Source organism: Empidonax traillii, unplaced genomic scaffold, assembly GCF_003031625.1.
Source record: "Empidonax traillii isolate 1590-97213 ecotype Southwest subspecies unplaced genomic scaffold, ASM303162v1 scaffold152:size925058, whole genome shotgun sequence".
Classification (NCBI taxonomy): domain Eukaryota; kingdom Metazoa; phylum Chordata; class Aves; order Passeriformes; family Tyrannidae; genus Empidonax; species Empidonax traillii.
The window spans coordinates 326,832-456,109 of NW_020955345.1; the positions used below are offsets into that span (position 1 = coordinate 326,832).

General features: G+C 44.4%; 4 protein-coding genes across 7 annotated transcripts in view; 3 read left to right on the forward strand and 1 right to left on the reverse strand.

The window, feature by feature from the left end:
• The window catches only part of TDRD7 (tudor domain containing 7), a 42,995-nt gene extending 2,411 nt beyond the window's left edge, over window positions 1-40,584 (forward strand). For 2 of the 4 annotated variants that reach the window (XM_027884658.1, XM_027884659.1), the window contains exons 2-17: window positions 2,536-2,760; window positions 9,739-9,880; window positions 10,982-11,195; window positions 16,274-16,359; window positions 17,534-17,751; window positions 25,691-26,265; window positions 29,954-30,140; window positions 31,584-31,695; window positions 32,535-32,737; window positions 32,874-33,008; window positions 34,715-34,798; window positions 34,959-35,093; window positions 35,433-35,543; window positions 36,959-37,449; window positions 37,779-37,939; window positions 40,112-40,584. In XM_027884658.1, coding sequence (XP_027740459.1) covers window positions 2,554-2,760; window positions 9,739-9,880; window positions 10,982-11,195; window positions 16,274-16,359; window positions 17,534-17,751; window positions 25,691-26,265; window positions 29,954-30,140; window positions 31,584-31,695; window positions 32,535-32,737; window positions 32,874-33,008; window positions 34,715-34,798; window positions 34,959-35,093; window positions 35,433-35,543; window positions 36,959-37,449; window positions 37,779-37,939; window positions 40,112-40,332 — 3,282 coding nt within the window. In that variant the 5' untranslated portion in view covers window positions 2,536-2,553 and the 3' untranslated portion in view covers window positions 40,333-40,584. Of the gene's footprint in view, window positions 1-2,125; window positions 2,761-9,738; window positions 9,881-10,981; window positions 11,196-16,273; window positions 16,360-17,533; window positions 17,752-25,690; window positions 26,266-29,953; window positions 30,141-31,583; window positions 31,696-32,534; window positions 32,738-32,873; window positions 33,009-34,714; window positions 34,799-34,958; window positions 35,094-35,432; window positions 35,544-36,958; window positions 37,450-37,778; window positions 37,940-40,111 lie in introns of those variants that run through there. The other 2 variants (XM_027884661.1, XM_027884662.1) reach the window with 2 other exon arrangements.
• Window positions 40,585-45,980: 5,396 nt separating this feature from the next.
• Window positions 45,981-70,553, forward strand: TMOD1 (tropomodulin 1). The gene is made up of 10 exons (XM_027884682.1): window positions 45,981-46,039; window positions 54,915-55,078; window positions 56,936-57,092; window positions 60,444-60,563; window positions 63,044-63,133; window positions 63,569-63,699; window positions 65,279-65,386; window positions 66,655-66,798; window positions 67,324-67,468; window positions 69,481-70,553. Exons 2-10 carry the CDS (start codon window positions 54,959-54,961, stop codon window positions 69,543-69,545), a joined length of 1,080 nt encoding a protein of 359 aa, XP_027740483.1. The 5' UTR covers window positions 45,981-46,039; window positions 54,915-54,958; the 3' UTR covers window positions 69,546-70,553.
• A 3,288-nt stretch (window positions 70,554-73,841) lies between these two features.
• Window positions 73,842-84,223, reverse strand: TSTD2 (thiosulfate sulfurtransferase like domain containing 2). Its single transcript, XM_027884681.1, has 9 exons — window positions 84,127-84,223; window positions 83,735-84,024; window positions 82,713-82,821; window positions 80,952-81,077; window positions 79,716-79,821; window positions 77,930-78,048; window positions 77,144-77,302; window positions 76,068-76,206; window positions 73,842-74,708 (listed from the first exon to the last, which is right to left on the reverse strand). The coding sequence occupies exons 1-9, from the start codon at window positions 84,184-84,186 to the stop codon at window positions 74,449-74,451; spliced, it is 1,368 nt and encodes a 455-aa protein (XP_027740482.1). The 5' UTR covers window positions 84,187-84,223; the 3' UTR covers window positions 73,842-74,448.
• A 146-nt stretch (window positions 84,224-84,369) lies between these two features.
• On the forward strand, window positions 84,370-115,941 carry NCBP1 (nuclear cap binding protein subunit 1). The gene is made up of 23 exons (XM_027884672.1): window positions 84,370-84,480; window positions 84,627-84,712; window positions 85,420-85,520; window positions 86,673-86,829; window positions 87,864-87,971; window positions 88,429-88,550; window positions 89,056-89,125; window positions 90,653-90,868; window positions 91,772-91,869; window positions 93,152-93,215; window positions 96,744-96,854; window positions 98,088-98,152; window positions 98,906-98,968; window positions 100,580-100,654; window positions 101,706-101,809; window positions 102,657-102,779; window positions 104,003-104,105; window positions 105,463-105,556; window positions 108,053-108,156; window positions 108,677-108,791; window positions 113,966-114,109; window positions 114,492-114,605; window positions 115,492-115,941. The coding sequence occupies exons 1-23, from the start codon at window positions 84,447-84,449 to the stop codon at window positions 115,603-115,605; spliced, it is 2,385 nt and encodes a 794-aa protein (XP_027740473.1). The 5' UTR covers window positions 84,370-84,446; the 3' UTR covers window positions 115,606-115,941.
• Window positions 115,942-129,278: the final 13,337 nt, after the last annotated feature.

Below are 129,278 nucleotides of genomic sequence, written 5' to 3' on the forward strand. Positions count from 1 at the left end.
TGGTGGTGCTGCAGGTCCGTAGGCAGCCCTGGGGTTCTGAGGAGTGGGAGACTCTGCTGTTGTGCCCTGAGCTGGAGCATCTTGAGGGGAACGGGGTGGCTGTGCAGGTGTTGCAGACATTATTTGGTGGGGGGTGAAGATGAGGTGTTTGAAGCACACGAGTGTGGTCAGTGTTGGGACTTGAGCCTGCGTGCAGCAGCTGCTTGGAGAGCTGGGTTGTTCCTGGGTTGTGCGAGAGCTGTATCCAGGTCCGGTCCCCTGGCGTGTGGGGCAGTTCCTGTGGCAGGAGTTGCCCAGTGGTGAGCAAGGACCTGCAAGCAGGACACCTGCCCAGGAGCTCTTGTGCCTGGAGCTGCCTGGCATTCCATAGCTGGGTGCTCCTGGAACGCCCCAAGTGTGTGCAGGCCTGTGAGCTGAGGGGGCTGGGAGGGCTTTAGGTAGCACTGACTCCCCCCTTTGCAAACACCCCCTGTGCTGCCCAGGCTTCCCAGTCTGGAGCCCTGGCTGGCAGGTTTCTGCCACCATTTTGTGCAGGGGAGCTGCCATTTTGTTCAGTGTTGCAATTCCTGCTTCCTTGTGCCAGGAAGTATTCAGATATCCAAGTAGTTTTATACACCGCATACAATGTGTCCATAGTTAGAAATCTGTGTATGAAGGAGTGTATCAGTATATATCTCTAGGTAGATATGTTGATGATATGTGTTTCTAGAGGTATATAAATTAAACAGACTGTTAAAATTAGAGGCATAAGGTTGATAAAGCAGTCTTTCTAAAGAGCTAATGGAATGAAGCCTTCAATGTGACTAAAATGTAATGACACAAAAGTAAAAGGCAGGTTCATGCCTTCTGCCTTGTGTGGCTGCAGAGAAAGCGTTGATGTGTTGTGGGGGCACCCAAGAAGTGTCCCAGAGAACTGGGACGCGTCTGAGGGCTGTGGGCCTCTGTGAGGTGGCCACCAGGCAGGCCTGGGCAAGCGTCCTGTCCTGTCTGCAGAAGAGATGTGTCCCGTGAGCCAGGCTCAGTGGGCTCCACATGGGGGCAGAGCCCAATGGGATGGTGGTGCAGAGCATATCAGTGGGGCAGGCTGTGGGCATCCCATGGCCCTACCAGATGTGGGCAACACAGGCTGCAAAAACAGAAGGCCAGAACCAAATCCCAGTGCCAGAGGAACATGTGCCTGGGGACCTCTGTTGGGTTTTCTCTCTGAAGAGCATCAGTGGAGTCAAGGCATTGTGCGCCTGTGGGTAAGAAATTGCATGGCCCGGGTGCATGCGGTTTCCGTGGTGGAGCTGACACATTGGCATTGGTGTGGGGATACAGGCTCAGGTGAGGGATGAGCAGCCATAGTGTCACCATGGGTTACAAGTGGAGGGAGTGCTGGGTGCCAAGGTGAGGTGTGGTGGGCCCTTGTCCCACTTCCAATGGAAGTTCTGGCCCTGCAGGTAGTAACGTGTCATCGAATCACAGTATATCCTAAATTGGAAGGGACCCACACAGTCATCAAAGTCCCACCTCCTGGGGATGTCCTGCAGCTCCCTGTTCCTGCACAGGACAGCCCAAAGAGTCACATAATGTGCCTGAGGGCATTGTCCAATCAGTTCTTAAACTCTGGCAGGTTTGGTGCTGTGACCACTTCCCCAGGGAGCCTGTTCAGTGCCCAGCCACCTGCTACATGAAAAACCTTTTCTTGACAGCCAACTCAGACCTCCTCTGACACAGCTTCAGGCCATTCCCTTGGGTCATGTCACTTATCACCAGAGAGGAGAAAAGCCTGCTCCTCTGCTTCTCCTTGTGAGGAAATTATAGACTGTGATGAGGTCTCCCCTCAGTCTCCTCCAGGCTGAACAGACCAAGTGACCTCAGCTGCTCTTTGTGTAGCTTCCCCCTTCATGATCTTCCTGACCCTCCTTTAGACACTCTATTAGCTGAATATCTTTCTTACATTATGGTGCCCAAATTGCACACAATATTTAAGGCGAGGCTGCTCCAGTGCAGAGCAGAGTGGGACAATCCCCTTTGACTGGCTGGCGATGTCTGATGCCCCCCAGGACACGATTGGCCCTCCTGGCTGCCAGGCCACTACTGACTCACATTCAACCTGCCATCAATCAGAACTCCCAGGGCCCCTTCCGCAGCACTGCTCTCCAGCATCTTGTTCCCTATCCACACAATCCAGGGCTGCCATGTCCCTCGTGCGATATCCAAGCACTTGTCTTTGGTGGGCCAGTTACTAAGCAGGCCCTGCCCCTCTTCTGGCCATGCTGTCTGTCATGGTGGTCTGGCAGAGTCAGCCCATGCATGAGGGTTACTGTGCTCTGTCAGTGGCGTTTTTTGACAATGTCATGTCCCTTGTGTTCCATACCACATGATGCTTGTCTGGCACGACCAGGGTCCTGCAAGTCTACCCAGAAGTATCACAGTCTCCACTGAGCTGCTGAATCCTTGCTTGTTTGGGAGGGAGGGAGATTTAATAGTAAAAGCTGCTAGTTATAGCCTCTGTATGTAAAAATGCTTTTTTTCTTTTTCTTCCTTTGGGGGTGGTTATAGGTGAAGATGCAGGAACCAGAACTTGTTGTGAAAGCACTCCGAGCTGTTCTTCATGCCTTTAAAAATGGCATACGTTTGTCAGAGCTTCAGAGTGAATACAAATCTCTGACCAACGAGCTGATTCCCTTCAGGCACCTAGGATATGACACACTGGAAGGCTACTTGGAGAGTATCCCAGGAGTGGTCAGAATGGAAGAGAACAAAATGGGAGAGGTAAGAATCAGTTACAGTTCAGAAATGGCTTTTGTGTTTGCAAAGTGTTTGTTGTTCATGACTTCCTCTCTTTTTATCCTGTGGATTTCTGAGAAAAATACCATAGTATGCATATGGTGCTGGGAGAAGTGGAAGCTGTGACACAGATACCAAGTGCCCCTTATTTTTCTGCCTGTGCATTCCAACTGTGAAGTTGTGTATGCAAAAGGTGTGAAGTTGCAGGGTGTCTTCCTGGCGATGTGAGTTATGGCTGGAAAGATGGTTTGTGTGACTTTAGAGCTCTGATCCCTCTCTCAGCGTTTCTGACTCTGGAAGAGGATGGCTTGTCCTGGGACCTTAAAGAAGGTTAACTTGTGTGTGCATGTAGCTTGATCATCTTTTCTGGGTGGGGTTTAGCATCATCTCTTTTCTACAGTGAAACTGTTTTGAATGCTGTTGCTTATAAGCCTGATAGTGCTTGCTTTGGGCCTAGGACTCGTTTGTCATGAGTTACAGAGCAGCAGGACTGTGCAGACATGTTGAGGTGAGGAAGAATGCATGTAAGTGAGATGCCTTGGTGCAAGAGTTGCAATTCGTCAGCTTAGGAAGTGTGCAAGGGGCAAGGAGTCATCACACGGGTCAAGGAGAGAGTGGAGCAGAGCTTAGCAGAGAATTAGTGTGGTGGGAGAGTTGTCCCTTATTCCTTGGCCTTGCTACACTAGCCTGTGTCTCTTGGTGGCTGCCACCTTGGAAACAGTTTGCTAGGACCACAAACATCGTTGTCCAATAGTGTGGGGTTCCTGGTTTTGAGTCAGGATGCATGCTCTTGATAGTTGCTGTAGCTGCGTAACATGTAAATGATCTGTTTGAGTGGAGAGCTTGAAGCCTCTCCCTCACTTGAGCCATGTCTGGATTCCTGAAGTCTGTGTAGACTGGTGGAGAGCAGAAAGCTAGCAGATGTTTGGCGCTATGTGTGGCTGCCAGAGCAGGTCTGGAGCGACAGGACTTAAGGCTGAGCTTCCTTGTTTGCTCAGCTGGGTCGGGATGGCGTCTGGGAACTCGGAGCTAGGTCTCCCTCATTACTGTGAAGAGCATGATAAGAGTCTTCCTGGGTATTGTACTGATACCTGGAAATGTAGCTGTTTTTAAGCAACAGGTTCCCCAGCTGCATTTTTACGACTGTCAGAATTTGCCCATTTACAGGAGATAACCAAGTTTGGGATTCTTTTTCACTTGCTCCAAGTCTGCATTGGCTGCAGCTACATCAGTAGCATGATTGCAGGTACCTCAGGTCTGGGAACGTTTGTGATCCTGCAGTTTAATGCTTCCTCGTGGTAGTTCTGGCAAATAGCCATCTGTTTCTAACTAGGGCCTTGTAGGGTATAATCTGATATCCTCCCATTCCCTTGAGAGCCTTGTTTATCCTCTAATACGATGTGTGCCGAGGGCATTGTGGACTCTTGGGTAGCACTAGAGGCAGAGACTTCCTTGAGGCAGCTGTAACAAGAGTGAAAGGTGACTTTAGGAGGTGAAAATGGAGGAAGTGGCTACACAAGGATCTTGAAGTGGTTGAGGAGGACTCGATTTGGTTCAGGAATGCCAGCTGTGCTCTGCATGACTGAAGCAGCTGAGAGGAACCGTCCTGTGAATATACCTGGGAGGCAGGAGAGGCACGAAGACCCAGCCCATGCTGCTGTTTGATGACCCTCCTGTTGCTGCTGTCCATAGTGTCCCCATGGCAGACATTAAGCAGAGGGCTGCAAGTGTGACTGTGCACCAGTGTTGGCTGATAACTACTTGGGACTGCTCCTGCATGCTTTCCTGATACAGGACCTGGGCCATACATCACTATAAGCCTTTGCTCTTTGTTCACATCTCTCCAGAGTACCTGAGCTCCATTCTAGGCTAAGACCATATTTCAGAGTCCACACAAGCCTGCTGTGAGAGCAGGCAGTCAGCCAGCGTCTCTTCATGACTCTGGGAGTGCTCTGATCTCCAAAATGTCTGTCAAGACCCTTGCCTCTTCCTTTAATCTCTTTGTGAACAATGGTGCAGGAAAGCAAAGGCATGCACATCCAGGGGTCTACTAGCAGTTGATGATCCTGACTGCAGGCTAGGGCTTTCCTTACTGCTTGGACAACTGCCCAAGACATAGCACAAAAAAATGCATTCAACAAGGAATATAGTATAAAGTAGGCAGTAAATAATACAAATTGATCTCAGATTGTCATGCGATGCATGCTGCTTGAAGTATTTGTGTGAGGTGAATACTGGCTAGGTGAACAGACCGGTTCTGTTGGGATGGCAATGATACAAATTGTCCATTATTCCTCTTGCTATTGAACACTAATTTAGCTGGCTTGAATGAAGGGAAGATAAAAGCTGACAGGTTTTTTTTCATGCAGTAGATATGGTTTCCAATTTCCACACAAGATAAGAATTAAATTCAGCCTACAGAAAACTCTGCAAGAGGACTCACATTGTAATACTGTGCACCTGCAACAGGTGATTTTATCATTTCAAGGAACCCTGCTTTGCTTCACTTCATATTCATTTACAGGAAGAATGTAGTTGTACCTTTCTCTAAGAAAACTTTGACTTCTGCTTGAATAACCAAGCCCCTCCAGAAGGGGGAAATGGAAGACTGCTTTTCTGTGCTCATCCACCCCATCCCTTTCTACATCTGAATTCATCCTAACTCAGACCAGCATAAACTTTAAATCACTATGATGTGGAAAAAAGGGAAGAAAATGCTGAAAATTACTTATAACATTGGTGACAGGAAAAACCTGAAATGTACCTGAAATTAGATGTGAAAATGTGCATTTATGAAACTATGATAAAATGTGTATGGACAACAAAACCTTTTTATGTTGAGACTTTGAGAACAGAGCAAAGTTCAAGGTGGTCCATCCCACGTTCTTCCACTCCTGTGAGCTAGAAGGATGAGGAAGGATCTCATGGAAATGAGCAGATCTGGGAACCTCTCTGAAGTGCCAGTACATTGCTATCCACAGCTTGGGACACAAACAGGAGAAACTGGAGGTCTGCCTGCTGTTCAGGGCTGTGATCTCATGGGGGGTCATGGAGAGGTGTTACAACAACTCACACAACCGGCATGCTGCTGTGGATTGACACAGGCTGCTGAGGAATGATGGCCTGCAGTGGCAAGTAGGAGGGGTTTCTGTGAGCCCCTCCAAGTAAGGGAGCAGTGGGGATGCTGGGAGCTCTCCCTTGGGACAGATAATGAGACAGGAAGAGCTTATGAGTACGGTACAGTACAGTGTGTGGGCAACATGGTGGCTGTCTGTTACACGTGCCCTATTTGGGAAGAAGTGGTAGATAAAGCAGATGATGCCTTTTTCTGACACCTGGAGAAAGCCTTACGTTTACAGGTCCTGATCCTCACAGAGGACTTGAGCCACTGCCATACCTGCTGTAGGGACAAGACATCCAGGCATGAGCAATCCAGGATGTTTCTGGGGTGTGCTGATGTCAACATTGTGACACAAGTGATGAATCAGTGAGGAGAGATGCTCTGCTGGATACAGTTCTTCAAAATAAGGAACAGCTGTTTGCGGATGTAAAGGCTGGGAACAGTCCTGTCTGCAGTGGCAAGATGGTGGTGTTTGTGAGCCTGAAAGGAGGGAAACAAAGCAAAAAGCAGGATCAAAAATGCAGGACTTTGAGAGAGCAGACTTCTGCCTGTTTAGGAATCTACTTGGAAGACTCCTGTTGAATGCAATCCTGGAGAGAAGAGTGATCCAGGAGAGGTAGTGGACTTTAAAGGATTGCCTCCTCCAATTTCAAGAATAATCCATTCCAACAACTGGGGAAAAAAGCAAAGGAGCCAGGAGCACTGACAAAACTGAACCATAAAAAGGAAGCATGCATGAGTGGGAGCAGGGAGAAGCACCCTGGGAGGAATGTACAGATGCTGCCAAACAAACATGCATGGGCCTAAGAAAGACTGCATTTATTTCTGACCATTTCAAGAACTTGAAGACCAAGACAGAGAGCTGACAGTTCTGAGAGCATGCTTCTGAAATAAAAGTCCTTAAAATAACTGGTTAAGTGTATAGTTAACAGGAGAAAACACAGGGACAATAGAAAATCTAGAGGAAAGAAGGTACAGCAAATGAAGAACTTAAGCTCTTTGCTGTCTTTCACTTCACTAAAGCTTTATCAAGTCCATGCTCAAGCTGTCGAGCACAGGTTGTTGCACAGACATCTCTGAAAGGGTGAAGAGTGAAGGATTTCAGGTTCACCTTTCACAAAGATGGGTTATGACTCAGTCAGGTACAGTCAGCTGTACAGTCTCTTCCTTAAGCAAGGGTGCAGGAGGCACACATGGTGAAGAGGGAGCTCCTGACTTAAGTCTACCATTAAAGGCATGCACGCAAGTGGCAGAAGCAGAATTGAGTGAAGTTGAAGGGATATAGAGGCACTGTGTAAATATTGAGGGATGGGCTGAGAACAGTTGGAAAGAGCAGGATGTCTTAGTCTTCTTGGGAGAGGATTAGAATAGGGAATATTTGAACAAATGGAACATGGACAAGTCTGTGGGTTTGTTGTAGTGCACTCTTGGGTTACAGTTATCTTGAAAGGATAGTTTGTGGGAGGTTCCTGAGGACTGAAAGGAAGCACCACCCTTTACCAGGAAGTGTAGGAAGAAGGAACTGCAGGCTGATCAGCCTGACCTTGAAGTCTGGGAAAGTTATTGAGCTGCTAATCCTGGAAAGTTTTCAGGCATTGAAAGAAAAGAGGGCAAGTCAGTATGGACCTGTGAAGTGAAAATCATATGTGACCGAATTAATACCCTTCCAAAATGAGATTACTTGCTGAATAGATGAGAGGATGTGATTTATCTGGATTTTAGTAAGGCTTTTAATAGTCTCTTCCATAATAGTGGCACAAAACCCATTGGGAGACCAATTACCAGTGGAACAGGAGGAACCCTATGGAGTTCTGTAGAGGGAAATGCCAAGTCCTGCACCTGGGGAGAACAGCCCCATGTTCCTGTATAGTTTTGCAGCTGACCAGCTGAAAAGTAGCTTGTCAGAGGAATTCCTGGGAGTTCTGATGGACACAAAGTTCACAGTGAGCAGCAAAGGAGACCAACAGCATGCTGGGATTCAATAGGAAGAGTGTTACCAGCACTCTGATAGAGGTGATTATTCCAGTTCCAAGCTTCCCAAAACAAGACAGACATGGACACAGTGATGGAAGTTCAGTGAATGGCCTGGAACATCTTTGATGCAGGACTCAGAGAGCTGTGACTGTGCTGGAGAAGAGAAAGCTCGGGGGAATCTTATCCATGTGTATTAATGTCTGTTGGAGGGAGTAAAAAACATGGAGTCAGACTCAATCTCCCGTTCTCATTGGTATTCAGTGAACAGACAAGAGACAACGGAAATGGAGTAGAAGTTGAGTAATTCCATTTAAACATTGAACCACCCACTTTTTTGATGGTGAGGCTGGCTAAACAGTGGAAGAGGTTGTCCAGAGTGGTTGAGAATTCTCCATCTTTGGAGATATTCCACCACCTGACTGGGTAACTAGGTCTAGTTGATGCTGCTTTGAGCAGAGATGCTATATGACATGGACTACAGAGATGTAATCCTCAGTTTTTCAGTGATTCCTGGCCTTTAATCACTACAGTGGTGTGGATGCTGTTTGTATGGGTGTTGACTGCACAGCAGGTGTGCTGTCTGATTCCTAAGCAGGAGCTCTTGGATAGGACAGCTGTCCCTCAGAAGGAGAGGCCTTCCCTGCAGTGTTGAGCCAGCCCAGCACACAGGCTGGGTGTGCAGTGGAGGAAGAAGAGGAGGAGAAGGATGAGCCGGAGTGTGGTGCTGGAGGCTGAGTGTGTTGCCTGGTTCTAATGTTGTCATCCCTTGCCCATATTTCTCTAGGTTGTTTGGGTCTCCCTTGGAGATTGAGAGGGCACTCGAAGAAGCTGTTGCTGCTCAGCAATCTTTTGCTTTTTTATTTCTTGGCCCTCAGTTTTTCTGCTTTGGTTGCCCCGCCTTGCTTGTGAGAAATCATCTTTTCTGGAGTTGCTGTTTGCTAAACTTCAGAGGTGCTGGCCAAGTCCCTGAGTTTCTCCTGCCCTTCTCCTGTGCTCAGTTTTCAACCCCAGTGTTTGTTGAGGGCCATAGTTAGGAAGATAGCAATGCTGGCCCCATGAGGGACCCTTTCTCAGCTTCTATCACCACCACAGACTGTGGCTGAGAACACAGACTTCAGTTTCTAACTTTCAGGGTGACTGCTTGTGTCCTTTTGGAGCCCTGGAGGAGTTCTCATACTGCCTTTGCAGCTGCTGAGTTGCCCAGAAGTTTGGGCTCGCATCTTGTCTGTGAGGCTGAGTGCACGTGAGGCATGTGGTTTAGGGGCTTTCCAAAGCCAGTTTCTGTATCCATTCGAGGGATAGCCTGTGGCAGGGGGATGCTGAGGCAAAAGGCCTTTAAATTGGGAAGGAGGTAGCCATGGGCTCGTCCAAGGCTGGGCTGTTTCTGGGGGCCAGTCCAGTGCCTGTGAGGCAATCTGTGCAGCCAGGATAGTTATGCAGTTTCTTGGGTAAGCAGGGCAAAGGCAGCCCAGCTCCACAGGGTCAGAGCGGTGCCAGAGCCTCCAGTGAGCCTTGGCAGGAGGAGCGTGAGCAGGCTGGAAACCCGTGGCTTCCCAGTGTTGTCAGGCAAGATTGTGGGCCTGTGGCATGGGAGTGAGAAACCAGGGTGTTTCCTGGAGGAACTCAGCCTAATGTGGGAAGGTGAGGGAGAGGCTCTGGCTATCTGCTTTGCTGCTCTCTAAAGTTCACTGGAAAAAAAGAGGGAGGTCTTCAAGACCAGTGTCTACCGAAGCCTTTTCCGAACGGCCTGCAGGCCTGCATGACCCAGCAGATACAGGCTTGGAAATGGATGCAAGTCATTCTGAGGGCTGTGGGTGAGCTTGGGCCTCACTGTCTGCTTTTCCCTGTCCCCTTTGTGCTCCAACAAGGTTGTTTGCCATGCTGTGAGTTGCAGTGAAACTGTGCGAGTTGCTCAGCTGGTGGCCCGACAGAGGAGTTCCAAGAAGAAAACGGTCCGGCAAGTGAACTGTCAGATGAGGCTGAAGAACACATCTCCAGTCAGTTTATCAGGTAAGCCATGGGCCTACCCTTATGAAGGAACTGCAGCTGCTGCAGCAAAAGTCTAGGCCAGGAAGGTGCATCACTAATGGCCATGAGCTGCGTGGTCCTGATGGAGAGTTCCTGGAAGAATGGAGTGCTGTTTACAAGGGTGCTTATGCTTGAAAGCCACGATCAGAGAGGAGGACGTTCTCAAGCATGAAATGTGAATGATCTTGAAAAAAAAAATTCTTAGAGGACTCTTGGCTTCATTTTCATGTGTCCCTGCTTCTGTGAGAGGTGTGGTTGAGATGTCGGCAAGAAATGTGGCAATGAACCTACTTACTTTTTGAGATCAGTTTCAGCCCACTGTGGAGTGGCAGGAGTGAGCTTAGCCCTCATAGCGAGAAGGAGCCCCTGCAGCATCATCTGAGGCTGTTTCAGCAGGTCCTGTACCAGTACCCTAGTGCCACAAAAGTTCTGATGCCCATTGCCCGCTCTTTTTACCTCTTACCTTTTGTGTAAGCTGCTGTAGCAGAGTTTTCCCAAAGGTTGTGGGTCACGTTTCCCTCACTGCTGTGCTGCTGTGTGACTGCCAGTGGGGTTGGGCCCAGGATCAGACCCAGGCAAGACCCATCTGCTTGCAAGTTGGCAGCTTGGAGCAACATTGGGTCTTAGTTTGTATTCTCCTCTTGTCTGTAATGAAGGGTTTGCTGCTTCTTGCTCTCCTGCAACCATGCCAACAGTTTCCTCTGGTTGGGAAACTGAACTGGTGACTCATACCCCAGTTAAACAACAGTGATTATAAAGGCACATTGGTTTACTGTCTTGCACAGCAATGCCCCTCAGAAGTGTTTGAACCGTTCAGAACTGATGTGGCACTAACAGCAAATAAACAGCAAAGTGACCAAGAGCTTGTTTATCCCAGTGTTGCCTGAATGCCAGTGTGGTGTGTTTCCCTGGGGTGTTATACTTGGTCACCTGTGCTTTGTGGTGGGAGTTCAGGTGCCTGCGAGCCAGAGTAGAAAGGAAGAAACCCTTTGGACAGCAGTGCAGGAGGTGCCCAGGAAGGTGGAAATAGGCTGGTTGGGTGGAGGAGGGCACTGCTCATGGCTCCATCTGCAAACTCTTTAGGAAAGCCCAAAGGAACTTTGCGACAGCCCCGGTCTCTGAGTGTGCCAGAAGAAGGCAGCAAGAAGCCTGTGTCTCGCCTTCCTCGGGGCAGAGAAGTGGCGTGTGGAGCTGTGAAACCTGTTGTGGAGAGTGCCCGGTCTGCCTTGCCTTCAGCTGCTGGGAGTGGATCACCTAAAGAAATCCCCATGCAAAGGCATGTCACTGTGGTAAACAGGTCAGTGTGTGTACGTGTGAGTGTGTGTGTGTGTGTGAGTGAGGGGAAATGAAGTGGGGTGGACGCTTGGATGTTGCCATGCCAGCAGTGCATTTTGGGATCCAGTGGAAATCCAGGCTCCCACACTTGCAGATGGGGAAGTTTGAACATGGTTTGGTATTCCAGGAAGGAGGTGGATGACCCTTTGCCTTTTAGGATGCTGCCATAGCTCCCCAGTGCTCTTGGCCTGCTCCATCTTCTGAGGAGAAACGTGGCCAGAGGTGTCACACAAGGGGGTGCGGGGCTGTCTCAGTCTCCCAGGCTGGGGAGGGAGCTGTTGTGGCCGGTGGGACAGAAGGCAGGAGGAGGTTTGTGTGCAGGGGAGAGGCAGTGGTACATGCTCAGGGTGATGGTTGTGTACAGGTGGCTGCTGTTTGCCTCTTGGCTGAGTTCTGTGTTGCAGCACCAGTGTTTGTGGCCCTTCTCAGAGTGCTCAGAGCCCGGAGGCGCCTGACCGTGTTTGGGTGAAGTGAGCCGAGGGCTGGAGCTGCAGTTTTGCTGGGTTAGCAGTCCATGCTGTTTTTGAGGCTGGTTTGAGCCTCCCTAATCCAGGTGGCTTAGGCAGCTGCTGCCCCATCATTTCTCTTTCTGTGTTGTTTTGGGCTGCTCTGGGCCATCAGCTGATGGTGGGGAGAAAGTGTTTGCCGTTCCGTCATTGTGGCTGTGCTAAGTCCACTGGAGCTGTGATTGTGGTGGTAATCCTCTGCAGGTCAGCGGGCTGGGTTAGCAGCCAGACTTGCATTGAATGGAAAAGGCAGTGGCGTGCTGCTTCCACGGTGGCATAGCAGTGAAGTGGCACGGAGCAGCACGACAGCTTAATCCTGCCATGGTGCCTGCTCTTTCTGGAAGACCCACAGAAAGCGGGCACGTCCTGTCCCAGTCACCTACATGAGTCCTGTGTGTGTCAGATGTCTGTTGTGCAGAGAAGAGAAGGGCCAAGCCATCCTACTGTGACCCAGAAATGTGGGAGCAAGTGTGCACAGGCCTTCCCTTTTCTGTGTGTACATATGAGTTGCAATTTTTTAAGTGGCACTTCCCTAAAAGGCAGAGGTCCTTCGTCCCAGATGGGCAGAGGCAAAAAACAGCGCTTACAATTCTCTTTAAGTTAGTTACTGGAAGGCCGGGTACTTGAAGATTCATGATACATGGTGTACAATTAGGTAGATGTCAGCCCTATCCTGGCTGTTCTAATGGAGTGTGCTACAACTCGTGTTGTTATCTTTGTTTGTCTCTGTGCTCCCATGTCCTGCTTTCACAGAAGTGTTCTGCTTTTGTTTCTGATATCTGTTCCTGCCCAACTGTGAAGGAGAAGCCACAAAGTGAAGTAAGTCTGCTTTGGCCCAAGTAGTTTTGGAGGAGAAGAAATCTTATGCTGTTGCAAAGGGTCCAAATACTGTCCTGTTGGCTTGTTAGCTTCACACAGTGAAGGGAGAGTTCAGGAAGAAGAGGATCATACTCTGTTTGAATGCAAGGTTGTGTAGTGGCCTTTTGACTGGATTAATTTGTTTCAGCTTGGCTAGTTTGAAGCAGGACTGGCGAGATCCACGGCCCGTGTTCTTGCTGCTGTGGACATTTTGTGACTCCTGAGCTACTGCAGTTGCCTGTGCTTTGGGAATTGCAGGACAGAGTGCTTCTTTGTGCCAGCAAGTCCTGACCTCAAAGCAGTGTGCAAATGGATGGAATTGTGAGCAGCATCCCCAGAAATCCTGGCTTCCCCGCAGGCTCAGGTAGCTGGCACAGATTTGAGGACGTTGTTCCAGCAATGGTGCCAGCACTTACATGTGAGAGTGGCTGAGCATTCACAGCACAGGTTGACTGAAGCAAGTCCTGAAGGTGACAGACTGTGTCTGCCCCATTTCCCAGTTTGGAGTGAGCCATTGACCATCTGTGGTTTCTGGTTTCCTGTTACCCACCCTGCCCCTCCATTTACTCAAGTCATAATAAAGCAAATCTACACTCTCATGGTTGGACTTAAAGGTCTTTGTTTTCTCCTTCTCTGTTGAATACTGATCTTGCTGTGGCAGATCTGTGTAACTTGCCTTGACAGGATGTCCTGCCAGTGACAGACTTTGCCTCTTATCATGTAGTGAGGGCCCACAGTGAGACTGAAAATAGCAGTGCCCTTTGTGACTGCCAAAATCTGCGTCCCACCTCTGTAGCACTCTGTGATATTTTTCTCAGAGATTTTCTTGACTGCAGCATCTGCCACTATGTAGCACTGGGTGGTAGGGGAATGGGATGTTTGTCCTCCCCATTCTGTCACACTCACATGGCAGCAGGGAGTTGCTGAAGGTAGCTGCAGCTGCAGCTGTGGGAGGTTGTTTCCTGCTACCCTTCCAGACCTTCTTGCAGATGCTGCTGCAGGGTCTGAGAGGCTGTCTTTATAGCACCAAGGACTCTGTTGCTGTGGACCTGCAAATCCCCAGAAGGTGGGAGACACCTTGCTGTTAAGGTTAACTGCAGAGATCCTTGAAGGTGCAAAGCAGCAGCCTGGATGAGAACAGGTTGAGATGCCTGTTGACCTCCTCACTGGATGCGGCAGGAACCATTTGCTGCTGCTGAGATAGCACTGTCCAAGGACCAAAGAGGAGATTGGGATGGCACAGGCCTTTCCAAGGTTAGGCAATTGGCAGGGAAGGGCTGTGAGACACTGATGTCTGGGAGTGAGATGTAGCTGGCTGCTCAGCTACAGCTACATGTGGATGACTTGGCAGGGCTGCATGGCTGGTCAGGCATTTGGGAAGGGCCAGGCTGCTGGGAGGCCCTCTTGCTGGGAGCAGGCTTCTGGCAGCTGAGGAACACGAGGCCTTGCAGGCAGCTGAGTTGTCCACACATGCATGCTGGAGAGAAGTGTGCTGATCCTGCCACTGTCTGGCTGAGTTCCATCTCATCGTTGGAGAGATAAGACCATTGTGATTTGTGTGAGCGAGAAGCGCATCACAGGACTGGGCTCAAAGCTGATGTTAGCACCACTTCAGTCCATGGGAAGCAGAAAGCACAGGAAGACGCCACGTGAAGTTTCTTAGTACTGAGAGGATCCCAAATCCAATTAGCTTTCAAGAAGATACATAAGGGAATCATCGATCTGTTCCAGGTTCCTTTCCGAGGTGTTCCAGATGGCATGGCTTGAGAGGGGAACATCTGCCTTTTTCCTTACTGAAACGTTGCTGCAGTTCCTGCTGGTCATTCAGGTCACCTCACGTGGCTGAAGATGATACAAGTATGTGTGGCACTGAGGACTTGAACACAGCTATGGATTCCTGTTGGGAAACGGGTAGCAGGACAGTCTCCATTAGCTCCGTGTAGCTAGTTCATGGGATTGTTTTGCTTTCTGACTAGCAATGGCAGTAGTCTTTTCTGAGTCTGCTTCCATTAAAAGGACTTTTTTTAAGCTTGGGTGTCCAGCTAGGAGTTGTCCTTACTGGTACATATACATACAGAGAAGTGAGATCCTGGATTTCCTGTAGGGTCTGCATGGCCAGTCACAGCACACCTTGTAAGAAGAGACTGCTGCTGCTTTGTGTGGGCATCTGAGCTGTGCCCGGAAAGCCCAGGGTTTTCCTGCGATGCAGATGGAATGTTGGGAGAGTCTTTTCAGATACCCAGCAAGAGCAAGGTGTGAGTGTGTGTTTCGATTTCGTGTGGGTGGCTTTGCTTTCGTGCTTTTTTAGTTTCACAAATGTGCTGCTGTCTAGCACTTCTGTGCATGACTCCTGTTTTGTTAATTGCTGTGCTGGGCAGTGGCTGTCCTCACTGCTAATGCTGTGAGACGTGATTCAGAACAGAAGTATTATTTTTGGTACAGATGACACCACATAATTGGTGGGGGAGCAGTGGTTTCATCTCACAGGGGCAGCAAAAAAGCAAGGGAGACAAATTCATGTTAAATTTTTTAAGATGGTGGTGAAAACTTAAGTGAATGTGGGAGGCCTCTTTCTGATTCATGGATCTGCTCTGTTAAGAGTCAATTTCGTGGCATATAGAGCTCCTTGGTCTCAACTCCCCATTGCTACTAGTCTCAACATCATACTTATACCGCTATCCTGCCTTCTGAGAGCCCAGGTGAACCTGGTGTTTCTATGGCTGGTGAAGTTTTTGTTTTGTTTCATGGTTGTTCCTGAATTCCACAGAGTTCAGGCCAGGCTCCTTACTGGCCCCTGGGCCAAGGTCATCTGCAAAGCCTGCCAAGTGCGTGGGCAGAGTCTACTCTGGTCTGGAGAGGCCTGGTTCACATCAACCCACTGTTTTTTGGTGGAGAGCTGTTTTGTTGCCACACTGACTTCTCCACCACAGCTATTTCTTGGGTATGTGACTTTAGGAAGTGTTTGGTCCAGCCTTTGAACCATCTTCTCTTGTGCTTGCAGTGTATGTAATTATTTCACAGATGATTGTTTCCAGGTCTTAGTGAGCTGCACATAGCTGTGACCTCTTCAGTGTCAGGAGCTCATTTTGGTGTCTGTGGTCTCAGTAAAAGCTGCTGCTCTCTGAGGGACCTCAGAAGAACACCTGCAAGCGTGGCATTTGTGTGCTTTCAGTGGGAGAGATCTTCAGAGAGAAATGTGTTAAATGAGGTAGCAACAGCATCCAGAAGACTGTATATGTCTCTGTGTTTCTGTGACTTATGAAGCCAATTACTCTCAGGAAGCACAAGGCTACCAAGCAGATTAACATAATCATGTTCAAGAACCAGACTGAGAAACCCTCCGGATAAATGACCAAATAGTGAGACTGAATGTATCAAGTGAAAGACTTGACTGTTACTAGATCTAAGTGCTTTCCTTTTTCTAATGTCTCTTTACTGTATGTTTTACTTCTCACAATAATAAGGAAAATAAGAAAAAAACTAGAAACCACCTCTTGATCTGTCCTGTTACTGCTCATCAGGTTGTCTTCCAAGCAAGGACATTGTGAGTAATGATCTTGTGCAGAAGGCTTGCTAGAAGTGTATGGAATCTGTTTTATGTATAGGTCTTATAAGCAAATGGAATGCTATTTAGAGACAGGAGAATGATTTTAAGCAATTTTCTTTGCAATTTTAGGTCTGAGAAGAGACTGACAGTCCCACCACGGTTTCAGAAAGAGTTGCAAGTTCACCTGTCCAGAAGCTCTTCCACAGAATCAAATGGTATGCCCATTAAGAAAATTTTTGTTGACTAATCATATTAGAAGGGATGTCATCTTAAGAAAAATCCATCTTAGTACTTGTTTTCAATGAAATAGGTTTGAGTGAGAAACCAAGTCCTGGGAGTGAACCTTCTCACTCTCATTTCATTGTGCTGAGGAAATGTGTGTGTTTGCTTGTGTGCCTCTCAGTCTTCTGTGAAAAACGTTGGGTAGTAAGTGGCAAAGCCAATCACAAAGCTAGTGTGAGTAGCTTGGAAACGGGAGGATTAAACTTCACTGCCAGGTTAAGGATATGGTAGAATAGTGAAATCCTGGCTTTCAGAAGCAAGCCGCGCACTAATGTATCTGTCCAGAAAAATACCCTCCTGCCGGCCTGGTTCACAGCAGTTCTGCAGCTGATGGACTTGCCCAGGGTTGTTTTCCTTGAGACCTGTGATGCTGATTTGTGAAGCTTCAGGACTGGTAGCAAATGAGTCTTTCAAAAACTCTTTCAAAAGGAAGAGAGGAGCAGAGATGAGGAAGCAGGCAAGCTAGTGATGTGAGCCTCCCCCTGGAATAATGACTCTCTTACTCCTACACACGATGTATGAAACTCCAGAGCACGTGGACAGTTGTTGTCTCTTTCACTGCTTCATTGGAGGGCTTCCTTGGATGCAGTAGCACAGAAAGGCTGTGTGCTGGATGAAGACTTTTTGTCAGGACATATCTTGGAACGAAAGGCAAATGGTTGGTCTGATTTGTATGCCTGCCTGACTGAATGTAGAAGAACATTCTTGGTTGTTTTGCTGTATCTTTGTAGTGTGTGTATTCATAAAAAAATTATCTGGTGCCCTGCTTGAGATACTGCCTTAGTGCAGCTTCTCAGCTACAGTGGGGCTGAGGGTTCTACATCCCCTTCCAGAATTCCTTCAGAAGTAAAATTTAGCAACATCTTATGGAAATAACTACGGTGATTGGAAATGCAGCTTTAGGTCAGCTACTAAATGTCTGAGGTTTCCATAGCTGTTTCTAATAGAAAGCCACTGAACCAACCATGATGGACAGGAGAGCCACATTTTAGAGCTGGTGTTATGGTGGCAGCTCAGGTGTTTAATTTTTAATTAAGGAGGTTATTGCCTGTATTTCTCTCTGTTGGTAAGTCTGTGTCTACTTCAAGGCTGTATTTTTTTTAACAGATAACTTAAATACATCCACTGCAGAGACACACACTGTTGCCTCTGGCTCTTCTGCTGCTGATGTCAATGAGCTTCAGAATCGCATTAAGGAGCTTCTGAGCAAGTACAGCAGTGGAGTCAAGGTGTCAAAGATGCCTCAAATCTATCGGGAAATGTACTGGGAGGATCTTAGCACAGAAGTGCTCCAGCAGCTTGAGAACTGGCCTCATGTATGCACAGTAAGTACTGAATGTCATTTTTGTGGAAGATGCCAATACCCTACAGATTTCTCAGTGTGCATTTTCCAGATGCTATTTTATATATGCCCACGTTTTCTTTCCTTATCTGTAGCTGTGACAAAAAACAAACCAAAACCAAACAAACCAAACCAAACCAACCAAACAAACAAAGCAAAACAAAACAAAACAAAACAAAAAACACCTCCCACCCCCCAAATTGTAACAATGCCTTTGAAAACCAGAGAATCACAGTTGAGTGGGCTAGCATTGTTATGGAGAAGGAAGGTCAGCCTCTGTGGTGTCATGGAGCAAGTGCCTGGGGTTGCTGAATTGCCACCTTTAACTGACTCCAGTAGTGACAGCCCAAACAGCTGATGGCACGTGCTGTTCATTCCATGTTTTTTGTTGTTTTTTTCCCTTTTGGCTTTCTATACTCTTCCTTGTTGGTGAGTTTATCTCCTCTTAAACCTATAAACTACCAGCAGATCCTGTGTGAACAGTCTGAGGTCTATCTGTATTTTTCTATAGACTTTTCCACAGGTCCTTCTCACATCCTAAGCCAAGGTTGTGGAATTTTGCTGTGTAAGTTAGGCTCATGATACAATAATAGGTGAAATTCAAGTGTAATAATGCTGGGGGAGAGATTACAGCTCAGCCCCTTCCTGCTGTGCTCCTGATGTCTGTTATGTCTTGATCACCAAGGGTGTCTTTGTCCTTCATATTAGGAACTGATATCAGGATGAGTATCCACTTACAGGTCTGCCGCGTGGGTTGCCATCACCACTGGCTTGAGGGTCTTCAAATTCTGTACTTTTATCTCTCCTTCTGTATTTATGGTGCTATGCAGCTTTGCAGCAAGGCTTTAGTCAGCTTTAACAGGCCAGTCGTATCTATGAACACTTTCAACTGCTTCAGTATCTGTCTAACTCTGGCACCAGAGGAGTATTGAAGTAATGACAATATTTGTCTGCTTTATGTGACTTTTCATGTATGTCCTGGTAAGTATTTTCTCATGTAATAACTTTAAGTGCCAAAAGAAGGAGAGGTTTAACTGAGATTAAATAATTGCTCTTCAGGAATAACAGCATTTGCGTGCATGTGTGGTATTCCCACAGATATGTAAAATGTGTTTGTGACACTTTATTACAAACACCAGTAACACATGAAGTCAGCAGCATTTGTTTTGATTGTTGATGATTGGTTCCTGTGTAATCCATGGAGCAAGCTCTTACACTTTGAGTTATTTAATTCATGAAGCAAATTTTAGTCTTTTTTTTGTAGCTAATGTTTCAGTCAATCCTGTTCATCCAGGATCTTCGCTCTGTATTCATTATCCATTTACTTGTTATCTATTGGGTCTATCTCTTCTCTCTAGCAAGCAAATAAAGTCATTTTAGCATAAGTTGGCAGTCATTAAGCCTGTGGAAACGTTGTCATACAGTGGGCACAGTACAACAGCAGTCAGAACTATCAAGTTATCTTGGCACAGTCAGTCTTACTGTAGAGAACTGTTAATGAGCCTGTAAAGCCTGTCTCAGTTTACTGACTTATGAAATCGCAGTCATGGCTCAGGCGTGGAGAAATTTGAACTGGGACTTCTCATATGAAACTACTGTGCATCTCTTAAATATAATCACCATTTATTCCTGATTCAAACATATTGTCTGCAGGTGTGCACATCTATAGAAATTTTGAAATGCCAGAGGACAGACTTTACTGTTTCCAGTATCAGCAAAGATGCTTCCATGACTAATTTCTGAATTATTTCTGCCTTGTGGTTACTTACACTGGGAAGTGTTTGCCAGCCTCAGAACAGAAGAAAATGCCTGATATTTCTCTCAGTATTTTCTTAAAGAGACAGCACATCCTCTTCTTTATCTCATGGTGATCAGCATAGTTACAAACCAGCAGGCAATAGACCTTGCAATACATTTTCTGCCTCTTCAAGCTTCTAATTTGAGGACTCTGCTCTGGACAGTATTATTTCTGAATAACTCATATCCCTAAACTTTCAAACTTGTATGAAAGGAAGGAATTTTTTCTAGGAAATAGTAATTTCTGTTTTAGATTACAACCGCCATTAATGGACATTTTTCCTATCTAGTGAGCTGAAGTCTCCAAAAGTCACTATAGTTGACTGCACTAAAGTTGCAGATTGATGATCTTGTTTTCAGCCTTCACCTTTCAGGGAAGACATACTACAAACTGTGGAGCCTGACTTTGTTCTCCGTTGGTCTGTTACCTCCCTTCTTTAGGTTAGAGCTTGCTTGAGCATCTTACTTGTAGCAACATATTTTGCACAGCTGAATGCAAAAGTACAAAGGAATTAAGTAATTGCAAGGACTGCCAGATTATAGCCAAGCCTTCATGAGCAGTGGGGCTGAGAATAAATATGCTCACCACTGTTATATAATAACCCAAAAATCTGCTTTCTGGACAGGCTTCAGTCAGGAGAAGAATTTGCTTCAACTGCTTCGTCAGTCAGATCCATGGTGTTGCTGAATTGTTTGCTTTCACCTCTAGCAGGACTAGTGCTTTGAAAAAAGTGATGACTGGCAGTGACCCTCCCACCTTTGTCTTTTTATATCAGAATCTTATACCTTTCTGTTTGACTAATTACTTTGCCTTGCATATTTAAGCAGCTGATTAGTGATCCCTAATTTAGACATTCTACCCTGTCTCTTTTCTTATCTTTCTACATATTTTTCTCACAGGTCTTTCTCAGAACTTAGCTGTTGTCCTACAACTTCTGACCCAAAGTTACATAGCTTTGCTGTGTTTGGGCTCTGTCTTGAATCCTTGGGATGCAGACTACTGGGAGGATTGAGGAAAATACTGCCTGTGCTGCTGAATTTTTAAACATTCTTCCCAGGGCTCTGAGATATCTTTTGATCAGCCTTGAACTTTTTGTTGCAACGTATTTGGTACTCACGAGAAAGTGCAGGAGTGGATAAGAGTCCAAAAGCTATACTAAGCTATTTAGTTATCTGGTGACATCTCATCTAGATTTGGGCCCCAGGGGCCCCAGGCCGCAAACTTCCCTGTAAAGACTTCCCTGTTCTCGTGAACGGAGAACAAAATAGCAAACACAGTGCCAGTAGGGAAACCTATTTTGTAAATGCATATCAGAATCGAATACGCTCCTCCTATCTCCACCCAAAAAATACACAAACAAAAACTGACTGAGAGATCAAGCTGAGTGAGAAGATGATTCAAAAGGGTGACAGGTATTGAGTTCTGTGCAAGCAAAAATTGAGTTAAATTATTTAAGTTGGGAAAGATGGAGATATGGGCTATAATATAATAAGAGATTTGAAGAAGGTAGATGGGGAACTTTAATCATCATGAATTTAAAAGCAACTGAATATGTGGACTAGTGATCTCTGGCCTTAACTGTCACAAACTACTTCATTCCAAAGAAACTGTCTCCAGTAGTGCCTGAACTATGGAGTATTCCAGAATGGGAAGAGGAGGTATCCCTAAAACCATCCTGTCCCTTACACTTTTTCTGGGACACTTGCTGTTGTCAAATAGGATGTTAGGCTAGGAACATCTTTGTTCTGACCCAGTACAGTTCCAGTGCACTAAATCAATCTGTCTCTATGTAATTATGGTAGAGTTGTTTGGGTTAGAAGGAACCTTTAAAGGCTGTCAAGTTCCAACCCCCTACAATGAGCAGATCTTCAACTAGATCAGGTTGCTCAGAGCCCCATCCAACCTGGCCTTGAACAATTTCAGGCATCAACCACCTGTTTGGGGAATCTGTGCCAGTATTTCACCACCCTTATTGTAAAAAATGTCTTCCTTATATGCAGTGTAAATCTCTTCTCTTTTAGTTTAAAGGCATTACCTTCTGTCCTATGGCAACAGGCCCTGATAAAAATGGTTCTCCACATCTTTCTTGTAAACCCCTTTAGATACTGGACACCTGCTATCAGCTTTCTCTTCTCCAGGCTGAACTACCTCAACTCTCATAGCTTTTAATTTTCAGCCAGTCTTGGTGCTGGATTCTTTCTAATAGTGACCCCTTTTCATGCTTTTATATCAGTCTGAGATGATGACAAAATATGTCAGTCCCCTATGTTGTATGCCAGGTGAAGCTGTCTTCTGTCATCTTTTTTTGCACTCGTCTTCCCAAATTCATTCTTGCAGTTAGAAAAGAAAGTAGAACAAATTTGAGGAGCCATCTTTTAACTGATAGCAAGGAGAGATGTATGCCTCTAGACTTGCTTCTAGGTGTTTCTTTTAATAGTAGCTGCCTAAGTCTTTCTGTCAGGTTTCTGAAGGAGATGGTAGAAAAATAAGACTGCCATTCTGAATTTGGAAGTTCCACTTGTGCTTGAAGGGATATATCTGCTTTTCAGCACTTCCAGAACAAAGATGTTCTTCTTTATCGTAAAATATCCTATTGGCCCTGGCTACATAGCAGATCAACCATTACTCGGTTGTCATCAGATAGTTTCATCTCCAGTAGTCTACCATTTCTCAGTCAGTTTTCTTACTGCTTTTTAATAAGGATATGGCTAAAAAATATGAGGTTCTTAGCCCTAGGATGTTTGTTAGTGCGCTTGGGCACTGTATTGGCTGATACTGTGTGAAAAGGCTCCTCAGTCTGGAGAACATTTACCTGGCTATTTGTTCTGAGGAGGAGGCTTTACATGGTAAAGGAAACCCTAGTGTTCTTCACTTTGCCTCTTGGATGTCTGGGATGGTGCTGGACAGGTCCCCCCTGTGATGTGCAGGGTAATGAAGTGGAAGGGCAAAGAGGATGGGGCAGAAGGGGGCAACCAAAAGACACTCCTGTACTTTACAGAGCTTACCACTCCAGCCCTGAGCACTAGCTTAACCTGAACAGGGGGTATCTTTGCAATAGGGATCCTTTAGTCTAACAACAAAAAAAAATACAAAAATATACCCAATATGACTTAATTTTAACATTTCAGTTAAGTACAGAAGAAATTACAGAAACAGAATCGCGGCATCACTAAGGTTGGAACAGATACTGATCTCTTGTCTTTGATGACCTGTGGTAGGAGCTGTGGGAATGGCATGAAACTGTGTTGGGGAGGTTTAGGTTGAGTGTTAGGAAAAGGTTCTTCACTCAGAGGGTAGTTGAGCACTGGAGACTGCCCAGGGAAATGGTCAGAGCACCAAGCCTGACAGAGTTCAAGAAGTGTTCGAACAATGCTCTCAGGCACGTGGTGTGACTCCTGGAGATGGCCTGTGCAGGGCTAAGAGTTGGACTTCAATGATCCCTTCTAACTTAGGATATTCTGTGACTGTGTGATTCTAATGATGTCGAGCTGAGCTCATTTATCGTGTAGGAATCTGAAAGAACTTACTGGAATAGCATTTTTTCTGTCTCTAAGTGGTTTGCTCAGTCAGCATCTACAGCTTCTTAAAAACTGAACTTCAATGCCTAAAAAACCTCAGAGCTATTATTGGAGATAAGAGGCTTAAAGATCTTTGAGGATCTTCTCTTCTTAGTCTTCTGCCAGTCTTTAGTGTGTAAGGGTTTATGGTCCTGTCAGCAAAAATGTGTTCAGCTCTGTTGCAGCCCTATATGAAGAGTGCTAGTCAAGAGAAAGGATGCATGAAAGTAAACTCTCTGCATCTGGCTTCTTTCAGGATGAACTGCCATACACACCAACACAGCCTTCTCAAACAAATCGTTGTCCTGATAATGCCAAGTATTTTCTGGAGCTAAAAGTTTCCTTGGCTGGTCATTTAAACAAATTACTCAGTCCTGTGTGTGGACACATGGGACATCCTCATCAATTCCTCTGTACCTAGGATATCATTTTCTGCCAAGATGGTGTGCCCTGATTTCTTTTTCTGTGTCACTTGATATTCTTTGGTCTCTTGACTGTGTATCAAGGCCCTTGCAAGGCTTTGATGAGTTTCTATTTGGTTGTATTTTTACCTGAACTCCTGTGGTACAAAGGGCATAATAAAATTCCTCGTATCAGTGGACCTACAGATGTAGATTCTCCATGTCATGAGTCATTGAAGGCATCTTTGATCCTTCTAGACTGCATGGCCAGACGTGCTTTGTCATCTCTTGTGTCAACCTGACTAGCAAGATGCCCCAGACCTTGGTGAATGTACCATCCTTTATATGATTTGTTTATTTATTTTTTTTCTACAGTAGATAGCTATTCTTTAGTAAGTAGACATCTGCAGGACACTGCCTTTCCCCTTCTCCCAAAGAGATATTAACAGGGAATATCTCCTTGGTTTAGTGAGCTTATTTGGAAAGACTGGAATCTTAAAGCTTGTTTGACTCATTCACATGAACATGGGGAGCTGATGGTTGTTAGATAGATTAGTTTGCCTTCTTATGTCTTATTCTTGCAGAAAATACTATTATTTTGGTTTTCACTGATGAAGAACAATTCAGACATGCCACCAAAAATGTGTGAAAGTTCTCTAACCTGGTTCGTATTTTTTTTTATATCTATGAAAAATGTTTTCTTTGTGATGATTTTGGATAGCACACATGCTAGTGTTCATGGAAGTTGACCAAGACCTATTCCCAAATATCATTTCATACATTGCTTTGGCACCAGCCTAGGCAGTGTAGTGCAGAGCAAGTGTATGGAAATCCACTTATGTAGTGCATTTGCTTATTCTCAACTCAGGTCATCACATGGCACTTTCAGCTGAGTGTGATGAGGTGTACACAGGACAAAATACATGGTCCTAGACACAAAAAAGGCAGTTTTAAAGTTTTTGTCCATGTACTGTGAGTCAGTGTTTGTGTCTTGTTAGCGTTGTCTTGCTAATCAGTGACTTGTGTTATTCTTCATGTATAAGATAATACCTGAAGCCTTGTTCACTGTGCTTCCATTGTGTGTTGGTAGGGCAGAACTGCAAAGAATTACTTGGGCAAGGTTTACAAAATTCTGATGGGTATGGACATCAGTGGTGTGGAGGTAAACGCTACTCCTGAGTAGTAGCAAGTAGTTCAGCTGCTCCATATTTTTTCATTGATCTGCTTCTGACAATTACTTTGATGAGATATGTTTCCTCTGAGGAAGGAACATCAAAGTGGAGCTACGTAAACCTTAATAACTTTCCTTATCGCTGCAGTTCTTCCTGCTTTGGGACTAATGTAGAAACTGTAAGAGCTTTTGTTATCTCAATTTTACATAAATTCCTGTTAAGTGATGGTTGGATCGATCTGTGTTGAAACTGCATAGCTTGAGGAAACAGAATTTTATTGTGAGTTTGTTGCTACAGTTCTCGAACGGTACTTTCAAGGCTGTGACTTCAAACTATGTGAGATGCTTATTCTTGACCTTAGCAAACACTAGAGACAAAGGGACTGGCAAAACATCTGTCTGGTTCTGCAGGAGGCTGTGAGCATGGCTTAAAAGGGCCTAATCAATTTTATTATGAAATTTATTATGATCCAGACACATTTTCCTTAGTTTCAGAACTTTTGTACTGAAAAAGAATCCTCTGAGCATGACAGCAGATAGTCTGCCTGACAGCACTGCCTGGCGAGTGTCCTCTTGTTTCTGAAGTACAGAATCAAATCCCATCTCCCTTTTGTTTATGATATGCTTACCTGTGTGAGAGATTGTGGGGGGTAATGTGCAAAAGACCTAAGTTCATGGAGTGCGTTGTCGTCTTCTGGTCCTCCCGGGAAAAAGCAGAGGTTGTACTTTTTTGGAAGCAAGTTCCACTTGTATTGTATAGATCAGATATTTGTCCTGTACTGATGTAGTCATATGTGTTTGGTACCCTTCAAAACAGAGGAGGAAGCATTAGAAGAAATACTACCCTGTAATAACTGCCTCAAGCTTAGCTCCCTGTTGATGCCCCCTTCAAAGTCTGTGTAAAATGCATGCTATAGAAGTGTAATTGGCAAATTTATTTAGACTTAGAGATACAGGTGATTATTGGCTCTGGGGTTTTTTTGTTGTTTTATAAGGTGGAGAAAATACACAGGGGTGATCAGATGGATGAACATCTTTACCCTGCAAAGAAAATACCACCGGTAGCAAAAGGCGACACCGATCAAGAAAAGGCATCTCAGAATGTTACTTCTTCAAAAGCAGACCCTTCGTTAAAGCTGAATATGGAGACCACATCACTGAGCAGCGACTTGAAGCAGAAAGTTGTTAGCATCTTGCTGAAATACTCCAATGGTCTCTGGGCTCATGCACTCCCCAAAGTTTATCAAGACACTTACCAAGCAAAATTTCCAGAAGACATTCTCAGTAATCTGGAGTTGCTGTCAGATGTGTGCACGGTGGATTATGTCTCTGAAGCCCCCAGAAGGGCTATCCTCTATGCTAAACCCCAAAGATGCACTGATGAAAATCTAAATGTCACTGAGAAGGTCCAGAGTCATGATGGTGTGAAGGCTACAGCTGAACAACAGGATGAAGAATCCAAGGACCAGTATCCAGAGAATATAAGTGTTCCTTCTCTAACCATTCCGTCAGAAGGATCTGTGTCAATCATGGTGTTAGAACTGAAAAACACTAATGAGGTCCTAATTAGGTAAGTTTGTATTTTGGGGTCTATCTTTTTTTTTCTATTTTTATAAATCCACATAGTGACATTGTGCAGATGTGCCAGAAAGGAGTTGATGAAGAGGAGGTTTCAGGGCTTTATTATTTACTTAATTTTCTAAGGAAACTTAGGAATCCTTTTGTTTGTGTGCTTAAATGGAAATTTTCCGAAACTTCTTCTGTCCTGAACTAATTGCTTCTTTCACTAGCTTATATGAAATCAAGGCAGATTTGACTTGCCATTGCAAGACTTTTTAAAATAACCCAACTACAACACATTCAGATATTGCAGTTGTTCTTAATAAAATGTTTTTTACTTCTATAACTGACTAGATGTAACTAGTCTACTAGTCTACTAACTAGACAGGACTTGAGTATGCTCAAATTCCACTTTGATTTTCACTTCTGGAAACAGATGAGCTTTCATACAACAATAAACTACTAGTGCTTCTTGATTTGGTTGCTGATCAGTCCAGCCTCAGAGGACAGTGTAAGTGAATTGTAATGGCTGTCTTAGGTATATGTTATTGTACTGTTCCAGGATACACTATAAGAAGCTTTGTATACTTCATCGTTGGGATAAAGTACTAGAAATCCTAGCAGTTCTTTAAAACTTAAAAAAAAAAAAAAAAGAAAGTCAAATCCTGAATATTTTTGTAGAGGATATTTCACTTTTAAAATTTTTCTAAATTGACCCTTATCTTAAAATGTTTATGGGTCACTTCACGAGGATGAATTGAGTGACTGTGAGCTAATATACTATAGAGACAGGTCTCTGTTTTTTCCCACTAATTCCTGCAGTTTTCACTTTCATTAGATAGTTTCAGTAATTCTCAGATGAGGATTGAATTAAGTAGGTGTGCAGTTTCCTTACAGATCCTATTACCCCATTCCTCATTGCTGTTTGGCAGTATTCAACATACAGGGCTTATAGCTGAAATCTAGATAGCCTTTTTCTCTTTAGCTCTCAGTAATGTCTTGAACTTCAGGTGTCACTCCACTGTTTGAAGTAATGGAATCTCAAGGCTGGTAATCTGTAGCAAAGATCCCCTTATTTGGGGGTTACAGGAGGAATTTTCATTTGAGAATGTAGCCATCTTTGTTTTAGCAGCTGTTACCATTCCTATATTGTGCTTTTTCTCAGATAATCTTCTGTGTGCATTGCTTATACATTTATTTTGTATCCTGGTCTCACCACAAAGCATAATTTAAGGCAAGCTTCTTCATCTGTCAAAAAGATTTGTACTATATCCAGCTGAACAAGTCAGTCATTTCAGCAAAGAAGATGCAATTGGAATTTGTGAGTGAGCCTCAGCTTAAAAAAAGAAATCACGGAAGGAAGAAAGAGAGGCTTTATGTTTCAGGTTGTTCCTGAGAGATCTCTTTGAAATTAGTCCAAAGCATGAAAGATGATGATGATGAATAGTGGCAGGAAAGACAGCCCATTTGAGACATAAATGTTCTGTTCATAGAGATACAGAAACAGACACAATGCATATGTTTTGCATTGGGAAGAACAGAAAAAAAGTACATCTATTACTCCCAGCTTGCTATGCAGGTGGAACTTAAGTCTGCAAAACTTCTTCCGTCTCCCTGTACACCTTTTAATTCTGGCAGCATTGATAACTTGCTGCACATGGGAGTAACAGTTCTTAGCTCTCTAATCTGTTATTTCAAGCATGTTTCCACTAATTATTTGGGAGGAATACTGCATGACACTGCTCAGCTGAGAGTGATTATATTAAAATTTCTCTACAAAGCAGCAATTCCCAAATTGTGGACCATGTTTCTTGGACAATATTAAAGTTTCTGAATTTGTCAACTCTGTGCAGGTAGATGATGAAAATTAGTGGTTTCTTGGCCTAAGGTACAGACATTACTACTTGTGGTCATGGGCAAGGTGAATTATCTGGGTACGATGCAACTAGACCTGAAGGGAATAGTCTTTTTGCCGTGACAAGAAAATGTTCACGTGGATTTATAGGAAGGAGACAGTGCATGGGCTCATCTGTCCTCACATGTCCTGCCAGTCCATTTCTGATTATCTACACAAGGACTGTGTAGGGGCTGTTGGTTGGTGTTGGTTTTTGTAGGAAAAATAATATCAAGATTCCTCTTTCGGTCTGGGGGAGGGAGCCGTATCTCTTTGCTTTCTTGGTATGTGGCTAAGTGTTGTTTGGCTGAAACCTTTCAAATGCAGTAGTAATGAAGGCAAAGCTGGAAGGCTTGGTGCTGTTTCTTTTTTGAGACATGGAACAGTTCAGTGAGAAGTCTGAGGTAGTCAGAATGAAAGTGAGGTGATAGAAACACTCCCAGATATTTGCTGTATGTCCACAACAGTGTGACTGAAGGCAGAGATAATACACTAGGTGCTGCATTTGAATTCTCACAAGAAATAATTGACCGTCACGGTTTATTCTCAGCTACTTTAAGTTTCTGTGCTACAGCTTGCAGGCCTTTTTCCCCTCATCTCTTTGCATAGATGGAATTGCACTGTGTGTTTCACTGTGGAAGCATAGCCCTCTGTTCCTTTCACAGTGGAGCAGCAAGCATTACTGGACATGTTACTTTTTTCCAGTTGAGACAAAGAATGATGCTGAATGCACACTTGTAACGTCTGGCTACCTGCATGTAGATTAGCCTCTAATACACTTTTTTGGCGGTAGCTTTATGGGATTCTTTTCTAAAAAAAATCTGGAAAATAATTTTTCAGTTGTCTTTGAGCAACCCAAAACTTCTACAGTATTATGCTCATCGATTACTAGAAAATAGTGAGGCAGGAAATTTTGAGAGATTTTTCTACTTTCTGTTGAGCTATTCCAACTATCTATTAGGTACCCTTATGAAATAAATGTTAAAGAAACTTTTAGGTGTGGCATACATGACTGTCACCCCACTTTATCTCCATTTTGAAGGAGATGAACATTGTTTTGTAGAAACAAAAAGGCTGTCATCCTGAGAAGTGTGAGACTGTCTTTAGGAAAATTAGGGTTCCCCTGGAATGTGATCAGATTTAATTTAATCTTAATAAAGTCACCATATTATATCATAGTACAATATCTGCACTAATTTTGGGTATGCAGGAGACCTTCACAATAAACTTAAATGTTTATAGGATGATGACCTATGTTGTAGAATTGTGCAGTATAAATGACGATATGAACATGCTGAAACAGTAGCTACTAAATACAAATTTGTAAGTTTCCTTTTGCCTACTCTAATCTGACGTGTTTCTGAAGCCTTCAGAACTTCCTATTTGGAGTTTTCAGGAAGTTTATATACTTCACTAAGAACAAACTGCTTCAGTAGGAACCATTAGGTCAGCAACCTAATGCTGATTGATCTGGAGGGGAAGAGTAAACAGCACATGGTTTAAGAGCTGATTTTAAAAAATATTTTAGTTGTGTTGTTTTGGATCAACCTTAGTGTAATCAGATTAAGGTAGTGTTTGTTAATGACAGAGTAACTTTCTTTTTCTATAGCCCTGTTAGTGGGAAAAGAGTTTGAATACTAGTGTGCTTAGAAAACGTATGCATCCATAATTTACTCATAGGTTCATATAGGCATGGAAATGTTCTTATGTTTTTTATTCAGCTTTTCTGAAGTTGTATCCTAACTCTTGTGTTGGTTTTTGTTTTGTTTTGGGTTTGTTTGTTTGGTTTTTTTAAATATTGTAGGTATGTGGGCAAAGATTATTCTTCTGCCCAGGAACAAATGGAATATGAGATGAAAGCGTACTATGGTCAGAACAGTACCGTGTCACCAGCTCAGTCTCTGAGTGTTGGGCAACTTGTTGCAGTACATGCCGAAGAAGACGCCTGGGTGCGTGCTCAGATAATTTCTCTAGAAGACAACAAAATAAAGGCAAGTAATTACCTCTTTTGGCACTTGGAGAAAGAACTGAAACAATCTTACATTTTAGATACCTGGCTAATTCTTAAATATGCTTCGCTAGCATTCTCTCTTTTCTTGCCCTGAACTGCTTCTGTCTTCAGTTATGTGAGAAATTAGGACTTTTCTGAAGTTAAGTGATGGCCAGAATTAAATGGTCTATCAGGTTTTTTTCGATAAATAATTTGAGTTTGGGGGTTTTGTTTTGAGTTTTGTATGGGGCTGGGCCCTATAGCACTTTGGTACTGAAAATGTACCTCTGATAGGAGGAACACTGTATAACCACTATTTGAAGTGGGACAGAGGAAGAGAAAGGGAAGATGGAATTCACTTGCTGTTAGAGCTTTTTGGGGTCTTGTACTGAAATATTTCTAACGTGCACTAAATAGCAAGAAGATGAGAAGGTTATATTTTCCCCTTCTAGGCCTGGTATTCTGGGAGTTACATGTAGAATGCATTTTAATTAAACCCCACTGAGATTAATTGATTCCTCTGTTAAACTTTCCCTGGGCCAAGCAGACTCTTCTTACTATCTGCAGTGAAACTAGAACATATATTAGAAGTTTAAAAGAAGTTTAAAACTTCTCAGTTATTTCTTGCCTTGTCAAACACTGATTATACCCTTTTATTTTTTTGTTTGGTTGTTTCTTCCCCCAGTTATGTGACTTTTTATCCAGGTCTTCTTAACATACTTATAAAGTTGAACTGTTTCATAAATGCTTAAATAGCACATGTGTTAGAACGGAGGATTTTCTGAAAGTTAGTATGATACCCTTCAGCTGGAGCTTGTTGGAGAGTGTCAGAACTTGGTTTTGAAAGACTTTTGGGTTTAGAGAAGTGGCAAGAACATAGGTGCCATGCTTGCCTCTAATTTCTCCCTAGCTAGAGCTACCAGCCAAAGGAAGGCTATTGCTTTATTGCAGCATTTGCTGATTATCCTCTGACACAGTGTTCAGACCTTTTTTCAGTATTTGGTAAGCAGACGTTTTGCATGGTAGAGTTTAGAAAAAAAGTTGTACTAAGTCCTGTAAAGCCTTCTTTCTCTTACTTTAGCTCCAGTTATTTGCTGCCAGTCAGCAGTTTCCATAATGGTTTCCTGCACTGACCGTGGTATATGTATCAAAGTTAAGACAAGCATTAATCAAAATGATTTAAAAACAATAGACAAAGCTTATAATGGCACCTAAGTGGTATGTGACCTTTCAACACTTTCAAAACTTTATGAAATCTCTGAACATTCAAGCAGTAAGATAAATATTAAATTAATGGTCTAATATTCTACTAAATGAGCAAAGTGGAACTTTCCTGTGGCTGCACAGAGAATGTGATAACTGAATACATTTTCCCCAGGCCCAAGAGAACATATTTACAATGATACTGATGATCTTATGCCTTTATTCCCTTTTCCATTTTCAGGTACGCTATGTTGATCATGGCTTCACTGAGTTTGTTGAAAGCAGCAGTGTGTACAAACTACAGAAACAGTTCAGTTCCCTTCCTTTGCAGGCTGTAAAGTGTAAACTGGCAGGTAAGAGAAGGGCAGTGCTGACTGTACAGCTTACTGTTGCACGATTTATGGATTGAAGCATCTGGGAGTTTTGATCCTTGTTTATAATAACTCTGTGTATGATAGATTTTTGTCCAGCACACCTAATCTAAAGAGACACGGGTAGACATGGAGAGAAAGAAAAGGGAGGGAGAAAGGATATGAAGAAGGGTTTTATAAAGAACCCTTGGTATTAGAAGACAATTATATCCAGTATCTGTGTGGTGGAGCTTAGTTGTTTCTGCACTTGGATGTCTTTGTCCCTTTTATGTATGTGAGCATAAAGAAATAAGAGGAAACATTTACTGTTGTGTGAAACAATGTACTAACACAACATCTTTTCCAAAAATGAGGCACATCTCTTTTGGCCAGGTCAGGCAATATTTCTAAATATGGGCCTATTTAGTTATTTTAAAGTGCTCCTTCCCATTACCTGCAGACTTCCTAGGCTCTGCTGGAATTTATTTAGCTTTCTAAAACTGGTAGGCCTTTCTAAGTTTTTAAGAATATTTTATTTTTAATGTGTGAAATTGCCTCGAATGGACTTGGCTTTTTAGTTTGGTTGGTTTTCGATACATTCCTTTGTTCTCTACACATTTGTCTCAACCCTTTCGGAAGAGGGTCCTTTCTATTCTCCCCCACCCCCAAAGATGGCTATCTGTGTAAAAACGCAGAAATTAAGTAGAATTTAAGTAGGGGTGCAGTACAGCTTTTCTTTGCTTCATCCTGATTCTTGGAAATATTCCTGTGGTGAACACAGACCTAGTTATTGTTTTTCCCTTTGAATACAGTGATCCATAAAAATATGGTGTGTCTTACAGGACTTGAAGCCTTCTGTGATGATCCTGTCCTAATAAAGACTGTGGAATCACAGACATGCTTCAAGATATTTGCTGTGGAAATACTGGAGAAAGGTGACATTCCTCTTCTTGTTCTCTATGACACGTCTGGAGAAGACGATATCAACATCAATGCTACTTGTCTGAAGGCATTGTATGACAAGTCCCTTGAACTGCACCTGCAGGTACCGTTGTCCTTCTTCCTTCTTAATTCATTAAAAATCATTGACTGCTGAAGTCTTAGATGGACAAAAAACAGTACTCAGAAATTTGCTAAGTGGGGTTTTTTTCCCCTTTCGTGTCAAAATCTTACTGTTGCAGGTAGATGCACTATATACAAATGTCAGAGTAACCAGTGTTTTCTCTGATGGAAGCCTGTACTGCCAAGTGCCATCCAAAGGCTTGTCTAGACTCTATGAAGTCTTGCAGAAACTGGAAGATTACTTTGGTTACAAGGTAGGTTCTGTGGTGAGGGAAGTGGTGAAGTCATGTAGCCTTTCCTCAGAATGTACCAATCACTTTGCTTGCACATAGGTTCAAATTTCTGTGGTAGCCACAGACTATTCTAAAAGGCTATAAATTCCCTTCCTCCTTTGGGGCTTTTTGGTGTGCATCTTTCAGCATGAACAGTGTCTTTTGATGCTTTCTTGTTCACAAGCGGTCTCTAAGGCTTCAGTAACTACTTATAACTTTTCTTTAATAGTTAGAATAGCAACAATGTGGCTCTTAATGGGAAGCTGCCAATGGAAACTGCGGCAGGTTGGTATAAACCCTGGGGAGATACTGCCGTTTTTTTTTTTTTTTTTTGATGGAAATTTTACTCATGCGATGGAGTTGAGGTGCGTAAACAGCCTGGCCCACAGCACACTGTGCAAAGCGGCAATAAAAGCACTTTAGACCAAAATCTAAAGACTGAGGTGTGTTCTTTTTAGCCTGCCTTGAACCTGGAAATTCAGTGGCTTCGATCTGATATGCTGCATCACTTGTCCCCGTGCACCCTTAGGTTTTGAATGTTGTGGCTAATATCAATTAGAAGTGATGTGTAGGAGGGGTTTCCTGAAGGCTTAAGTTGCTTTAAAAAGGGCGTGTGGCAGAGAAGTCTGACATTCCACCAGCCATTTACAGACACGTGCAGCAATCCTCACTAGACTCAAGAGAATTTATACCAAAGAGATCTTAAGAGAATCTAATTTGTTGATAATTCAGCTGAGCCTCACAGAATCAAATCATGTAATGCAGATCCTTAAAGGTCCTTTTAGAACTACTGCTTATGACACTACTGTGTTGAAAGTGTTTCTTTAGGTGTATAAGTTAAGCTTTAGACCTGTTGTGGAATCATCTGGAAATATTTTATGTTAAACATGCTTCAGTTATCAAGATTCAGTTTCAAGCAAGCTGAACACTGAAAGAAAGCGTATAGAACTCTGAAAGTTTTAGCAACACAAAGAAAGGCAGCCAGACAGGTATCTCAAAAGTTTTTACTTTTGGGAGAGGTTACATGTTATGTTATTGTTGCCATCAGAGACATTGGTCTTCAGATTCTTTTGTTAACAGGGTAAAAGAAGCAATCTTGACTTTGCAGCTAATCTTGAGGGTTGTTTTTCTTTTATTTTGCCTGGGCATTTGAACAAAATAAGGTGTTGATGGTTCTTCAAATAGAGTTTCTTCATGCTTTTTATAGCATGGCCATTGTCTTGTTATGTTATTTACTATTATCATGGTGAATGTCACCCCCATGAGACTTTCATTTGAGTCAGTAGTAGATTTGGTTTGCTAAATGTCTCAAGAAATTGTATGATTTAGAATATAAGCTAGGAGCTTCTTCAGGTTTCTCCTCTAAACTGCTTTTGCTTTTCAGAACGGTAAAGTAATGGTTGGTGATTTCATATACTGTGTTTCCAAGTGTTGCTTTTTCCTCCTGACACTTTGTATTCTCTCAGTTTCCCTGTAAGATACAGAGCTTGGACTTAAAGGTTTTCCAACTGGGGAAGCTTAGAACAACGTGATGGGAAATGTTTCTGAGTCTGGAAAGAGACTTTGTACTTAACACAGCGTTTTTGCTTCTCAGAAATGTTTATATCATGTGTGGCTTTTGAAATGGTTAGTTGAGTGCCAGATAGTAATAGCTCCACGCTTTTTTGTTTCTGGTTTTGTATTTGCAGCAAACTTCCGAGTTCAGTGTGTTGCTACCTTTCTGTGGCAAAATCTGCTTGTTTCCTTCCAAAGGAAAATGGGCACGTGTAGAGGTAAGAAGTATTCAAAAAAACAGCCACAGTTTTCCCACATAGAAATGTCTCTTTCGTTTTGTTCTACTCAGTCTGAATTTTTAGTTTCCTTGAAACATTTTATAGTGTGTGTCAGCGAGGTTTTTAACCTCAAAATTATGCTCTTGGTTTCTTCTTTCAGATAAAAATTATTCACACTAGACGGGCACTGGATGTGCAGTTCATGGATACTGGAACAGTTGCAACTGTGAAAGTATCAGAGCTCAGAGAAATCCCACCACAGTTCCTGAGAGAAGTAATCGCAATACCTCCTCAGGTATAAAGACGTGTTGTAGCCTAACCTATATTAGTTCTCTTGCCAGTGTCTGTGGTGCTGCTATTTCAAGTTTTATGTAATGAAATTTTGTTTTGTTTCGTAGCATTCAGCATTGCAGTGTGTTTCATTGTGCATCTCTGTCTGAAATAAATCCCAGTGCAGTCCTGTGTATGGGCAGTATGTTGTGTATGTTTGATGGCACTGGTTTTGCGTGTTGACCTTGTCCCGTTCTGTTTATCATACATTGTTGAGTCTGTCAGCATTGTCCTGTGAACTGGAACTTGTAGACTAGTTTTCATATTTCTAAATTATACTTTGTATACTTAATTCTGTTCTCAGGCTGTAAAATGCTGCCTGGCAGATCTGCCTCCTAACACTGGCATGTGGACTCCAGATGCTGTGCTGTGGCTGAGAGACGCTGTAATGAATTGCCCTGAATTTAGCATGAAGGTAAATAGTCAAAGTGCCTATGGAACTTGAAATCCATAGGCGTGGGAAGAGAGCGTTGGAAGAACAACTTTAAGAAATTTAACAATTCAACAAATTGATTTTTGTTACAGAATTGTAAAAGTTTATAACCAGCTATTGGACATAAATTCTAAACCGAGTCCTTTTCTTAGGACATTTGACATAAAACTTACTTGCCTAAGTGTTTTAGCATCTTCTCCTTTCCCCACAAGGGTTTAGCAACTTTCACAGCAGCTTTTCACATTTTGCTGTGTAAGTCCAAATATGCAGCCAGAGTTATTTTGCCAGCTGATAAGAAAGAAACACAGTTGTTCACATTTCAGCACATAAAACTATGCAACTTTGGTGTTAATCTTGAATTACTTTTATGCCTCTTGTAAGCATAGCTTTTTCTCCTTCTGCTCTTTTGAGAGCAGCTTTATTTTTTTGTTTACTTTTTCTAATCAAGTTTGATTTCATATGTGCTTTGTATACTTAGGATTTTTATCTTTGAGATAAAATTATTTCCATTTGCACTGTATCCTAACCAGTTCAATTAACTGAAAATACCCTTCTTAAGGAAATCCATTACTAACTACAGACTAAACAAAACTAATTTCCTCAAAAATTTTATTCCAGGTACTGTTAGAGCACTTTGAAGAAGTGCTTTGTAGCTTTCCTTAACTTTTTTCTTGCTTTGGTCTGAGACTTAACGCCTGTTACATCTGGGTTTTCTAAACATCCTCTTCCAAGAGAGTTTGTGTTTGGTGCTAATTTGTGCTGGATTAAATAGCAGACAGCAGATGTGTGCTTTAATTGTGGAAAGTTTTTATTCCTGGCTAGGAGCATCAATGGAATAATCTCTAAAATGTTACATACTTTCTCAAATTAAAATTTCAGTGCTTTACTATTAATAATGCTGGCATATCTGTTGTTAAATAGGAAATATTTTTATGTTGGTTCTTGAAAATTATGCATGATACAAACCTGGAAGCTTTGTTTGTCTTTATTTTTTTCCCATCCTTAATTTAATAGGCTTCACTTCCCATAATGGCAGGAAGATATTTTGAAGAATCATGTGTGAATATTTAATAGTTGTTTAGATCTGTATGGACACTGGCTACTGTTCTCCTGAAAACTAGAATTGTATAAACTAGTATTGGGATTGAACCTGTTGAGCAGAACAAAGCTCAGTTCAAGCTTTGTACTTGCTTTACATGAGTAGAATAGTTGCAAATGCTCTTTTTATCTGCTGTGATTGGTCTACTATCCACAACTTCTTTAATGTTTTTGGGAGAATCTTGAAAATACTTCTGTGCATAATGCAATGAACTGTTGCCGCTTGAGTCTTCATTACAAAGTCAGATGTGCATTTAACAGTTACTAACTGGATATTAAACTGTATTTTGTGTTCCAAGGTGATTAAACAGGATGGTTCAAAGGGAATTGCACACGTTTACTTATTTGCTCCAGAGAATTTTCCAGACATGGATCGAAGCATCAATAGACAGATCAAAAATGCAGACTTGTGGAAGCATCAGAAAGATGTTTTCTTGAGCGTTACGCCCAGTGGGACTACTTCCACGAAAGCTATGGGTGACGGTGTTTCAGCTCTGCAGTTAACTGGTGGGAAGCCAGAGAAGGGTTTGTCTGATCCAGCCAGAGAACCCAGCAGCGCAGTGTCTGCCATCGATATGCCTCCTCCTCTACCCTTGCCAAAGCCTGGCGAGCTCATGGATATCTATGTGTCAGTGGCCTGCCATCCAGGTCACTTCATTGTCCAGCCTTGGAATGAGCTGAACAATCTGTATGCCTTGATGGAAGAAATGATCTTGTACTACAGCAGGGCGGAAGAGAAACCTGTGAATATTGAAAAAAACAAGCTGTACGCAGCTAAAATTGGAGATGAGTAAGTAGATACTTAAATTACTTAAAAACAAAATCTTTGAAAGCAAGCTTAACTCTGCTAAGCTAGGCAAGCCTAGCTTTGCTTAGTCCGCACTGTTAACCAGGTGGCAGATGTCCAATGATATCTGAGAGATTAAGGGAGTAAATGAGGTTGCAGTCCCTTCCTGCTTCCAGGCTGTAGTTGGAATAGTTGACTTTTATTCAGCTAAATCCAGATCTGAGAAGCCTCAGACATGGTTAAGGTGTTTTGGTTGTGTATTATTTTTCTGGTGCCTTGACAGTGTGTGAATATGAATTCAAATTGTCTGTCCTTGTTCTCTCCCGTCTTAGGTGGTACAGGGTCATAGTAAAAGGAATTCTTAGGAACGGTTTCTTGTCAGTGTATGAGCTGGACTATGGCAAACATGAGTTTGTCAGCATTCGGAAAGTACAACCGCTCACGGATGCGTTTAGAAGACTGCCTTTCCAAGCTATAACAGCTCAGCTTGCAGGTAGGTAGCAAGCATTTACGATTGTTTTTTGCTAAGGTCTTGCATCAGTGGGGATACCAAATGAACAGAAAATGTAAAGTGGACAAAATCAGAGGTTAGTGGTGTAATTGGGTTTTTTTTCCTGAAGTGTACCTGCTTGCAGAAACATGCTTAACCTATACATGTTTGTGTCATCAAAGTAGCTCTGCCTTTCTTCTTGGCGTGGGTAGTGACAATTCTGTTTTGTTATTTGTTTGTTTCATTTAATGAAGCACTTCTCATTATCATGTGCTGAAAATGAAGATTACTTAAACATTCAGCTTAACATTTACAGCAACTGCTTTTTATTGTCATGAAATTTATTGTTCAATGTGTGTGATATCTAGTGTGCAAAGGACACGGAAATCAGAACTAAATGGTTTTTTGGTTGCTTTAACGTAAGCAGTTGTGAGGTGTGAAAGTTGTGATGTGTATCTGTTGATAAGAATTGAATGTTCTGATTATCCTAGTTTACATAAAATTTGGAATTTTCCAGTGCGTATTTGGAATCCAAAATTGCCTGAAATATATTGGTTTTTTTCAGACAAACAAAAGACTCTACAAGAGGAGTGAGGGCTTTTAATAAGCTTAAGTAAGATTAATTTCCTTGAGAATATGAGGCATAGAGAGTGTGCATACATCTGAGACAATTTAAAAAAAAAACAAAAACTTGATCTCTCCTTGCTGTCTTTTCCAAATTTTTCTTTCATTTCTGTGTCGCTTCGGACATCTTGTCGAAGTCAGTTCCTGCTTTCTGCCACCGTTTGGTCAGCACTGGTCTAGATTTCAGTCGCAGAATGTGCCTTTTGGAAGTGACAGGCCACAGGGTTGGTGCTCTGATCCTGGTTTTCCTTCTGTGGTTCTGTTTTCCTGTGTGGCCTCAGTGTGACCTTGGGGGTTGCTTTAGACGAGTGATGATGGATGTGTTACCGACAGGCTGGGTCCTGGGAGTGCAGTGCTGTGATGAAGCTGATTTCTAGCTGTGTCTGTCTTCTGGGGTAGTACAGGATTCAGCTGAAACAGCCTACAAGCCGTCCACTTTTTGTGCTTCACAGAGTCCCCCAGGTAGCTAGTTAAGCTTGCCTCTGAGATGCTTCATATTGTCAAAGCAGGCCAACTGAGCCTGGAAGACCGGTAACTGTTGTCTTGCTATTCTTTCACTTCTTTCTCTCTGTTTTCATGTCTCCCACCTCTTAGTCTCTGGTTTGTTCCCTTGTAAAATCCCATTTGCTTCCACAGCAGCCTTTCCTAGCATTAATTACCCTTTCTTAAGTGTTGATTACCTATTGGCTTCTAATTCCTTCTGTAATCTTCAGGCAGCTGTGTTCCTGTGTTGTCCTATTAGTGGCAAGCTGCTGCTAATAGTAGAGGCAAAGTATTGTCACTTTGCTGTTCTACTTCTTTTACCCACGAGTTGGTTTTTTGTGTATTTCTGCATGATATTTGAACCCCTGTGTCTAAATACTGTGCAGTGGCAGTGGCCTGGGGAGACTGAATCCCAAATCTGCATGAGCCACTTCTTTCTAGCCATATTTAAAAACCTGTTTATGTTCTAGCAGACTTGACTTTGTGGGATTTTGAGACTTTGCTTTGCTCTGACTTTGACTTTGCTCTGAAAAAAAATATAAGAGCAGCTGTGAGGCATTTAGGCAGCATTTTAATTCGTTTCTGCCCTCTGCAGAAAGTTTGGGACTTGAAGGTTTGGTTGATGTTTTAGTAGCTGATGCTGCTGTGAGATGAAGAAAACTTCATCTAAAGAAAGGCCAACAGGGCAGATAATTTCAGCATCCTCAGGCTGAAGACAAAGAAATTTTGTTTCAAAGGGAACTTTCAAAAAAGGTTCCTGATATGCCCTGGTCATGCAAGGCAGCTGATATACTTTGAATTTCTCAGTGAGTCAGTGCATTTGCCTTTAGCTCTCCATATCTTTAGACTTCAAGAAAAAATAAATGTCCTAGTCTGTGTAATAATTAACCTTGTTTGTGTGGGAGGTGAGTGAGCTTGTGTTTCTTTTCTAGATTTAAGTTGCATTCATTAGCACTTTGACATCTGTTTTCTCAAGTATTTAAATACACACCACTTCTTTATAAACTTAATAATTCAGATTGATCTAGTCTATAAATGACCTTCTGTTTTGCTTTACATTTATCCTAGGAGTGAAAAACCAGCAGTGGTCAGAAGAGGCATCAATAGTGTTTCGGAATCTTGTAGAGAAGAAACCCTTTGTGGCACAGATACAGGCAGTTAATGAAAGCACTAACCCTTGGGATCGAAAAATAGTGACTTTTCTTGTGGACACATCTCTTCCACATACTGATACATGGATTCATGATTTTGTGTCACAAAGTCTTGTGGAATTTTCAAAGGGTGATTAATCACCACTTCTGAAACGTAGCTGCTTAGTGATGAAATAAGTAACAGGCTTTGAAGAGAAATATAACTACTACATGGCCTTGAAGACATAATGGGGATAAAACTGAAATATCTGTGTTTGTTTAACAAGTTTGGTTTCTGTTGACTTCAGTTGATTTTTTGAAAATTTTCATGTTGTTTACCATTGTAATGATAGAATATTTAGGTTAAAATATTTAAAAAGTTATTTATCAATAAAACAATGTTGAATTTTGTTCTTGTGATCATTTCCTAATTTTGGAGGGTTTTTTTATCTCGTAGTATTACTCACAGCCACTTACTGGGTAGTCCTCCCTTTAACAAATATTTTTATTACCTGTGAATCATGGATGTAGTCCTCAATATTTCTGAATTTATTGTCAGAGACATGCATTTCTGGTGAGCTTTTCCCCTTCCTTAACTTCATAAGCATTGAGTAGTGCCTTGTTTGAGATACTGCATTTGTGGGGCTTAATGTTACAGAAGGGTTTGCGCTTTGTGTGCTCACTGGTCTGTTTGCTGTTCTATAGCAATGATACCATTTCTCTGAATTCTCCTCTCTCCTCCTCACCCCACCAGTTGCTAAATGTGAAGCATTCCTTTCCCACTTTTTTGATGGCTCCTTTTCATGTTCGCTTCTGAGAAACTTTCAAGGACTGCTCCCTGGAGACAGGAGCAAGCAGAGTCTTACGAGCATGTGCATGGGTGCCTAAAGTCCTCTGAACATGATATTTTTGGACTACTTGAGAACCTACTTCATTTTTTTGCCTTGGAAGTATTTAGAGGAGGTGTAGACATGGTTATTTTTTGTAGTCTGCTGCCTAGATTTGAGTTTGCTTGACGTAGTTCCTTCAGATTGTTAAGCACCATATTAAAGCTTTATGTGGAGAATGCCAGAAGGGGATTTTTTTCTGCTGTGCTTGGTTCTATAATATTTCTAGTGGTGCACAAGCTGAACCAAGAAATTCTGCCCGTGATGCTGTTTGCAGGAGTACAGGAGACTGGACAGAAAGGAAACCAAGGCTGAATGGTGAGGTGCATGTAACATTAGGCTGGGAGAGAGGAAATGCATACAAATACTCTGAGTAAACATTTTTAGCATGTAAGACTTTTGCAACCTCTTAGTCTGACGCTGGTGTAGTTCTAGAGAAGGTCTGAGCTAAGCAGCAAGGAGTCCTCTTGGGAGACTGGTGAGTGTCTTCTGCCTGGACTATATGCAGGGTATAGCAGAGCCCTGATGAATGGAGTGGGCAGTGGTAAACTAACAAACTGCTAATCTAATGCAAATTGCTCATTAGCATGGTCCTCTCCGTATTTGAGTGTGCTGAGGTTTGAGACAGATCTTGAGTTGTTGAGAGAGGTAAATTAACAATGAAGATACTAATATTTTTGCATATTAATCAACGTCATCTTCTGCTGCCACAGCAGAGTAGGTGAAGAATGCAGGTGAGGGGATCCCTGTGGTGAAGAACCACTGCAGGATAAACTGCCATGCGGAAGTTTCCCTCTGCATGCGATGTATTCTAAGCCTGAAAATTTGAATGACAGAGGACACTAGGATGAGACAAGCACTTCCCTGAGCTCCTGAAGGGAGTGAGAGTTTACCTGTGTATCTGGGAGCACGTCACCCTCATTCTCAGTCATGCAGTCTGTCACCATTGTAAGTCAGAAGCCATTGTATTGGCACAGGGCGTTTTACTGGAGCTATTTTGAAGTGTGGTTTCATGAGAAATAGCCATGCTGTGTTTGCCCCCTTTCAGGCCTGGGAATCTGCTCTTTGACAGAAGTTAATTTGCACTCCAGGTGGTTTTTGAGCTTGTCTGCCCCTTCTGGAACATGCCTCATCCCGTCCTTGGTCATCAGTGGCTAAAAAGCCCAGATCAGAAGTAAGTACAACATTCCAGCGGTCTCACAGCTCAGTGAGACCTCACAGGGGTAAAACAGTGAGACCTCACAGTGGACTTCACAGGGGTAAAACAGAGTGCAGTGTAACTGGTGAGCAAACCCAGGGGCACCACTCTCCATGTAGTGAATTGTTTTGTGCCTGCATGGAACATACACCCAAACCAAAGTTAACACGTTGCTGCGTTCAGTTCATACACCATATCCAGAGAGGCTGCATGGAGGTGTCTCCCCATTCCACTCTGCAGGACAAACCCTCTCTTCGGTGTCTCCAGTACTAGTCCATTACACTACAGGTACTCTGCTATTACTGCTGTCTCCTTACACTGTGATTTCATTTGCAGAACTGTGATTTTACACCTGCTTTTAATGTTACTCGATCACCCACTGACGAACCCGTAAGATTCTCTGATACAACTGCTGACTGACCTGCCAGTGCTCTCGGAGTACATTTTGTGCTCTGCTTTGAAAAACGTGCAGAAGGTGTTGACTGTTCACAGCACTGAATGCTTTGGGTTTGCTGAAGTTTTTGAACCATGAAATAGCAGAATGGGTAGATAGTCTGTGTATCCCAGGAGGCATTAGGCTGCTTTGTGTAAGTTGTTCACACAGAATGAATGCTGCATGGTTTTTAGCTGCACTTTTTCAACAGTCTGTGTTCCAGGGCGGTTGTGAATTGTTCCTGTGAATGGTTTCTCTGCTTTCAAGAATGCATGGCACTTCATCAGGGAAGCTTCCATAGCTTGTGTCTGAATCCAGCAGGTGGTGGAGTTAGTTTCACATGATCTTTCCCTTCTGACAGCTGTTAGAAAGGCCTCCACTGGAACCCTGCAAGCAGGGCATTGTCCTATAGGAAAGATATGGATTATTCACAGAGAAACCAGATGAAAGCAAGAACAATGGAAGTCTAATTAGTCTGATTTAAATAGTAGGGTTTGTAATTAGTCTGGATAGAAGAAGGATAAGGAGGGGAACATTTTCGAAGTTGTCACTGTTAACTGTTTTATATATAAATAAAATAAGGCATGTAAAAGCTTGAATTGAAGAAAGGTAAGTTTAGATTGGGTGTCAGACCATCTTTCTAAATAGAGGGGCAAAGCCTAGAAATTCACTGGAACTCCAGTTTCATTATAAATGCCAAAACCATGTAGGATGTGTCTGCAGAAGCCCAGCTGATCCTCCCTTGGAATGTGGATATGGAACGTGTAATTCTTGGGACCTCACCCAGGATAACTTTCCAAACAAAAAAAGAGAATGCAGCTTTGTTAGACGTGTTTTGTGGATCATGGTGAATTTTGTGAAGTGGAAATTGAGCATTCATTACCTGGAGAAACAGATGACACTGTAACAACTAAAACAAAGCAGATCTCTTACTTTCCCAAGGCTGTGAACAATAAGCACTTTCAAACCACCTCTTTTCTGTTTATTCTTTCTCCACTCTATTTTGTAAACTTTACAAAGTTATAGTTTACCTCTTCTCATCTCACAGTGTGTTCACACTTGGCCATTTTGAGGAGTTCTTGTTTCATCAGAGAAATGTGAGAACCCTCCTTGCCATCCCAAAATAAATTCTTATCTCCAAGGTTTCCACTCCCAGACTCCTCGTTCCCCATTTGGGAAGAATTTTGTTGCAAGGATCTTTTATCTCTGTGTTTTCACCACACTCATCCTTTGTCCTCACAGTTGTGCATTGGAAAGAGCCTACATTCTCATGTGCTGCTTGTACTGGACAAGAAAAGTGAAGGAGAGCCATGCAATGAAAAAACCACCACTTTAGACCTTCATAAAGCTTGCGATCTTCCTTTCGTGTTCTTTTGTTCTTTGCTGATATTTTCAGATTACACTGGAACTCTTAAACAGGAGAATTGCCCTGCCCTGTGAAGTTAGAGGTTGGCTAGGGCGGGAGGTTGTGACCTGAGCAGACATGGTTCAGGCATGCTGAGCCACTTCCTCGAGAGCCAACGTGTCGTTAGAGTTAGTGAAACACAGTGTCTTGTGAAATGGTGGGTTTTACTTGCAGTGTGTCACGGCAGACAGGTGAAAAGGTGTCACTGGTACACTGAAAACAAATGTGCTGAGAAGCTGCGTTACTGTCTTGCCTGATGGAGACGGGCCAAGTGCGTTCTGAAGGAACTGCAGCACTCACCTTGGATGAGCTGCTGGTGCACACAAAGCTAGATCTGAGAGCAGCCAGATGGGATAAAAAATAAGTGGTTATGTATCTCAGAGTGCAAAACCAACATGGCCTTAGTAGGGAAGCTTGATGGTACCAGTGGATCCCTTCCTGAGCTGCTCTCAACTGGCACACCCTTGAGGAAGGGAGTTGGTAAGTGGGTGGCATAGACACTGGTGTCCAGGTTTGTCTGGTCTGGTACCAGTCAGGCTTCTTCAGCCTGAACAAACTCAGGCATCTGTGGGAAGTGGGTAGTTCTAAGTGCCCTTTTCTCTCTTGCCAATAGCTGGGATGATGCCAGTGATCTGGGCCGTAATCTTGCTCACCTCAGCAAGGCATGCACTGAATCCATTTGTATTCTTCATTTGGCCCAGCTGTGAGCAGCATTTCCAGGGCTAACTGCAGATCTTTCCCGAACTTCAGTGCCAGCCAAGTCAGCTGTATGACAAGCCATGCAAAAAAAAGCCAGTGCCATCTCATGGAGACTGCGGGCATTTTCAGATGAAGGTCATCGCTAGGTTTGGGAAGTATGGAGTGGAGAAGCATTCTGATGGACTGCCCTCCTCTGATAAATCTGGGACCCTCTTCACTCTTGGTTTGTGGCTGCTGGTGGAGACTGAAGAGCAGAGATAAAGGGAAGCTTGGGGATGACACTTTCTAGATTTGTTAAAAAATTATTATAGGACAAATCCATGGGGTTTTACAGTGAGTCAAAGGTGAGACAGGGGAAAGGAGAGTTGGCAGCAACATCAACACTATGGACACCATGACATTGGAAGGCAGCTCTCCTGGGCTGATGACAGACTTGAAGCTGCTCTAGGTAGGAAGGTGGCTGTCACTGGAGGTGTGGGGCAAATTGACAGGGAATAAAGTAGGACGGGATTAGTAGGTACTTTGATACAATAGCTGTTTGTGAGGAAGTAGCTTCTATAAAGTGCCCATGCTTTTATAAAGAACTTTTATAAAGAAGTAGCTTTTATAAAGAACCCACAGGTTCCCTGCAGTGCTGGCAGTGGTGTCATCCTGCCAGAGGCCTGAGGGGCTGTGACTTGGTCTGGCTGAGCCTTGAGAGTCCCCTGCACTCCCCGTCCCAGTGCTGCAGCACTCCTCCCGGGAAGGAGTTTTCCCAGCCGCAGTCTCAGGGTATTTTACAGTGGCCTGGATCCCCATGAAGATGCGTGCACATCTTGTGGGGTTTCCCAAAAAGGCAGTTTGCCGAGGTGTCTGTATCGGCACTGTGAAGGAAGCTGCCATGGGACACAAGGCAGGCTCCAGCGTACCTGAATCGTTAAAAAGCAGGAAAGACCCTTTCGAAGCAAACGCTGCTCTTGCTGCCGGCCTCCGCAGCGCCCACGCTGCCCTGGGGATGGACGGGGCGCGTTCGCCACTACAGGTGCGGGCAGAGGGTAAGGACCAACCCGGGGCGGGGGCTGAGCCGGGCGCAGCTGTTCTCGGCCGGGAGGGGCGGCGGGGCCGGCCCCGCTGAGTGACGGCCGGGCCGGGGCCGCGGCCGGGGCTGGACCCCCGCCCCCGGCAGCGGCGGAGCCGGCGAGGGCAAGGACGCTCCGCCCGGGCTCGGCTCGGCTCGGCTCGGCTCGGCTCTGCTCGGCTTACAGGTGCGGTAAGCTGGCGGCGGCGCGGTGGGCCCGGCCCGGCCCGGCCCATATCTGGGCAGAATATTTGTCCGGCACCGGGCGGCACCGGCTCGATATAAATAGCGGCCGCTGCCTTCCTAATTACGCCGGACGGGGTGGGGGGGGCTCTGCCCGGGTGTTGGGTCTCCCTCCCCGCCTGCTTCCCTCCATGCGTGCATGTCCGCCTGCCTCTCTCTGCTCGCCTGCACACTTGCCTGCCTGCACACTTGCCTGCCTGCCGGCAGCCGTGCCCGGAGTGGGGTGCGCGGAGCCGGGATGCGCGGAGCCGGCGGCGGGCGCTGCGGCAGCCGGTGTTCCCGGGATGAGGGCGGCTGTGTCCTTCGGCAGGCAGCCGGTGTCTCCGGGATCTGAGAGTGACTGTGTCCCCCGGCAGGCAGCCGGTGTCTCCGGGATCTGAGAGTGACTGTGTCCCCCGGCAGGCAGCCGGTGTCCCCGGGATGAGGGTGGCTGTGTCCCTCGGCAGAGGCAGCGCTCACGCGTGTCCGCGGCAGTCCCCGGCGGGGATCGAGGGGGTGCTGGAGCGGGGAGGGAAGAGAGGGCCCTGCACCACGCTGAGCGGGTTGCAAAGGGCACTAAGAGTTCTTTTTTATTTTTTTAATGCCAATGCGTTTGTAGTCCTGGGAGGTCTTCTAGGAAATTGTTTTCCAGACAACGGGTCAATAGAAAGCTGTGCTGCTTTTGTAAAGGAAAAGTAGAAACTAGCAGGAGGAAAGGCTCCTTGAGTCCTTGTGGTGTATTTTCCATGGCCACACTTTGTCCAGCTTCAAATAGCCATACTTTCTGTAGCTGTACTTTGTCTGCTTTGATTGAAAGGCACTGCTTATCCCAAAGTTAACATTTCTTCACTCTGATGGACACAGCTTCTGGGGGGAACTCATGTGCCATCCTGATGTGCTCATCTACCTGCTTCTGGTTTTGAAATGGTCACGCATGGTTTGTTGGGCAGAATCCTTTGTCCTCTGCATCCCTTCTGGGCCAGCTGCTCCACCCTTATGTGGAGGTCCTCTCTACTTGCTTTGCATCTTTCCTTGGCTATTGGGCCTTGAGCCAGAAGGGTGCTCAGCCCTGTGGCTGAGGTTGTTTTTAAGTGTACATAAAATCCCTGCTGATTGCAACCTGGGGAGAAACATGGAAGCAAAGTTGAGGTGGTGCTTCCCCAGAACTCTGCCCCATTCAAGCATTGTGCAGCTGAGCAGCTTTCCCAGCTGGAGGTGGTATCTTCATTTCTGCAGGCCTTGGAGGATTATGTGGTGGTCTCACCTCTCTCAAGTGCCTCATTCAGATTCAGTAGCCAGTGTACACCACACACTCATTTCTGCTGAAACAGTACTCATTTTGCTACAGTATTCATTGGGCATCAACACATGCAGGGCTTATTGGCTGCACCACTTCCTTTCCATCCCCTCTGCTTTAGCCACGCTAGCAGTGGGGTGGGATTGGGACACGCAGACACAGGTGTGTTAATGCTAACAGCTTGCTGTGCTTTGTGCCTGGCAGTCTGGCAGGGCTGTTTCACAGGACATGGCCATTGTCTATGGAAGGCACCGCTCAGTGCAGGGCAGAAGCCTTTCTGCTCCTGTGTTCACATTACACCCATCGTATCCCCTGCCAGAGGAACAGGGGTGTCCATCTGGGGACTAACAGGAACTCAGGAAAGAAATCCAGGATCCCTTTTCAGAGTAGACTGTGCTGTCTGCAAAGTTTCCAAGTGAAAGGTTCAAGTTACAGAGGGGAACTGAGCGCTCGGTGTCACTAATGACTTAAGTGTGCCCACGCACTTTTCATTGGGATTAGTAATTAAGCAACTAAGTGCATGCCAGGTGCATGAGAGAACCTCACCCCAAATAGGAGAACACATAACTGTGCTTTACAAGTGTGTGCCTTAAAAAATATGTGAAGTGGCAGAGATACAGCTGGGATGCTTTGTGTCAGGGCTTTGGCAGGTCTTGGGCTGGTCACCAAACATCCAGGCTATTTGCTGGTGAGAAAGACCACTTGGTAAGAGCCAGTACTGAGTTGTGTGGCTTGCAGGCTCCAGGAGTGTTGACAAGAGGAGGGTGAGGAGATACAGGCGGTTTCTGAGTATCAGGACCTGAATCCTGACAGAGGAAGACCTGAGAGAGGAAGACTCAGGAGAGGGCAACCAGCATGAGACTTTTCTCAGCACTGTTGGATAAAGGGAGAGGTCACTTTGGTTGAGCACAGGGAGCCCTCCATGGTGCGTGCATGACATCAGACAACAAGGTGTTTGCTGTGGAGCTGTCATGTGCAAGAGTGGGAATGTCAGCTCTGGCATGAGGATACCCACAGGAATGCAGTGTCATCATCAGTAAGTCTTGTCTATGGCCTATTGAGCTTCAGGGTTGCTGCAGGTTTCTGGGTAGTGAGGATGACTCCAAACAGTGTCATGTGTTCTGCATGGCTAGCATGTCACTGGGAGAGGCAGAAGTCACGGTGTTCTTTAATAGATCCAAAATGCCTTCTTCCAGATGTTTCCTTTCAAATATGAATTTCAGGATGTCTTAGGTTAACAGCTGCCAGTTGGGAGATTTTTACCAAACCGGAGGATATCTAGACCTTCCTTGGAGAAGTTTAGGTTTCCTGAAGGGACAGCAGACTCTCTGTTGGGTTTGCTTAGGCATGAGATTTTGCCAGGAAGCTGAGGCCTCAGTGTTTCTAGTTGATGGCTGGCTTGCCTGAAGCAATGAGAGTGTATGCTGAGCTCTGCTTTCTGACTCCAACAGGACAGAGCTTCTCACCATCTGGAATATCCACTGTCTTTTCTCTGTCCATACTCCTCATCCAGGGAATGAATGTGCTGGCACTGCCAGCTCTGCCCTGGAAAGAATAAGAGATGAAGATATGCCTGATGGGCATTGCTTGGTCAGCAGAGGCTGGGGACATCAACTGTCTTGTAGGCTCTGTTTTATTAAGAACTGTTCCAGATGATGCTCGGTTGCTCCACAAGCTGCACAAGGGCTCCTCAGTGTGAGAAAGCTGCAAAACAAGGTACTGTGATGGTCTCCTGGAGGCTGAGTGACTCACTGTCATGCTGCAGGAGCAAGGAGAATTTCAGTCGTGTTGAAACTAGTAGCGGTTTAACTGTTTCAGGGGAAAGGGAGCTAAACCCTCTTGTGTTGAACTAGAATCAGAATTCAAACTGATGAGTGCAGAAAGCAAGTTCTTGTGAAATGTAGGGGGTCAGCTTGCAGCCCAGTTCCCATCCTGTGTAACCTCCTGGCGTTCAGAGGAGGAACCTGGACAGTTGAACATACCTGTGCATTCTTTTGAGACCAAGTCAGAGAAATTTTGTTTGGGAAGGGAACTCTGGAAGTTCCTTGTCCAGTGTTCTCCTCTGAGCAGGCCTAGTCCCGTATTTAGATCAGTTTCCCCCAGGCTTTGACTAGTTGAGCGTTGTACACCCAAGGATGGAGATTCCACCACCTCTCTGAACCCCATCCAAGGGCTGCACCACTTCTCCATCAAGGAGGCTTCCCCTTGCCTCAGGCTGTTTGTGTTGCCCCTTCTGTGCACCTCTAAGGAAAGTCTGCTTTTGTCTTTAGAAACCCTTTCCCTTTAGGCAGCGCACGACTGACTGACTGCAATTAGATTCCCTCTGCAGCATTCCTCTCTCGATGCTGAAAAAGTCCAGTTCCCTCTGTTTCTCCTCACAACTTATGTGTTCCAGCCTCCTGCCCATCCTGATGGCCCTGTACTGGTCTCCCTGCAACTTGGGAAGACCTGTTTTCTACTAGGGGACATCAAGTTGGATGCGGCATCCAGCTGTGTGTTAGGAGGAGACCATTCCTGTAGCAGCCCAACTACACTGACATCCCTCGTGAGCAGGGTGACTGGTGATAGCAAGAACACAGTGGTCAAGACTATGATTGTGTACAGCTGTGTTTTGACACTGGGGATGGATCCAGCTCCTCCTCTGCTCTGCTCTGCTCTGATTTCGTAATGGGTTTTTGCAAAATTCACATAGATTCGTGTTTTCAGGTATGGTCTCAGTAGGAGCTGATATTCATCTTTTCCTCCTCTGCTACTGGATCTGGCCATGATCTGTTGTTCAGTTCTTGAAACTCCAAGGAACTGATGATGCTGGGTTGCTCAGTGACTCAAACATCAGGGTGGCTATGGAGTCAGGTTCTTGCACACCCACATCCAAGTGTGCTGGGATGCAAGCTCAGGGTTTGAAAGTTGTCCTATGAGCAGCAGAGTCAGCAGAGACTTTTTTGTCCTTCATCCCTACTGGGGATTTTGCTGCTCCAGCTCTACCACATGTCACAGCTACCCCTCCTCCAAGTGCTTCTGGTATCCCCTGTTTTCCCTTAGATCTGTCTGCAAATGCCCCAGCTCTTTTTCATTCCTTGACTGTCATCCAGAGGAGAGCTCAGGGCTGACAGAGCCTTTGCACACAAGTGCAGCTTGATGATAAATTAGGGTTTGGGTCCTGCATGAGATTTCATTGAGGGTTAGCTAATGGCTTTAAGGTTTACCAGAGGACTGACAGGCCACATAAAAACACAGTTTTCATTTAGGAACAGGCTGGAGCTGATTTGCTCCTCTCATCTGCACAGTGTGAGTCTTGGATCTACCCCTGGGTGATTCACTGAGGTGTAAGTGTATGCACAGAAAGTACCTAATTTCTGTTGAGTTTAGGGAAATGGTCACTTGAGCTATGTATTGTTCCTAAACAAACAACAAACAAAAAACCAACCAACCAAAACTAACAAGCCCAAAAAGCAAACCAAAAAAAACCCCACAACTCTGGCATTTATCTTTAAAGTTATGCTACAAATCAAAGAAAAGAAAAAAGAAAAAAAAAAGTTGTAGCAAATGCAGAGGGCTTGGTTGACATTGGTTTGTTATTTTTAAATTACAAAAATAATAGCTCTAAACTTTGACTCAGGTTTATACTTAAGCTATAAAAAAAACCACCCTCATAAATCAAAATGCTGTGTGAGTCAAATAGGGACTGTTCTGAAGCCACGAGGGTAATTTCTACCTCCACTGCTGCTTAAAAACAGTTTTTATCCTGAATAGTCTTCTGCCTTCAAATTTGGCAGTTTTTCCAAGAATATTCAGTATCTAAGTTGGTGACATTTGGCCACCTCCTTATGCCAGAAAAGAAGCCCCTTGATCTCCTTTCAAATTTCAGCCCACAGAAGAAGTTTTGCAGTAGATTTGAGGGTCGTCTAGGACAGGGATCTTATTTTTTTCAGTCATGGCTCTTATCATGGGCCAGAGTACTCAGATTTCCCATTCTCTGCCTTTTGGTGGTGGATCAGTGATTATGTCCAGTATCGTACAGGATACTTTTCATTTTTGCTTGTTTTCAGCATCCATATATTTGTTCAGCAGATTTGGACTCTTCAGAAAGAAACTATTCCATCCCCTTCGTAATCATAAATGTTGCCTGTTTTGTTTTGTTTCGTTTTCCTATACTCCTGACAGGAACGGTTTTCCCTGTAGATGACCTATGTCTATCTCCCCATCCAATTTAATTTTTCTCCTTTAACATTTTTAATGATCATCGTGGATTCCCACCTATGTGCTTCTCAGACTTACCAAGTGTAAGCGTTTGCGCTGCCTTCTCATGTGTTTGACAAGTTCTTTGACCAATGAGACCTAATATCTTGCTCTCTTGGTAGTCTATATGAATTTTTATGTTTTCAGGTCTTAAAATTGTAATAGTGTTGGTCCTGTACAGTTTCTGCACATTACTTGTGTATTCTTTTGTGATGCTTCCTTAGCTGACTGAATGAAAAGTGGTAAGTTTAATGAAAAATAGAGGGAAATCAAAGGCGCCGTCTTATTTGAGCACTGCAAATAGATATGATGGAGATTTGTTGTGAGTTATGGTTAACTCTTCCCTCCCTGACTGTTTAGCAATTCGTGGATTTAAAATTTGAATGTAACACTGCAGATGTGCTGGAGGATCTCGTTGTTTTGTTTGAGCTCAGCTGGGGGTAGGACCGGTGTCAGGCTGTGCTTGTACCCCAGCAGGAGCCAGGGAGAGCTGTTTGTGGCGGTGGTTGTTTCAGCACGCTGTGTAAATGAAAATAGTTGTGCTGAGGCAGAATTTACCTGCTTTCTTATTTTTGGCAGTACAAAGCCCTCTTGCCATTTACAGCAGATGGGCTCTTTTGCTTTTTCTCCCAGCACTCATTAGCAAGATAGGGGTAGAAGAGGGCTGGGAGGTAGAGATAAGGGAGAGCCAGTGAACATGCTGGTCCTGGAGGCTGTGCTGGAGGACACGATGCTGAACAGCTCGTTCAACAGGCAGGGGAGCAGCACAGAATGTCCCGCTGCTGCAGGCAGGGCGAGTGCTCCAGTCAAGCAGTGCTCCTGATGTGCTCTCTGCGGGAGCTGTGCGAGCTGCAAGCACCATCCGGCTGCATCAGCAACACTGTGAGGGCACTGTCCCCTCCCAGCAGCTCTGACTGGGGTAGGTGGCAAACAAAATTCTCCCCACAGAGATTTCAGCTCTGTTTCAGCAGGCTCTGCACCTGTCCTCAACCCTCAGGGCCTTTGCTATATGCAGCCCCGGCTTCATATCTCTGCAAGATGCTTTGAAACCTGAAGCGTTTTCCAGAAGTGTTGCCTGTGTGCACTGACATCCGACGTCTGTCCTGCCTTTCACCTCTTGGTGCTGACATTTCTGTCCTTCTGGTGGGAGACAGCAAGGTCAGCCCTGAGGGGGCTGCGCTCTGGTCCCAGATAAGCCATGCTTGCAGACCAGCCTGGATTGCTGGGAAGTGACTGCGGCTGCCTCTGGGAGTAGTTGTCCTCACGTAGCCAAGACAGAGAGTGCCATGTGCATGGCAGGTGTAGGTATTTTAAGCCATTACGGGAAATTTAGCAGCCTGGGGTGGGCTATCCTCTGCCTTCCTGCCTACTCCTGGCTCCAGCTCCTTCCACAGCAAAAGGGTCAAAACTAAAAATCGCATATGAAGTGCAAACTGGTCGTGGTTCGTGCACTTCAATCTAAGGTTGCGGTGGCACAGCACATCCCCAGATCCGAATCCAGGCTGCTTTTCTAGGATCTCACTCATCAGCGTTCAGGGGTAACTGCAGTAAAGGCTCTGCCCTTCTCTATGCCAGCAGGAAGGGCAGTCTTGCAGAGGATGAGCTGCTGGATGTGGCTCGTGGGCTGACTGGTGTGGTTGCACAGCTGCTGCATGCCAGTCTCATCTCTCAAGGAGCCTTGCACTGACTGCTGCAGGGTGTTGGTAAAGCACAGGCATGTAGGAGTCCCCACTGCCTCTTTTACCCAAACCCATGGGGCCCCACCACGTGTGGTCCCTCCTTTACCCTCCTGCTGCCCTGGATGCCGGTGCCCACAGTGACCAGATGGTCACTGCATGGAGCAAACCAGCCCAGTGAAAAGCTGGGTTTCACCTTCTCAGCCCCCAGCTCTGGGAGCTTCAGGGGCTGTTTCTCTCATCCAGGAGGCACCATCTCCTGGCACTTCACCTCCTAAGTGGCGAGTGGCAGGAATGCAAGCGATGCAGGAATTGCCATCACGCCAGTGGGAACCCAAATGTCTGACCAGATGACAGCTCTAAATTTAAGGGCTTGCCGTTGAGCAAGCATGTGTGTGTTACTGTGCCCTTTTGTGACCAAGCTAAAGATAATTTTCCTATCTAGAACAGCAACTATGTTGTAACTTGTATAAGGAAACTTCTCCACTAATGAAGAGCAATGATCATAAGAGCATAATCTGTCCCTTGAAAGATGTTTGGCTCCTTAAAAAATGCATAGACCTTGCTGTTATTTTAATGTAAATGTCATTACGTTAAGGGAAGAGCAAAACTTTGGGAAAAGTCACTTTATAATATCTAGAGTTCAGTTTTCTGCACAAAAACTGAGCCAGAAAATGTAAATATACAGACAGTACTATGGAACAGAAGGAGACTGTCAGCAAAAGAGCAGAGTTGGATACAGTTTTGTGTGTTGTATCAACCTGAACATATTAAACACAGTGACCCTTGCAGAAGGTCCTCTACAGTCTTTTTGCTTGCAGAGGTCCACTTACACGTGTGTGATTGTGTATGGCATTTTATATTGGGAGATGTGGGCCACCCCTGGGTCAGCAGGAATTATCCACATGGGCCATTCAGTACATTAGTCCCACTTCTCTTCTTGCAGGGTTGGTTTAGAACATGCAGTAGCACACACAAGTCATCTGCTTAGCTGGCAGCTGCTCAGATGTGTTGTCTCAGGGAAGGTGGGTTTAGCTGGCAGCCTCCTAGACGTGTGTGAATAATACTTCCTGATCTCCTTGTGGCTTTAAAACACAGGCAGAAGTTCTGTGCACTGCAGCCTCATGGAGGGTTGCAGGGCTCAGAGGTACTCAGTGGTGCTACAAATCTGGTTTCCCATCTGGTGACAATGTTATCTGGAGTGCCAAGTGCAGGGAGGTGTTACTGGGGGCTCGTAAGGACATGAGAACCGCAGACTTCGGGTTTATTGATGATTTCTGGTTTATTGTTCCTTCAAGGAAATAAATGCCTAGGACACCTCATTAACATATACCATTGCTTGCAGAAAAAACATCTGTAGGCAGGGCCCTGTACAAAGTTCTTCCCCAAAGTGCTGCCCCATAAGTCTGTGATGGGGCAATGAGCTGCTGGGAGTTATGCCACTCTCATCACCATGGACTGTTATGTGCATGTAGGATACGGGTGGGGAGCCCTGAGCAATCTGGTCTGTCTTAGAAATCAGCCATGCTTTAGGCATAAATCTTCTGCAGCTCTGGGGTGTTCAGTGTTCCCCAACCAGACAGGCTACAGTGTCATGTTTCACGTGTTCAGTCTTGTTTTCATTTCAGGTTCTGTTTCAGCATAAAAGTGAGATCCACGAGACTCCTCCAAGATGTCCTACAGAAAGGAGCTAGAAAAGTACCGAGACCTGGATGAAGACAAGATCCTTGGAGCTCTGACAGAGGAGGAGCTCAGGAAGTTAGAGAATGAACTGGAAGAGCTGGATCCTGATGTAAGTGATTTTTGACTGAGATTTGCTGGGTGATAAATCTCCGTAGTTGTGGGGGAATGGGCTGCATTAGTAATCTCTATTTTAGTGGGAACCTTTGCAGATCCTTTGGGATCCTTGGTACTCAGTGCAAGAGTGGAAGAGACTGGCTGCAGGTGAGCAGAAGTTTTTGCCATTGGAAGCCCAGTCCAGATGTGTGTCTTTGTTTCTGTTTTCCTGCTCTTTCCCCAGCTTGCGTGCTCAGATGTGACAAGCACTGTGATTTGTAGCACCAATATGAGCCAGTGCTGGTGCAGGGCAGTAAATCTGCACAAAATGGATCTCTCTTTCTGATCAGGCCACCTTGGAGGGAATGTTTTGTGGTTTGTTGGGTTGTGGGGTTTTTGTAACAAACTTCAAATGGTCTATATTTTCCTCCATTTAGGCAGAAAGCCAAATCCCAGAGTTTTGCAAAGTGGGGCAATTTATTTTTAGCAACCTCCCAACATCAGCAGGAGCTGCATATATGCAAACATGGGGTCTGCTGGTGCCAAGCTGATGAAAGGTTTTTGGAGGCAGCATTGTCCCACGGCCCTAGCAGGGGATGTGCAGAGCCAACTGGCAGGCCTCTGGGTTATGGCAGTGTTATATGATGAGTTTGGGCACTGCCAAGTGAGAAATTGTTCCTGCAACATGCAGTTAGTGTTTCTGAAGTAAATGACGGGACGTGTAGATTGCATCATCAGTATTTTTAATTGCAACATAGGAAAATATTTAAGAGGTGGCAAGCTAGCTCCCAGGATTAAATGTCTGGGCTGATGGGCTGTCTCAGTTCCAGCTGCCTCAGAAGACACGGAGGCAGGCAGCATTCTGTGAAAGATGCAGAAAGGTAAAATAATTGTGGACAGCTGTCAGTACAGCTGTAGTCTGAGAGCAGAAGTTAAAGCCTGAAGATTGCATGGTTACCTCTCACAGCATGAAGCCTGAGGAAGAAAACTGTCTCCTACTCCTCCCTGCTTGGACATTCACAGAGTTCTCCTCTGTTGCCCTCCAAGGCTGCCTGGGTCTAATTGCCTCCTGTTAGTAATTTTCCTTCCCAGGCTTTTCACTGAAACAGATTTAAATTGTAATGGACTACTTTTATCAGGTGGGCATGGAAAAATCAGTGCGTTGTTCAACATCACCTTGAATGTCTTAAAAAGTAAATGTTGACTTCTATCCAGTAAAGCTTTAAAGAACATGCTTAGTGTCAAATCTGGGAATAGTCTTACTGCATTAAGGCTGTTCTATATTTAAATATAAGCAGGTGTTTACGTGCCGTATGTGTCAGGCACAAAGCAACTTCCCGTGGTGGTTATGTGACTGAATAGCAAGGAGGCAGTTTGAAAACAGGCTGAGGTTCACAGGGGTCTTGTTCTGCAACCGAGTGACCTTCTCTGTGAGACCCTGCCTGCAGTTTTGTGAGGGACCGTGAAGGGCAGAAGGCAGCACCATGACTCTCTGGTCTGGTCTGTGAGAAATCATGAGATTTCACTGAGCTGATTCTTGTTGGGACATATGGGGTGTGTGGGCACTTGAACAGACTCAAATAGGGGGTAGAAGATGCCTGAGAGCCTCCAGAAGAAAGAGCTGGAGCTGCAGTTGCAGAGAACATCCATTTGGCAGCATTTGAAACTGGAGCAGGGAAGGAACATCACATGTCTTGGATGATGTGGGAATTAGTGGGGCTGGATGGAGATAACCTTTTACACAAGGAGAAGTGAATTACCCAGCAATGTGGAAGAAAGGCAGTGCAGTGAGGGAAGTGGAGAGGGGAGAGTGTTTGATGGATGGAGATCACGGCCTGCACAGGTAACCTGTGTTTCTCCCCTTCGTGTCTAGAACGCCTTGCTGCCGGCAGGGTTGCGGCAGCGGGATCAGACGCAAAAGCCACCAACTGGCCCCTTCAAAAGGGAGGAACTCATGGCCCACCTAGAAAAGCAAGCAAAGGACATTAAAGACAGAGAAGACTTGGTTCCTTTCACGGGTGAAAAGAGAGGTATGGTCATCCTCTGCACTACGCAGGGTGTATCACAATGAAGGCACAGGAGAAGGGTTGTGTCTAACCTGTATTGCTAAAACTTAATTTTGACGCCACTGAGGTGGTGAATCTGCTCTCTGCTGTCTAACCCCTGATAAACTGGGGTGTGCTCAAGAGGTCCCTGTGCCTGCTGATTTGGGTACTACTTGATATATTGTTAAGTACTGGACAGAATCTGTACCACTGTGCAGCCTCAGTCTGTCCCCAGCTGCCACTGCAGCTGTATCAGGCTCTGGAAACGACATCATCTTCTATCCTCTCGTCTTGTCTCCTCCTCTGCCCCATCCTCCTGTGAGCTCTGCGTGCTGTGCTCCATGTTGCACTTTTCCTTTCACGCTCCATCCCAACACTCTGAGCCTCTCACCATACAGAAACTCCACAGCTCTCCACAGCTGTGATGAGTCCCAACAGTTCCCTTCTAATCTCCATCACCTCTTAACAACTGCAGTTTTATTTCCCAGCCTCCTGCAGGTCACATTTGTGTCTCCCTGCACCATACCCTACAGCAGCAGCTGCACTCATGCTCTGCATGGCCCTGAGTCCTGTCAGCAAGGTTGCCTCTTCTCTTTCCTCTGCTTCTGGCATCTTTTCCGGTTCTCCTCGTACATGACCCACCATGCAAATAACTTTCCTTTTCCCATTAGCACTCTTAATGTCATCTGACATGGGACATGGGCTAGCCAGTCCTTGCTTCTGGGTTTGATAAGCTTCTCAGCATTTCTCTTCTGCTGTTGTGTCTCCCTCTGTACCATGGTCCCCCTGCAGCAGATGATCTGGTTGAACACTGTTCACATTAATGGTTGCCCTGTGTCAAACAAGAAGTGCATGAAAATGTGGACATATTGAGGAGGTTTTCCAACTGAGGTCTTTCCTGAAGGTATCTCCTTACAGAATCACATGGCTCTCTTAGGAAGAGCTTGTGTTAAATCTGTTCACGTAATAAAACCTGAGGTGGTATTTTTAGACTAAAAAGAAGAAAAGAAAAATAAATTAAAAGAGTAAATTGAGTGCAATCAGGAAGACCAGTTTAGTAATTTCAGACATTCCCTAGCCCAGAAGATAGAAGCAGCACTCTGCAAGGGATAGAGGTATTTCAGACATCTTGAGTCTTCAGCTTCTGGTCTGAACTCCTCATACTTCAGCCTGATATGATCTCAGATGCATTAAACATATTTTCACTTGTAACACGCTGTTGAGAGGAGACACTACTTGCATTGACTGTGAGCCAGAGATGGTAAATTACATATTCACAGCTGTGACAGAGCTGTAAATAAATCACCACATTTGGAGGGTGATTTACTAGTTTGTCCATGGGAGGTGCTCTCCCTGGCCGTGCTGCTGGACAGGGTAGGAGTTGGGCTGTTCATACATGGCATAAAACACTGTGTTAACATTCACCATTTAATTTAAAGTTCAGTCTTGTAACAAAGCATGGCTGAGACACGACACTTTCTAGAAGCAAGAAATTAACTATTAGTTAATTAAAATTAACTTAGAATTAAACCACAGAAATTTTGGTGAAGAAAAGAGTTACTGCATGGACAGGAGAAATAAATTTGCCCAGTTTCTCCTGTTCCCTGCTGATGTTGCACAGACCAGACAGTATGTGCAGTCTCCCAAGCCATGCATTGGATGGGACAGGGGTTCCAGATCTCCGCACCGAGCCAGTGCAGATATTTTGCTGCTGAGTACCCAGAAGATGCGTGGCTCTGCAGGCACACATGACGCTCTGCCTATTTTTGTGAGAGCAGCTGTGTCCCAGGAGGCAGATTCCTGCCCTCTCTGTCAGGGTGACAGCGCACAGGCAGGAGACGAACTGTTGTGCAAAAGGCTGTTTATGGCAGCCTCCATTTCATACCGGGGAGCCTGAGGTGCAGTTGCTTCTTCCTTGAGGCTAAATTTAGCCCCTTCTGTTTCTGCACACGCCTGAGCAGCAGGATCTTTGTTTCTCCCCTTTGGTGCTGCTGACTCTGATTTCAGAGAGGGGACAAAAATAGTCCTGGCTGGCATGCCAGGCCAAGCATTTTGCACTTGCTATCTCTGCAGTGATCCTGGACTATTTTAGGGAGGGGACTGCTCCAAAGTGCTCCGAGAGCCCTCCTCCTTCTACTCGAATCTCAGCAGCACTGGGTTCACCCAACAGGCTGCTCTCTACTGTGGTGTGTTAAAACACCACAAGCCTCTCTCTTTTCTTTTGGGCAGTCACAGGTTGGTGAGATCTCAGACCTGTCCTGTTCCATCTCTATGAAGAGATCTGCTGCCCTTTAGTGGTGCCCTTTACTGGCTGCTCCCAACTCCCAGTGGTTTGGAGCTGGGAGCAGCCAAGCAGTGCCACCAACCCTACCCACTGCCCCATGCCTAGGATGCAGCCAGCTCCAGCACAGAAAGGGTCATGGCTTGGCTGGTGATCACCATGGGCAGTGGGATGGGGGAGTGCCAGGGAGCCCACTGTATTCAGAGCTGGGCTGGAGCTGCACCACTCACCACACACCTTCTTGTCCTTCTGGGCGCCCTTCTTAGGAAAAGGCCATGAGCAAGCAACCGAGATGCCAACTTTATGTTCCCAGGACCTGTTGATTTGCACCTTTTCAATTTGAACAGACCTTTGAAAGGTCTGTTCCTTGGCTTTTTGCTGTCCTGGGAGATAAGGCACAGAGGTCTCTATCTGGCATGCCCTTTGCAGCAAGGCTGAGCTAAACCAGCTGCCCCAAGCCTGATCCTTCTTGCATCCTTTGTGTTCACTGAACTGCTCTCTCTGCCTGCTGCCAGATCCCTCCACCACCTCCTTTCCACCCTCTTTTGACGGATGTGCCGTCTACCCTGCCCATATGCACTTGGAGTTAGCAATAGGAACTGTCTCAGTGGCAGGACTGATCCCGCACAGTGTTGGGTCCAGGCTGCTGGCCTCTCTTTGTCCATGTGAGAGCTGGCAAACCTTCACCCCTTTTGTGCAGCCTTCAAAGAAGTGAAGTCCTGCAGAGCCCTGCTGGTGTGGCTTTGGGTGCTATGCTATGAACAGCCACGATCCTGGACAAAAGTACTGTGGGGCTTCTGTAGACAGAGCCTGGTGAAAGGGCCCAGCTCCACGCTGGAGGTGTCTGCAGGTGCCTCCTGGCCCACATCACAGCAGCACTCAGACCAAGCTGGGAAGGGATTCAGTGTATCCCCTTACTTTTCTCTACGTTCTTGTGCCCCTTATGTCCTTTCCACTGTGGGTTCTAATCTCAAACCATGGAAATGTGTCTGCACAGCTAGCTGTGGAATAGGTGCTGCAACTACACTGAGAGTGACCTCACTTTGCATTTATAGGAAAAGCTTGGATCCCCAAGCAGAAGCCAATGGATCCTGTTTTGGAAAGTGTGACTCTGGAGCCGGAACTGGAGGAAGCCCTTGCTAATGCCTCTGATGCAGAGCTCTGTGACATTGCTGGTAAAATAGTTTCACAATAATTGTGCATTCAAGTAGTTCAACTATTAAGGGTTTTTTATTTGTCCTTTTGTGGGAAAGGAGCTATTGTATTTTTTGCTGTTTATCTGAATGCTGTCAGTTCTGATAGTACTTATTTCTTTGTTAAAAAGAGTTACTCTCAGCCCATGTGATTTAATCAGGAGCATGGACCAAAGCTGAGGAGGGAGAAGAAGGATTTATCAAGGGAACAGTGTGTGCTGTTCGATATCTTCTTGTCTCTGCCACAGACTATACCTTCAAGAGCAAAGCTTTCTTCAAACCAAACCTTAGGAAACAGTCAAGCACATGGAATATGGATTTCTTGTGGGACCTACTAAAGGAGCTGTCAGGTTAGAGAACTCTTTCACAGGGCACTCAGGGCTGCTGTTTGTTAAAGAGCTTTTTCAACACATTTTTAAAGCTATGGATTTCTTGTGATTTGTGCAGCCAGTCAGTCAAATGACAATACTGGTCTCTTGCTGAGGCCCATAGCATGGACTTAGCTCTGTGACTGGGACAGGGCATGCCTCGGCCAAAGGAGCATATGGACACCCCACGGCGTTTTACGGAGCTCACATGTGCCCTGCTGCTCTAGCAGTCAATGAACCTTTCAAGGATACTGGCTTCTTTCTTCTTCCAGTTTTGTCTCTTTCAGAATTCCATATTCCCTAGAAGTGCCCTCCTCTTCAGAAGTCTGTAAGAAAGTCTGTAAAATAAGTACACCCACTAGACATCTTCTATATAATAATTCAGTATTTCACCTTAGAAATGTGTTTCTGCATTAGGGCTTCCAACATATGTGCCCTGTCCAAGTACTGATTGCATCTCTGGATTTTGCTTTTTTACTATTATCCTAGAGTCCTTAAAAGCCCTATCATATCAAATCCGCCTTTCTCCGTGTCTGTGCAGCAATTAGTTTTCCAGGGAAATGCTATTCAGGGCACCTTGTTCAGCAATTGCTGGGAGAATACACTTGAAGTGGCAGCAGTAGTGATGTGATACACGCTGTCCTGAAATCTCAATATTGACAGTGACAGCCTTGCTCCTGCCTGTTTAGCAGGGCTCATTTTACTCCTGCCTGTTTAGCAGCAATGATCGTCAGCTGTGATGTATTGGATCCCTTCCTTGGCAAGGCCAGGAGGGCGGCTCCCAAGTCATCCTGGAAGGGCTCCCCTGCCTTTGGTCAGCTGAGAGAGACAGAAATGGGATGCCTTCATTCTGCTTGAGTTCCTTTGGAGAATACACAGCAAGCACCAGACTTGGAAACAGCAGGTCCCTCTTGTCGACCAGCACAAACTCAAACCCTCAAAGCCCCTGAGAGGTCATGATAGCAGGTCCTTGCCTCTCTCTGCAGTCCAGATACTCACACTCCTGGTGGATGGAGAGATTTCATTGCCCAAATAAGCTGTGTTTTGGGGGGTATGCATGTCCCCAAGGTGCTGAGCCTGCAAATGACTTTTCCAAGCTGTGTTGCACCCCTGAAAATTTCGTCTGTGGGAACACAACACAGAAAAGGAACAGCTAAAATACAAACAAGCAAACTCAAAGTGCCCAGCCTCACTCAAGAGTTTCAAATAGAGACTGCTTGGCTCTGTGAGATCCAGCTGGGGATGTGCTGTGGCCACGGGGAAGTCCACTGACACATTTTGCTGCAGAGTGTCCTGCCTGTGCAACCCCAGACCTGGAGTCACGATGAGCTGTCACCATAACACATGCTATTCAGGACCTGGGCTTCAAGGATAGCCTTGTCCTGCAACTTCCAGCATTTCTAGGCCAAAGCAACGAGAAAATGGTGACAGACTAGTGCCAGCCAAGCCTAAGAGGAGCAGCTCATGGGAACGCAACGTGCTTTTGTGGTGGCATACTTGAATTTTAGGGAGAAATTTATTACATTGACCACTGTGTCTGTCCACAGCTTAAGATTTGTTCAAGATGTGTTCATTTTAACCCAGGCTTGTTTCTGGGTAAAAACATGCTGAGCATTGCCATGCTTCAGGTGACAGTCACCTCATATGTTGCTGTCTTGGCATCGGTCTGGCTCTGTGTGGGGCACAGCCCATTTCACAAACTGGGTGACAAGAATGTGCAGGCTCCTGCTGGACTGGGCCCCTTGCATTAAAGCCTACCAATCACATTTTTTTTGAGTGCTGTACTGTCTTCTCCTCACTATTTTTGTGTGTTACCAAGTCAGGAAGGCTACTTGGAAGCCTTGACTGTGTGTCTGTTTGTTGTCCACAAGCTGATGTTCCTTTTCTCCAGTGAATCATGCTACATTGGAATAAATAAGGGAGCACATTTGAGCCCTGTCATGTATTTAGGGGGGCTTTGTCCTGCCTTTGCATGTTGTTCCAAGCTTGCACAGGGAAAGGTAATACACTACTCCTGTCCCAGACAGCATCTATGTGTCTTTTCCTGGCTTTGGAGCCTGCAATAAGTCATGTTCTCCTTTTCTTTTTCCATAGCCATCCTTGGCATGCACACCTTGATGAGTAACCAGCAGTACTATGAGGCACTGGGGAGCAGCACCATCGTGAACAAAGAGGGGCTCAACAGTAAGTGATTTAGAGCATTAGCAGGCTGCAGCAGTTGGCTTTGAAGCTGCTAGCAGAGGCAAAGTGGGAATTATTTTTAGGCTGAAGGTTAGAGCCATGAATATCAGAGCAGCCTGTGACTGCTGGGGCCACCTCTGGTGCATCCTTGCCTTGTGAGAGCCAGCATGGTCTCAGCCACTTCCCTGGTGCCGCCGGGGAGCTAGCACAGCCCCGGGAACAGCCCCATGGAAGTGGTCTGTCTTTCTTCTGTCACCCAGATTTGGACCTTGAAGGTACTGGCTGTCCTGTGACACTCATCTCGTGTCTGTTTGTCAGGTCATTCTTCCATCTCCCATGTTTCCATCTCTGCTTCTGGAAGAGGAGAAACACATCCAAAGAAAACATACTGCCGCTCAGGGTGCTTTTGGTTTCATATGTGTTGCTTTTCACTTGCAGGTGTGATTAAGCCCACACAGTACAAACCAGTTCCTGATGAGGAACCAAACTCAACAGACGTGGAGGAAACTCTGAAACGAATACAAAGCAATGACCCTGATCTTGAGGAAGTCAACCTTAACAATATTATGGTACTTGCTCCTTTCTCCCCTCCTCTCTTAATAACAGGCTGGAACATTTGAACACAGAAGGCAGAGGCCAAGGCTGTTTTGCTGCACAGAGCAGTACCATAACAGAATGTAGCCCAACAAAAAACACCAGTGCTTCCCATCCCCACTGTGGGCAACAGGGATTCTTACCTGGAACAAAGGCTTGGGGTTGGTAGCAAAAGGACTCCTCTAAGTGCCTGGAAGAATGAAGCTGTGTTGAGGGTAGTTTGGGGAGACCCCCAACCCCAGACTGTCTGGTTAAAGGCATTCTAGGTTTCTTTGATGATTCAGTCAGGCATATTTGGTGGAGGGGCTGTTTATGTGTATTATAAAATGGTGGGGAGATAAAAGGCTTCTTAATCCTGACACTTGCCATGAAAATATGAAGAAACCTTTCTTTTGGGTGGCCCTGTCCATCTCCCACTCATCCCTTCTGTGGAGCTCTTTTACTTCTTGTAGAAAGCAAGTCAGGACATAGCACCACTTCTTACGTTGCCTTTAGGACACATACATCTATGGAAAAAATACAGTTTCTGTTCTATGAGGCCTGTTGAATGATGGCATAGCCAAACAGCAAGAACATGGTTAACTGCATGTGCACATTAAAGACTTTTTTGCCATGCTACCTGCACCTTTCCATAACAAAAGTATTTTTACTTTCATGTATTAGATTCTGGCTAGTGACCCTGTCCCTTGAGGACACAAGGCTGAGGGTCTGGCAGGCAGGTACTATTTTTGTATGTTAAACTCATGACTTTGGGACATGGTTTGGAGAACAAAGGAGTGACAGGGGAGACTGTAAGCTACTGGGTTCTGTGTTATGGCTTTGCAGACGACTTTTGAGTACTGGTGGTTCCACATGGTGGGATCCAAATGGTGTGGCAAGAAGTCCAAGGCGAGGATACCACCCACTTACAATGTTAGGTGAAAATTTGTGCATTTGGGAAGGGTATCTAAAATGCTTGGTAAGTGAAAAATACTCATTTTGAAGGAACTCAGAATAAGCAGCATGGATTTTTTTTTTTTCAGTCTGATTAGACCTAGCACGACAAATGTTAGCCTGAAAGATGCTGTATAAAATACTCAGAGGTGTCTGATTTGTGTTACAAGCAGATCCTTTCAGGCCTTTCTAGATCAGGCCCTGTAGGTGGAAATTTTCTGAATAAGACGTGAATGTTACTCAGAGCTGTCGTTGTACCAGGAAGCACAGGAGCTCTGTGGGCTCACAGATCCTAGTTACCTCCCCACAACACCTGTGTTCCTACATTGCTCAGTTTCTGGGCAATTAAATCAAACAATCAAACAGCAGAGACGTGGCTTCAAATCAAGGCAGTGAGCTTTTAGCAGAGTACAACATGGGATGGAGGCATTGCCGTGCTCCTCAGGCCACGCTGATTAAGCAAAAGAACTTGTTAAAACTCTTTTCGACACCTTCCTGAATTACTTCGCTGCATTTGGTGATTTGACCTTGATGGGAAATTAGCAATATCTTTTAAATGTGTTGCTTATTCCTTCATACAGATGATGGCCTAACATAAGTTGCCTGCATTTCCTTTCACAGAATATTCCCATCCCGACTTTAAAGGCTTTTGCGGAAGCGCTCAAGAACAACACGTATGTGAAGAAGTTCAGTATAGTTGGGACACGGAGCAACGATCCTGTTGCTTTTGTAAGTACTTGTGGGCTCATTATCCTAATGTTGTGACAGGAGCTGTTCTCAGGCAAGGTGTTCTCGGCATGACTGACTGACTGACTGGTTCTGCACCTTATGTCACGTTTGGCACGTTCCATACCTCTGGTGTTTGGTGCAGGTGCTTCAGTTTTGGGAGCACTAGTGGAAGTCAGCAACTGACAGGCATTGGTTCCTTCACTTCCTTTTTCAGCTACAGAGACTTCAGGGTACAGTCCTTTAACCCCACTCAGTCTCACAGTGGTCCTAAAGGACCTCCCAGAAAAGGAGCACGGGACAAGAACTGGCTCCCTAGTGGCATTCTCTAAAAGCAGTTTGTCTCTCTCTGGAGGTTCCTTTCTGTTGGTACAAGGATGTGTGCTGATGTGTGCACACCTCTTCCTCCCCTTGCACACGTCTGCTCCAGCTCTCCTTCGTATATTCCTTTGTGCAGATGTGTGCAGAAGGACTCTCATGTGTGGCCTCTGTAGGTGATAATGGGTCTTTCTGGCTGCTGTGCGTGATCCTAAGTATCAGTGGGCATGCAGAGAGGTGTGGAACATTCTGCCTGGCCCTCATGCTACCTTCCAGGCTGCATCTTTGCATACTTCTCCAGCACCATGGCAGCTAATTTTTGCTCACCTACCCAGGTGACCCCTACCTACCTCCACACACACTTGTGCAGCACTGGTGCTACGTGAGGGCTCCAGGGGCACTGAGCAGGGCCAGGGTAGCTGTGGGGCCAAGTGCTGTGGGTACAGGTCAGCCCTGCCACTTGGGCATCACCCTCTGTGCCTTCTCTTTTGTGACACAGATGAATATTCCCACACAGTTTGTACGATATGAGATCATCTGATCAGGTCAGGGGGGTTGGGAGTGTTCCAGCCCACCTGTGGTCTTACCTGCTGAGGGAAGCAAAAGTCATTAATATGGTTGTGCTGCCACTTGGGAGGACACCTTGGATGTAGAGAACCCCTTGTTCAAGACAGATGCTCCTCTCTCTGCCTGCTATAATGGGGAGCATCTCAGCCCCGCGCAGTGCAGGCAGGGACCCAGTCAGGTTTTGCTGTGGCCTCCAGCATGCTCATGTTCAAGAATCCCCCTGCAGCGGTGGGGCAGCCCCTTCACTCTGCACAGAGCAATTCCATCTGGTGGCAGTGAAACTGCTCCGCACACAGGACCCTCCTGGAGGCGAGGGGAGCTGAACCCCTGCTGCCCTGGGGTGCTCTGCCCCTGCCAGTCTGACTGCCAGTTCTTCCTGCCCACAGGCCCTGGCAGAAATGCTGAAGGTCAACAACACGCTGAAGAGCCTGAACGTGGAATCAAACTTCATCTCTGGGTCAGGGATCCTTGCTATTGTTGAGGTGCTCCAGGGCAACACATCGCTGGTAGAGCTGCGCATCGACAACCAGGTAAAGGGGGTGACAGCTCTGGGCAAGGGAGCATGCCCTGGCTGTGGGGAACTGAGTGGCTGGTCAGGGTGGAGGCTGGCAGCTCTCAGCCCCCAGTTTCTGCTGCAGTTTCCTAAAATGCAATGGAAAGCGAAGGAGACCTGTAGAGCGTGCAGATGCCGTAGCAAGTTAAGCTCCCTGAGAAACCCAGAGGCTGAAGCAGCTGAGCTACGGGGAGCTCAGGGACAGATGACTGGGAGTTCAAAATCCTAGTTTCTCCAGATGTCTCGTAGCTGTTAATCTGTCCAAGAAATAAAGTCTTTGGGCAAACGAACTTGTGGGAATGTCTGCTGGAGCAGCTGGAGCCACTCAGTTGTACCAGAAACAGGCCAGTGGTTTGTTTTACCAGCTCCAAGTCAGAAATGTCAAATGAACCAGCAGCTCCAGAGAAGGAGGGAAGAGGTGGACATGACAGATCTAAGTGCTCACTCTGAATCACCCTCTGACGTGATTTTCTGTTGATTTTCTGTTTTCTATTTTCAAAAGAGCCAGCCCTTGGGCAACAAAGTAGAAATGGAAATCGCAAATATGTTGGAAAAAAACACCTCCCTACTGAAGTTTGGGTACCATTTCACTCAGCAAGGTCCCCGGCTTCGTGCCTCCAACGCTATGATGAATAACAACGACCTAGGTGAGTCAGGTTGGCTGCAAGCCAGGAAGTATAGGAAGGCCCTGTGGGCGATTTCTGGTGGGATTAGGGCAGAACTGCCCACGTGAAAGCTCTGGTAGATGTGTATGAATTAGAATCCACCTCTTGAAGGGCCTGATGATGATTTGCCCTTCAAGGAGAGGGGCAGCCTTCACCACCTGGTCCCTCAATGCAGCTGCTGTCGGGCAGGCAATGGGTTGTGCTCCAAACTTGGAGACACTGGGCAGCTAAAACTCCAAGAAGAGGTAAGGATTTTTGCAGTGACAGTGGGTGTTGTTGGAAAGGAGCAAGAGCTGCTGATGCGGTTCGGTACAGCTTGTGCTACAGCATATGGCACATGGGTTATGTGCTGGCGCTTGTGATTCCTGCCAACTGCTTGTCTTCCTCCAGCTTCATTCCCACTTTAACAAGGAGATGAAAAGTAGTAGAGTTGAACTTGGACAGCAGTAGGATTTGGCCCATCCCCTTCAGTGAAACAAGCTGGAACTGTTTCTAGGGAGACGTGGGAAGCCACGTGGCTGAGTTATCTTTATACTCTCAATGAAGTGATCAGAAGAGCTTGTGAAGCAAAATGTGGGCAAGCCTGCAGACTGCCATTTCAGAGGCTTTCCATTGCTTGGCTACAGGCTGCTGTGGAGCTCTGGAGATCAGGCCAGCAGAGCAGCACTGGGCACAGCTAACACACCCATCACACTGTACTCAGCGGCTGTTATATCGGGGCAGATGATAAATATGTGGTGTTTTAAACACAAATCACACAAATAAACCTTGTGTCAGCCGGTCCTCTGCTCCTAGGAAGCACATCCAAGCAGAGGTATGTGCCAGTTCTTCAGGGATCACACAAAATACCCAGTCTCATGGTTCACTGCGTATTTATTCTGCCTGTGGCTGCATTCCTGGTCACTAGAGAGCTGCACTGGGAAAGGCTTGCTATTTCCTGTCCTTTGGAACAGAGCAAGATTTTGAACGACTCTGCAGCACCTGGCATTCAAAGTAATCAGCTGAAAGATTTAAACCTAGTATTTTAATTGTTCCTGCTGTTAAGGAGATGAATTCACAACTTGCCTTCCATGTTAACAGTTGTGCATTTTGCCTCTTTGACCATTAAGAACTGCATTTTTGGACTGATTTGGTTCTTGTTTGCAGCTCATACTCATCAGTCTGATGGTCTCTGGCAATAGAATCTCAGCTCTACAATGTATAAGTACAGAAAAACTTTATTTTCCTCCCTGTCAGCAATAGCGCTCTCCTTGTGCTCCACTTCAATACTTTTGCTTATCATCAGCTGATGCTACCAGAACATGGTTTTGGTCCCATAGCTTCTGTTCTCTAAGATACTCTGTATGAACCATCTATGAAGGATTTTACATTCATCCTCATGAGCTAACTTTTGCATCCTCTTTATAATTTTTTTTGTTGTTTTTCTTTGCACATATTTCTTGAAAAGTCGTGAATGTAGCTGTCAGAGGTGTGAATCAGTTTTAAGGCTAGATATGAGGCTGCTTTGACTGTGTTAACCATGATCAGAGGACTGGAGCCTAGAGGCTCAGGATAAGAAATTATATATATTTTTTTAATTTTTTTTTTTTTTTAAATTTTGAAAAGGCAAGTGAGTAAAAACTAGCAAATGAAAAACTGTGGCATGCATCTCCCATTGTTTCTACATCAGTTAGCATCTGATGATGGACTGGCCAAAATCCAGTTACATAGATAAACTGTGTGAAATACAACTGACTGTAGAATAAGGGAGGTAAGGCTGCAAGTAGCTTCTGACCTTAAAAACCCATAGGGAGAGAAACCTCATCTTACCTTCCTTGGTTTTAAACTATGTAAGGCTGTGCCTGCTGCTTAAAGCAGGTATTCAGAAGCTGAATATCCTGTTTCTCTCCTGTCAGAAAGTACATCTCTCAACTCCTTTCCACAGCACTAAAGCCAAGCCTGCCATCCACATTTTCCCACTGCCATGACCGACTCCTCTTTCTTTTCTTTTTCAGTGAGGAAGAGAAGACTTGCAGAGTTGAATGGGCCTATTTTTCCCAAGTGCAGAACTGGAGTGTAGTGCCTGGCTATGGAGGTCATTCCCGGTGATCTGTGCTGCACTGTGGAAATCTAAAGGCAATAAGTGCCTTGACAGAGTATTTGTGGTGCCTCGGTTCTGTTTTATGCACTAACAGTTTAAATTAACTAGTGGCTATAGTTTTTATGAAGATTTTATCCAGTAGGACTGGTGATGTTTTCTGTAGAGTTGGAAACTATTCAAGCCAATAACAACCTGTCAGTTTTATGCAATCTCAGTTTAGAGCACATCCCAGTGTAAAAGTGACTTTAATTACCCTGGGACTTAATTTTATATAAACTTCCTGCACGGTGTTTCATAAAGTTAGGATGTGGTATGCATGAGTGAAAGATACAATTGTTTCACACAAATTATAGAAGTATTAAAAAAATACTTTATTTTTTTCCAAGTTGATCTCAAGTAACTATAGAGGAGCAACTGTTTAACAAGCACTTCTACTGTCTGGAAACATGGCTAATTTCAAGAATTGTGAGCTACCATTTTTTACCGACATTTGCTGAATCATTTAATTGGAGATGCTGCTTCAAATGCATCCCCGTGTTTCTTAGTAAAAAACCTGAACTCCACCCCTGGCATAAATGGAACTTAAGGCCACCAATTATAAAACAGAGTCTCAAAAATCAAGTGGTTCAGGATGGGGTCAATATCCTTCAATGCACATCTGAAGAAAACAGTTACTTTTAGAGAAGTGATACAAATTCTAACCCCAAAGAGATGGCCAAACTAATCAGCAAATGAGAGCCTTCTCTTTTAATTCCCACTCCTTTCAGCTTCTTTATGTTAAAAGCATTTGTCCAGATATTCGCTGGAAACAAGTCAAATTCTCTCTTTGCTGTTTTGTCTAGATGACCATGACCACTAATTAAATTCTGTTCTGCTAGGAATTGTTTCTTTTTACTGCTGTCCCTTACGTCCACATAAATGCAAGAATAAATGTTGTGCCCTAGAAAGGCTGTGAAGTGAAATACCCACAACTCTGAACTTGCACTGCGCACGGTCTGACAGCTTTTTGTCAGTCTACACCCGTCATCTAGCCTGGGAGGAATTCCCCACAGGCCTTTGTGCGGCTCCCAGACACGCAGTGGACTGGACCCAGCACCATCACATTCGAAAGTCCCACTGTTAATGTGGGTGGGATCCTGCTTCCTAGCAAGAGTTTCCTGGAAGAAGTGCTGCTGGGCTGAAGCCTTAACCTTGGTCAGATGACACGTCCCAGAAAATGTTCTCTGTTGACAGAAATCTCCCTTTAAATGTCTGTTAAGAGTGGAGTTTTTCAGCCTTTTACACATATTCTGGAAAGAGTCCCACAGGCTTCTTCAGAGCTTGTGTGCAAACACCACCAACGGTTTAGCTCTGACCAGCAAAGCAAAGAAACGCTATTCAGCAATGTGGGAAACATACCCATTGCTCTTCAAATCTTAACAAATGTGCCAGTGGTGTCATATAAAGTGCTCCACTACAGCTTCTTTTCCCCACTGTGCAAGTTCTGTATCAGAAAATGAAGAGACTACAGAAGAAAAACACTTGAAAGCATATCAAAATGAAGAAACTGGCAGACAGCCACTTTCTTCCATGTGCGCTGCAGACTTCAAAATGGCCAGCTAAATCATCAAATCAGAACCACACAGTTTCAGCTGAGCCATCCACTCAAATTTGCATGGTACAGGCTCAGCTTCAGAAGAACATAGGTGCATCTTATCCTGGAAAATCCTGATGGTGCTAAGAAACCCAGACATGCAAGGGGATGCATCTGCAGAACAGGGAGCACTACCATGGATACTACTACAGCATCTTTTGCTACATGAAAAATAAAACCCAGCCCGTAAAAAAGGAAAGGAAAAAAAAAAAAAGACAAGAATTTTGTCCTGTGTTTCACTACAGCAGCATCCATGCAGCCCAAAGGTATATAAAGGTGGCAGGATCATTCCAGGTTCCTCAGCTGATCCTCACAGGGCCGCTTTGCTGCAAGATACATCCGACAGCCAAGTGCTGCGCAGCAGAGACAGTGCTGAGCCATCAGGCCTTGTGGTCAAAGGTATTAAGCTGTGCAGCAAGGGAGCTACAAAATGGTAGTATTTAGGAGCAAATGCATCACCATTTGTCCCAACAGCTCTCCGGGAAAAGGATGAAAAAAAGCCATTTGGTTACTGCAGCATCTGGTAGTCAACAGGCAAAAGTCTTCCCTCTCCTGGAGCTAATGTGCTTTCTCTCAGGCATTACCACAAAGCATTTCACATGGCAAGTCCTTATTTGTATTAATCCAACTAAACTAATCCAGAAAACAGGATACAGAGCTGCTTATGGGATAACTTGCAAGAAGGAGGCCAAGGGTGTCTCTTACCCCTCTCTCCACTCTGCAGCAGAGGGAACGTGGCTTTATGGGACTCCATCTGTACATCTCAAACACTTCTCCTTCCTTGCCTTAGTGCAGCAAGAACCAGAAGAGGCCTCATGGCTCCCCTCTGCCTTTGAGGTAGAATCCCCAGCTGCCAAAGAGCTCCCAGGAGAATTGTACCTTGTGGCCAGGTCTACCACGTGGCAGACTATCTAGGCTTCAGCATTTACCTCAGCAGAATTAGCACCTCCAACACAACAGGTGAAGTGTATTTGTGCAGTACTTAAAAAGAAAAAAATCTAATGGAAGCACTAAAGGTTATTTTATCATCATGGATGTTTCAAAAGTTTACGTACAAAGTCTAGTTGTTGCCATTCTGTACTGGTGATATTGAAACAGCCTTACAAACAAACTGATTACAGTGTTCCAGACCTGCTGACAGACTGAATTACAAAACTGTGTTTCCTTTTAGCTTAACACTAGAAGAGCATACCATGCAAGCTGGAACAATCCCCATCAGTGTTCTAGACCAGACCTGCAAGTACAGCTTGCATGCTTCTTTCTCCACAAGTACTCCAAGTCCTCAAAACCACAGAGGCTGAATGGCCAGCAAAGATTGGAAGGCAAGCTGTCAGGGAAACATTGGTACTGCTTAGACTTCTGCTGAAGGTGTCTACTGCTGGGAATTCTCATAGATTTACTACTAAACACTATCCTAGAAAGATGCTCAAAAGAAATACTCTTTAGATTCAAAGTTTTGCCTCATTAATGGATTGTCAGAAAGACAGTTGCTGAACCATTATTTCACAGTGGCAATACTGGAAGCAAGAGGAAATGCTTGCCATGGCTTTAATGGAACCAATGTCCATATATTTAAGTTGCTAGTCAAGCCAACTCGAGGCCTTGCTGAATTAATAGCACCATGGGAGAAGTCACAATCTGTATGAAAATAACATAGCCCTAACTGTTATTAAGCAACTACAGAACTGTGAACTGTTTTCTTGCTTTTTAAAGCAGTTGCCAGCTCAAAAAAAACCCCAGTGACTAAATGGTGTTTAGTTCCCAGAATGACAGTATGTTTCAAAGACATTTTTCAGTCAAGATGCATCTACACTATTAATAAATCCTTTCTGTACATTGTACAGCATCAGGCACACAAAGCAGCATGTGGGAAAGTATTTTGAGCTCATCTGCTGTAGGTTCCTTCAAATTCAATTTCTCCACTAACAGGTGCTGGAAATTCCACAAATATCTCGCAGCTTTTAAAAAAACTCAACTCATGTTTAAAAAGGACAAATGCTCCCCAGATCTTGAATTATTTAACCTGGATAAAGGATCTTGCAATCTCCTTATAGCTGTTGCTGACATTTATGCACACATGCATCACTTCCAGCGCCATAGTGCCGGTATTTTGACAGTCTCTGTGCTTCCCCTTTTGTGTGCTTGTTTCAAAAAGCTTCAAGCTGTCAGGTTTTTTTTTCAGTGCAAGCAGAGCTGAGCCCTGGATATTTCATATACTGACAAGTTGAAGGAAACAACAGTCCACAGGGAGACTGAGCATTGGAATGGGGATGGTTTTTGCTGTTCACCCTACAGGTCACACAGGGAGCCCCCGGTGGTGTAGAGGAAAACACACTGCACTGTCACCGCAGAGACCCGGGTTCGATTCCCGGTCGGGGCCCCTCCCCGGGCAGATGGAGCTCGTTAGCCCGTAAGGCAATCCATCTACGTCCTGAGGACCTCGCTGCCACCGTCCAAGCGTGCTTGGCCCCGGCAGATGAACCTCAGGATTAAAGGGTGGGCTCAGTTCCGCGCACACTGTGTCTCACCTAAAAAATCCAATGCGCAGGCTGGAAGGTGTAAAAGACCTTCCCCGGTTCTTCGTTCGCGAAGAGACTGGCCATTACAGGTCACACAACTATGGCTGGGCAGACTCTCTCTGGGCCTTTGCTCCAGTTATCCTTATGCTGCCTTCAGCCAGTTTTACACAAGAGTTAAGTCGGTGACTTCAGGTAACTACCCCTTGCTTCTCACTGGTCTAAAGTAAGAGATGCAGGAGGTGGTGCGCACATGGAAAGTATCTTCAGCTCTAATCTAGTCATGTACCCACACCAAATCTGCTGTTTGCACACCCTACCACCAGCTATGGGAGCAAATGCATGATCACTGGAGAGGTCAGAGAGATTGATCTCCATGCAGGAAGGAAAGAACAGAATTGTTCTTATGTCCTTTAAGTTTCTTTTGAATTGTGAGCAGCTCTGTCACACTGCAGATACTCTGCTCCAAAATCCCCATGGTAAAGGCCACACTACAAGGCTGTCCCCAGGGAGAGGAATCCTGCAGTGCTGGTGACGTGTTGGGCACTCTGGTAATTTACAGGCAAGTAATGGATGGTTTTCAGGGTATACTCTAGGTTTAAAGGCAGCATATGAGCACGACTTTCCAAGCCAACACATTTTCATGATTTCCAAACCTAACTGATTAACAGATAGGGATCTGGTTATAGAAGCCCTTCACATTAGCACATGTCAGATCAGCCAGTGAAACAGCCTAATCTTTTCCTGTGTCCAGCATCCTTTGCGAGATACGTTCAATAGGTACCCTTGGCCGTCTCCTTGTGCATTCACATTCCTCCTTAAGTGTCTGTCCTGCAGCCCTTGAAGTCACCTTGAGCTCCTTCTCTTGACAGACAGGACAGCAAGCTGTAAGACCTTTGTTGCAACAACTTGGACATGTCAGGACAAGCTGCCGGCAGTGCTGGCTCGAACAAAGTTTATACTGGTCCCACAGCGCCCCACAGTATCTGCACGCTGGAGGGAGGAGGAAAAGAAAAAAAGTTAACACCTGCACTGCTCTGGCTCTTCTCCTGGCAGAGGGCTTGCCATGGCACCAGGGGGCTGCCAGCTCTCATTTAAGTGGCTATCTATTGCCTTCCATGTTTTTAATTCCTGCTTAGCTTGATCTAGAATCTAGATAACTTTTAAACTTCTGGTTTTGATATGAAAAACACAGGACTGTTTTCTCTCAGGGAAAGAGGAAAGTACTCACTAGTCCTTCCTCTAGTTCTGAATAGACAGATTTAAAGATTCTTAATGTTCTTAATGTCAAGAGAAGAAGAAAGATATGCAGGTGGTAACCAAGCCAGTATACAGAAGTGTTGCCTCTGGGAAAGGGGTGACATGGAACTTCCTTCCATCTACAAGCAATGGCTTGTGCAGACAGGGTGTCATTTGCAGTCCTGGTGGAGTCCTTCCACAATATCAGAGGTTTTAACTCTTAAACTGAAAGCTACAGCCCAGTTTAGCTGCACCACAACACTTCCCCTGGAAACTTCTGTAGGGATGGCTTTGATGTGTCCAGAGTGTGTTCTGTTTCTACACCAAGTCAGGCCCCCTCAAGATGTATACAGTAATTGCAGCAGAGGAAATGAGAGGTTATGCTTGAAAAATTACTAACTCAGAGAAAAATCTGCACTGCTTCCTGGAAAAAAAAAAAAAAAAAAAAAGGGCCAGAGACAAATTCCATCTATTTGTTGTACCTGGCAACTGATAGGAAGGTGGTAGATTATTTCATTTGCAGTAAATGAAGAGCAATCCCAGCCAGAAGACCAAGCTATATTCTTAACAACTGCTACTAGAGGTCACTGAAATTCCACCAGCTACAGAAAATTTTAAAGCATGAAAATAACAAAGTACTGTAGAGTACAGTGCTGCTACTCTCACAGTGCCTGGTATCCTGTGTTGATATTCTGTCAAATTACTGGAGCAGAGAACTGCTGGCAGCAGGAAAACTACCTAAAACTTGGGTCATTTGGCCAACCACAGTCTGATCAGCACTGTGGGCAACAAGCAGGTAGCAACAGCAGTGGTGCCTGACATACATCTCCATAGGTGCAGACGGCTCATAGCAGCAGCTGTTCTACAGGGAATGCTGCCTTTTACTGCTCCAGTTTTAGTGAATTCTTTTCAGTGACCCACTTTTCTTTCATTTCTATTTTACGTGTTAAAGCCATAGAGCTGAGAGTCATGATGAAAAGTGATAACACTAAAAGATCAAACCAAGTATGAGGAAGAACTGCGTAGACCAGTTTGGCTGCCCCTATCCTGCACAGCTCTGGAAATTATTGCAATAGCTTCCCAGCCTTCTGCACTTACGTTATCTAGTCCTACCTGAGATGATATCTTCATTGGAACAAATGGCGTAACGATCATCAAATACAAACAGCTTCCCCCTGTAGAATCCATCTGGAAACTCTTCCAGGTACTTGTGAATTCCACCTTTTAGCTGGTAAACCTCTCTGCACACTGCCTGTTTAAAGCATATTAGCAGAAAAGCTGAAGGAGACCGCAGCAGTGGTGGTGTGCCAGAGTTCCCAAAGCAAATGTTGTAAATGCCAGGGGTCAGTGAAAAGCAGCAGCTTCTCACTGACCATCAGATGGCACCACGTGCACTCACACCCTAGGCAGTGCCATCAGGGACTACTGGGCAGCTCCACAATGTTGGCTTGTTGACATGAACCCGACTGGGCATTTAATGCTACAGTCAAAAGAAGCTGGTCACCTCCTCACCTGAGGGAGGTGTGCTGCATCACAGATCAAATGCTTTTAAACCTCCATGAATTGCTGCTTATTCTGGTTTTATGTAGTTAACTGCTACCGGTAGCAGAATTTCTCAGGGTTCACATTGATGCAGCAGAGAAAACGGTTTAAGTCTCAGGAGAATGCTTATGTGTTCTGTTCCCTTGATCCTTGAGGGAAGGATCCAGGAGAAGAGTGGGATGGAAAGCACAATTAGAACAATGCAATGTGCTGGATTTAAATCCACAACACTGGGAAAGCACTGACTGGCTGTTTTCATCACTCTGAGATACTCAAGCCGTGCAGTAATGACCACAGAGCATAGCCGAGACAGCGTCTGTGGAAACACTGCAGAACGTTCTCAAGCCCTCCTGAAACACTCCTACAGCGGACGTAAAAATACCCCTAATCAACAAATGGGTTGCATAATTATTTTCACAGATCAACCTCTGCTGTGACACTAGTCCATGCAGATTATAATGAGCTGCATTGAACTATCTGCATCCTTGAGAGACAGCATGAGGCAAGCACGAGTTAGAGGCATTTATTTCCTCACCTGTGCATTAGGCAGTTCGTGCACAGTAGGAATGTACCAGCAAAACAAAAGACAGGTGCCTTCAGAGCAGCGTTAACTCCCCAACACTTGTGCCCTCAGAACCACATCTTACCTTGCTCCTTAGGTAAGCAGAGCCTCTTTCACAACGAATCCCTCCTGTGCAGTACATCAGGACACGCTTGTCTTTGAAAAGCTCCAGGTTTTCATCTACGTAGCTGGGAAAATAGCTGAACTTCCTGATATCTGGAGCCAGACAGCCCTGGAATTGCCCCTGCAATTACAAGAGATGGCCAATGCCACTGGTTACAAGCAGTATTACTGGTAAGGTTTGTGCTTCAAACTACAGGAAGTAACAAATGTTTGGCCCAGAACACTCATCTCACTGCAGCTGTTTTAGGCAGCTCCTCAGATGCATCTATGCATTAAAACACATGTTAAAAACTGCAGGACGATTCTCGACACAGCATGTCTCCTCATCCAAACAGAAAAGACTGAGCTAAGCAGAACAGCACTGTCAGAGAGAAGACAAACCACAACACAGAGGGGTGGTGGTTGTGACAGCAGGATGCTCCTGTTCTTTTTTACATATGGGACAAGGCAAAAAATGCTGAAGAGCATCCCTACAAATTATGCCACTTTTATTTCAAACATTCACTGCTAATGTTGTATGGACCACTTTGTGTTCTTCCTGCCAAGCACTTAGCAAGGCAGGCTCCAGGCTGAGCTGTGAGTGAGTCCTCTACGGTTTGTGTCTAATATTCACTACAAAACTTTGTATACATTACAGTCAATCTGGAATACGGCATCTCTTCTTCCAGTAAGGTTACACCCTCATAGTGGTACATGCTTCATTCCAGCACCTGTAACACACTGCAAGAAGCAGGCAAACAACACTTACTATTTTACTTTCATAGAAGTTCCTACAGTCCAGCAAGATGGTATCGCTTTGTCCTTGACTGGCCTGAGACAAATACTGTTCTACTTCTCTGTGAAATTCCTGAGGGGATAAATGGATTCCTTTAACACACACAAAAAAAAAAAAAAAAAGGGAGGAGGGGGGAAGGGGAAAGAAAAGTGAGAAGCAGAACCACAAAACAATGTTATATATGATCTCACTGATCCAGATGCTCTTCAGAAGTCCCCCCCAAAAAAAAAATTTCTGATTGTTCATAGCCTTTTCATCCCAACTCAGCCAAGTTTATCCATCTTTGGCTTCCTATTGGCAAATGAAAGAAAACACAACACTGTCCCACGTGACAAAGAAGCAGCAGAAGCCTGTCTCTGTGGTCTTTTGTTGCATCCTCCTGGCACCTCTTACCATTGTAAAAGAAAGAGTGAAAAACGTTTCACTTCCCTTTGCTCATCTGTCATTACATTTGGAGGTGCAGAAGAATAAAAAAATGCAATTTTTAAATTAAAACTCTTCTTGATCAAAATGGAAAATTTCCGTAAGCATTATTAATTTCAGTACAACTTCAATTTACATAAAGTTTCTCAGCTTTCAGGTTGCTCAGGGCTTAAGACTCCCAATGTAATAAAAACAAACAAAAAAGAAAACCAGCAAAATCCTTTACCTTACTTAAACCCCCCCACCTACAAGCAACCCAGTTGAGTAATAGGAACCATCTCCATAAAACGCTGTAAAATAGGAGGAAAAAGGGGGAAAAAAAAAAGGAAAAATATTCAAACACACATCCCACAAACTACAAAATAATGGGGATAAAATCCTCTCCCCAAAACACAGAAAGATGCTGTAGAAGTTTGGCACCAATAAAACCTCTTGGTGGGAAAAAAAAAACCCCAAACCCAAACTGCTCTGTTAATTGCCATTTGCTGTGCTCCTGCTTACCATCTATATAAGCCTCCTCATAGCAAAGGCATAGCCAGGAATACCTTATTGGGCATAATGCACGGTACGCAGCTACAGGCAGCACAAAACAAATGCAGTCTGTTTTGGGGGAGTGGCATGGACCTCATGCAGAACCCTTCTCTGCTTTAGTGCAAAAGTCACTAGAAGGGCCTGCCTTCAAAACGAGCGGCACCAAGTCATCAGTCCCCAACATAGGAACATGCACATGCTCAACTGGAAGCTTCACTGGGATTCTATATTTTCTAAAAAAGAAAAAAGCTCTCAGCATAAACAACACCAGAGCCCACTGAATCCACAAGCAACTCCATGGAAAAAGCTCTTTTTATACAGCTTGGTTCTTACTGCAAGATAAGCCCAACAAGAGCATTGGAGCTCTTCATATGATTTATTTTCTGAGCAGTCTCAAACTCCTACAGAATACTTAGAATATGAATATATTCATGCATAGAAATGTCTTTTGTAACCATCGAACATAGTTTCACCTCACATCTGCATTTAGCAGGTATCCAGTGACTTACTCCTTAACTAAAGCACAAGGTACGTCCCTATCCCACAACAACGTAACTGCTTGATGTCATCTGAACTGTTTCCCACAAAATGAGAATTTAATGTTAAGTTTTCTGAGGCAGCTAAACACTTAGCAAACTAAAACCTGGGCCAGCAAATTTCCTGTACTAGTAGCTTCTGATTACCAGTAAGAAAGCAGTATCTGTTTGTCCTGTGTCCTGGTCATTGATAAAGGTACTTTATTCCTTTATTCTTCACTTACCTCTCACTTGGGTGAGAGGCTTTATTTTTAGTCAAATAAACTTACCAGTTTCTTTATAAGACACTATCTTTGGATCAATGCCCATAGGTACAATTTCTTTAAATACTCCAATTCGAAGGTCTGGGAAACAGTGAGCTCCTCCTGCACTGCTCTAGGTAAACAAACACAAAACCAATTCACCAACATTTGCCAGGTGTCAAAGTTAAAATTACCCACTCACTTTAATTTCTACAGCTCATTAGAACATGAAAATGTCTTGGCGGCTGAGGGAAAGGAATATCTCTCCTTCAGAAATCCACACTTAAATCCTGAGGTTTAGGCAAATACAGAAAATACTGTAATGTACTAATGCATGAATGTTGATGCCCAGAAAGCTTGAAGTAAAATGCCATCCCTGTTCTGTTTTAGCATCTGCAGATAACTATAACTAACGCAATTCCCACTGAAATTCAGCCAAGCACAACAAACAGTTAAAAAGCTAAGACTGAATCATCACTGCAGCTCTATGTGGAACTTGAGTTCCGCAGTTTCACTAATTCCTGAGGTCTAGTTGCTTATGGGAAAAAAAAAAATAGCTCTCCCTGCAAATAAAACTGTGGGGAGAAGAGCTGCTGCTTTAGGAACAGCTTTCCTTCCTCACACAGAAACCAGCACCTACAGTGCTGGGGCAGCCAAAGCGTACCAGGATGCCACAGAGTGCACCAGCCACAGCTGCCTTCACCATCTGAGGACAGCCATCAGCACATAAGCTCAGGCTCAAGCAGAAGTCAGCACCTCTGCCTCCAGCCAGGTACTAACTGGAGGAGGAAGAAACCTCTTGACTGCGCCTGTGTGTTTTCTTTAGAAGATATCCAATTCATGGAATGGACAATGCACCTGTACAGATACCGAAGCCTCCATGAACCTAAATCAGTAGGCTTCTAGTCAAGGATCTCAAATTAGGGTGAAGAGGACAGCGTGGAAATACTTTCCTTGTCTAAGAGAATGTCATGATGCCTACTCAAGTTGGAGAAAATGCTTGTTGAAGACTGATGGGGCTGAAGCACCCACAGCTGCCAAAGCTTGTAGCAGCTGCCGTCAGAGCTCATGATAACTGCTAATGCTGGTAAAAGCCAGCAAAGATATCTAAACAAGTATGGTTAAGAACCCTTGGCTTACATAAGTGCTGGCAGGGCAGAACTGCTACAGCAGAGGTAATGCTGTCAGGAAGGAATGTGCTTATTTCTTAAAAATTAAATTACCTGCATTAACAATGTCTACGTAGAAATTACTTTTTCATACCTTGAAATCCTCGTGAGACAAAACGTTTTTGAACAGAGGCTGGGAAAGCATAACTTCAATGTAGAGACTGGTAGCTACTTTACTTCCACCAACTGTCCCGTTAATCCCCTCTGAAGCAACTCGTACCTAGAAGGCAAGAGGAGAAGCTGGGGCTGAGCCTTAGTGACAGCAAAACAGATCACAGGGAAATTAGCAAAATATAACTGGATGGAAAAGACAGGCACAAGAGTATGTTCAGAAAAGAGACTACTGAATAAGGAAGGAAAATATGGTTATACTGAAGTTAAACATAAAGACAGTAAATAGGGAAAAAAACCCCAGTAATCACTTCTGAGCCATTTCAAAAGAGTCATATCAAGATGGTCAGAAGAGTCCGTGCAATAAACAGAAATGCTTTCTAAACAGAGAAGTTGCTGTCTGCAAATCCTGCAATCAGCATTAAAATTCCCACTGGAAGTCTGCCTCAGGAAGAACAATAGGCTTGTGCCCCATGACTCACGCAGCTAAAAGCAAAATGTGAATATGCATAATGTCGTATCTAATATTAAACTTCAGGGTGAGTCATTTTATCTTCAGCACTGACAAATGAACAAAAGTGCTGAAGTAGGGGGAGGGAGGGAAGACTGAACATAAGACGAAAGGAGAAAAACAAGTCGTTAAGAAGCTAAATGCTGTACCTGCCTCAGAGATGAGATGAAAAAAAAAAAAAAAAAGGAATTTGAGAAAAATACCAACTGCCAAGCAAGAGAGCTGAGCAGAAAAAGAAGTGAACGCATCAGGACATTTCACTCCCACATCTCCTGTGCTGAGGTACAACAGGGAATGTGCCTAGCATGGGCAGAGAGAAAGAAGCTACTTAGGAAGACAAGTCAAAGTCAAAGACAAAAGGAGTCTCCTCCTCTGAGTCGTCCTCCAGACAGTCTAGGAACACCAGCTTCATGAGGCCAAAACTAACCTTTGCCCACAGCCTCAAGAGGCCAGCTAGATAAGCAACTCACCTCCTTTTGGCCTGCCAAGAATGAGGAGAACAAAGACAGTACAGGAATGAACAGTGCTCTCCTATGGTGTGGTCTAAGATGTCAGTTGCTCTCGCCTAATTCCTGATTGTATGGATTACAGCTTGGTGTAGTTACTGGGCTGGAAGATCGCTGTGCCCTCAGGAGTTACGATACACATAACCACGAAGCAGAGCAAGCCCAGTTCCACACTACACACTGCTGCACCTCTAGCTTGGCCCTCAGGCTGTGTTGTGCTGCAGTACCCTCTAGCCACAGGATAAAACCTAGCCTAGTAATGCTAACTGAGACACCTGATTGACACCAGTGATTACACCACCTCTGCCTCCTTGCCTTTATCTAAAAGTGTATCAGGGAGTTCTCAGGTGACAGCAGGAGTGATAAAAGGAGTTTTCTGCTTCCACGTGTAATGGTTCAAATGATGGAAATGGGATTACCCTTGCAAGAACAGGGCCTGCACCGTGCACTGTGTGAGGATCAGAGGCTGGCTGGATGCTGCAAAGCCCAGGTATTCCTGCACCAAAACAGCTACAAGATTATCTGTATTTTTTTTTCTTTGTAGCAATAGCTCTTAAGCAGAAATCTAAAAGATACCTTACAGAGTCTGAGTACCTCTCTTAATGGGGTTTTAACAAACTAGCATCTTCTGGTGCAAACACCCAATTCTCCACATGCCCCATTGTCCTATAGTAAGCAAAGATAGGTTTTTTTTGCTAAAGAATACACCCATTGCTTAAAACCTTACCTTGCCAGTGAGATGTAGATGCTGGCATAGAGCCTTTTGCCAAGCACAGAGCTTCTCTGGATCCTTCACCTCACAATAACAGTAATATAGAAGTACTTCTCCCACCTTGCTGCCCATAGCATGGTAAAGATAACCAAATAGAAAAAGGATGTTAGGGTTTGAAAGAACAAAGACATACTATTAGTAGTAAACATTCAAAAAGCAGACAATTTTCTTCTGGCAGTTATATGGAGAAAAAAAACAACCAAACAAACTTTGGAGGGATTAGCACTGCTAGGTTTGATTTATTTCAAAGAGAAGGAATATTAACTAAAAAAAGCTCCCACACTTCTAGTTGTCAGGACTGGGTACAAAATGAACTTATCTGTGCTGCATGGGACATTTCTGCTAGTGCCCTACATGTGCTCTTTCAACACAGGACACAGGAATTGATCATTTTTGTGTGTACAGGTGTCCCACTGAATGCTCGATTTGCCAAACTAGCACTTGAAAATTCAAGTGCTTGAGCTATCTAAATTTAAAAGGCCAAAACCTTTAGTGAGACTGAGTGGGCCTGCATTCCGTGCAGCACAAGCTGTACTCTCTCACAGTCTGGAACAGTTTTGTGAACCTACTTCATAACTAACAAGCCCTTAATGTACCTGAATGAGCAGAGAAAAGGAACCTGTGCAGAGCATCTTCTGCTGTTCTGCTCTTTACTGTTATGGTCCTTCCTTCCTTACAGATCCAAGCTGCCCAGCAACACCTGTATAGGTCAGCTTTAACAACGTGGGATGACAGAGCTCTGAGAGTACCCTAAATGGACTGAACTACATCAAAAAACCCGCAGTGCATTTACCTCTTTATATAAAAGGCATCCAAAGACTTCAAAGAGCTAAAGGAATATCGGGGAAGGTATCTTCTGCACCTTAAAAGTGTCACTTGACTGAATTTCACAAAAAATACTACTAGCAGATAATCACGTAAAGATGGGCACGTAAAGCCCATTCCCGGGCCGGCAAACCCACGGGGAGCTTTTTTACCTCGTCAGATCGTCGTGGCTAATGCTGCTGGTGTCCGGGAGCGCCCAGGAGATCTCCGGGCTGCCCGCAGGAGCCGGGCCGTCCGCAGGGCTCCCTCCGGCCTCTGCTGGCCCCGCATCCAGCCCGTCCTGCCGCCCGAGGTCTCCGGAGTGGTGCAGAGCCACGTGCCTGTGGATGCCGGGCAGCTCCTCGAACGCCTGCCGGCAGCACCGCCACCGCACGCCCTCTCCGCCGCCGGGACACCGGGACGCGGCCGGCACCTCCTTGGCTTTCACGAACAGGGAGAAGGCCTGGAAGGCACCGTAAGGACCCGCGTTACCGAGGCCGCCGCGTTACCGAGGCCGCCGCGCCCACCCCCGCCCCGGGCCCGGTGAGGCCCCGCACCGACCCACCTTCCTGCGGGCGAGGGCGCGCTGCTTCCTGCCGGCCGCGCCGGTCTCGGCCGGCACCATCTCCGCCTCTCCGCCGGGAAGCGCCCGCTCTTCCTCCTCCTCCTGCCCGCCCCGGAAGCGCTCGGGCCCGGCCGGGAAGCGGCGGGAGGGGCCGTGCCCGCCCCGGAAGCAGCGCGGCCGCGGGCGGGGAGCGAGCGCGTTGCTGTGGGCCCGCGCGAGGCGTCCCGGCCCTTTTCCTCCCGCCGCCTCCCGCCGCCTCCCGCCGCTTCCCGGCGCCTCTCCCCGCTTCCCAGCCCTCATTCCGGCCGCTCCTTCCCGCCATGTCGCGGCGGCGACACAGCGACGACAGCGATGGTGAGCTCCCCGCTCCCGCAGCCCTCATCCCCCGGGGTGGCGCGGGCGGCCGGCAGGGTGGATGGGGCGGGATGGAGGAGCCGGGGGGAGCGGGGGGTGTTTTCTCCGGCGTCGGTAACGCTGTGCTCGGTGTGTTCCTGGAGCAGGGCAGCCCCATAAGAGGCGGAGGACGTCCGAGCCGTCGGAGATCGAGGAGAGGCTCGAGTCGCTCATCTGCAGGGTGGGAGAGAAGGTAGGTGGGCTCGGGAGAGTTCAAGCCTTGTTTCCCTTCGCCCCTTTCCCCTTCGGTGCACCATGTGGTAGCAGGTCGTCTGTAGTAGCCGGCCCCCCCACACACACCTCCCCTAAAAAAAAACCCCACGTGTTTTGTGAGATACGCGGAAAGTTGTCGGTTTTCTCAAAGCCGCTTGCTGTGGCGGGCAGGTGCTTAAATTGCATCGTGGTGTTTGCCCAGCAGCGATACACAGGCAGCCAGTAGTTACCTATGTAACTTATGTGCGCCTGCGGGTGTTGGTGGTCCCACTTTACCAAGGACGTGGAGGAATAAACTTGGTCTCCCTGTGGCACCATTTTCCAGTCCTGACGGAATTTAGGGCTAGTGGAAGAGGGGGTGAAAAGACAAAAGATGACCGTGCACTGAGAAAAAAAAAAGGCACAAACGCTGTGTTGTTAACCAAGGCTCGGCTGCCTTGCACGGATGCCCGAGGTGGTGTCATCTGGCGTCCTTGGGGAGCACTGGAGTTCCCAGGGGGGAGGTTGGTGAGGTGCAGCTCTTCTGAGAAGTAGCTGCTCCTTCTCTTAGGCAAGTGAGAACAGTTTATCACAGCTTGTTGCCGTGAAAAAAGAGGTGATATCTCCTCAGACTTCACTAGCTTGCATGATATGAGAGTCACGCTGGTGGTTGATGATGAAACTTTTTTCCCCCCATTTTAATTTTAGAGTAATTCGTCTTTGGAGAGCAACTTGGAGGGCCTAGCTGGTGTTTTGGAAGCTGATCTGCCCAATTACAAAAGCAAGATACTCAGAATACTGTGCACTGTGTACGTATGGAGGAGGTCTGGGAACATGGGAAGTGTTTTCTTTGTGCATAAGTTTAAAGGTAGTTTAAATGCCAAGAGTGGCTCTAGTTCCTTGCTGCCATCATAGCATGGAGTTTGTTTTACTACAAAGGAAAGAAGTAGAGGAATAAGCTCATTATGTAGTAGGTGTAATTCAAGGAAAATACGACTTTACATTACTTTGACTTGAAATGTGTACAAGGCTCAAAGTAGATATAAGAAACTTGAGAGCTGTTCTTCAGTAGCTGTGGGAACACAGCAGTGCTGGGCAGTTTCCTGAACCCGGGTGAAATGCTTATGAGCACCAAAGCTGTTGGCTGCTAACACTTATTTTGTCTTATTATCTGTAGTGTTTTCTCACTGCTTTCTCCTCTTCTCTGGCAACGATTTGCTCATGTCTTTGTAATCCCAAACGTGAGGAGCAGAAAGCAGGTTCTCTGCTGCCTGACCGTTCTCCTTACCCTCCCTTGCAGAGTGCAGGAGCAGAGGTGCCCTATGTCAGGGTCGCTGAGTGATGTCTGAGGGAGGGGTTGTGAAGTGTCTAAGGTGGCAGTTAAGACAAATACAAAAGAAGGGTGTGGGGGGAGACTGTAGCCTACACTAAAGTATCTGGTTTTGCAGATACTTTAAATATATTTTTGTACCAATACTTGTTAATAAAAGGCAAGTAGTGCCTTTTTTTTTTTTAACCTGTAGCAATGAGACACTTCTGAAAGTACAGGGTTAGCTTTCATGCATACAAAAATGGTTGAGGAGAATTCTTTATGGTAGGGCCTGGCTTTCCCTGTGCTGCATAATAACATTATTTCTAAATTGTGAACTTGAAACAGCTTCTTACATCCTTGCATAAATTCTATCACATATATTATTTGGCCAACCCTCTGGAATATTCAGCAATTAGATATAAATAAAAAGCAAATACCTTAATTGTACTTGAAAATGGCACGTGCCTTTCTAAGGGGCTATGGTTGAAACAAGAAATATTATCTGTAAGATGCTAACTGTGGGATAATACTGTAAGATCCTGCTAGCAATCTTATTTCCTTGTGAGACAAGAGAAGCAGGTTCTAAGGTGCAATGCAATTGGCACGTGATGAATAAACGACTAACCAAGTGTTCCTTTTTCTGTGTCAGCGCACGTCTGTTACCAGAAAAGCTTACTGTTTACACCACACTGGTTGGGTTGCTGAATGCCAGAAACTACAATTTTGGTGGAGAATTTGTAGAAGCCATGATTCGTCAGCTTAAAGAATGTCTGAAAGTCAATATGTATAACGAAGCTGTGCACTTAGTAAGTGGAGTTTTGTCTATTTGTTTTACATTTCTCTTTGTCCTTTTCATCTTCTTCTTTACCTTTTTGTTCCAGAAGAGCTGGGCCTTGCAGTGTATGTTACAGTCAGTACCTGTAAATACTCCAAGAGGAAATGTGTGTTACGTGACAACTGTTTCCTTCCTCAAGGGAGAGGGATCATATCACAGTTGCAAAATTTACTTCCAACTGTATATTTTTTCCGGTGAAAAATTAAATTTGTGATAAAGAGGTGCTTCTCCCCACCTGTTCTACAGTCAAATGTAAAAGATGAATGAAAGTCATTGTGCTTCTGTTATGTTCAGAGGTATTCAATGGTCTTGTGGCTTTCTTGGAAAAATACTGAAAAGAAAATGAACAATCTGGTTCTTAAAAGCTGTTTTTGATGGCTATTTTCATTCTGCTTATGAGGGACGAAGATCAAACAGGCAGTTTTAAGTGCTACCTGTCTTTGAAACTACTGGCCCTGTTCTTGCTGCTTATAGATTTTGTCTGCTAAAAGGTATTAGAACTTCAGCAGTGTTTGATTTAGAAGCCCACTGCCAAGTTCCAAGCTGCTTCTGAACCCAACTGGTGAAAATAAAGGTTCTAGTCAAGAGACTGCTGTTCAACCGTGGGACAATTTTCTAATAAGACTTAATTGCTGATTTCTGTTATTTTAGTGATCTGATACTGGATAGATAGAAGTATAAGGGTCTTCTTCTTTAGTATCAGATTGCATGTCTTAGAATGCATACTGGTATTTCCCATCACTCCTTAATTAGGAATATTATCCTTTCAGTGTTGTGTGAGTGGAACAGATAACAGACATTGTAGTGAACAATCTATTAGGCAGCACTTACGATACTTGTTTTCTTGCTTTGAAAGGTGAGTCTGTACAGTATTTCACTCTTGGTGGTACTCAGTAGTTACTATACTTCTATTGATTTTTTTTTTAATCATTTCAGTAAACTTTGTTCTTGTGCAGCTAGTTTAGAAAGCATTAATTTTAAACAATTTTTTTCTCTTTTTTTTAGGTTCGTTTTCTGTCTGATCTTGTGAATTGTCATGTAATAGCTGCACCTTCGATGGTAGCTATGTTTGAGAACTTTGTGAGTGTGACACAGGAGGAGGATGTACCCCAAGTAAGCAAAAGATCTGTGGGCTCCCTAGGGCTGTTTTAACAGTTTGTCTGGACTGATCCTCCTTGTACTTATGCTTAGAACAGGAAGGTTTTAGAGACAGCAAACTGAATTCCTGAGCATTAGTAAAAGGAGCCTGTGGCAATTGGGAAATAGGTCATACAGTAAGAAAGTATGGTCCTCTATAGTGAAGTGGCCAAAGTGAATTTATTTTACCTTACTTTGGCAGTTGGCTTTTCTCCTGTACTGATAATCTGCAGAAGGACTTTGAAAGTGATACCATATTTCAGGCCCGTTTATCACAGTTCAAGCGAAAAATTAGATGTTTCAATCTGCAAATGCTGGTCTTTGTGTCCTGCCAAAACAGTGTGCTGATGTTTCAAATTTAAATGTTATGTGTGTACAAAATCTGTTGAAGCTCACTTGTATACTTAGATTTTGGTATGTTACCTTCCTGTAGGTGCGATGTGACTGGTATATGTTTGCATTTCTGTCATCTTTGCCCTGGGTTGGAAAGGAGTTATATGAGAAAAAGGACGCTGAAATGGATCGTCTCTTGTCTCAGACAGAAAGTTATTTGAAGTAAGTTGTGACCCATTAGAAACACTCTTAGTGGTATCTGTTTAAGTACTTTAGTAAGTAAAAATTAATAGCTTTGATTATTAATGCTCACTTAAAAGTATTCTAAAACCTTAGGTCTGAACTGCCCTGTGGGAGGGAACAAAAGTCCTGAAAATACATTAGGTGGAAAGATTTTTGAATTTGAAAAGCTTTATTGTCATGTCTAATTTTAGAATACGTTGTAGGTCTTGTTCTGCTCTTGCTGGAGTTGTAAGTGTGGTATGAACACTGAGCAATTGCTGCAGTAGTGCTAACGAGTGTCACTGCGTTCTGTCTGGGTGCTTCAAGTTCATGTTGTTGTCAAGATGTACTAATAGAGAGATTTTAAGTAATCAGAAACCTGTTTTTTATATACTGTAGACTTCATCAGCTGAAAAGAACAAATAGCAGTACACCCACAGGAAAAAACAAAATTGCTGCCCTAAATTAGTCCATTAAAGTCAAGTTTTCTTTCCTGTTTGAACAGACGCCGCCAGAAGATTCACGTACCCATGCTGCAGGTGTGGACGGCTGATAAACCACATCCACAAGAAGAGGTGACTGGACTTAACATGCATTCTTTCAGAAAGTCTGAAAAATAGTTTTGTGCTAAGGTGTTCTTTTATCACAAAATTTAAAGGCACCTCTAAAAGCATGAATGCTTTGAGTTGTCTGCTGTTTGACAGTAATTCCAATAAGGGGAAATTCCAAGTATTGGTCCAAAATATGAGCTTGTATGGAGTAAGAAGAGTTTTGTTGTGTGCTGACAGGCCCCTGAAAAATGTTACAAAGTGAGGAATGGCTATAGATTGTAGTGTTTGTTTTGGAACTGCAGGTTACAGGACTTCATCTTAAAAGACTTTTTATGTAAAACAGAATATAATTCCTTACTTATCCCTAAATGTTTTCTGTCTGTGAGAAAGAACCCTCTGTAGTGACTTTGCTTTCTCCACCTTAGGAAGTGCTAAAGAAATATGTAGAAACTGTGGGCAGCAGTTACCATGCCATCTTTCACAATCAAGCCAAAAATATGGAGAGGAGAGGTGGCATCTGGCTGGCTTAGGGTGGGATTTGCCTTTCTGGATATTCCTGAGGGTCCTTATTTCCCCTGACTTTCAGGACAAATGTTGGGATGGGGTATCTAAATTGATTTCCTGGGATATTTTGGAGCATGGCCCTCTTAGATTGTGTTCACTGTTCTAATTAAATCACAGCCTTAACAATTATCTTGTTAATCGTAATTTGGAGGAATGGGCTTTCTGATTATGATTGATTTGTCTACTTGAGTATTCTGCCTACCCAATATCTCAGTTTTCTCATTTAGTTCAGTAGAGAGATTAGCTGACTGCATTTGATACCATGTGTTACCCAGAGTACTTGCACACATGACTGTTCACTTCAAGTGCTAGTTGTTTCCGGGTTTGTAATGCTTGCATATTGTAGTGTGATGATTTCAGTAAATGCAAAGCATCTCCATGTAGAAGTTATAATTTGGAACTTGCGTTCAGTAAGGCCGCAGGCCTCCAGAGTTCCTGGAGTAACTAAACAAAGCAAGGTTATTTATTGCCGGTTGCACAGATGTCTGTGCTATCTCTGTGAGAATGCTGGGACTCAAAATTGTGTTGAAAACCAAGGCAAAGGGGTTTAATATTTGATAGTATTGTATGTGTACTGAATATACAGTAGCTGGTAGTTTTTTTTTGCTCTAGGACCAGCATGGCAGTCCAATAGAATGTCTTTCTGATTTTAATGTTGATATGTCTGTTTTAATACCACCAAAGAGCAATAACTGACATGACGTTCGCTGCTGTAGCTCCACTGGGACTCCCAAGCTGCTTGCTGCTGTTAAAAAAACTTACAGGGGTTAAATTTTCCTAAACACAATATTGTGTGGAATTAGGAGCGGCTCTGGTATTTAGAGTTCTTAAATTATTTGTTAGTTTACTGAAGCAGCAGTTTAAGAAACTGGGGTTTTTTTCGGAATTGAGCATGGAGGTTAAGGAATACATTTCAGATAGCTCAGGGAACTGCCAGTTTTTTTGCGAGATTTGGCGCATCTGACGTTTCTCACCCTTTTCCTTCAGTATTTAGACTGCCTTTGGTCTCAGATTCAGAAGCTGAAAAAAGACCGTTGGCAGGAGCGACACATTCTGAGGCCCTACTTGGCTTTTGACAGCGTTCTTTGTGAAGCTCTGCAACACAATCTGCCTCCGTTCACCCCTCCACCTCATACTGAAGATTCAGTATACCCGATGCCAAGGGTTATTTTTAGGATGTTTGACTACACAGATGACCCTGAGGTATGTGATTGCTGTGGAAGGTGGCAAGTGGGTTTCACAGTTAGGTTGCTGGGGTGATAGTGGTCAAAATGTGATGTCTCCTCTCCCAGGATAGTGAGTGGTTTGAGGACAGTTTTGCTTTGGTACTTCTGCAGAAAGGAACTAAGTTACCAAGTTACTGTAAAAGCAGAGTTTGTGAGGAGGAGAATTTAGATGTTGTGATGCTTAGAATGACAATGTTGACTGAATTCTTTAATGTCTGTTGTAAAACTACATTCACAGGGTTAGACTTCGCTTCCGAAAGGTTGGTGACTGGAGTCTTTCTCCAGGCTAGGTATTTATTGCAGTGTTTATTGTCTGTTAAAATTTGTTGATGCGTATTGTGGAACAAAGGAGCGCAGGAAAAGAATATGTACTGCTTTCCCCAAATGCTTTTATACCTCCATTTCCTTTAAGTCTGCTGGCTTTTATCTTCATTGTTTGGCCTTTGTTTTTTGTAGTGAACAAGAAAGAATACTCATGAGTGTGTGTTCTACTTTGTGGCTTTATTCCTTTATCATATTCTAGTTCAACTATGATTTTCTTTCCAGGCTGCATGGTGGTAGCCTACCCAATGACTCCACAAAGCAAAGGAAGAAGCAGATACTCTATGAACTTAAAATGATGTTCTCTAATTTTGTTCCTATTTCTTCTTGTAATGAGTCCTAATATACATTTTGTTTTAAACGTGAGTCTGAGGTTTACGTGGAACTGTGTGACATCACCTTTTCAGTCCTGAAGGCTGAAGGGCAGCTGAGATCTCACTGAGTTTCTGTGGAAGTTGGACCACGTTTTTTCACCTGTAAACGTGTCTAGCGTAGCTTGCTGCCTGTTGTACCACGGCATTAGCAGTGATCTTCATGAGTCTTCACTCTTTCTTTCTAGGGTCCTGTCATGCCTGGCAGCCACTCCGTTGAACGATTTGTAATAGAAGAGAACCTCCACTGCATCATCAAATCCCACTGGAAGGAGAGAAAGACTTGGTAGGAGGAGCTTAGCACTAGGGGGCCTGGCACTTTTTAAATGCTGCCGTGGCTTTGGTGCCAGCAGGGATGTGTAGAGTCCTGCAGTGGTTAGGCAAGAGCTTGGGATCATATGTTTCCTGAAGCACTTGGTGAAAGCTGATTTTCTACATTTAGCTCTATTAAAACTGCTGCCTGGGATACTATGTGCCTGTACTACCCAGATAACAGAGTCTGTATGATCCAGGGGGACAGTGGATTCTGGGAAGGGAATCCCTTAATAATACAGAACATGCTGCAAAAAGTATGCAGACACACCTTGTCCTTCACAGAAGCTCTGTGGGGAGTGTGACTGTGTTGTGCTTCCCAGAGCATTGAGGGGGCTGATTTGCTGGGTGGGGCAGTGAGCCTTGAGCTTGTTCATCTGCAGCTGACAGTGCCTTGGTGTTTATGGCTGTGTTGGGCTTCCTGCGGGAATTACATGGCGGGGATAATTGAGCTCTGGGGAGCCATTGCTGGGCGAGTAGATTTCGTTAGTTTCGGTTCAGCTGTGCAGTCCATTCAGTTCAGGATGCAGTCAGGGCACTTTCCTTCATTTCTTCCTGGGCAATGTTTGATGTGGGTAATTGGTAACCGAGGTGGTTTGCTGCAGGTGTCAGGCTTCTGTATGAAAACTACCAAGCTGCATATAGTAATCAAAAAAATGGGCAGAAATGTTGGGTTTGGTGATGGCATGTGGTAAAGTTTTTTGGTTGCAGCTGTTTGATTCAGCAGAAACTAGAAATTCAGTGTTGTTGCAGTTACTGAGGTAGTCTTTGTAATTATCAGAGGACAGTAAAAGACTAGGACTACCAGAGAAATTAGTTGTTTGCTTTGCACTTACTAGGTGGTAACGACCTGATTAAAAGAGGAAGCATTTGAAACATGAGTTTCTTACATAACCCACTGGCTTAATTGGGCTTTCAAGTAATTCTGAACTATAATTGTTAAGAGTAGTTTTTCTTTCCGTTTTTCATGGGTTTATGCCAGAATTGCATATCACAGTGACTTTTTAAAGCAAAGCAATGTAACCACTCCATAAAGTACAGTTGTTACAGATCACAGTTTAGGCAATGCTACTGTGTTCTTGTGCTGTCTTTTAAGTGCTTTGTGGTTATGAACAGGTTTTAGAAGCATTATTGATGTGTTTGGTGCTGTTTTTGTGGAAACTCTTACCTAGAATTAAGCGTTATCTGTAATTCTGTTAATTGATCTTTACATCACATTTGCTATGTCATGTTTGAATTTATCTCTGGTTTTGCAGTGCTGCACAGCTGTTGAGCTATCCAGGAAATAACAAGATCCCCTTGAACTACCACATTGTAGAGGTATGGATTTTATAGATCTCCTCTTTATAGCTCCATTATTTCATGAGTAATATGTCCCAGTTAGTTCTGTTATAGATCCATTAAATTACAGGTTGATTTGGGAATCAACCAGAACCTCGTTGAATTGAAACAACATTTAATAAATGAGCGGGTTGTCTTGAGCTTTTGTTGTCATTTTAACATTGGAGTTCTGATCAAATACCAGAATTTCTTAATGCATTAGTAATCTGTGTTGTAGCATTTTTCAAACTTACAGTTATATATGATGCTTCTAATGTATCACACAGCCTAAGAGATGGCTGCATTTGAGGCACTTTCAGTTCAGAAAAAATTTGAGTGAAAATATAAGAGGAAGTGGGCACGAATTGAAATACAAAAAACCTCCATTTAAATGTAAGAAAAATCTATTTTTAATTCAGGGGTGATTGAGCACTGGAAGAGTTTGCCAAAAAAACTGTGGAGTCTGTACCCTTGGAGAAGTTCAAAACCTAACAACCCTAAGCAACCTGCTCTGGGTGACTGCCTTGTGCAGGGGGCTTTTGACTTGATGATTTCCAGTTAGACTCCTGCCATTCCGTGGGATTTTATGTTTGGATCTTTGTGCTGGTTTAGAGGCAAACCGGCAGGAGAAATTAACCCAACTCAAAAGAGATTATAAATCAGAATTGCAATTTAATAAAAATAATACAATAATACAATAAATACAATTATACAGATTAACAGTTGGTTTTAACCCACAAAAATGCGAGTGATGGTCGCAGTCCGGTTGAGAGCAGTGGTCCTCCTCTGGATCCCACAAGTGGTACCAGAAGTCCCAAGACCCCAAGATTATATTCACTCAGACTCAGGCAGGAATGCCCAGCGCCTCCCCCAGAGCGGGGAGTTCCACAGTGGGTGATTGTGAGTTGTGGGTGTGGGGACAGGAACATCCTCTTATCTCACAGGCCTCTTAACACCCCGCTTACAGCCTGAGGGGTCAGGTGTGCTCTGGGCAGCTGCTGCAAATGGCCTATTGTTAACAGTTTCTGGGAAATGACATAGAGGGTTTAGAATACTCAGTTTGGGTTACACCCAGACAGTCCCTGCTGCTCTAACTAGGGCAATCTTCTAAATTATTTTGTTCTACTAGCCCTCAAAAGAACTTAGAGTGAAATAGCAACGTGTTTCCTCTGGGGCATTCTCCGTATTAGAGAATGCTAGGCAACTGTAATGTGTACCAGAAGAGCAGCATAGGTTTTCTTTTGCTGCCTTTTTTGAAAAGTTTGTTTTCAAGTTGTAGAACTGCATAAAACTTCATTCATTTTCATCAGAAGTTGAAAGGGATTAACAGATTTCGGTTAGGGCAACTTGTCATGGAAAGGTTTTATGAAGAAGTAACTGTAAGTAGGAATTTCAGAGCTAGTTTTGGCAGGAAATAATGTTATGTAGAAGATTTATCTTCATACAAGTGGGATTGAGAATTCCTTTTGCACCAAAATGCCAGATATTTGGATTGCTGTAAAGTTACATGAGGTTTGGTCACCTTGTTCTTCTTGCACTTTGAATTCAGAATGGAGAAATATTAAAATGAGGAGTAATTTTCTGCCTAACACTGAAGTATATTCAGTGATTTTACCTTCAGTATCTTGAAGTGCTGTAAAAAGTGATGAGAAGAAGGCAAAATTAGAGTACAGATTCTTTGACTAACACTAATAATTTCCTTTTTTCTTGCAATTTTGAGTTACTTTACGATACTCACTTTGTTATTTGTCTGACTGCTCACTTTTAATAAAGATTCAGAGTTTGTAAGGCTTAGCATAGTTTTTTTTTCTGTGCTTCTGTTCTTTCTGCTTACTACTGCTTCCTTATAAGGTCTGTCTGATGATCTCTCTCACCAGCAGTCATGTTGGTTATATGTTGTTTTCAACAATAGTTTAATCTGTGAAATTTCACTGACTTTTTCAGTAGGTCACAGAACTGTAGAAATAATGTGGTCTAACAAATAAAGGAAAATGTTATTTGAAGTTCAGAACTTCAGTAACAGGCAGAAGTAAATGGAACCTGGAAGTAGTTGTCAGTACCTTCCCAAGTGTCCCAAGACACTTTTGGGGCCCCCCTTGGGCACAGGATGTTCCCTGCTGCCTGGAACCTGTGTGAAACACTGAAATGTGACACCTTTCTCTCAGTAGCTTCTTCCAGACACACCTATGGGTACTTCTGGTAGCTGTTCACAGGGGATGTCTGCGCAGCCTCATTGGCTTGTTGGCCTGCTGTGTATTGTTGTGCCCCCACAGTTTTTGGTACACAGTTGAGACATTCAGGGCATCAGTGTCCTGATCATTTCTGTGGTCTTGAACTCTTCACAAAATATGTTATGACAGTTTGAAATACTTGAACTGAGTACTTGGTAACGAACATGTGATGAGTATCAGAAACACAGTTTTATGCAGTATCCCAAACAGAAAGCAACTCATCATCCAGTTGTTATTTCCTATCTTGAGAAGTGGAGCCATTTTCTAACCTAACAAAGTTGTCCCTACGTTTTTGTCATATCTGTCTTAACAGTATTCCAAATTATTCTGACACAGAAGGGTTCCCCAGCATCTTAAAGTCTCTGCTTTCAAGTCCTTCCTTAGAATAAACAAGTTCTAGTCAGTGTTTTCATGTGCTGTTTTTGGAGTCTATAAAAGGAGGTTGATTTCTTAAACAAGATTTTTCTGAAGCTTACTTCTTTAAGCTTTATTCAGAAGTTTAAAGAGGAAACTGATCAACCATAATGAATCAAAGATTCCCGATTCCTTTGATGTTACTTAGATTTAGTTGAGAATGGAATGCAAAGGAAACAGAAATGCAGAGGTGGATGTTGTACAGAGATGGTTTTATTGTGGCCCTCAAGGGTTGTTAGAGGCAAACTTTAAAATAAAAGCACACAAATGCTGACTGCAGGATTATTTTCAGTTTTCTTGGAAGGACCTTCTGCCAAGAAGTATTGGGCATATATTTTTGTTGTATGAAATGCTCGTTGGAATTTGCAGTTTAAAATTATGACTTTATTTATGTGAGGTTTTGCACAGGAGAAAAGAGGACATGATGTAAAAGACAGAGATGTCATTTCAATGCAAATAGTCTTTCATACTAAATGCTTGGGCTTCCTTTCATATATTTAATATTTATATTTACTATTGAACAGGATCAAATTATTTCTGTGTTTCTCAGATCATGTGGTATCACTGTAATAGGTCATATTATAACTATTCCCATTTCTACAGTTTTATGTGCTACATCTGTTAGGCCTAATAGATGCATAAGGCTGGTGTTATATTAGTATGAAATGGTAAGGGCAGTTAGAGTGGGCCTTATTAGTACAGTGTAGGGTTACCACTACCTTTTATATGGTTCTCTCTCTTTTTCCTGGAACAAGCATTTGACAGAACAATATGGGTCTTTTGGGATAGATAATTGTTTAAGATAGGTGGCCTGCACTATTGGGAAGCTGAGAGTCGTGCAGGCCGTGTTTGTGCTCTCATTCTGTGATTTCCTCTCCTACAGGTGATATTTGCAGAATTGTTTCAGCTTCCATCCCCACCGCACATTGAAGTCATGTACACAACGCTCCTGATTGAATTGTGCAAACTTCAGCCTGGCTCTTTACCACAAGTTGTATCCTTTCTGTGCTGCTGAAGAGCATTTATGAAATGCAGCCTTTATTTTGTTTGTTCTGTAGCTGATGGGATAGCAGTAAATACTGGCAGTAGTAGTATTTTGCAGCAGCTACATGAAACTTTGCCTGCAACATGTGCATGATAGAATAACACAGCCCACTTTGCAGACATCTAGATTTGCCAAGTAGGCAAGACTCTTCAGCATTCTGGGCAGTGTTCTCATACTTCCTCTAACCTTCCCAAGAAATGCTGTCTTGGTAAAGGGGTAAAATACAATAGTTCTCTTTGTCGCTGCAGGCTGCTCAGGTTTGGACAGCGTGTCGCATGGTCAGTAGACACATTAAAGCCTGAGAAGGAAAAGAAGTGACAGACTTGATATTGTTCCAACAACTGTGTGAGTGCTCCTGCTCTTTTTTTTTTAGCAGGTGATTTAAAAGAACCTGCCTGAGTTCCCACTCGGTGCTCACACTGGAGCATTCGGGAGGTCAGTATAATCGTCTGTTGAGCTCCAGACAGACAGGGTGGCTAAATGCTGAGAAGAAATGGTGAGGCATGGCTTCCAGCTAACTCTGACCATCACGCTATATCCTCCTAGGTCATTGGTTTAGATAAAGCTAGAGAGTGAGCTTTTGACTGAGGACAGTCAAAAGATGTCTATCCACTGGTAATTTCGTGCCAAAACTTTCATTCTACTTCATGATACCACCCACTGTCTGAAAATCACATAATCTCAATGAGTAGCCAAGTCTCGTCCTAGCATTGGGAGTATGTCTGTGCATGAAATTTTTTATGTTATTAGGGACACTGTAAGAGGGATAAAGGCCTTGTTGAGTAGAGTCACTCTTTTTCAAGTCTTCAGTGATGATTAAAGATTGAACGTGGGTAAGCAGCAGCCTGTGAAGCCAGACTGGGGGTGAGATTACAGAAGTACTCCATAAGGAGGTTGCTGTCTGTTCATGTCAGTGTAGTTTTGCTTATTGCATGATGTGAATTCTGTCTTTCTGTGGAGGAAACCAACAGTCTTGTTGCAATGATGGAAGAAAAATAGACTGGGATTAAAGGATGGAACTCACACTATTCTTCTTTTTTTCCACTGTGGATTTAACTCACTCTGGAGTAGACTCGGGGAGCTTTCAGTGCAAAAGGTCGATGACATTCTATTAAAAACCTTTAAGGAATAACATCTAACTTACCCAGTGCTTTTCTGTAAACCTTAATAAGAAACTTTAAGCTTGCACAAGCCACAGAAATGCTCTACATGCGCTTGGATACCATGAATACAACGTGTGTGGACAGGTAAGTGTGTTTTGGAGATAACGGAAAACATTCCTCGATGTCCAGTGCAGAGGAAAAAGTGAAGAGGCTGTAGTCAGAAATCCTTGTTAGAACCGCTTGATGCTATTCAAAATGTTCTGTGGCCTCTAGCTTAGAACAGTCTAAAGAAAAGGTGGAGGATTGGCAACTTGCCTCCCTTTGGCAGGGACACTCCCCTGGAGGTCTTGTCTGTCAGCACAGGACAGTGCAGATGAGTGGCAGCTTTTCTGTGTGTCCAGAGCTGTCCATGGTTGTATGTACTGTTACTTACCAGGTATAACAGCACTCTGTTACCTGGTACTGTGCCTGCTCCCTAGTGGTCTGGGGGGACACTTGGAAGTGGAGTTAACGGGGTATGTGCCACCCAAAGGAGGAGAATGGTGGTGATTTTGCCCTTTCAGTGATGTCTGCACTGTGTAGGAAGGCAGTTATTGACTAATCAAAAATGTGAAAGTTGCATATTCACAGTCAGTTTACATTTTAATTGTTAGTTTATTATGTCATCTCTTTATATGAAATGACAGAACGTGACAAGCTATTTTCCCGTAGAAGCTTCTTTCTGACTTTCCAAACTCAGTCTTTTGTATCTGTCAGTGCCTGTTTAATGCTGTAACTGCTTAAAAAAGTATAGGATTACCTTTGAAAACTTAGAATGCAATTATAAGAAAAGCTTAACTGAAAGTTTTCCTGCACTTCTATGACATTTAATGGACCTTTCTTTTTCTTTTAATAAAGATTTATTAACTGGTTTTCTCACCACTTGAGCAACTTTCAGTTCCGTTGGAGCTGGGAAGATTGGTAAGTTCCTCTGCTTTTGATTCAGACCTGATATTGCAGATGGTAGTGAGCTCTCCGTGCACACCTGCAGTTACAAAAAGACAGGCTCCACCATGGGCATGGAAAGAAATAGAGTGTGGGCTATATCCCTGGAAAATATTCAGCATTCACAGAAATGGAGGGAGCTGACCATTAGTATGTGAAAAGCTGAGAAGGGAGATATAGGAGAGAGAGAGAGAGAGGAAAATGTTCTGGAAGTGTACGTTATTTGGCATCTTCCATTGGGTGAATTCTGTATAGGAACTATGAAAGTATTGTGCTGCAAAATGAATGCAATTTTTCTGTGGTGCTCTTCCATTTCACTAAAAACTCTGGTTGCAAATTAAGGCTTTGTGGGAACAAAATGACTGGTGAGTTTTTCTCCTTTTGATTCAAAATCTGATATTGCAAAACCCTTGAAATTTCAAACTTATCTGGGAAGAATAAGGGCATAGTGGTCCTGTTAATTGTTTTCCTCTAGCTCTTCAGAGATTGTTCTTAATCTGTTCACCAGCCCTCAGTGGTAGATTATCTTGATAATCTCTTTAGTCCCTAGTGAACATGTGATAAATCTCAAGGCAGTATAAGCATTCCTTAAAGAGGGAAGCAGAAATATGATTTCTTTAATGTGTCCTGGACATTAAAGTTGTTAGCAAATTTTTCAAAATGACTCTCTGATTTTCTTTTTAATGGTTTGTGCTGACTGTATCCTGTATTCATTCTGCAATTTTTCTCTGTGTTCTACCTGAAACCTTTCATTATTTGTCCTTGAGACCTTGTGGTCTTTTTCCCACCTGCCAAATCCTAGTGCCTGAAGTTCCATCAGAGCTTACCCTGCCATCCATTCTTGCCATGCCATGTTTTGAACTTGCATCTCTAGCAGGAGCTCCCTGGACACCATCAACGTCTATCCACAGGTTCCCTGAGCTTTCTATTCCAGGCACCCATTTAGCAAGGGAGATGAGCTTGAGATTAAGTCCTCCCTAGAGTAGCTTCCACAGCCTGCTACTGTGCATGCTTTCTGTAGGTGATCTGCCCAAGAATCCGTGCGGAGAGGGGTGCAGCCCTTCTTCTGATAGAGTTTTGTGGCTTTTCTTATGTTTCTCATGTTGTCCTTATGTGGAGTTAAGTGTTTGATTACGTCCGTGTTGACTGACCATGCAGCAGTATTCAAAGATCTATCTTTCACAGATTTTGCACATGACTGTATTTGGGGCTTTTCTTTATCTGAATTCGTTTGAAATTAGCCAGAAGTTTAAAAGTTCCAGTGAGGGAGGAAGAGACCATGAAATCACACAAGGTTGTTTTCCTAAGGAAAGGGAAAGCCAGCTAACCATAGCCACAAATTGTTTTTAATCTTCTAGGGGAAGGGAAGATACTTGAAAATGTATCATAGAGAGATGAGATTCCAAGAATGCTAATTGCCAATAAGGAAGTAGTACTTAACTTATCTCAGTGGCTTAAAATTGCTTAAATGTCAAATGCTCCAATTGTCTTTAGGCTGTTGTTGTTTTGTACCTATTAGACCAAGCCAAAAAGGGACTGTAGCATAAATTCTTTTACTAAAAGCCTTCCCATTTTGTCCTTTCATAGGTCAGATTGTCTTACTCAGGACCTTGAAAAACCCAAACCCAAATTTGTGAGAGAGGTTTTGGAAAAGTGCATGAGGTAAGATCTTTTGATAGTTGCATTCAAGGCAAAGTTTCATCTGGATACTGTAAGAGTGCTTTTAACTTGACTATGGTCTTGCAATTCATTTTCAGTTAAGAGATGACTCTGTTGTTTGTGTGATTTTTAGTCTGGTTTACCTGCTGTAGGACACTAGAGAGAGGGAGAAACAAGTAGTGCAGATAGATGGTAGTGAGCTGTCTGTGTACACCTGTAGTTAAAAAAAGACATTCTTCACCACAGGCATGGAAAGAAGTAAAGAGTTTAGGCTATATTCCTGGAAAGTATTCAGCATTCACAGAAAGAGAGGGAACTGACCATTAAATATGCAAAAGCCTGAGAATCTAGTCTCGGTTCTTCTAGGTGCCTCTGATGTTCATTTGCCTTAAACAAAGAAAGAACCATGCAAACAAACAAAATCTCCAAACCCAACAACTATACTACATAATCAGTGTCTGGGTGTAAAATTGTTGAGATAGGAGGATATAAGAGAGAGAAAGAGCAAAATGTTCTGAAAGTGTATGTTATTCAGCATGCTACATGAAAACATTAGTCTGGTTTTGGGTGAATTCTGTATAGGAAACGTGAAGGCAGTGTGCTGCAAACTGAATGCAGTTTTTCTGTTGTGCTCTTCCATTTCACTAAGAACTCTGGTAGCAAATTAAGCCTTCGTGGGACTGAAATGAACCTGGAAAGTAAAATGAAGACATCCAGTTTAATATTTTTTCTGCTTTGAGTCCCACTAGTTTTCTGCAGTGCATCCTAAGCTTTTGCATAAAACTTCTTACCAGGCAGCCTTTTCACAAGGCAGATTAATTGTATGAGCATGAAACTCGAGCACCATGGAGTTCAAATGGAAGGCATCTACTAGGAAGTTTGATTTACTTAGCTTGTACTATCCAGGAGAAACTACCATTCTGTTGTATAAACATCCTGATTCTTGTTCTATGGAAGTTAAGTACGGGAAAATGATTATACAGCAGTCACAGTAAAATTAGCCATGGTATTATTATCATTTTAATCTTACTGCTATGAAACTTGTTATTTGCAGACTCTCCTACCATCAGCGAATAATAGACATTGTTCCTGCAAGTTTTTCTGTCCTCAGTCCTGCTAATCCAGTGTGCATTTACAAATATGGAGATGAAAGTAATAGTAAGTATTAAATATGGTCAAGTAAATATGCTATTGTCAAGTATTTACTGGTCAAGTTGAAGTGTTTCAGAGCAAGGGAGCACACTAGATTGGCCCTAATGTCAGTTGTTTTCATTAAGAGGAACACAGCTGAAATAAATATGCATGATTTTCATATGGGTGAATGTGCTTCACATGGGCAATTAATATATATTAAGCCTGGATCACTGTAATAAAATCCTCTCTGCTGCTTATGAAGAAAAGAAAATCCAGATACGGGAAATTACTGTTGCTGAGGTGGTTGTGGTGTTGTGCAGTGTTATTTGCCAGAAGTCTAAAATTGGATAATTCGTCCATTTTCCCTCTTTGGCCACAATATTATGCCAAAGGCAGCATATGGAAGTGATAGTGAGAGTTTATTTTTTGAACTTCATGAAACAATAGAACAGTTTACCAGTAAATTTGATGTAAAGAAGCACACAGAGGGAGCAGACAACATGAATATTGAGAGATGCCTTATTATTTCTTTTTTATTACTGGGTGTAAATACAAACCTAAGCATGAAAGTGTCATCATCACAGATACTGTGGAGGAAAACGAGGAAGTATTGTATTTCTGCAAAAAGTGGTGGAAACTGAAGTAGAGCTTTAGTCAGGAAAGTGGTTACCTGACCTCAACTCTGAAGGTTCTACTCAAAGTTTTGGATTTAAAGTGAAGACCAGAAAACTTGTTGAGCTATTTGGTGGAATATTGATGTGGACAACGATATTGGAGACATTTTTAAGTGTAGCTGGGAAGTGTACTGGTTTCTCTGAGAGGCAAACTGATGTTGCCTTGACATATTTTTGTCCTCTTTGTTTTTGTTCAGGGTCTCTTCCTGGATATACTGTGGCACTCTGTTTGACAATTGCCATTAAAAACAAGGCCAGCAATGATGAAATCTTCAGCATTTTAAAAGATGTGCCTAATCCAAACCAGGATGATGATGATGGTAAGATATATTCTGTTAGGCTCTGGCAGGCTGTAATTTATCCTGTGTGTGGATTGATCTGCCATGATTTGGAGCTGTGAGTATGGTGGTTAATAGAACTGTGTGCTTTTCCTTCTAGTAGTTGGTTTCAGTGAATAGAAATAATACACCATTGTTAGGTTTTTTTGTAAACATCTTACATGCTAAGTCAGGCCTGTTTTTTCTAAGCTAACAGAAGTAACCTGCTGCTTGGAGTGTGTTTTCTTGTGAGTACTGACAGAATTAAAGAGTTTAACATTCCCTTTGCCTCCTAGCAGCAGAGGGCAGTTCATGCTGTTATCCTCACCCCTGAAATTCAGTACTTCTGCCCTCAGAGCATCGCTCCCCTCAGTGCAGTCCCACAACAGATAAGACAGCCAGCCTGCCGCTGTCATCTTCCACAGATGAAAACTCACAGTGGGACTCCGCTCACGTTCTCCTTAGCTTTGCAGCCAAAGGCAGCACTGATTCCTAAAGCCTGCATATTTTATGGAATGAGGAGTGTGAGAGAATTAGAAGTGATCTAAACAATGGGGACTACTTCATTGCTTCTTTAATATTTGCAAGTGTTCTGTCATGCAGGCAGAGAGCAGCAACCATCTGGTGGGGGTTTTTTGCCCTGGGATCCACTGTCATGTTTCCTGATTTGCTTTGGGCATTACCCATTAATTAGTGCTCTCCCTCCTGCCTGTCCTCAGCTGCAGGTAGCTGCAGGTACAGGACAGGACTTGACACCATTCATCCTAGTACCCATATTTGCTATACACGCTTGCTGGGCTTTTCCATATCCCAAATGGTCAGCCTCTCTTGGTTAGTAATCCTTACTTTCCTGTCTCCTCATCCACACTCCCTTTTTTATGGCCTTCCAGGCCTTCATCTTGATGCACAACTGCAGTTTCCTGTGCTGACTTTCTCTGCTGCAGTCCATCAGTGCTGCTACATGTTGGTAGGGTGGCTGTGCCTCTGATGGCTTCTTCACTGACCTGGAATTCTTCCTGCACATTTTCTACGTGGTGAAATGGGAGCCTGAAAACCTACACATTTTGGAAGACTCTTTACTAGCTACCTGATCAGCCCTCCAAAACCCTGTTGTTGGAACCCTTTTGTGAAATGAGCTAAAACCATAAGTTACCTGTACAGTTTTATTAGTAGCTTACATGCTCTACTTGGAGTACTTATTAATTTCAATTTTAAATAACTTGCAGGTGAAGGATTTTCTTTCAACCCTCTGAAAATAGAAGTCTTTGTTCAGACTCTGCTCCACCTAGCTGCCAAGTCTTTCAGCCACTCCTTCAGTGCCCTGGCAAAGTAAGTGTTATGTGCATTACTTTGGGGCTTACGGAACTGTCAGTTTTGGGTCTTACGGAAGTGTCAATTCTGATAGTGAAATGCATGATAAAGGAAATGGGCTGCAAGCTTTAGCAGTGTTTTAGGTGCTCCACAATGTGATATGATTAGAACTAATGACACTGCTTACTGAAGTAATAATGGTGGTGTAAATCCTAGATTATATATATGTGAATGGAATTAGCAGAAATGTATACATTACAGCCGTGTGATGTAAGTCAAACAAAAGAGACAGGTTTGGAAAATTACTTCACTTTACAATTATTGATTTGCTGATTATGGTCGGGAACAAGGGATTCTCCTTACATTTGAATGACTGGATGGCTGCCACCACCAATATCTTGGACTATGAATATGATCCTAGAACAGTTACTTATGTATAAAAGCAAAGAAAAAGAAAACATGAAACTTCAAAACAATCTGCCGTAAACTCCTTCTGTCTATCTACCAAAGCAAAATAAAATCCATCCTAAAATACTTTAGAGTTCATCCCTTAAAGATATGGTGGAGCTCATAAAGAATTTACTGCACCATTTTTAGCAAAATTGGATTAAATAACATTTTTAATCCTCTCTGTTTCGGAGTCGCTTTCAAGCCTTTTGTTACACGAAAGGTAGTCTCATGCATCTTAATGAGTTATTTTTGTGTCTGTCCCTAAAGATACATAAAGCTGTTCCAAAAGCATGCACCCGGGAGCTCTGCAGAAGCAGCTGTTGATAGGAAGCTGCAGGTAGTAACCTGCAGTCAGGAGTGCAAGAGGCAGGGTGATGCAAGTGCTCAGACCCATGGTATTTTCACTGCTGCACACCATCAGCAGCAGCCATGAGATCAAAAAGAGCCTCTTACCCTTTATCGTTTCATTACAATAAGCTGGGCTGTGAGTGCTCCGTAGCAGTCGGCGTAACTGCTAAAATAGTGGCTTTTAGCAGCATTTCCTTCAAAAAGAGGCACTCAGGATAAGTGTCTAAAGTTATGGAAACACAAGTCAAGAGGAAGGTCTCAAAAGGCAGCAAATTTTGCTCCAGCTGTGTATAGATAAGCACATGAAGCATGAAAGTGCCTCCTGCTTTTAAGAGTATGAGAAACGTAGCCCCGCTTCAGGAAGTAGGTTCACCACTAAGATGTAAGTTACTTTTAGAGGGTGCTGTGTCTTTGTAGTCTATTTTAGCTAAGGATGGTTATGTTTTCCAGGGAACAGTTGTCCAAGAAGTGCAGCAGACAGTCACAAAATTTTATTTTGGCCAATCTAAACCACTTGCCTTATATCTGCTGCTCTTCTGACCTGATCCCTCAGCTGACTACTTGTATCTCTTAAAAGGTTTCATGAAGTCTTCAAAACCCTTGCTGAAAGTGATGAGGGGAAACTCCATGTGCTAAGGGTTGTGTATGAGGTTTGGAAGAATCATCCACAGGTAAGAGGCTGGAAAGTCAAGTATCTTTGTGTGTTTCAACTCACAGAGGTGGTATGTAAATAAAAAAAAATACAATTTGCTTTATATCCTGTAACTTGTCTGTTGTTGTTTTAAGGAAAGTTCAGGAGGTTGTATTTAATGTTGTCACTACTGTCTGAAATGAAGGCTGAACATAATGTACATACCACCAATGATGCTGCTTCTTCCTCAGTGGTTCACTGTGAGAGGGCAAAGGCTTCATTATGACTCAGATTCATACTACGCTGTTTGTTTGTTGTACAAGAGAATAACTTTTGCCAAAAATCATGTTTTTGTTCAGAGTTGGAAAACAGCATAGATATGTAAATTGAAATAAGATGTAGATCTCGTATCAAAAGCAGGCCACATTCCTAGAGATGTGGAAACCTAGAGTTTTTTAGAGCTGTGTTATTGTTTTTTTTTTTTTTTCATCAAGTGCTAGTGAAAGCCATCCAGTTATTACACAAAGCTCATGCTGGAGTCACTGTTGTGTGTGGGCAGGGTGAGTAGAGCTGCAGTAGTGGCTGTTTCAGAACAGATCAGTCTGACAGTGCTGTGACTATGTTCATTCTTGAGCCAGAGGAAATAACACCCTAAAAGACCTGCAAAAAAATGCCTCAGTTGTATAAACTGTTCAGTTTCTTCACAGCAGTTGCTTTCTCCCTCAGCTGTCATTTTTTTATAAATAGAAATAAATAAGGAACTCAGGCTGAATTTGCCTGCATTAGTTATTTCATGTCTTTTTTACTGGTGTGTTTGTGTTCCACTTCAGTGCTGGAAAGTGGACTGTACCTCGCAGCTGCAAAGACCAGGCTTTAAGAAGTCATGCCACTGAGAACCAGGGATAATCCTTGCATCTGCTACTGGACGTGTGGTCCATTCCCTGGTGGAGATACCTGTGCAGGCTGTTACCTCTCTTAAAAATATCGAAAAGGGAGGAATTTTTTTTCATATATTGAAGTTACTACCCATTTTAGTGACCTTGAATGTGTGACATTTACAGTCTGACCTACTTTTTACTGCCATTTAACTGGATCAGAAGAAATTGCATTACTGCAATCTAATATCTGTATCTGCTTCCTCTTCATTCCTTTGTATTGCAGCGTGGCCAAACTGAGATGGAGGTTTCAAACCCAGACTAAATAGTCATGTTAGACTTTTATGAATAAATCAAGATCACTTTAAAAAATGTCAAGTATAAAAGTAAGGCAGGTCTGCTGTTCTACTTGACCACAGAAGTTAAAGTTAAATTTTCTTCTCTCGCAGTTCAGTGTTTTGTTTCTGATCTAGCACTTCCCTTTTTTTTTCATTCCTGAGTCCACAACCTCAGGAAGGAGGTTGTCACACAGAAGGAACAGCGCCTTGACAGCAGGCAGAGTCTGTTTTTAGGCTGCTCACCCTATTCCCGTGTCTATGGGAACGTCCTTTGATCAGGCTACCAGCAGTACTCACAAGGCATGTAGCACTGAAGAGTGATCTGTGCTGCAGGTAGTGGTTTAACAACAGGAGTCAGTAGTCCCTGGAAGTACAACCAAGGTTGTGGTGGTAACTTCATAAAGAGAAACTTTGATATTAAGTATTTTCTCAAAATCCTAGATGTGTGTTTCTTGGAAGATCAGGCTAAGTAATCAGAAATTCTTCATTGCAATGCAGAAAGACAAATAGAGCATAGGATGCTATCCTGAGACTTGAAAGTTGAGTGCTGAGTCCTCTGTATGATTCATTCAGTTATTTTAATTTTCCTTCCTTAAAAGGAGCTTTGTTACACTTCCTTATTTGACAACGGGTGGTTGTAAGGATAAATACAGTGCAGGCTGCAGTTCTTAGATACTGTGGCATTCAGTCACATGAGTAATTAAGATAAGCCTTTTTTTCTGAACAGCTTGCAACTTGTGTAGTCAGTTACTCTCCTCTGCAGTTGCCTGCTGCATTGCTTGCAGCTCCCCCAGAATCGTGGCAGTGCCCGCAGCAAGTGAGCCCTTCCATTGACTACAGGGCACTGGCTCCGCCCTGAAGTTATCAGGCCCCAGAGAGAAAAGCTTTAGTGTCACATTTGAAGGCTGTCGCAGTTCAAGGCTGGTGGGCTAACAGTAGCTCCTTCATTATGGTGACCTGATAGGTGTATGTGCTCTGGTTTGAGTACTTGGATGCCAAATACTAAGACTTGTGTCTCTTAAGTCCTCAGTTCCAACTCTGATGCTTTTGTGTTTTGCTTTTGTATGGAAATATGTGTGTTAACAAAGAGTGATGCTCGCTTTCAGAAGTAGGTAAGGTTGTTAACAAGAGAACAGTGCTTTATGTAATTTGTATGGATCCCCTCCTTTGAAATGTTTTAGGCTAGACTACCCAGCTTCCTAAAGTATTTGAAATTACCCACTGATACCACTGATGTAGAGTTGCATCAAAGCATCTCTGGTTTTGTCTGAGGCTGGAAGATTTTACACAGATTGTGTGTGTATTGTCTTTCACAAAATATAGATGATTGCTGTGCTTGTGGACAAGATGATTCGGACACAAATTGTCGACTGTGCTGCAGTAGCAAACTGGATCTTTTCTTCAGAGCTTGCACATGATTTTACTAGGTAACAAGAATTTGTTATTTGTCTCTGACTTGCTATTTGAGGTTGCCAGTACATTGTTTAATCTATGGAAACTCAGTAGTGGAAGAAGGTACAATTCAGCTTTTGCTCTTTCTACAAAATACATACTTTAGCGGCTCTCTTTCTAAGTTTGGGTATGAATGTTTACATGACAGCACAAGGTTGTTGCTAGCATGTCATTTTGCAAATGGTATCTAAGCCTGCCTAAGTAGAATAGCACTGGAACTTCTAGACAAAACCTGTTGCTGTGTGTTATATAGCTGCTACCTTGGTGTGCTCCTGGTCTTTGGCTGAGGTGTGTAACTTGTACACCGCATATTGAGAATGGGAGAACTGTTTCATCTAAGGAGTCATCAGGTGTTGATGGTCTTGCAGTGTGTGTATGAAATGAAACTAAGTTTTTTAAGTTCCCCCAGTTACAGTTTTCTGTATGAAACTGTGTTTAGTTTTCTGTCTTGGGGCAGTGTGTAGTATAGTGTTTTGAGCCTTGTGTCTTTCCTAGGTTTTATATCTGGGAAATCTTACACTCCACGATTCGTAAGATGAATAAGCATGTCCTGAAGATTCACAAAGAACTGGAGGAGACTAAGGCAAGATTGGCCAGGCAGCACAAAAGAGTGAGTAACTTGTTTGTAAATTTTAATAATCTTAAACGCAGTTATGCAAACCTGCATGCAGACAGACAGACACACAGTTGGTTTTGGGTAGGACTGAATGAATGTGGTTCATCAGGAAGCATGTGGTCATCTGTAGCACTGAGATATCAAAAACTAGGTGCATATTCTCAGTCCACCTTTCTAACAGTAGCTGTAAACATAAGAATTTAGTAAAATCTTTTAAGGGAGTTCATATGTATTTGCTCTGTTCAAGTTCTCTCTCACAAGTTTCTTTTCCAATATGAGCATGTCTTCCACTTGCCTTCTAATCTGCATTCCAATTACCTTATTGGATAACAATAAGAACAGTTACAAATTATTTGTGGTAAGTTCTGTTTAAAGAGTGCTCTTGTGGCTTTCATGCAGAAGTGCACAGAAACAGCTATTTGCAACTGAGAATTGGCTGTTACTGTTCTTCTGATGGATGCTGCTGGATTCTGACACTGGCATGTCACTTCCTTTTTCCAGCTTATTTTTCTGAATACAGTTGCATGATCTTGCATTACTATAGAGAGCAAACTGATGAGGAAGCAGCTGCTGTTGTGTTCTGTTGTCCCAAGAAGGACAATAAAGTGGGGTGAGTGAGTGTCTTCTGTGGCAACTGGAAGAGATGGGGCCCAAGGAAGCATGGCTGAATGCAGAACTTAGTCATGACAGAATTTAGTTAGTTTATAAATATGCTGATGTGCAGAAATCAAGAGAGAATTTCTGTGTTTCTTTGAGGTCTTCAAGTGTGATTAGCTGCATAAAACCCTTAGCTAGCTCCAAAATTTTGAGTGAGGATAATGTCAAAAAGTGAGAGGGGCTGGCTGATGTTTTTTGAAGAAACCTGCACAAGTCAGTCATTTGTCCAGAAGCTTCTGTTGAGAGATTGCTAATAACTCAGTTTGCCAGTGTCAATTCATCCCAGCTCCTTCATCTTGTTTCCTCCACTCACAGCAACAGCCACGCTAGTTGCCTGCATCCTCAGCCTGCATTGATGAGCAGTTAATAAATGCCCATTAGTGAAGGCCTAAGTGTAGTCGCTGATCTTACTGTGAGGCAAAGAGCTTCTTCAGCAACTCTAAATATACCAGTGTTTTAATTTCTGCACTTGCCTCTTGCTGCAGCTCTATATTACTTAGTACTTTAAGTGAGTATTATGCTAGGAAGAAACATTTGTATGCAACAGTGAGTAGTTCTGCAGACTGTTGCTCTGCTGCATGACCATTCCTTTTAGAGGAAGTAAGACATCAAGTTTTGATGTCTCCAGCACGAAGTGGATTGCCTTACTGTGGAATGAGTCCAAGGCTTTTATGTCCTTTCTCTTGGGTTCTATTGGTCCTTCAGTGTTTTGAGTTCAGAAAACCTCTGTAGATGGGGAAAAGGCAAGTTCCCATAGAGAGAATAAAATTAAATTCTCACTTGCTGTGGTAAGTCATCTTCATTTTCCACGCTAATTTGGAACTATACCTGTCCTCTGATTGTGAGCTTCATTTCCTATGCAGTAGGTGAGTTGACACACGGCCCTGTATTCGTCACAAGTTACACATGCTTCTTTTACAAATATTTGAATTTTTGAGCTGTTAATTTATGGATGTTTTTTCGTAGAAACAATCATAAGAGACCGAGGCAGTATCTGTGCTTGAATTGACAATAATCCATCAGGTTCTGCCTTTCCTCCCCATATGCCTTGTTGTCTTGTTTGAGACTTAATTCCCTGAGCTTCCAAGGCTGGTACTTTTGTGTATTTTGTGGGTGGTGGTGATGTTGTGTTTTGGTTTTGATGCAGTGAGAGCATGCCATGTTCTTAGTAGATCCATGTAGTATATCCACGTAGGTCCATGCTGAGCCTTTCTAGTCTGTGAGTACAATTTCTGATCATGAATATAGGGAATCACCACTTCAACCAAACTGCTAACAGTCTCTACCCTCCTTTTGTGCTAACTAGCTGGATTGTTTTGAGTTCTTGCACTATTTTTTGGAGCCCTGAGATTTCAAAACTTTTCAGTCAATGAATTGCCTGCCCTGCTGCAGTACATGCAATTTGAAAAAAATCTATGCCATATTTTTTTAAAAAGGTGTTCATAACCTGCTAATGATAAAGTTAGCAGGGGTATTACCTTTCACTAGTGTTTCCCTCAAATCCTGGATTCTTAGAATGGCCTGGGTTGGAAGGGACCTTAAAGATCATCTAGTTCCAACCTCCCTGCCATGGGCTTCCACAGGTTGCTCAGAGCCCTGTCCAGCCTGGCCTTGAACACTCCCAGGGATGGGGCATCCACAGCTTCTCTGGGCAAACTATTCCAGTGCCTCAGCACCCTCAAAGAAAGAATTTCTTCCTTTATCTAATGTACACCTACTCTCTTTCAGTTTGAAGCCATTCCCCCCTGTCCTGTCACTACACACCCTTGTAAAAAGTCCTGTTCCAGCTCTTATGTGGCTCCTTTCAGGTACTGGAAGGCTGCAATTAGGTCACTTGGGAGCCTTCTCTTCTCCAGGCTGAACAGTCCCAATGGTCTCAGCTTTTCCTCATGGAAGAGGTGCTCCATCCCTTTAATCCACTTGGTGGCTTCCTCTGACCAGGTCAATATCCTTCCTGTGCTGAGAACCCCAGAGCTGGACCCCACCATGTTCCAGGTGGGGTCTCACCAGAGCAGAGCAGAGGGGCAGAATCCTCTCCCTTTCCCTGCTGATCACTTTGCTTTGGATGCAGCCCAGGACACAATTGGCTTTCTGGGCTGTGAGTGCACATGGCTGGGTCATGTCCAGCCTCTCATCCACCAGCACCCCCAGGTCCTTCTCAGCAGGGCTGCTCTCCATCTGTTCATCCCCAGCCAGTGCTGATAAAGGGAGTTGCCCCAACCCAAGTGCAGCACCTTGAACTTGGTCTTATTAAACCTCTTGAGGTTCCAGGCCCACTCCTTGAACTTGTCCAGGTCCCTCTGGATGCCATCTCATCCTTCAGATGTGTCGGCTGCACCTTAGCTTGGTGTCATCTGCAGATTTGGTGGGAATGCACTCGATCCCTTTGTTTGTGTCATTAATGAAGATATTAATTAACACTACTCCCAGTACAGACCCCTGAGGGACAGCACTTGTCACTGATCTCCACTGGGACTCTGAGGTGTTGACTGCTATCCTCTGGATGTGAACGCCCAAACAGTTTCTTATCCATCTAACAATCCACTCATCAAATCCATGTCTCCCTAGTTTAGACAGAAGGATGTTGTGGGGGACCATGTCAGTCTCTACAGAATTCCAGATAAAAGACACCTGTATCCCTTCCCTTGTCAACTGATGCAGTCACTCCATCACAGAAGGCCACTAGGTTGGTCAGGCAGGACTTGCCCTTGGTGAAGCTGTCCTGGCTGTCCCAAATCCCCTCCCTGTCGTCCCTGTGCCTCAGCACAGCTTCTAAGAGGATCTGTTCCGTGATCTTCCCAGTCACAGAGGTGAAGCTGACAGATCAGTAGTTCCCACGGTCCTCCTTTCTACCCTTTTTAGAGATGGGTACAGTGTTTCCTCTTTTCCACTCACCTGGGGCTTCACCTGACTGCCCTGTCTTGTCAAATTTAACGGAGAGTGGCTTGGCAACTACATCAGCCAGGACTCTAAGGTCTCTCTAAGGGCTCTCTGGGACATCTCATCAGCTCCCATAGACTTGTGTCTGTTCAAGTTCTTCAGGTGGTCATGAGCCTGATCTTTCCATACAGTGGGAGGGACTTTGCCTCTCCAGTCCCCATCCTGCTGTACATCCCCAGGAGAAGTGTGGGAAGAGGTGTTGCCATTGAAGACTTCCAAAAATGTTGTTGAGAACCTCAGTGTTCTCATCCATAGTTACCAGTTCACTAGCATTGTTTGGGGGGGACACACACCTCCTTGGCTTTCCCTTTTCTGGTAGACATACCTGTAGAAGCCTTTGCTGTTATTCCTTGTTATTCCTTGAACCTTCAGCTGGAACCTTGATTCAGTTCCAGCTTTGCCTTGGCCTTCCTCACCCCATCCCTATACAACCACACTTTGTCTCTATACTCTTCCCAAGTTACCTGTCCTTGTTTCCACTGTTTGTGCATTTACGTCTTTCCTTTTAGTTTGACCAGCAGGTCTCTACTCAGCCATGCTGATCTGCCTTCCTTGACTGATTTCTTACTCCTGGGAATCTCTAGCTCTTGCTGTCTATGGGGATCTGCCAACTCTGTTCTTCTCCCTTGTCTGCAAGGGCAGGGAGTCTCCCAGGGGATCCCACTGACTATCTCCTTGGAGAGCTGAAGTCTGCCTTCTTAAATGCAGGGGCCTAACTTTACTCCTTGCCTTACCCGCATCCCTTGGGACTGTGAACTCCTCCGATACATGGTTGCTGCAGCCCAGGCTCCCTCCAGTCTTCATGTCCTCAGTTAGCTCACTTGTGTTGGTGACCAGCAGATCCAGTAACACATCCCCTCTGTTACCTGGGTCAGGAAGTTATCCTCCATACATTCCAGGAATCTCAAGGATTGCCTGCAGCTGCTTTTCCAGCATACAGAGGAGTTGTTGAAGTCCCCCAGCAGGAAAGGAGCCTGTGAGTGCGATGCCTCCTGTGGGTGGAGCAAGGAGGTTTCAATAGGCTCTTCTTGTTCAGGGGCCTGACATGGAGACCAAACAAAAGGTTCCCTTTGTTGCCTCAGTGTCTCATTCTTACCCACAGGCTCTCCACTTGCTCATGGCTGTTCTTCAAAGACAGCTCTTCACGCTCAATCCAACCCTTGATGCAGAGGGCAATCCTCTCCTTCCTCCCCTCAGTTTCAGTAATGGCAAGTAGGTCATAACTTCCCAGCAGCACAGCGGCTTCCTCCTGTTTGTTGCCCATGCTGCATGCATTGGTGTAAAGGCAGCCCAGCTGGGCTGTCAGCCGTGTCACCATCCTAGAGGAACACCCTTGAATTCTGATAAATCTTGCATCTTGCTCTACTTTCTTTGAAATCTCGGTTTTTAATTTTTTTTTTTTTTCCCAGGGCTTTCCCGTATTGGCATTTTTCCTTCCAACTTTCTACCCTGAATTCTGTGCTGCTCTTCAATTGCTCAGCAGACCTTTTCACATGTGGAAGTAGAGGTCATTAACAGCATCCACAAGTAGTCAATATTACTGGTTAATCCTATGTTGTCATCACTTACAGCGAGACAGTGATGATGACGATGATGATGATGACCGAAGCACTGATCGAGAAGATGGACCACTAGAAGAGCAGATAGAGCGCTTGCAGGAGAAGGTGGAGTCAGCCCAGAGCGAGCAGAAGAATCTCTTCCTTGTCATATTCCAGGTAATGATGGGCAAAGTCTCTTCTTACTTTAGGTTTTGAAGTTGCTGGATTTATAAGCTTTCAGCATCACTTGCATCTTGGGCTTCCTCTTGGAATAAGAATATGGGAAGGGGTTGGGGGGTTTACTGTGGGTTGGAGTCAGTGCAGATCATCCTTCTGCATAGACTGCTTCTGAGCAGTGCTTAGTTCTGCTAGCATTGTTCCCTGAACAACCAGAAGGTAACTGGATTTTATTTCCTTACTAAATTCAGTGTTTGCCAAGCACAATAATTATTCTCACATTGCTCTTCAAAGTGTCTGGCCCCCAGATCCTCTTACCTGAGGTTAGGATTCTGCTTTCAGTCGATGAGGCTAAGTTTGGGTATTTTTTCCCCTCCTGCAGCGTTTCATTATGTTGTTAACGGAGCACTTGGTGCGCTGCGAGACCGGTGGGATTGATGTGTTTACACCTTGGTACAAGAGCTGTATAGAGAGGTTGCAGCAGATCTTCCTGCAGGTGAGCCTCGTTTGTGGGTTCGGAGGGCTGTGGGCAGGGCCGTGCTGGGTGGGGGAGCTCCGTGGGCGGGGAGCAGAGCGCTTCGCGGCGGCAGCAGCAGTAGGTGGCAGCAGCACGGCTCCTCTAAAGGCTGCTGTGCGGCCCGGTCATGGCTCTGGCTCTGGCCAAACCTCTGCCACAGTCCGGTGGAGTGACTGATCCTTGACTAATTCCCTGACTGAAAGCACACTGCAAAAATATTTCAAGACACGATTATGAGTTTCGCCGAGTCCCGCTTGGCTGCGTGTTTATAGTAAGGGCAAAGTTGTGAATGGACAAGAATGCTGAAATAGATATCTTTTAAGTGAGTGGATTAAACTGTTGCAGGACACCTTTTAATAAGGTGCATAAACATTTATTAAAAATAATTTCTGAATGCTTGGCTCTGCGTTAAATCAGTTAACAAGCATAGGTGGCTGGATGAAAGTGATTGGATACAGGAAGCTGTACCTGTGCGAGCACAAGAGACACTGAATAATGGGAGGGGGGGGTATAATTCTCCCTTGGGGTAAACCCTTCCCTGATAGTAGATATGTCTTCAGAGGAAAGGAAATACCATGATTCTCCCGAGGTCCTTGCAGTGACACAACACTTGTGCCCTGCACGCAGCTCAGGATGCGGGAGTTGCAGGGAGCACAGTGGTGCTTCAGACAGGATTTCAGTGCAGGCTTTGTTCTCACAGTTGGTAGTGGCTCTGCATTATGTTGTGTTGTGGAAATTAGATGTGCTAAACAATTCATATTTGGCTTGCGATTCTTACATGTCTTGACTTCTCTGCCTGTTCTTATATAAATATAAAGGAAAACAGTAAAGGTATGTGTCTTGTTTTTGTTTTTGTATCTGCCAGCACCACCAGATAATCCAGCAGTACATGGTGACCCTGGAGAACCTCCTGTTTACAGCTGAACTGGACCACCATATTCTGGCTGTGTTTCAGCAGTTCTGTGCTCTGCAGGCCTGAGGGATTGTTCACGGACAGAGTCTTGTCCGCAGGACTTCAACGAATTTTAATTTTTTTTTTTAATAGCAAAACTTAACATGGGGATGGAAGAATTTTTTGAGTAAAACTGGCTTTCATGTGCTCCTATATAAAACAGTAGAGTACTCTAAACAAACAACAAACTGTGTAAGCATCATAAGCCTTAAAAGATATGATCTATAGGGGATATTTGTGAAGTAAAGTATTAATTCTTTTTGTTGTCTTTTAATTTAGTATGACTCTTCGCTTCATGATAGTGACTTTGTTTCTCCCCTCTTGCCTATATAAAAATTGGGCACAACCCCCCTTTCTCCCCCCGCAAAAGAAAAACCAAACTCAGAACAACAGGAAGAAAACCAATCCTAAACAGTAGAGATTTTTGCCTCTGCCTATCGCTTAAATTAAAGGAATTGCAGAAACGAAGAACAATTCATAGTGTTTTGTCAGTAGGAAAGGGAACGCACCTTCTCAGTGACCCCTGTGGTAAGTTCTCAAGTATGGCATAGGAAGAGTGTCTTAACTTCGGGCATGTTCATACATTTTCAGAGTAGCTTATAAATTCGTTTATTACAAAGCCAGGTAGATTTTCACAGTTTGAAAGAAGATGTAATTCAATTGAAATATGTTTTTAAAATCTTTTGTCTAGTGTCTTATTACAGTATCTATAAACAGTAGATAAGCTTCATGGACCACTTCTGAAAAAGGCAATCCTTTTTTCACTGTGGTCAGAAAATAATGAACTGCTCCTGGTAGCAGTTCTCACTCATAAACAGAGACAGTAAGCAAGAGTTGGAGTGACACAAACTTCTGACTTCCATACTGCAAGCCTTGCCTGGATTTTGGGAGCTCCAGCCCCAGATGCTGGGAAGAGGACAAGGAATGCAGTATTGGGCTTGTTTTTTTGTCTCAGCCAGTAACTAGCTGGTCTGTCACACTTGCACTGAGCTGGACCTGTAGGCCTGCAGGGATGTCAGAAATCTTTCTGGTTAGTGACAGTGGGTGAACAGAGTGCTCCCACCTCTTCTGGCTCAGTAACAACTGCTTTGCCGTGGCTGCATCTGCTGCACCTCCCTTGCTTTAATACGTGGCAACAGCACACTGCTCCCGTGCCTTGAGAAAGCATTTTAATGCTGAATTAAGTGATAAGTCACGGGAGACTTAGACTGGGAGAACCTGAAAGTAGAGTAGCCTTGGTTTTGATTTATGCAGGTAATATTTCATACCTAAAGGCCAAACCAGCGTGGTCCTTGTCAGTGGTGAATGGCAAAGAAGCTGCCCTAGGCGCTCGGGCCCGTCAGCGTGCAGTGTTTCCAAGCTGTTCATGGTCTCTTCATTTTGCAGATGAACTTACAAAAGAATTCCATACCCAGTGCTATTTAGTTTTAGCTTAGAAAATTACAGGCTTTGAGTAATTTTGTTCCTGTACAAATTATTTTTTCAAGTATTATGCCTAGAAATGCATTTCACTGTATTGACCAATGACCTCCTGATGAAGCGAGGAGGGTAAAAACCAGAACTTTCTGTTTTGACTGTTGACCTAAGTTTGTGTGGCCTGTAGCAGTCCAGTATATCCAGTATCCTCATAGACTTAGATTTGTTCCTTCTGCTTTTCTGCTTGCCCTTTCTGACTTGACTGATACCCCCATTCTTTCCGAGTATACTGTTATTTGTTGTAAATTTGCTTTATGCAAGGGTTTTGTCATGCACGGACTTGTGCTTCAGATCTTCCTTTGTTAATGTTCTTGAGTAATCAAATAGGAGGTTTTGTTGGTTGTTGTTCTGTTTTTTTTTTTTTAAGAAACATTTAATACTTTAGAGCTTTTAATTGGATTTTAATAGTTTTTTCACTGGCTTGGTCAGTATCAGAGTTCTGATATTAATTAATGGTCGAGGTTTTGACTAGAAATGTGACTTCTGTTAAACTGTAATGCAGTTAGAACTTGCAAACCTGTAACTTTCTTTGAGCCTTGACAAATACTGATGCTGGGGATACAGTCGCAAATGCTTGAGTGTAATCGTATGTTGTAAAACCAAATAGGAATGTCTTTTGAAATTGATTTAACTTCCAATCATGCCAAGCTTTGACCACGGGCTTTGATTACATTTCTTGAGCCTGTTGGACACCTTCACCTTCTTGAAGGTCTGATGGTGTACACTTGACTTGACTGGTAAACTGATTGGATCTATAGGAAAGAGAAGGAGACGTTTACACAGGGATACCAGCAGCTCACTGGAGAAATCTGGAACTGCCTGAAGCATGTGGTGGCGGGTAGTGTAAAGATGCTGTAGAAATGTGCTGTGGTTGGAAAAATGTACAATTAAAGACAAAAATAAATGAAGGTAAAGCAGGTTGCTGCTGAGGGTGTTTGTCCTGTCTGTTTTGGGGGGCACTGAAACAAAGCAGTCATGCTGGGTGTTATGCTGGTGTTAAATGCAGTGGGGTTGGGGGGAGTTTTGTCTCCCAGCACTCGTGGTGGTACCCTGACTAACACACAAGCCTTCACCTCCTCGTGCTGTGGCTGATGTGACACGCTTCCCCACCTGCACAGCCCTGTGAGGCAAACATACGTGCTGCTAGGTGTGAGGGGGTGCTGATGCTGACATTCTCCCTCTCTCTTGCCACCTCCTGTCCTCTGGCAGGGGGTGGTGCTGCAGCATGCCCACAGGTTGTTCAATAGTTGGTGCACGCCTCCCAGCTGCCCCAGGGAGGAGTTTAAGGACCCAAGACAACACTGGGTAATGAAACTGTGACATGGAGGACTACCTCCAAAAGCCCTGCTGGGAGATGCCCTCCAGCCAACCCCTCATGCCACTTTCCTAGGCTGCCTGTGCTTAGTGGAAAGGCAAATTACTTTGCTGCAGACAAAGCACTGGGGAAGTGAAGACCTATTCCTGGAACCATCATCTGCCCTTCCCAGACACCTTGTCTCCTCCTCTAACAAAATCTCAGTTAGGTTGGAAAAGACCTCTGAGGTCATCAAGTCCAACCCTATGACTAGCTTGTCAGCTAGACCAGTCAGTGCCACATCCAGTTTTTTCTTAAACAGCTCCAGGTGGCTCCAGCACCTCACTGGGCAGCGCATTCTAATGTTTAAGAATTCCTGTGAAGAAATTCCTCCTAATGTCCAACTTAAACGTCACCTAACACAGCCTGGGGCTGTGTCCTCTTGACCTATCTCAAGTTGTCTGGGAGATGAGGCCAACACCCTCCTGCCTACAACCTCCTTTCAGGTAGTCATAGAGACAGATAAGGTCTCCCCTGAGCCTCCTTTTCTCCAGTGTAAACAACCCCAGCTCCCTCAACTGCTCTTCATAGGGCTTGTGCTCCAGGCCCCCTGTTGCTCGTTGCTGGACACTCTCCAGCACCTCAGTGTCCTTCCTGAATGGAGGGGCACAGAACTGGACACAGAACTGGAGGCCGCACCAGTGCTGAAGACAGAGAAGGGACAATCCCTGCTCTGGTCCTGCTGGCCACATTATTTCTGATACAAGTCAGGTTGCCACTGGCTTTCTCGGCCAACTGGGCTGCTGGCTCATGTTCAGCCACCTGTTGACCAGCACCCCAAGGTCCTTTTCTACCAAGCAGCTTTCCAGCCACTCTTGCCCCAGCCTGTAGCACTGCACAGGGTTGTGGTGACCCAAGGGCAGTACCTGTCACTTGGCCTTATTGAACCTCACACCACTGGCCTCAGCCTATGAATCCAGCCTGTCCAGATCCTCTGCAGAGCCTTTCTGACCTCCAGGAGAACAACACTCCCACCCAGCTTGATGTTTGCAAACTCACTGAGGGTGCACTTTATCCAGACCATCTCCTCATGCAGACCATCAGTAAGGATATTAAACAGGATTGGGCTCAACACTGATCCCTGGGGAACCCCCTAGTGATCAGACACTGACTGGATGTGACACCACTCACTGGGCCTGACCACTCAGCCAGTTTTTAACCCAGAGTACCCTTGTCCAAGCCATGGGCTGCCAGCTTTTCCAGGATAATGCCATGGGAGACGGTGTCAAAGGCTTTGCTGAAGTCCAGGCAGACCCCATCCACCCCCTCATCCACCAGGCAGGTCACTTGGTGTAAAAGGAGATCCGGTTGGTCACTCAGGACCTGCCTTTCCTAATCTGTGATGGCTGGGTCTGATCCCCTGGTTGTCCTGCACGTGCCATGTGATCACACTCAAGATGATCTGTTCCATAACCTTGCCAGGCACCGAGGTCAGGCTGACAGGCCTGTAATTCCCCAGATCCTGATCCCTCCTCATGGATAAGGCGTCACACTGGCCCACCTCCAGTTGTCTGGGAGCTCCCTGGGTAGGCAGGACTGATGATAAATGATAGAAAGTGGCTTGACGAGCTCTTCTGCCAACTCCCTCAACACCCTCAGGTGAATCCTGTCCTGTTCCAGAGACTTGTGTCGTAAGTGCCACAGCAGGTCCCTACTTCCTTCTGGATTGCAGGGTGTCTATTCAGTTCCTCACCCCTGTCTAGCAGCTCAGGGGGCTGATGGCCCTGAGGGTAACTGGTCTTTCTCTTTAGATCGAGGCAAAGAAGGCATTAGTTACCTCAGCCTTTTCCTCATCCTTGGTGACAATGTTCCCAGCCTGCATTCAGTAAAGGATGGAGATTTTCCTTGACCCTCCTTTTGTTGTTAATGTACCTATAAAAACACTTATTATATTTCACAGTGGTGCCCAGATTGAGTTCCAGCTGAGCTTTCACCTTTCTAATTTTCTCTCTACACGGCCCAACAACATTCTTGTACTCTTCTGGAGTTGTCTGCAGTTCCAGCAAAAACTCCCTATTCAGCCAGGCCTGTCTTCTTCCACAACTCATCCTTCAGCACATCGGGACAGCCTCCTTAAAGCATACCCAGTCTTCCTGGACCCCTTTATTATTAAGGGCTGTTTTCCAAGGGACTCTTTGAACCTATGTCCTGAACAGGCCAAAGTCCAAGGCAGAGGTTTTGTCAGTTCCCTTCCTTACTTTACCAAGAATCAAAAACTATCATTTCATGGTCAGTATGCCCAAGATGACCTTTGACCATCACATCTGCCACCAGCCCTTCTCTGTTCGTAAACAGCAGGTCTAGCAGGGCACCGCTGGGAGGCTCATGTTGTGGTTGAAGAATGATGGTCCCCAATTGGGTTCCCACTGAAACACTCCAAACCATGCACAGCTTGCTCACTTCCCCCTCCCCCTGCAGTGGGACAGAGAGAACTGGAGTCACAAAAGGTAAAGATCACGGGTTGAGGTAAGAAAAATTTTACTGGAAACAGCAACTGAAAGGAACAGTAACACACCAATATTAGTAAGAGTGTGCAAGAGAGACGAGTGATTCCCCGAGTGCTCACCATGTGGAACATTATGTTACCCCCTCTGGAAGGGACCCCCTTCTGCCCACCCCGTCCCCCTGTGTATGGACTGAGGTGGTGTCTGGGTCCAGGTCATGCCCCTCCTGGACAATGCAAAAATTAGCCCTGTCCTGGCAGGAATCAGGACAGGTCACTTACCAGTGGTGTCAAGAAGTTATCATCTTCCACACACTCCAGGAACCTCCTAGACTGCCTCCTCACCAGCAGACATCCCGCAAGTTACTGTCTCCCACAAAACCAAGGTTAGAAATCGTGAGATGTCAGTCACCTCCTTCTAAAATACTTCATCTGCCTCTTCACCCTGGTTGGGTGGTCTGTAACAAACTCTTACCTGTCTGCTTTTTTAGCCTTCCCCCAATCCTTACCCATGGGCACCCAACCTTACCATCACTGTCCTTGAGCTCTGCAGTCAAAACGCTCCCTGAAGTACAGAGCCACCCCACCCCTCCTTCCCTCTCTGTCCCCTCCTGAAGAGCTTATAACCATCACTGCAGCACTCCAGGTGTGGGATTCATCCCCCATTTCTGTGATGGCAGATACATCCTAGCTTTCTGCACAGCCAGTGGCCCAGGCTCCCCAGAGAAATCTCCCAAGACTTCCCCGAGATCCATCATATTTACAATGGCAAACAAATGCAGAGCCACTACCTAGAACACATCCCCTTCAGCCACTTCCACATGCACTTCCCAACAGTTCCAGGATTTGAAATTTGAGCTTGGCAGTAAATCCACCCTCTACTGAAAGCAAACATCATTCAGGTGTGCTCAGAGAGCTCTACCTTGGTATGGTACTTCCCTCCCTTGGCCCTGAGGTCAGGTATTTATCCTTGCCTTTGTCTCTGGTCTGAAAGCTGGGGGGAAAAAAAAAAAAGAAGTAGAGGATGCACTTAAGGACTCTCCCTGTAAAATATGGCAGACACATATCAGAACCTCCCCAGGAGCAGGCAGCTTTCTTTTTGAGAGAAAATTCTCCTTCATGGAGTTATATTTCTCCAAGCTGAAGGAGAACCTGCCTCAACAGTCTCCAGCCACTGTAAGTGCTGCCTTATCAGCTTACTGTCCTCTGCCCACCCATGACCAGTAACTGAAAAAACAGACAAAAGTCAGGACAAACTACAAGCGCATGGAGTCTTCCTCCTCTGACAAGAGCAGACCAGTAGTGGAATGTTCACCTTCATTTCATCAGCATATCAAGTACAACAATATAAGTGTGTACTTTGGCCTAGAAGATACCAATTTCTGAACTGCTGCAAATGTGTTTCATTCTACCCTAAGATCTAGCTTAAAAGCCAAAGCTTACTGTTCTGTACAGCACTTCTTACAACTGAAAAACTTAACTCTTTACAGAATCCAACAACAGCTTGGTCATAATTAGCATTTATTTGACTTTAATACAAAATACCATTAAAAACTAAACAAAATTAAAAAAAAGAAAAGGGAAAAAAACCCACGAAAACAAACCCCCAAACCCAGATTAACACTACATTTTCTCGTAAGTTAATTCATGGCCACATACAGTGCATGTCTTTTTATATGTATCTTCATCTATATTTTCTTCTGGTCCATAATCATGTTCATGGATACTAGCTTCTTTCTTCCACAAACTACTCCTCACAGCACGGCGCAGTTCTGATGAGATATACAAGAAAATGTTAACATTTTAATTAATCTTAAATAATGTTTAATAAAACTCAAGCTAACCACCTTCCCAAGGCCTACAGATGACAAAACGCTTGCTGCCTGTCTTCCATAAATTTTGGGCAAGTATCTGCTCTTGCAAGAACAAGCTCTGACTTGCCTGGCAATCCTCACCTTGTTTGCTGTTTTAAAGGCTAAGAACTACACTGGCATAGGATCTCACAGGCAACGACTTCCCATCTGGACTAAGGACGTGTTGCTTGCTGCCTTTTTACAAGAAGCCATTCAAAGGTATCCAAAAAGGGTCGGTGAAATGCAAAGGAAAAGTTTTTATAGAACACCTCATTTATTTTACATGACCAAGAGAGAGTCATTTTCATTCAGGTCACAGCGAGCCTCCCAAATGACTTGGCATTCTCTAAGCTTTATGCCCAATAATGTAAGTTGCCTCTGCAGCATCTGCAGTGAAATCTGCAGGTTCTCCAGAGCGCACCGGCTGGCAGCAGAGCCCAAGATATCTTCCGGATGTTGCAAGCAGGGCGGCAAGCATACTGAAGAGCAAAACGTGGTCACATTTTGAGCCAAGCCATTCAGGCTGCAAACTTCGTCGTGTTAAGGCCTGTACTTGCACTGAACTCTGGCACCTCGGCTGCAGCCTGCTGCCAATCTGTCTGTGCGTGGAACACCAATGGCCCACAGGGGTTATTTGTTCTGCCTCCTCCAGGCAACACCAGTACACCCAGCTGGAGCTTTCTGCCCCCGTGAGTGCGGACCCAAAGGGAAGCAGGGATGCTACAGGTCGCAAAGAAAGTTCCACCCATCAAATACTCTCCTAAACACTAAGTACTCAGGAAAAAAAAAAAACAAGGATAATGTGCAGACAAGACAGCAGTGTGGAATGAAGTGAACAATGCTGGGAAAAGGCGTTTTCTACCCTCATTTACAGTCGCTCCACCCAAGGGCCTCTCTATGACAGAAATATAACACGCTGCCACAAAAACCTATGTCCTCCACAAGTCAAAAGTAACGGAAACAATCACGGCACATTCTGGGTCATACCAAAAAAATAAAGAAACACCATAATGAACCATCATAATTGATTTCTGTCACATCATGTCCATCATGACAACAGGGTAATTCTGCTTGAAAGGGACTTCAGTCCTACGAGTACAACCCTCTGCCCAAAATAGTCAGCTATGAGGTCAGACCAGGCTGCTCCAGTCTCATCCACACTTCTTGAAAACCACCATTTTACCACCATGAAGACTTTCTCAGTACCTTAATCAGATGCAGATAGATTCAAACAAAACTGTACTTAACCCCAGGTACTGCAGTACATAACTTTAACCTTTTACCTTTAACTTTCTTATCAAACCTCTTCTGTTTCATCTTCTCTCTGCTGTCACGGCGGAGCTCCTTTGCTTCCTGCAATGCTTCTTCACTACCCCACACTTCGAGTGAACGCTGGATTACCTACAGGATGGACATAAAATGTCTTTTCCTCTGAAATGATACGAGTAAACTACTCTAACTTGCAAATTGCCAACCCTATCTTCCTCTGCCTCCCCTTCTGTCTCTGCTCTGGACCAACAAAATACTGCATTCCTTCCACAAGAAAAGGCAATGCTGTTTTTTTAGTGTCAGCTGGATGTAACTTAGCAAAAGTTAAACCCAGCTCTAGTTCAGCACGTATTTCACTAAAGCAACAGCATTCCTATGCAAGTAGCAAACAAGAAATTACAAGAGTCCTGAACATCCAAAAATCCACTTGCCTTTCCTGCTGCCTCCGAGGGCAGAGCTGTGCTACACAGGGAGCAGCAGCTGCCCCACGCACTTCAGAGTAGCACTGTACGGCCACGTGCTTCATGACTTGGAATTGTGCAACCCACTGAGGTTGCGCTCCACGAGCATTTTCAAAATGCTCTCACACACAGACATATTCAAAAATTTGGACCATAACCACGTAACTGTAACAAGCTATGCACAACACACAGCTTTCACAAAATCATTCAGGTACCAAGTGACACCATTTTGGCCAATAAAGTTGTACATAGCAAAAAACGTCTGAAATCCAGTAAATTTCTATACCTGCAGTTTTAAATAAAGTTTCATTTCACCCCATCGTGAATTATGAGGGTTTTTCTTCACAATGCATCTGAGCACCGGTTCCCTCTTGTCTAAGTCACAGTCTTTAAGCAGATATTCTTCTTTTGCTTCTGTCCTTGTTATAAGCTTATGTTTATCTTCAACATCTCTGTAAGATGTAAAATAATGATGAGAAAGCTACACCCTAAAACCACAGCTTATTAACATCTAAGTCCCCATCCCTTTCAACATTCCTGAAATACAGGTAGCCCTAATCCCCTCTGGTTTTTATGCATGCAAATAACTTTGGATTCCAACAGTCTAGCTAAACTCCAGGCTAGATTTACTGAAATTAAGTGTTTAAAAATTCTCCCATTTGATCAAACAGAGGCTGAATCAAAGCCAGCTCTTCTAGAAAGGTTCTTCTACTTTCTTCCTGGAGGGAGTAACTGAAACTTAAAATTTGTATCAATAATTTTAGGTATTCACCTAACCCAGACGCAATCCAAGAGAACAAAAGTGTAAGTATCAGCTTGACACATGGTCAAGGGAGAAAGAATGTGTAATGTGAGACAGATCACCTGAGAATATACACACTGCATATGCTTCTAGATCCTAGAAACTGATTAGGAACACAGACAGAGCACTTGTTTCTATAATGCAAGGCAGTAGGCAGAGGAACCTGAAAGACCTTAAAGGATTGTAGCTTTTACCAGATAATGAAAAAGCGTGTAATCACAGCAGCATTTGTGAGTTAATGGAAAAAATTACATTTACGCAATCCTGACTGAAGTGCAACTTGAATTGAGCTGCCAAACACTAAGTGCTAACAACGGTCATCAAGGAAGTACTGCTGTAAATGTAGCTTTACTAGAATTCAAAGTTCACAGTAACAGCTACTGCAACTAAGGACTTTCTTATGTTCAGCCGCAGGAACTTGAGACAGAAGGAGAACTACTCCCAAGGCTTTAAGTCCTGTCCTTCCCACTGTAACTTCCAGACAGCACTTTGCCTGAAATGCCTGTGAACTGTCTACACCACGTGCACACGCCCAACCACTCCCTGCAGTAAACGGGCAGGCTCCCAGAACCAGCTCCCAGCTGCGGGTTTTTTTTTTTTCATTCACCCAATTCACTCTTACACACATGGATGGCTTGCTGCTGCAGTTGGTTTCATTGCCCTGGTTATCTTGATGGCCTTTGGAGCATTTTCTGTGGTAAAGATAAGAGCACAGGGACTGCCTTCTGCTCAAGGTCGAACTTCTGCTTACCCTGCAGGCCAACGAGTAACCCCCCACAGGGGCTCTGCCCTTTGGCTGCCATGCTCCCAGCCCGCTCATGCCAAGTACCACCTCCACTCAGGTTAAATCACTAGGACCGCAAGCATGCTCCTTCTAATCCATACTTTACTTGAGCAGATACTTGTGTTCCACCAGATTTTTAACTGGCTCTAGTCTGCAGCCAGACATAAATTTTCACACTGACAAACACACCAGCTGTTCTCACAACATATTTCCGTGTTGTCTGAAAAGCCACTGATGTCCCCTCTCCTACGGCAGGCTTTCAAGACAATGCTGTGATTTAACTCCATAATGGAAAATACACAGTATCAGTAAACTTTAATTTTTTTTTCAAGTTACTGAAACGCCTCTTTTGATGACAGCCTTAATTTAACTGAATAACCCTAACTCACTGAAATATGGCCAGAAATCTTTTTATGTAAAATAGTGCTTCCCTCTCCTGATTATTTGTAATACCTGCAATTATCACATGTTGCCCAATCAAAGTGCTGCATAAGGTAGGAGTCCATGAATTCTTTGCCACAGTCTCCACAGATGAGATAGTCAAATTCTAGTACGGGTGCTAATGGAAAAAAATATTTTTTAAAGGGACTACAATGATAAAAACAAGCATCTAGAATTGGTATTACAGGCAATTTTACTAAAATTCACATTATAGCACATTACAGACTAGTTTCACTCTAATGAAAGTTTTCCAGAATTATACAGTACAAATTCAAACCCATTACCATACAATCCCATCTGTTTGTACGTTTCTGTTCTTGTTGGGAAGTTCAGTTTTAAGAATGTGATTTCAACATTCAAATGCACACATTTGTTTTAACTTAGCCATTGTTAAAAAAAAATTCCCATTTCCCCACTAAATGCTTTATGTCCCCTCCTACCACTTCCTCTGTTCTGACCCTCCCAAAAGATGTCCTCGTTTATAGAGGACATGTGGGTAGGAACGGGAGGAAGCAGAGAAGGGGATGCATTTTAAAGAGGGTGGCTAGAGCAGGAAACTACAGGAGCTGCGCTGGCATTGTAGTTCTCTCAGCCCTGCTCCAGTTTCTTTCCTAGCTCAGCCACACCTGCCTCTCCCTAAATGTGCTCAGTGGAGGCCTGGGGCAGTTGGCAAGGTTCTTGTTCGTTCCAGCTGGCAGAAACGGAGGTGGATGGCCAGAGAGCTGCTAGGAGTGGAATGGGGATGGAGCTCCACTACAATCCTCTCCCCAAGCCCTCTCAGCACTGCTCCAAGCCCAGACTCATCTCAGCGCCAGCCATCACTTCTGGGCGCATCCTCAACGGGCGGATCACCTCCAGCGTCATCACCATCTGCTTTATGTTCCATGGGACACCAAGAAACACCGATTCAGGAAACAACAGCTATAAGGAACATTTTTTGAACGGTAACATTGGAGTTCTAGCAAAAAATTCACATTTCCGTACAGTTTAGAGATCCAAAATTGAGGCAATGCTGTGGAATCTTGAGAACACCTGAAGCAGAAGATTAATGGTTGACATGCAGCACCATACATTTTAATTGCGTTTGCATTTATAGCAGATCCGATCCAGCAAAGTCGACATTTTATGTAAATTCCGTCCTACTAGCGACAGCCGGATGCTCAGTACTTCACACAGTCATTTCATACTCTTACATCACATTCCATCATTTAAGGCAGTGCTCCCGAACACGAAGACATTTTATTAAGACAATGACGTTATGAATTACACAGCAAAAAATACCCCCCGCGCAAGGGCATCCCAGATCTACTTTAAATTTATTGTTAAACGTTAGCCCGTCAAAAGAAGCAGGGCTGCTAATTGTTTATACCGCTAATGAAATCTGGTGCTCATTTCTAACAAAGAGATACACTGCACCAACAGCCCCGCAGCTGATTCAAGCAGAACAAAGCAAGACAAAGACAATCCCAGAGAAGAAAGTGGATCTATTTTGGGATCCTTACTTCTCCATTTGCTTTTTTGGGGGGGGAGAATATCGCAAGGCAATGTGCTGAAATTCTCCACCGAACGATCGGTAACTTGGCGCCAGCACGTTTTATAACGATAAAAGCTGGCACTGCAGCAGCGCTCCGGTCTTGGCACAAGCCACATCAAATCTAAAATCCCCCAGAACCGACGAAGCCGCGCAGGTTTAATTTAATGTCGGTCTTAAAATTCTAATTCCCCGAAAGAAATAATGGAAATAACGTTTAAAGGGGAGGAAAAAAAATTAAAAACGTGCTATACCCAAGGGCACTGGCTGTGTCCCACTTCCGCGGCTTAAAATTCTTCATTTTTAATTACTGAGCATATGCTATTGCCGATTTAATGCTGAAAAGAATCGGACGCGCCGCTAATCGAGCACATCCAGAAAAACGTGCGAAGGAGAAAGGAAAATAAAAAAGGAAAAATAATAATATTAAAAAAAAAAAAGGGAAAAAAAAGAAAGAAAAGACGGTAAGAAAGGAGTGTAAAAAAGCCCGGGAAAAAAAAAAAAAAAAGGCGCCCATCCATCCATCCCGCCCTGCTGGCGCGGCCGGAGCCGGCTCACTGTCGCCCCCGCGCCTTCCTGCCCTCCCCCGCCAGCCCCGCGCACGCGGCGGCGTCGGCTCCTCCCGCCGCCTCCCCGCCAAACGCCCGCCGCTCCCTACAGCCTTTTTTCCTAATTTTTTTTCCACCCTCAAATTTTTTTTTTTTTTTTTTTTATTACCGGGTGTGTGCACGATCCTCTCACCGGCGCCGGGCTCTTCCTTCTTCTCCTCGTCCTCATCCTCCTGCTCCAGGAAGAATCCTCCTCCCGTGTCCACGACCTTGGGGAGGGCCCTCGCGCGCGCGCCGCCGCCGCCGCCTGCGGGAGCACAAACGCGGCGCGCGCTGCGTTAGAGGCGCCGGCGCCGCCGACAGGGGGCGCGCGCGCCCGCCCCCGCCGCGCCGCGCGCGCGAGGCGGGGGGCCGCGCGGAGAGCGCGCGCGTGCGAGCCCCCCCCCTTCCCCCCCACACGTGTGGGGGGGAAGGGGGGGGGCCCCTCGCGCGCCGCGGCGGCGGCGGATTCTGCCCCCCCACCCCACCACCACCTTCTTCTTTTTCTTCTTTTTCTTCTTCTCCTTCTTCTCCTTCTTCCCGCCGCCCTCCCCCCCACCACGCCGCCCTCCCCCCTCCCCCACGCCGCCCCCGCCGCCTCAAGCACGGCGGCTCCCCCCTCCATCGCCACCCGGTCCACCGCCTTTCCCCTCCCGAAATCCCCCCCTAAAAAAAGATAAAAAAGGGGCGCGGGGACTC

Bases quoted from the DNA above. Each gene is read 5' to 3' on its own strand.
- TMOD1 (XM_027884682.1), top strand. From the start codon at position 54,959: ATGTCCTACAGAAAGGAGCTAGAAAAGTACCGAGACCTGGATGAAGAC. The intron at 60,564-63,043 runs GTAAAATAGTTT...CTTTTTCCATAG, and splicing joins AGAGCTCTGTGACATTGCTG to CCATCCTTGGCATGCACACC. The intron at 65,387-66,654 runs GTAAGTACTTGT...TCCTGCCCACAG, and splicing joins GCAACGATCCTGTTGCTTTT to GCCCTGGCAGAAATGCTGAA.
- NCBP1 (XM_027884672.1), top strand. From the start codon at position 84,447: ATGTCGCGGCGGCGACACAGCGACGACAGCGATG. The intron at 84,713-85,419 runs GTAGGTGGGCTC...TTTTAATTTTAG, and splicing joins TCTGCAGGGTGGGAGAGAAG to AGTAATTCGTCTTTGGAGAG. The intron at 100,655-101,705 runs GTAAGATCTTTT...TGTTATTTGCAG, and splicing joins GTTTTGGAAAAGTGCATGAG to ACTCTCCTACCATCAGCGAA.
- TSTD2 (XM_027884681.1), bottom strand. From the start codon at position 84,186: ATGGTGCCGGCCGAGACCGGCGCGGCCGGCAGGAAGCAGCGCGCCCTC. The intron at 81,078-82,712 runs GTAAGGTTTTAA...CTTGCCTTCTAG, and splicing joins ATCTACATCTCACTGGCAAG to GTACGAGTTGCTTCAGAGGG. The intron at 79,822-80,951 runs GTATGAAAAAGT...TTGTTTACCTAG, and splicing joins TGTCTCACGAGGATTTCAAG to AGCAGTGCAGGAGGAGCTCA.